General features: G+C 46.1%; 1 protein-coding gene and 1 long non-coding RNA gene across 3 annotated transcripts; one reads left to right on the forward strand and one right to left on the reverse strand.

The window, feature by feature from the left end:
• Positions 1–1,735: 1,735 nt before the first annotated feature.
• Positions 1,736–116,717, reverse strand: CD53 (CD53 molecule). Of its 2 annotated transcripts, none has more exons than XM_063955474.1 (8): positions 116,639–116,717; positions 78,045–78,124; positions 76,546–76,734; positions 25,279–25,353; positions 23,328–23,426; positions 17,551–17,658; positions 7,255–7,338; positions 1,736–6,535 (listed from the first exon to the last, which is right to left on the reverse strand). In XM_063955474.1, exons 2-8 carry the CDS (start codon positions 78,102–78,104, stop codon positions 6,464–6,466), a joined length of 687 nt encoding a protein of 228 aa, XP_063811544.1. In that variant the 5' UTR covers positions 78,105–78,124; positions 116,639–116,717; the 3' UTR covers positions 1,736–6,463. The 2 variants fall into 2 exon arrangements, with proteins under 2 accessions (XP_063811544.1, XP_063811545.1); XM_063955475.1 differs by lacking the exon at positions 116,639–116,717 and adding an exon at positions 98,494–98,629.
• LOC135047756 (uncharacterized) lies at positions 20,060–47,783 on the forward strand. Its single transcript, XR_010239746.1, has 3 exons — positions 20,060–20,148; positions 47,120–47,224; positions 47,743–47,783. It is a non-coding gene; the product is annotated as an uncharacterized LOC135047756 (long non-coding RNA).
• Positions 116,718–144,179: the final 27,462 nt, after the last annotated feature.

Below are 144,179 nucleotides of genomic sequence, written 5' to 3' on the forward strand. Positions count from 1 at the left end.
CCCCTGTAGATTTGCCCCTGTAGCTGTGCCCCCAGTAGTTGTGCCCTCAGTAGTTGTGCCCCCAGTAACTGAGCCCCCTGTAGATTTGCCCCAGTAGTTGTGCCCCTGTAGCTGAGCCACCTGTAGATTTGCCCCCAGTAGTTGTGACCCCTGTAGTTGTGCCCCCTGTAGACTTGCCCCCAGTAGTTGTGCTCCCTGTAGATTTGCCCACAGTAGTAGTGCCCCCTTTAGATTTGCCCCCAGTAGTTGTGCCCCCTGTAGATGTGCCCCCAGTAGTTGTGCCCCCTGTATATTTGCCCCCAGTAGTTGTTCCCCCTGTATATTTGCCCACAGTAGTAGTGCCCCCTGTATATTTGCCCCCAGTAGTTGTGCCCCCTGTATATTTGCCCCCAGTAGTTGTGCCCCCTGTATATTTGGCCACAGAAGTAGTGCCTCCTGTATATTTGCCCCCAGTAGTTGTGCCCCCTGTATATTTGCCCCCAGTAGTTGTTCCCCCTGTATATTTGCCCACAGTAGTAGTGCCCCCTGTATATTTGCCCCCAGTAGTCGTGCCCCCTGTATATTTGCCCACAGTAGTTGTGCCCCCTGTATATTTGCCCCCAGTAGTTGTGCCCCCTGTATATTTGGCCACAGTAGTAGTGCCTCCTGTATATTTGCCCCCAGTAGTTGTGCCCCCTGTATATTTGCCCCCAGTAGTTGTGCCCCCTGTATATTTGCCCACAGTAGTTGTGCCCCCTGTATATTTGACCCTAGTAGTTGTGCCCCCTGTATATTTGCCCCCAGTAGTAGTGCCCCCTGTATATTTGCCCCCAGTAGTTGTTCCCCCTGTATATTTGCCCACAGTAGTTGTGCCCCCTGTATATTTGCCCCCAGTAGTTGTGCCCCCTGGTAGCGCCGCTTACACACACATAGAAAAAACAACAAAAAAAAAAAAACCCTGCCCCGCTCCTGCTTGACATTGCTGCTGCTCTGTCTCCGCAGTCCTGTCCCGTCTGGCTGCGGCGCGTCTCCACCCATCGGGTGTCTGATGTCATGACGTCAGCCGCCCGCGCATCACAAAGCACGGAGCAGGGGAGGGAGCTGACGCTGCTCCGGCTCGCAGCTGTCTGTGACTGACAGCTACGAGCTCCGTGCGGCCAGACGGAGGTCCCGGTGGAGTTTAGCTGCGGCGCCCTGTACTGTCTTGGGTGCCTGGAGCTCGAGCTCCACTGGAACCACCCTCCCTACGTCACTGGTGATATTAATACAATAGTTGGGCAGTAACTATTAATTGTATATCATCTGACTGCATTTCCAAACACAAAGAGTAATTAAGGAATTAATGTGAAGGTCATGCAGTGTTGAACAGATGCAATCAATGAGAGGTGACATGTTTAATTGCCCAACGAACATAGCCATTTTTGTGGGATGAAATTTGGATTGTTACCTATGAACTAACAGACTGCCAATAACATAAATCAGACACATAATATATAGTGGGAAATTTATCCCATAAATGTACAACTAGCAGTGTGCCATTTACAGGCAGTCAGTGGGTGAATCATCTCCTTACTGCATGGTGAACAAGTAGTGATACATTATTGAATTATTTTTGGCAACATTATAAGCAGCTACAGTCTACAAAAGCATTCTGCAAGTGTTGCGAATGTGTTTCACAGAAAAATAAGATTGAACTAATACTGTTAAATTAAGAGAGCAGTTTATAGGATAACATAAAAAAGACACGAACACTGTATTTTTCATAGGCAAAATAGCCTTTTATTGTGTTTTGTACTTTGAGGGATCACCAATCGGAAATAAGTAGTTTTAATATTACACTTTGTTTTTCTTATTCATACTGTATTTTAATATTTCACCAACTCCCCAAATTATTTTAATGTATATCCAATAAAGAATAGTTATTTTAAGAAAAGGAATGGTGGTTGAGTGCGTCCAACGAAAACTGCTTCTTTCTTCTCTTTCTGGTTCTGTGTCAATATATGTCTGTGTAGGTAGATATAGTTTGCGTACACTCTTTTACTAAAAGGCAGTGCATTGACAGCATTACATCAGAAACACAATTAGTAAATAAATCCCTACTATTTCATTGTTACAGTAATATCTATTTATGTCACTGATTTGGAATGTCATACATTTACAATACATATATGATGCTAGACACAGTCAAACAAAGGTTACAAATTAGTTTTTTACATGCTTCAGAAGAAGGATATTCATCCAAAAGCGCTCAAGCAGGGGATCATGTGTGTCGTTCTGAGGACCAGGGAGACGGTGTTCGTGATAAGTAACCTGGGACTTTACATGAGTAACCGGGACTTTTGATGACTATACTCCGGTAATTACGAATTGCGGTATCTTGCTCCCCAGATGTCTCCTCAGCACCTCTTTGTTATATGCCATTTTTAATCAGCGTTTGTGAGTGTATTTTATTAAAATTATTTTTAACTACATTCACAGATGGTATTGCACTATTATAATTTTATATTTCAAGTGCCTGATGGAGAAAATATGTTTTTAACATATTTATGAAGTGGAATCGTGCATATCCAGAGTCTTGATTTCTACATGCAATTTTGCTTGTTCGTTCATGTGAGTGGGACCAGTAACAAATAAAGATTCACTATTATTATCAACAGGATTGCACTATGGGGTCATTCCGAACCGATCACTCGCTGCAGTTGTTTGCAGCGCAGTGGTCGGGTCAGAACTGCGCATGCGACGGCGCCGAAGGCCGTCGTTCCCTAGTGATTGCCTCTGCCTGATTGACAGGCGGGCATGGCCGGGCCGCAGTGGCTGCATGACATCACTCGCAGCCGCTGCAACCAGGGGCAGCCACGACCAACTCCAGGTCAGCCGCAGAAGCTGCGCTGGCCGTGAGTTATACAACAAGCACAAATGCATAGCCGCTGTGCGATGCTCTTTACTTGCGCGGGCTGGGGGGCGGACAGACATGCGGGGTGGACTAGCCCTGTGCTGGACGTCCCCCCACATGTCTGGCAACATGATCGTAGCTGTGATAAGTTTAGCACAGCTACGATCAACTCGGAATGTTTTGTGTTCCTCTTTATTTATAGCACCGATTATCCGAAGTCTATGACTATCTATTTCAAGTTTGGAAATATTTGGTACATCATTATTGTGTAAGCAATTTTGTTATCACTGAATGTGTAAAGCTGCGCCACTTGGCTTCACTATTTTTCTATATATTGTTCTCTAAAACCACGGTGAAGGTTTATCTGTGTGACTAAGGGCTGCTACTGACATTAAGCGCATTAAGGGTCTCTTCTTGTTATTGCTAAATGTGTTTTCCAATGGAGTATGTCAGGTCAACATTAAGGTACTGTACACTTGTCTTATAAGCACAATGAGGGCCTTATTCAGAGGTGGACAAAAGTGGCCGTGGCTGCATCTATTGGTGGTCGCCTGTGACTTTATGCAAATTCCACTACAAAGGTAGAGAAATGCTGCACTTTGATTGGCCCAGCCTGCCCCTGCTCAGTGGCCCCTAGAATTGTGGGGCCCTGGGCAGCTACCCAGTGACCCCATACATTAAGTAGGCCCTGCTTCCAGCATCTGTACATACTGTTATACTGAATGGTGCATCCTTGGTCGCTACCATCGGTCGCACCATTGAAACTTGCATGAGCCCTATGACAGGTGCACTTTCTCCATCTGTCTATGCAACCATTCTCACTGACACCCATGAGACACTCCCATAAGATGGACTATCTCCATGTGTGTGCGTAGGGGGTGATTCAGACCTGATGGCTGGGCTGCTAATTTTGCTGTTCTGTGTTCAGATAGTTGCTGCCCAAGGGGAGTGTATATTCGCAGTGCAAGTGTGCGATCGCATGTGTATGCGTGCTCAGTAGTGGAACTTGCCATGGGCAAGCAGGACTTTTGCCCGGGGCGCCGCCTTCCGGAGGGCGCCGGCGCCATCCAGAGGGCGCTGCACCATGGCAAGATCCGCTACTGCTGTGCCCCCCGCTGCCCTCTGTGTCCCCCGGCTGTGTCCCCCTGTGAAGGGAACTAGACGCTACGTGTCTAGTTTCCCTTCGTGGAGAGGACCTTTGCTGTGCGGTGCGCGATGACGTCATCGCGCACCACTCAGCATTTCAGCGGTGCTACTCTACTGTACAGGGGGCGTAACTGACCACGCCCCCTGTACAAAGTCACACCCCTATTTCCAGCCCAGGGCGCAAATAGGGCTAGAACCAGCCCTGTGCGTGCTACAAGTATCCCTCAGTCAGCGGACAGCTGCAAATCCGTTCGCACCTCACTCACCAGTGAATGGTTTTCACCAGTGTGTGCAGTCTGTGCGCAGCCCAGGACTTACTCCTACAGTGCGATGAGAACAGGCTGATCGGGGCTGGAGCTGATGTCACACACCCTCCCTGAAAATGCCTGTGCATGCCTGTGTTTTCCTTGACACTCCCTGAAAATGGCCTCTTCCTGTCAATCAGCATGCGAATGGCTGTGCGATTAGAATTTTTACACCAGCCTGTCACTGCTCGGCGATGCCTGTTGTTGTGTGGTGATGCACATGTGCATTGCGGTGCACACGCATGCGCAGTCTATCGATAATCGCCAGCTGTGCAAAAACGTACAGCAGCAATCAGGTCTGAATCGGGCCCTAAGACACCTCCCGTGCACCGCCCAGGAATGCCCGCTACATTTTCACTCCACTTCTCCCTGCGTGCACCTGAAATGAGATCTGTGGCTCTGCATGGACACAACAACTGGCACCACTCTGTCCCATCTGAATCAGGCCCTGAGGCTCATGTAGAGTTGGACACATTCCCATGGTATGATTGATGTATGTGCACCAGACAGGGAACATGTATGTCAGTAAGCAGAATTTGTCGCATCCTACTCTCCTGACTCCTTGTGATTTGAGAAGTGGCATGGGGGAGGGAGTACAGTATGTAATTATGAATGAGGTGACCCTTGATGCGTACACATACACACCTGCCAGGAGGTATATTTCTGCTGGTGCCATGGCACACAATGAAGAATTGACAGCATCTAGTGACAGATGTTTATATTTAATTATACTCTGACTGTACTTAATATGATAAATATGATTTTCACATGTACTGATAACACTGGCTAAAAACTTCTCTTGTGTATTTGTCATTTCATTGATTGCTTTATTACATCTGGCATATTGGGGCTGATGCAGATTGCACACAACTGCTATTGCACCTATTTGCCAAGTCAAACACATTTTATGTGGCCACACCACCCCGATATATCCGCTTATGGAAGTAGCCTACATCATTATATGTGACTTACAATTGGATGGGACTCTGTGTATGCACAATTCTGCATATCCTGTAAAATCGACTGCACACCTGCAATACGCTTTCACTGAATTTGGCCTATATCATACCTCCCTGCATCTTTGGGAGGGAAAGTGGGACCTTAGCGCTTGGCCGAAAAGGGGGTGTGGCCTATAGAGAAGAGGGCATGGCCCTCACATGAGTGCTGCGATTGCGAGCCACTCCCCTGTTTTTGTCACTGAGGGGGCATGCACAGTACTGTGAGCTTCTGGCATGGCCCCAGTTCTTCTGTCATTGCTGCTATTCTCTGTCTGAGTGACAGAAGCCTCCCAATTGCTCTCCCCCCTCACCATGGAACAAAAAAAAGGGACTGTCCCACGAAAATCGGGACAGTTGGGAGGTATGCTTTAGGCAAACGGCACATCACCCCACTGTCACCCCTCTTCAGCCGCAAATGGAGATGCAAATGAGATGTCGATGCTTTGCTGGTAATTCTTCATAATCTCATATGCTCAGCTGTGGAGCACGTGCAGTGCTAATAATCATAAGCACACCTCTGCATAAGCCCCATGGTATACATATAGAGTACCACATCTTTATGGGAATGCATAAATATACATACTTTTTCATGCATGCATGCATATTTTCTTGCTTACGTCCATGGTACAAATGTGTCCTACTCTACATGAGCCCCATTGAAGGTAAGTAACAAACCCTCCAACAATTTACACATAAAAATCGGTACAAATTCGAAAGGGGGGCGTGGCCACGGATAAAGTGGCGTGGCCATGCCCCTTTTCCTATACTTTCAATGGAAGTTTGGAGATCCAAAAATCGGTAGAGACCATAAAAAAAGGTGCTGTACCTGCCAAAAAGGTCCAGCTGGAGGGTATGAAGTAACCAATATCCATAAAAATGTAACCCAACACTTCACTAGGAACCACTGATGTACCTGAGCACGGCAATGCTGGTGGTTTCTTTCTAGTGACCTGGTAAGTTGCCATTTCATTAATATTGGAACTAACTGTGCATTGACAAGATGGGCACTTTAAGCTAATGGTTGTGCTGCAGTAATGGGATGCAAAGCTTAGTATTTGTCCCTGCACGTTCCAAATGTTGTACACAGGAGTGTGTGCAGGATGCTTGTGATGATCTCGTGCAGTTCTGTGGTCTGTGTTTCACTATGTACTCAGCGAGCTACTGCTTCTGGAGATGTGGCAGTACAGCGTCAGCGCAAAGGACATTCCTAGTACCTGCCAAGCAACATACATTCATTAGTTACAGCACAGTTATGTAGTTATATTATGTGTCATCTACATCATAGAGACAGTTATTTATATAATCTACATGTCATGAAATTTTCACCATGGAAACATTATGCTGAAACAATGGGGGATATTCAATTGTTTGAAAAGTCAGTTGGGTGTCTGTTTTTTCCTATCTAATAGACAGGAAAGAAACAGACATCCAACTTTTCAAAATTTGAATTCCCCCCAATATGTATTTAAAACCATTTAAATTCATAAGTGACCCAGAAAATGCCCGATCACCTCAATCTGCCCCCTGCTCTGAGTGATGCTCTGTCCCATCTGCCACCTCCCTTCTGTTCCCAACCTCCCGCTCCATCCAGTATAAACCCCCCTCCCACACACCCCCTCACACACGCCGCCCCACCCCTCACTTTTACCAAGTTCCCAGCTCCTCGCCTAGGTCTGCACTGTCTCCCTAGCAGTGGCAGCCATACCTAGAACATGCAACCCAGCTTCCACTGCACATGCATTCAGAGAATTGGACAGACCTTCTGCCCCCTGCTCTGCCTCCTGCCCCGCGACTAATCTGTCCTCTGCTCTGCCCCCTCTCTGATGCTCTTCTGTATTTTAAATCATTCTAATTGTATCCTGTATTTGCCAAGGCTAATAATGGAACTTTATGTGGCATGTAATATTTTGCACTGCCCTCTGTAATGTCTTACCTCAATAATAGAAGTACAAATGATAGTTATTCCAACATAAAGGAAATTGTTTTCAAACCAATTATTGAAAGAATTAACGCACCCCTAGAGAAGAATATTGGAAACATAGTATAAGTGATCAGTGCATTAGATTTGAAGAATTCCAGCCTACGTATATTGCAAATTAATTTAGTTTTAACAACAGTTGCACCATTCTGATGGCACAGAGTAAGCACAGTACATTCTAAGCTCATGTAGCAGGTTCATGGTCATAACTAGGGGAGTGTGAGCAGTGCCGACGCCCCTGCACAAGGCCCAGGGAGTTGCATTCGGCTTGCAGAGTGCCTGGAATGGCACGCACCGTGCAGCTAGCATTGCTGAAGAGCTGCCAGGAGCATTTAGGATACTCCGGGTACGCACCCTGCAGCCAGTGGATGTTCTGGCAAATGCTCCATTTCTTCCTACTGTAAGCAGTCCTATTCCCTTTGCATAGTGTCATGCCATCACATGGTTAGGGTCGGAGGTGGCATAGAGTCCACCTCTCGTGCTGAGCAGTATAGTCAATGACTAGAAGCTGAGTACATCTCACAATATAAAGAAAAAATGGTATCTTAGAGATGTGCGCAAATTAGCAGCTTTAACATGTAAATTCTCTCCCTAAAAATGTCACCACACCCACACAGACTTTGTAAAAAAAAACTTTTTCAACAGGGAAAAATCCTCGTATAAGCGCTCAAACACATGAAATATAATATAAAATATACATTCCATATATTATGTGATATACAGGGTGATATTCCTCCGTCCTCTGTTCCCGGTGGTTGTTGATCAGAAGCTCTCAATCCCAGTAGGTATATAAAAAGAAAACAGAACAAACAATGTGTAGAATTGTCTTATAACTGATCAGTTCTGTATAACCCACTGGACCCAAGGAGGAAATGATGGTAGTCGGGAAAGCGTACCCCAACTCACAATGGAGCACCACCAAATGTGTGTATAAAGTAGAGATGAGCGCCTGAAATTTTTCGGGTTTTGTGTTTTGGTTTTGGGTTCGGTTCCGCGGCCGTGTTTTGGGTTCGAACGCGTTTTGGCAAAACCTCACCGAATTTTTTTTGTCGGATTCGGGTGTGTTTTGGATTCGGGTGTTTTTTTCAAAAAACACTAAAAAACAGCTTAAATCATAGAATTTGGGGGTCATTTTGATCCCAAAGTATTATTAACCTCAAAAACCATAATTTACACTCATTTTCAGTCTATTCTGAATACCTCACACCTCACAATATTATTTTTAGTCCTAAAATTTGCACCGAGGTCGCTGTGTGAGTAAGATAAGCGACCCTAGTGGCCGACACAAACACCGGGCCCATCTAGGAGTGGCACTGCAGTGTCACGCAGGATGTCCCTTCCAAAAAACCCTCCCCAAACAGCACATGACGCAAAGAAAAAAAGAGGCGCAATGAGGTAGCTGTGTGAGTAAGATTAGCGACCCTAGTGGCCGACACAAACACCGGGCCCATCTAGGAGTGGCACTGCAGTGTCACGCAGGATGGCCCTTCCAAAAAACCCTCCCCAAACAGCACATGACGCAAAGAAAAAAAAGAGGCGCAATGAGGTAGCTGTGTGAGTAAGATTAGCGACCCTAGTGGCCGACACAAACACCGGGCCCATCTAGGAGTGGCACTGCAGTGTCACGCAGGATGTCCCTTCCAAAAAACCCTCCCCAAACAGCACATGACGCAAAGAAAAAAAGAGGCGCAATGAGGTAGCTGTGTGAGTAAGATTAGCGACCCTAGTGGCCGACACAAACACCGGGCCCATCTAGGAGTGGCACTGCAGTGTCACGCAGGATGTCCCTTCCAAAAAACCCTCCCCAAACAGCACATGACGCAAAGAAAAAAAGAGGCGCAATGAGGTAGCTGACTGTGTGAGTAAGATTAGCGACCCTAGTGGCCGACACAAACACCGGGCCCATTTAGGAGTGGCACTGCAGTGTCACGCAGGATGTCCCTTCCAAAAAACCCTCCCCAATCAGCACATGATGCAAAGAAAAAGAAAAGAAAAAAGAGGTGCAAGATGGAATTGTCCTTGGGCCCTCCCACCCACCCTTATGTTGTATAAACAAAACAGGACATGCACACTTTAACCAACCCATCATTTCAGTGACAGGGTCTGCCACACGACTGTGACTGATATGACGGGTTGGTTTGGACCCCCCCCAAAAAAGAAGCAATTAATCTCTCCTTGCACAAACTGGCTCTACAGAGGCAAGATGTCCACCTCATCATCACCCTCCGATATATCACCGTGTACATCCCCCTCCTCACAGATTATCAATTCGTCCCCACTGGAATCCACCATCTCAGCTCCCTGTGTACTTTGTGGAGGCAATTGCTGCTGGTCAATGTCTCCGCGGAGGAATTGATTATAATTCATTTTAATGAACATCATCTTCTCCACATTTTCTGGATGTAACCTCGTACGCCGATTGCTGACAAGGTGAGCGGCGGCACTAAACACTCTTTCGGAGTACACACTTGTGGGAGGGCAACTTAGGTAGAATAAAGCCAGTTTGTGCAAGGGCCTCCAAATTGCCTCTTTTTCCTGCCAGTATAAGTACGGACTGTGTGACGTGCCTACTTGGATGCGGTCACTCATATAATCCTCCACCATTCTATCAATGTTGAGAGAATCATATGCAGTGACAGTAGACGACATGTCCGTAATCGTTGTCAGGTCCTTCACTCCGGACCAGATGTCAGCATCAGCAGTCGCTCCAGACTGCCCTGCATCACCGCCAGCGGGTGGGCTCGGAATTCAGAGCCTTTTCCTCGCACCCCCAGTTGCGGGAGAATGTGAAGGAGGAGATGTTGACAGGTCGCGTTCCGCTTGACTTGACAATTTTGTCACCAGCAGGTCTTTCAACCCCAGCAGACTTGTGTCTGCCGGAAAGAGAGATCCAAGGTAGGCTTTAAATCTAGGATCGAGCACGGTGGCCAAAATGTAGTGCTCTGATTTCAACAGATTGACCACCCGTGAATCCTTGTTAAGCGAATTAAGGGCTCCATCCACAAGTCCCACATGCCTAGCGGAATCGCTCCGTGTTAGCTCCTCCTTCAATGTCTCCAGCTTCTTCTGCAAAAGCCTGATGAGGGGAATGACCTGACTCAGGCTGGCAGTGTCTGAACTGACTTCACGTGTGGCAAGTTCAAAGGGCATCAGAACCTTGCACAACGTTGAAATCATTCTCCACTGCGCTTGAGACAGGTGCATTCCACCTACTATATCGTGCTCAATTGTATAGGCTTGAATGGCCTTTTGCTGCTCCTCCAACCTCTGAAGCATATAGAGGGTTGAATTCCACCTCGTTACCACTTCTTGCTTCAGATGATGGCAGGGCAGGTTCAGTAGTTTTTGGTGGTGCTCCAGTCTTCTGTACGTGGTGCCTGTACGCCGAAAGTGTCCCGCAATTCTTCTGGCCACCGACAGCATCTCTTGCACGCCCCTGTCGTTTTTTAAAAAATTCTGCACCACCAAATTCAAGGTATGTGCAAAACATGGGACGTGCTGGAATTTGCCCATATTTAATGCACACACAATATTGCTGGCGTTGTCCGATGCCACAAATCCACAGGAGAGTCCAATTGGGGTAAGCCATTCCGCGATGATCTTCCTCAGTTGCCGTAAGAGGTTTTCAGCTGTGTGCGTATTCTGGAAACCGGTGATACAAAGCGTAGCCTGCCTAGGAAAGAGTTGGCGTTTGCGAGATGCTGCTACTGGTGCCGCCGCTGCTGTTCTTGCGGCGGGAGTCCATACATCTACCCAGTGGGCTGTCACAGTCATATAGTCCTGACCCTGCCCTGCTCCACTTGTCCACATGTCCGTGGTTAAGTGGACATTGGGTACAGCTGCATTTTTTAGGACACTGGTGACTCTTTTTCTGAGGTCTGTGTACATTTTCGGTATCGCCTGCCTAGAGAAATGGAACCTAGATGGTATTTGGTACCGGGGACACAGTACCTCCAACAAGTCTCTAGTTGGCTCTGCAGTAATGATGGATACCGGAACCACGTTTCTCACCACCCAGGATGCCAAGGCCTCAGTTATCCGCTTTGCAGTAGGATGACTGCTGTGATATTTCATCTTCCTCGCAAAGGACTGTTGAACAGTCAATTGCTTACTGGAAGTAGTACAAGTGGGCTTACGACTTCCCCTCTGGGATGACCATCGACTCCCAGCGGCAACAACAGCAGCGCCAGCAGCAGTAGGCGTTACACGCAAGGATGCATCGGAGGAATCCCAGGCAGGAGAGGACTCGTCAGAATTGCCAGTGACATGGCCTGCAGGACTATTGGCATTCCTGGGGAAGGAGGAAATTGACACTGAGGGAGTTGGTGGGGTGGTTTGCGTGAGCTTGGTTACAAGAGGAAGGGATTTACTGGTCAGTGGACTGCTTCCGCTGTCACCCAAAGTTTTTGAACTTGTCACTGACTTATTATGAATGCGCTGCAGGTGACGTATAAGGGAGGATGTTCCGAGGTGGTTAACGTCCTTACCCCTACTTATTACAGCTTGACAAAGGGAACACACGGCTTGACACCTGTTGTCCGCATTTCTGGTGAAATACCTCCACACCGAAGAGCTGATTTTTTTGGTATTTTCACCTGGCATGTCAACGGCCATATTCCTCCCACGGACAACAGGTGTCTCCCCGGGTGCCTGACTTAAACAAACCACCTCACCATCAGAATCCTCCTGGTCAATTTCCTCCCCAGCGCCAGCAACACTCATATCCTCCTCATCCTGGTGTACTTCAACACTGACATCTTCAATCTGACTATCAGGAACTGGACTGCGGGTGCTCCTTCCAGCACTTGCAGGGGGCGTGCAAATGGTGGAAGGTGCATGCTCTTCACGTCCAGTGTTGGGAAGGTCAGGCATCGCAACCGACACAATTGGACTCTCCTTGTGGATTTGGGATTTCGAAGAATGCACAGTTCTTTGCTGTGCTGCTTTTGCCAGCTTGAGTCTTTTCATTTTTCTAGCGAGAGGCTGAGTGCTTCCATCCTCATGTGAAGCTGAACCACTAGCCATGAACATAGGCCAGGGCCTCAGCCGTTCCTTGCCACTCCGTGTCGTAAATGGCATATTGGCAAGTTTACGCTTCTCCTCCGACAATTTTATTTTAGGTTTTGGAGTCCTTTTTTTTCTGATATTTGGTGTTTTGGATTTGACATGCTCTGTACTATGACATTGGGCATCGGCCTTGGCAGACGACGTTGCTGGCATTTCATCGTCTCGGCCATGACTAGTGGCAGCAGCTTCAGCACGAGGTGGAAGTGGATCTTGATCTTTCCCTAATTTTGGAACCTCAACATTTTTGTTCTCCATATTTTAATAGGCACAACTAAAAGGCACCTCAGGTAAACAATGGAGATGGATACTAGTATACAATTATGGACTGCCTGCCGAGTGCAGACACAGAGGTAGCCACAGCCGTGAACTACCGTACTGTACTGTGTCTGCTGCTAATATAGACTGGTTGATAAAGAGATGTCTATGTAACTATGTATGTATAAAGAAGAAAGAAAAAAAAACCACGGTTAGGTGGTATACAATTATGGACGGACTGCCTGCCGAGTGCAGACACAGAGGTAGCCACAGCCGTGAACTACCGTACTGTACTGTGTCTGCTGCTAATATAGACTGGTTGATAAAGAGATGTCTATGTAACTATGTATGTATAAAGAAGAAAGAAAAAAAAACCACGGTTAGGTGGTATACAATTATGGACGGACTGCCTGCCGAGTGCAGACACAGAGGTAGCCACAGCCGTGAACTACCGTACTGTACTGTGTCTGCTGCTAATATAGACTGGTTGATAAAGAGATGTCGTAGTAGTATGTATGTATAAAGAAGAAAAAAAAACCACGGTTAGGTGGTATATACAATTATGGACGGGCTGCCGAGTGCCGACACAGAGGTAGCCACAGCCGTGAACTACCGCACTGTACTGTGTCTGCTGCTAATATATAGACTGGTTGATAAAGAGATAGTATACTCGTAACTAGTATGTATGTATAAAGAAAGAAAAAAAAACCACGGTTAGGTGGTATATACAATTATGGACGGGCTGCCGAGTGCCGACACAGAGGTAGCCACAGCCGTGAACTACCGCACTGTACTGTGTCTGCTGCTAATATATAGACTGGTTGATAAAGAGATAGTATACTCGTAACTAGTATGTATGTATAAAGAAAGAAAAAAAAACCACGGTTAGGTGGTATATACAATTATGGACGGGCTGCCGAGTGCCGACACAGAGGTAGCCACAGCCGTGAACTACCGCACTGTACTGTGTCTGCTGCTAATATAGACTGGTTGATAAAGAGATAGTATACTCGTAACTAGTATGTATGTATAAAGAAAGAAAAAAAAACCACGGTTAGGTGGTATATACAATTATGGACGGGCTGCCGAGTGCCGACACAGAGGTAGCCACAGCCGTGAACTACCGCACTGTACTGTGTCTGCTGCTAATATAGACTGGTTGATAAAGAGATAGTATACTCGTAACTAGTATGTATGTATAAAGAAAGAAAAAAAAAACACGGTTAGGTGGTATATACAATTATGGACGGGCTGCCGAGTGCCGACACAGAGGTAGCCACAGCCGTGAACTACCGCACTGTACTGTGTCTGCTGCTAATATAGACTGGTTGATAAAGAGATAGTATACTCGTAACTAGTATGACTATAAAGAAAGAAAAAAAAACCACGGTTAGGTGGTATATACAATTATGGACGGGCTGCCGAGTGCCGACACAGAGGTAGCCACAGCCGTGAACTACCGCACTGTACTGTGTCTGCTGCTAATATATAGACTGGTTGATAAAGAGATAGTATACTCGTAACTAGTATGTATGTATAAAGAAAGAAAAAAAAACCACGGTTAGGTGGTATATACAATTATGGACGGGCTGCCGAGTGCCGACACAGAGGTAGCCACAGCCGTGAACTACCGCACTGTACTGTGTCTGCTGCTAATATAGACTGGTTGATAAAGAGATAGTATACTCGTAACTAGTATGTATGTATAAAGAAAGAAAAAAAAACCACGGTTAGGTGGTATATACAATTATGGACGGGCTGCCGAGTGCCGACACAGAGGTAGCCACAGCCGTGAACTACCGCACTGTACTGTGTCTGCTGCTAATATATAGACTGGTTGATAAAGAGATAGTATACTCGTAACTAGTATGTATGTATAAAGAAAGGAAAAAAAACCACGGTTAGGTGGTATATACAATTATGGACGGGCTGCCGAGTGCCGACACAGAGGTAGCCACAGCCGTGAACTACCGCACTGTACTGTGTCTGCTGCTAATATATAGACTGGTTGATAAAGAGATAGTATACTCGTAACTAGTATGTATGTATAAAGAAAGAAAAAAAAACCACGGTTAGGTGGTATATACAATTATGGACGGGCTGCCGAGTGCCGACACAGAGGTAGCCACAGCCGTGAACTACCGCACTGTACTGTGTCTGCTGCTAATATAGACTGGTTGATAAAGAGATAGTATACTCGTAACTAGTATGTATGTATAAAGAAAGAAAAAAAAACCACGGTTAGGTGGTATATACAATTATGGACGGGCTGCCGAGTGCCGACACAGAGGTAGCCACAGCCGTGAACTACCGCACTGTACTGTGTCTGCTGCTAATATATAGACTGGTTGATAAAGAGATAGTATACTCGTAACTAGTATGTATGTATAAAGAAAGAAAAAAAAAACCACGGTTAGGTGGTATATACAATTATGGACAGGCTGCCGAGTGCCGACACAGAGGTAGCCACAGCCGTGAACTACCGCACTGTACTGTGTCTGCTGCTAATATATAGACTGGTTGATAAAGAGATAGTATACTCGTAACTAGTATGTATGTATAAAGAAAGAAAAAAAAACCACGGTTAGGTGGTATATACAATTATGGACGGGCTGCCGAGTGCCGACACAGAGGTAGCCACAGCCGTGAACTACCGCACTGTACTGTGTCTGCTGCTAATATAGACTGGTTGATAAAGAGATAGTATACTCGTAACTAGTATGACTATAAAGAAAGAAAAAAAAAACCACGGTTAGGTGATATATACAATTATGGACGGGCTGCCGAGTGCCGACACAGAGGTAGCCACAGCCGTGAACTACCGCACTGTACTGTGTCTGCTGCTAATATAGACTGGTTGATAAAGAGATAGTATACTACTAATATTATATATACTGGTGGTCAGGTCACTGGTCACTAGTCACACTGGCAGTGGCACTCCTGCAGCAAAAGTGTGCACTGTTTAATTTTAATATAATATTATGTACTCCTGGCTCCTGCTATAACCTATAACTGGCACTGCAGTGCTCCCCAGTCTCCCCCACAATTATAAGCTGTGTGAGCTGAGCACAGTCAGATATATATATACATTGATGCAGCACACTGGGCTGAGCAGTGCACACAGATATGGTATGTGACTGAGTCACTGTGTGTATCGTTTTTTTCAGGCAGAGAACGGATATATTAAATAAAACAAACAACTGCACTGTCTGGTGGTCACTGTGGTCGTCAGTCACTAAACTCTGCACTCTCTTCTACAGTATCACAGCCTCAGGTCAATCTCTCTCTCTCTCTCTCAACCCTAATCTAAATGGAGAGGACGCCAGCCACGTCCTCTCCCTATCAATCTCAATGCACGTGTGAAAATGGCGGCGACGCGCGGCTCCTTATATAGAATCCGAGTCTCGCGAGAATCCGACAGCGTCATGATGACGTTCGGGCGCGCTCGGGTTAACCGAGCAAGGCGGGAGGATCCGAGTCTGCTCGGACCCGTGAAAAAAACATGAAGTTCGTGCGGGTTCGGATTCAGAGAAACCGAACCCGCTCATCTCTAGTATAAAGGTTTCTTTAATTCAGGACCACATGTGACCTTCACCATAAAATGTATAGATTTGATTTTGTTAGAATATTATTACACTTTAAGATGCGTACCACACTCTGAGTTTTTTTGGGGGAGTTGTGGCATATTGTTCACGGCATTTGGAACTATTATGACTCTTTGAATTGGAGTTATTCCCTAAAAACTGTGAATAAAGAAACTCAGGATTGTCATCACCATTTGAACCTGTAAGTGTGGTACGCATCTTAAAGTGTAATAATATTCTAACAAGATCAAAAGAAACCTTTTGTGGCTTGTAATTTCCCTGCTCATAAGTGAGTAGGGTATGCATCCCTTTCTATACATTTTATGGTGAAGGTCACATGTGGTCCTGAATTAAAGAAACCTTTATACACACATTTGGTGGTGCTCCACTGTGAGTTGGGGTACGCTTTCCCTACTACCATCATTTCCTCCTTGGGTCCAGTGGGTTATACAGAACTGATCAGTTATAAGACAATTCTACACATTGTTTGTTCTGTTTTCTTTTTATATACCTACTGGGATTGAGAGCTTCTGAACAAAAACTATCGGGAACAGAGGACGGAGGAACATCACCCTGTATATCACATCTCACCCTGAATAACAACCCACAGGATGGGTTCAGTATGATATACTGGTGGCCGGGATGCCAGTCGTCAGTATACCGACAACGGCATCCCAGCCAATAGTATGCCGGCAGCATGGTGAGCACAAAGAGTTCTCTTGTGGGCTCACTGCGCTCGCCACTATGCTGTTTCGGTGGCTTACTGCAATCCCATTCTATTCCCCCCTGTTAGCCGGGATTAGAGCTGGCGGCATTGTCACCTGTCAGGATTCCGGCGTCGGTATCCTGACCGCCGGGATCCCTTCTGCAGGCAACCTAACTGCATCCCCATAGGATGACCTTCTGTTTGAGCTGTATGAGTATTTACTGCTGGTTCTCTGATCGTATGATGTGAGTCAATGCTTCCTCAGTATGCCATCACACTTGTGTGGATTCTGAAACATAGCATGCTAGTCACCTTTATTCTTTCTAACAACAGAAAACACTGTCAACTTTGATGTAATAAATGCAATAATTATACAAGCTAACTCCTTTGCCTTAGACACTATAGATTTTAGGCCTCCACCCTATTTAATATGGCAACCAGTGGCAGATTTTACCTATGAGCTGCAGGTCTGCAGCTTCCCCCCCCCCCACCCACCCCCCTGCCAAAATTTTCCTTTGACCAAAACATTAATTGCACTCACTAAATATAGCTATTGCTTGAGGACTACTTGGGCTTAGAATGAAGTTTTCACATTGTACATTCTTTCGTAATGTAATCATACTTGGAAACACTTCTTACCACCCCATATGCTCCTTCAGCCGTACACACTTTACTATCTCTGGGGCAACAAGATGGCGGAATTGAGTTGCCCCAATCTTTTGAGCCATTGATTCCACAGCACTTCAGCTAAGGGAAAAACATATTGTGTACAGTAATAAATATTATTATATCTTTATATATATTTTCACACGTGTATATACAAATTTGCTGTTATTTATGTATACGTTTTACACAGTTCACACATTTATTGAAATATCCTTGTGATAAAATGACAGACAGGGCCCATCTTCCTGTGCAATAATGGGAGATTCTGGTTCGTGGCGTCAGAATTATAGGGGGAGCACATATGAGGTATTTATCTTGTCTTCTGGCCTACAGCAAACCTCCACTCATGTGCTCCATACACGTAACAGAGAGAAGCCTAGCTGGCACACGCTAATCATCACTATGGGGTCCGACATGTGCCAATATGGATGGATATTGCAGATGTAAGCAGACTACTCATGCACCAAAGAAAGCAGCAAATCAGACTTAAGCATATGGATGGAGCCAGGGGCGGATTGGGAACAAAAAGCGGCCCTGGAAAAATTTGTACTAGTGGCCCCACATGGGCAGCACCAGAGGTGTAAGGTCTAGCCATGGACCATGGCAGCAGCACCCTCCCCCCAAGACTTTCCAGATAGTGGTCATGTCCAGCATCAAGGGGGAAGTTAAAAAGAAATAAAATTAAGTATTATGAGCACATTATATGATACACCTTTAGAATTTAGTAAACTATATCATTCTTTAGAAAGATATATTTTCTTGCTTATTACACCAACCGTATCCCAATCACTATTCACTCAATCTTATATGTCAGCCAAGCAGGCAGACAGAGCATACACTAGATCATCTGCAATCAGGCTAAGTGGCAGTAATTTTCATATATGCAAATTATTTTGCATCTTATTCATTATGTCTATAAAAAGGACCACATGTCCTCAAACAAAACAGGCCCCACGGGTGCGTCGGCCCACCTGGAATCTTCCCTGTAAACCCTATAGCCAATCCGCCTCTGGATGGAGCTCCCTAACATGTTTGAATTGATCCATACTTTTGCAGACACTACTGGGTAGCGATGGGGCTCAACCTTGTGAATGCACAAATCTCTACGCTCTTGTAGGAGTGTTGTGGCTGTGTAAGTAGACTATCATGCTTGGTGCGGTATACATTAAGCATCACATGAATCCTGCCACTGATTCAAAGCATAGCAGCGTTTAGTAATGCCATATGCTTGTATAATTGCACCTAAAATCGCATAGGACAGCTCTCCCAATAAGAACTGTCCTTTGTGATATATGGACTTCTGGGTTTATGAGTACTTCTGCGCCTGCGTGATCGGATCCCTCTCAGGGAAGAATAAGAAAAGAAGACCATAGGCTTCTATTAGGCAGCACCATCTACAGTTGGAGCTGTCTATCGTGTCCAACCTCCAGCATTTTCAGAGGTTTGGCTGCATTTTTGACAATGATGCATCCTGCTCCTTATGGTAATATGCAGATGTAGGTGGGACACCTGTTTGGGATGGATCCTTTGCACCTAGCATGGGGTGGGAGCAAGTCCAGATACTAGGGGCTGAGACAGACGCAGATGTGTCCGCTTTGTCAGATGGCCGCAGCAACCCTCTTACTAGCTTAATGCGAGAATCTGCCCGTGTATGCACAAAATCCCTGCAACTACATGTGGAAGCTTAATATGTCCACTGCTGCCATCAGTAGTATCTAGACCTGTACCCAGCTCATGCTGGATACAAAAGATCCATGCTACAATCAAGCAGGAAAGGCAGCTTGCGTGCTCACGGCACTCTCATGGTGTTCCTTCTAGACAGAACAGTTCTATGCGTTCACAAGGTTGCCACCCAGTCACCGGCCAGAATCACCCATTTCACAGACAATAATGCCTGCCAAAAGATTAGTGGATTAATCCATACGCACTAGTGAACTCTGTCCATTTGCTTACATCTGATTTGATGCATGCGCAGTCAATCTCTTTCTTTGAGGCAGTATGCTGAAATTTGCAGGCTCCACCCACATTTCCCAATTGCATCCCACTTTAAGAATACGCGCCTATATGAGGAGCAAATGAGCAATATTGCTGGGAAAACATTTTGGGGCTGATGCACAGTTGGTAGCAAAGTTATAAGAAACTATTCAAAAGGAAAGTGCATGGAAATATAGCAGATGACCACACATGTGCAGAGCTATATGCATGTCAGATGTACTGTATATGACTCTGCATTGGCAGCATATGTGTCGGGTTTATTACAAGTCATTATCACTGCAGTGGACTTGCACCTGCTCTGTGTTATGTTGAAAAGAGACTAAAAATGCCTTCTCTGCGAGATTGCAGTCTTATGGTAAAAACAGGGTTAATTCCCCACATATCCCAGTAAACACAGCACAGGTGCATCATATGGGTGTGAATAATTAGTTGGTGTGGGAAGAGGTATACTGTAAGTAGGCTCCTTTGTATGACCAATGCTGGACAAGCTGGCTGATGACTAGGTGACCAGTGGATCGACAGTGACAGGGTCGCGGGAATAATTTGCTGATGTGATTGCTGGAACCACACTTCTAGGTATATTTATTAATACTATGTTTACTAAAATAATGTGTAAAAGGGTGTTTTCACACCCTATTCACATTATTATAATATCACCTGAATGTATTAAAGGGTTTTTGGAGACGTTTTTGTGAAAAACTACTCCAAACCCTTTAATTAAGTATGCACATCTGCCCAAATTTACTAAGGGGAATTGTGAAAAAATACCGGGGCTGAGCCCTGTGATAATAACGCCACCTAGAAACTGCGTTTCTAGGTGGTGTTATTTTCCCAAAGTCTAAAAAGACCACAAGCAAATCATTGTAAAAAAAAAAAAAAAGTTTAAAAACAAAACACTGTCTCGGCTGACACCCTGCCGCTGCTGACACAGCCCCCCATCAATGATAACACTGCTCCCCGCCTCTGCTGGCGGTGAGGGGTGTCAGCAGGACTGGGCTGCAGGGGTGCATGCGCTGAGACACACTCAATGTATTTTTTCCAAAAAAATACAGTGAGAAGAGTGCAGAGGAGATTTACTGGGACCACGGTTCTCGCAAGCTCTGTACCTGCAGGAGAATTTTGATACACTCAAGTGGTATTTCCTAAATTTGCAATGCAAAGTTAGGTGAAAATATCACACTACAACCACATTGTAGTAAATAGGGGCCTTAATGCTGTTTGTACCATCCTGGCATTTAATGAATAAACTACAACAACCAGGGTCGGACTGGCCCACAGGTGAACAGGGGAAACCACCGGTGGGCCCCACTGCCTGTGGGCCCCCCTCCTCCTCTAGGGATCAGGTTCCAAACTCTATCCTAGTGCACTTGAATTATGCATTATACATATATTACCTTATACTTCACAAGAATTTGGTTTATTATACATTTACCAAGGGGCACAGAACATGTACTCTGTAATGGTTATCCAAACCTCTGTGGTTGCTGGTCACACTCTCACTGGAGCCTGGCCCCACTCTTAAGCATGGACCTCTATAACAGCATTCCCCCCGGTGTGCCACTCAGGCCCCAGTCCGACACTGGCAACACCTGTGTGGACATTTAATAAGTATATAGTGTATTCAATTCTAATTAACTTAATACACCCTGGTGCCTTCAATTAAAACGGAATAGTGTAGAAGATATTCCTCTCCCATTCAAACAGATGCCAGATGGTCAGTAGGATTTTATTCCCTTACTTTAGAAACACTTGGTGATAGAGCAGAGGTTCTCAAACTCGGTCCTCAGGACCCAACACAGTGCATGTTTTGCAGGTAACCCAGCAAGTGCACAGGTGTATTAATTACTCACAGTCACATTTTAAATGGTCCACAGGTGGAGCTAATTATTTCACTTGTGATTCTGTGAGGAGACCTGCAAAACATGCAGTGTGTGGGGTCCTGAGGACCGAGTTTGAGAACCTGTGTGATAGAGCATATCATGAAGGCTTTAGTTCTATGATCCTAATTAGCATACTCTTATATATCTCAGTATGGAAAAACAAGAAATAACACAAATAGTGCAGTTGTTTTAAAATAAAAATTATATTGTTATATCATTCTCAATAGATAACACTTCTGAGAATATCAGAACACGTCAAGCATTATTGAGGGGAACCAAGCCAACACCATCCCCACAATCCAGATAGGAATTAGAAGGAATAGCCAGGATTTTGTTATAGACCCTGGGGCTAATTCAGTATGGATCGCTTGTGTGACCCCTATGCAGTTTCCTAATTATCAGGAAATTGCACAGGACCCATCCTGCGTGTGGCTCACATTTTTGTGATAGCCTCTGCTCAATTGACAGGCAGAGGCTATATGTGCTCAGAAGGTGCATGTGCCCTGAAAAAGGGGGTGCGTGTCTTTAAGTGTAGTGTACCACACTGTAGTACCCCTTATACACATTATGCACCACAATAGTAGAACCCCTTACAACACATTATGCCATGCAGTAGTAGTGCCCCTTATACATTATGCCACAGAGTAAAGACCACCTCGTCGCCTTTTACCTTCCATCATTAATTTGTGCCCATTTCCAGTGTGATATGGCACCTGAAATCATGCGGGGGGAGCTTACACGCAATCAAGAACACGCAAGATTCATTCTTTAGATCCAAGTATGAACTTGATTTAGATTTGGGTGGGTTATATTGTTTCTGCGCAGGGTAAATACTGGCTGCTTTATTTCTACACTGCAATTTATATTTCAGTTTGAACACACCCCACCCAAATCTAAAGCTCTCTGCACATGTTACTTCTGCCCCACCTGCAGTGCAGCATGGTTTTGGCTATTAGTGTGCTATTTTAGATTTGCTAACAAACCTGAATAAAGGCCCATACAGACGGGCCGATGCGGGAGAGATGTGTGCTGAGCGAACCGCTCAGCACACATCTCTCCCGCCGCTCAGCACTGCGCAATCTGTGCTGAGCGTGCGGGGGGAGACGGGGGGGCGCTCATTTCACCCAGCGGGTGAAGTGAGCGACCCGCTAGATTGCAGGCCAATCTAGCACCAGCGATAGCGATGTGCGGGGCTGCGCATCGCTATTGCTGTATGGGGTACACACGGAGCGATAATGCTTAAATTCTAAGCAATCTGGTCAGATTTCTTAGAATATCGCTCCGTGAGTACCCCCCTTTAGGCCCAAAATACCAAGGCTTGGTCAGTATACAGGAACTCAGGCAAACTGCACAGAAAACACAGACAAAAGTCAATAACTTGGTTAGGCCCCTGATTGCAATCTGGCTGGTTTAACAATTTCCTCCCAAATGTTGGAAAATGGACAAGTTGTTCAGATAAATGGAATGAAACCGTCAGATTTAAAATCAAATTTATCTGAACAACCATTTCTGTTTTTGAGACAAAAATAGTACAAACAAGGGGGTAAATTTACTAAGGTGGGAGTTTTTTAGAACTTGTGATGTTGCCCATAGCAACCAATCAGATTCTACTTAACATTTATCTAGCTGCTTCTAGAAGATAATAGATAGAATCTGATTGGTTGCTATAGGCAACATCACCAGTTCTAAAAAACTCCCACCTTAGTAAATTTACCCCAAGGTACCAATTAAATAATTAGGGTGTTGTATTTTCATGCATACTGATTCAGTTGTTTCCACTGGTAATTTTGGCCTGTAAGGCAAGTACTGTATCTACTGAAAGACAATAATTTACCTTACCTGCTACTAATTCACACATTAATATTGTATACTCACACTACTCTGTAAGGTGTCCCATATTGTAGAATTCTGGTTGTTTATTGCTCTGTGTTCTTCAAAACTACTTGTTAGTTGTTTTTGTACATAAGGCGCTAACTGAAATACAACAGGACAAAAATCATTAAAACAGTTTCAATCATTTGATTGCAATACTAGTTGGATCTGTAGAGTAACTTCCTTTCCTCTAGAGGGGCTTCTGACACTACAACCTTTCAGCATCAGTTTGACAGGCGTTTCAGTCACAAATCCAGTAAATGCATATTGTAAACCATAAGTATTTGTTACAAATGGTAAATATTACCATATTAGATTTTACTCTCCTGTCAATGCAATGTACAGGCAGGATTTTCTTTTTTGATTATCACTGCAAAAGTAGAATTTTGGCAGTGACAATTCTGTATTTAAAAAAAAAAAAAATGCACATATGAGTATGCTATGTGCCTGTGACCTGCTTGCCTCCATTATCCACCTCACATTTTTCAAACACTGTTCCTGTCACATGCAGCCCTGTCTTCAATGACACACTAATGTCCAAGCCAGGCTGGGCTTTCCCTGACATGGTCACAAACTATACGACCAGTCAGAAACGCCCACTGTGCGGCTGCTGGAAGATCATTTTCCAGCGGCTGCCAATCTCAAAGGGATTTCCTAGTCCCCCTGCTCTCACAGCTCTGCCCCCAGTGTGTTCTGATAACTGCTAGCCACAGTGATGAGGTAGCCCAGAGACACCCCCAACTGATGGCTACAAAGTAAACAGAGAAGGCCCAGCTCACGGTATGTCCCGATGAATGTAGCCAGCTGCTTATTTATCGATTTTTAATTTTTTTAACATGAAAATGTTCATGCAAAGTTCATGCACAGTATACTATGTATGACCATAGACCATCAATGATTCACAACATCGATGGTCTATGGCCTATGACAAGTTTTTTTTCCCCATCGATGGCAGTCTTAATATGAAAAGTACATTTGCGTGTCCACCTGATGGTGTGGACTGTGCAGAACTCAACAATTGATGGCTAACCATAGAATGTGAGTTTTTTGTATAACGGTTAAAAGCCATCTGCCATCGCATTTACTCTCATGCTAGTTCTAAGATATTTATTAATATTCTTCCCGATTCAGAGTTGTACATAAAAACCGATTGTTTATGCACACCTGCGTTGTTAATTGATTGGCGCATCATGATTGACAAGCTGTGGCTGTTTTGGGGGGTCGAGCAGGGGCGTTTGCAGGCAAGCCAAGGCCAGGTTCTGCGCCTTCCGATTCCCTGGCCCAGCATACCTGGAATACACAGCCATCATGAGTAACCTAAATGTTTTTTTAAATAAATATGCACAAAACATGCTCGGCGCTCGGTTTGGTTTGTATAATCCAACTGAAAACATAGGGCCTGATTCAGAGGTGTACGCAATGCCGATACTTGCGGAGCTGGACGATTATTGTCTGCACATGGATCGCGGTAGCACTGTGAATGCACCAAAGTACCTTTGCAAAGTCGCTTGCAGTTAGGATGTATTAGCAAATTGATTGACAGTCATGGACCATTTGGGGAAGGTAACGGGGAGTGGCGGCAAAAACACAGCCTGCACCTACAATCCCGTATGCAGAAAGCATGGCACCCACGTCTCAGTTCTCCCAGCCATTCTGTGTGACCATAGGGTGATTAGCAAAGGATCTGCGACCACCGCTTTGTGTGTACACAGTTGCTTGGATCTGTGACACTGCTGGTATTATAGCAATAAATAAGACTGGTCTTTCAGATAGCAGCACCTGATGGGCTTGTTGCAACATGTAATACCTGTCATGATGTCATTTACTCTGAGGATGTTTTTCTTTAAATGGCCACAGTAATTATATACTGACTATGCAGGGAAAATAAAATACAGTATAATGCAGAAGCGTAAACTGAGAGAAAATGATGGTGATTATACGTCACCCGTCCTACCTCTCGTTCATATATAAAGAGAATGATTGCCAGTGTTACTTCAGTCAGCAGAATCAGCAGGAGCAAAATAAAGAACTGAAACAGACAGAAATAAACTGTTACTTTTCACTTCTCATCTTACTGACAGTCAGAAGAAGTCGCAGTTAATTACACGTCATTGTTTCACAGTACAGTTCATTCAGTTTAATGTCCCTATAACTATTTCATACCTTCTGTGTTTGATAAAACAGCAGAACAAATTTGGAAAGTGTATTTAGAAATTACTCTGGGCACTACTTACAATGTAACAATATAATAAACAATATAAGGCTGGTTATACACTGATAGTCATTGCATGCTGCAGTAAACACGAGTATAAACAATATGCAATTGCGGACGAGGATGACCGGGTGAGAATGCATCCCACACATGTTACCTGTTAGGTAGTTAATGTTCAGGCTTTGTAATCCAATTATGCCAGCCTGTATCAAATATAATGTCAGTTCTTATATAGATGTCGATGATGACATTTACATTCAGAACTATGTTAGGGTATACTATAAAGTTCGAATCTACCATCAGGAAATTCAACGAATGGTGGATGGTTATAGACCAGTGGTTCTCAAACTCGGTCCTCAGGACTCCACGCGGTTCACGTTTTCCATGTCACCCAGCAGGTGCACTGTGTATCACCAACTGTCACATTTTAAAAGTCTACAGGTGACCTGCAAAACGTGAACCGTGTGGGGTCCTGAGGACTGAGTTTGAGAACCTGTGTTATAGACAGACGGTGGTATCCTTAACAGATATATCCTGTGCCTCCTCACTAAATAATAGGATAATCATTAACAATCCATATGGTCTATCACAGCTGGTTACTAGGTAGACTGTAGTAAATAAGAGGTGATGCTTGCATATCTGAATTTCAAAGAAAATTGGTAATTACAGGTATGATACAAAGGGGTGTATTCAATTGTTTGAAAAGTCAGTTGGGTATCTGTTTTTCTCTAACGTCCTAAGTGGATGCTGGGGACTCCGTAAGGACCATGGGGATTAGCGGCTCCGCAGGAGACTGGGCACAACTAAAGAAAGCTTTAGGACTACCTGGTGTGCACTGGCTCCTCCCACTAAGACCCTCCTCCAGACCTCAGTTAGATTCTTGTGCCCGGCTGAGCTGGATGCACACTAGGGGCTCTCCTGAGCTCCTAGAAAGAAAGTATATTTAGGTTTTTTATTTTACAGTGAGATCTGCTGGCAACAGACTCACTGCAGCGAGGGACTAAGGGGAGAAGAAGCGAACCTACCTAACAGGTGGTAGTTTGGGCTTCTTAGGCTACTGGACACCATTAGCTCCAGAGGGATCGACCGCAGGACCCGACCTTGGTGTTCGTTCCCGGAGCCGCGCCGCCGTCCCCCTTACAGAGCCAGAAGCATGAAGAGTCCGGAAAATCGGCGGCAGAAGACTTCGGTCTTCACCAAGGTAGCGCACAGCACTGCAGCTGTGCGCCATTGCTCCTCATGTACACCTCACACTCCGGTCACTGATGGGTGCAGGGCGCTGGGGGGGGGGGGGCGCCCTGAGGGCAATATATGACACCTTGGCTGGCAAATCTACATCATATATAGTCCTAGAGGCTATATAGATGTAAAATTACCCCTGCCAGTATTCCAGAAAAAGCGGGAGAAAGTCAGCCGAAAAAGGGGCGGGGCTTCTCCCTCAGCACACTGGCGCCATTTTCTCTTCACAGTGCAGCTGGAAGACAGCTCCCCAGGCTCTCCCCTGTAGTTTTCAGGCTCAAAGGGTTAAAAAGAGAGGGGGGGCACTAAATTTAGGCGCAATATATGTATACAAGCAGCTATTTGGGGAAAAATCACTCAGTTATAGTGTTAATCCCTGCATTATATAGCGCTCTGGTGTGTGCTGGCATACTCTCTCTCGGTCTCCCCAAAGGACTTTGTGGGGTCCTGTCCTCAGTCAGAGCATTCCCTGTGTGTGTGCGGTGTGTCGGTACGGCTGTGTCGACATGTTGGATGAGGAAGGTTACGTGGAGGCGGAGCAGAGGCCGATAAATGGGATGTCGCCCCCTGTGGGGCCGACACCTGAGTGGATGGATAGGTGGAAGGTATTAACCGACAATGTCAACTCCTTACATAGAAGGCTGGATGACGTAACAGCTGTGGTACAGCCGGCTTCTCAGCCCGCGCCTGCCCAGGCGTCTCAAAGGCCATCAGGGGCTCAAAAAACGCCCGCTACCTCAGATGGCAGACACAGATGTCGACACGGAGTCTGACTCCAGTCTCGACGAGGTTGAGACATATACACAATCCACTAGGAACATCCGTTACATGATCTCGGCAATGAAAAATGTGTTACGCATTTTCTGACATGAACCCAAGTACCACATAAAAGGGGTTTTATTTTTGGGGAGAAAAAGCAGCCAGTGTTTTGTTCCCCCATCAGATGAATGAATGAAGTGTGTAAAGAAGCGTGGTTTCCCCCGATAAGAAACTGGTAATTTCTAAAAAGTTACTGATGGCGTACCCTTTCCCACCAGAGGATAGGTCACGTTGGGAGCAGTGGCGGTTCTTGCCACGGGCAAGCAGGACTTTTGCCCGGGGCGCCGCCTTCCGGAGGGCGCTGGCGCCATCCGGAGGGCGCCGCACCGTGGCAAGATCCGCCACTGCTGCCCGCTGTGTCCCCCGTCCGCCTCCGCTGCCCGCTGCTGTCCCCGTCCTCGGCGCCTCCTGTGAAGGGAACTAGACGCTATGCGTCTAGTTTCCCTTCGTGGAGAGTAACTGCTGAGCGGTGCGCGATGACGTCATCGCGCACCGCACAGCAAAGTTCCTCTCCAAGAAGGGAACTAGACGCATAGCGTCTAGTTTCTCTTCGTGGAGAGGACCTTTTGCTGTGCGGTGCGCGATGACGTCATCGCGCACCGCTCAGCATTCAAGCGGCGCTTTCAATGTACAAGGGGCGTGACTCACCACGCCCCCTGTATTAGGCCACGCCCCTTTCCTGCCCGGGGCGCTCTGCGCCCTTGAACCGGCACTGGTTGGGAGATATCCCTTAGGGTGGATAAGGCGCTCACACGTTTGTCAAAAGGTGGCACTGCCGTCTTAGGATACGGCCACCTTGAAGGAACCTGCTGATAAAAAAGCAGGAGGCGATCCTGAAGTCTGTATTTACACACTCAGGTTATATACTGAAACCTGCAATTGCCTCAGCATAAATAGTGCTGCTGCAGCATGGTCTGATACCCTGTCAGATAATATTAATACGCTAAGACAGGGATAATATTTTGCTAACATTGAGCATATTTAAGACGTTGTCTTATATATAAAGGATGCACAGAGGGATATTTGCCGGCTGGCATCCAGAATTAATGCAATGTCCATTCTGCCAGGAGGGTATTAGAAACCCGGCAGTGGACAGGTGATGCTGCCTTTAAAAGGCACATGGAGATTCTGCCTTATAAGGGTGAGGAATTGTTTGGGGATGGTCTCTGGGACCTCGTATCCACAGCAACAGCTGGGAAGAAAAGATTTTACCTCAGGTTTCCTCACAAAAGCCTAAGAAAGCACCGTATTTTCAGGTACAGTTATTTCGGCTTCAGAAAAGCAAGCGGGTCAAAGGCGCTTCCTTTCTGCACAGAGACAAGGGAAGAAGGAAAAAGCTGCACCAGTCAGCCAGTTCCCAGGATCAAATATCTTCCCTCGCTTCCTCTGAGTCCACCGCATGACGCTGGGGCTCCACAGGTGGAGACAGGTGCGGTAGGGGAGCGTCTCGGGAACTGCAGGGACCAGTGGGCTTGCCCACAGGTAGATCCCTAGGTTCTGCAAGTAGTATCACAGGGATACAGGCTGGAGTTCGAGGCGACTCCCCCTCGCCGTTGCCTCACATCAGCCTTGCCTGCTGCCCTCGGAGAAAGGTAGTACTGGCGGCAATTCACAAGCTGTACTTCCAGCAGGTGAAATCAAGGTACCCCTCCTTCTTCAAGGCCGGGGTTACTATTCCAAAATGTTGTGGTACCGAAACCAGACGGTTCGGTGAGACCCATTCTAAAATTGAAATCCTTGAACACTTATATACGAAGGTTCAAGTTCAAAATGGAATCGCTCAGGGCGATTATTGCAAGCCTGGAAAATTTCAGGGTATCACTGGACATCAAGGATGCTTACCTGCATGTCCCTATTTACCCTCTTCACCAGGTATACCTCAAAATTGTGGTACAGGATTGTCATTACCAATTCCAGACGTTGCCGTTGGTCTGTCCCCGGCACCGAGGGTATTTACCAAGGTAATGGCCGAAGTACTTATCCCGTACTTGGACGATCTCCTTATAAAGGCGAGGTCCAGGGAGCAGTTGTTCGTCGGAATAGCAGGAAGTGCTACAACAGCACGGCTGGATTCTGAATATTCCAAAGTCGCAGCTGGTTCCTACGACGCGTCTACTTTTCCTGGGTATGGTTCTGGACACAGAACAGGATAAAAAGGGTTTCTCCCGGAGGAGAAGTCCAAGGAGTTGGCGTCTCTAGACGGAGACCTCTTAATACAAATACAGGTGTCGGTGCATCAATGCACGCGAGCCTTGGGAAAGATGGTAGCTTCTTACGAAGAATTTCCATTCGCCAGGTCCCATGCAAGGATCTTCCAGTGGGATCTGTTGGACAAGTGGTCCGGGTCGCATCCTCAGATGCATCGGCGGATAACCCTGTCTCCGAGGGCCAGGGTGTCGCTGTGGTGGTGACTGCAGAGTGCTCATCTTCTAGGGGGCCGCAGATTCGGCATACAGGACTGGGTCCTGGTGACCACGGATGCCAGCCTTCAAGGCTGGGGGGCAGTCACACAGGGAAGAAACTTCCAAGACATATGGAAAAGTCAGGAGACTTCCCTACACATAAATGTTCTGGAACCATGGGCCATTTACAATGCCCTAAGTCAGGCTAGACCCCTGCTTCAACACCGGCCGGTGCTGATCCAGTCAGACAACATCACGGCGGTCGCTCATGTAAACCGACAGGGCGGCACAAGAAGCAGGATGGCGATGGCAGAAGCCACTAGGATTCTCCGATGGGCGGAAAATCATGTGTTAGCACTGTCAGCAGTGTTCATTCCCGGAGTGGACAACTGAGAAGCAGACTTTCTCAGCAGACACGACCTCCACCCGGGAGAGTGGGGACTTCATCCAGAAGTCTTCCAAATGATTGTACACCGTTGGGAAAGGCCACAGGTGGACAGGATGGCGTCCCGCCTCAACAAAAAGCTACAAAGATATTGCGCCAGGTCAAGGGACCCTCAGGCGATAGCTGTGGACGCTCTGGTAACACCGTGGGTGTACCAGTCGGTGTATGTGTTCCCTTCTCTGCCTCTCATACCCAGGGTAATGAGAATAATAAGAAGGAGAGGAGTAAGAACTATACTCATTGTTCCGGGTGGCCAAGAAGAGCTTGGTACCCAGAACTCCAAGAAATGATCTCAGAGGACCCATGGCCTCTGCCGCTCAGACAGGACCTGCTGCAGCAGGGGGCCTGTCTGTTCCAAGACGTACCGCGGCTGCGTTTGACGGCATGGCGGTTGAACGCCGGATCCTGAAGGAAAAGGGCATTCCAGAGGAAGTTATCCCTACGCTATTTAAAGCTAGGAAAGAAGTGAACGCAAACCATTATCACCGCATATGGCGGAAATATGTTGCGTGCTGTGAGGCCAGTAAGGCCCAAAGGAGGAATTTCAGCTAGGTCGATTTCTGCACTTCCTACAAGTCAGAGGTGACTATGGGCCTAAAATTGGGTTCCATTAAGGTCCACATTTCGGCTCTATCGATTTTCTTCCAAAATAGAACTGGCTTCACTGCCTGAAGTTCAGACTTTTGTTAAGGGAGTGCTGCATAGTCAGCCCCCGTTTGTGCCTCCAGTGGCACCGTGGGATCTCAACGTAGTGTTGGATTTCCTGAAGTCGCATTGAGTTGAGCCACTTAAATCCGTGGAGCTACAATACCTCACGTGGAAAGTGGTCATGCTGTGGGCTTTGGCGTCGGCCAGGCGTGTATCAGAATTGGCGGCTTTGTCATGCAAAAGCCCTTATCTGTATTTTATATGGATAAGGCGAAATTGAGGACTCGTTCCCAATTCCTTCCTAAGGTGGTAGCAGTTTTTCATGTGAACCAACCTATTGTGGTGCCTGCGGCTACTTGGGACTTGGAGGATTCCAAGTTTCTGGACGTAGTCAGGGCCCTGAAAAGTATATGTTTCCAGGACGGCTGGAGTCAGGGAAACTGACTCGCTATTTATCCTGTATGCACCCAACAAGCTGGGTGCTCCTGCTTCTAAGCAGACTATTGCTCGCTGGATCTGTAGCACGATTCAACTTGCACATTCTGCGGCTGGACTGCCGCACCCTAAATCTGTGAAAGCCCATTCCACGAGGAAAGTGGGCTCTTCTTGGGCGGCTGCCCGAGGGGTCTCGGCTTTACAAATTTGCCGAGCTGTTACTTGGTCTGTTTCAAACACTCTTGCAAGAGTCTACAAGTTTGATACCATGGCTGAGGAGGACCTAGAGTTTGCTCATTCGGTGCTGCAGAGTCATCCGCACTCTCCCGCCCGTTTGGGAGCTTTGGTATAATCCCCATGGTCCTTACGGAGTCCCCAGCATCCACTTAGGACGTTAGAGAAAATAAGATTTTACTCACCGGTAAATCTATTTCTCGTAGTCTGTAGTGGATGCTGGGCGCCCATCCCAAGTGCGGATTGTCTGCAATACTTGTATATAGTTATTGCCTAACTAAAGGGTTATTGTTGAGCCATCTGTTGAGAGGCTCAGTTGTTATCATACTGTTAACTGGGTATAGTATCACGAGTTATACGGTGTGATTGGTGTGGCTGGTATGAGTCTTACCCGGGATTCAAAATCCTTCCTTATTGTGTCAGCTCTTCCGGGCACAGTATCCTAACTGAGGTCTGGAGGAGGGTCTTAGTGGGAGGAGCCAGTGCACACCAGGTAGTCCTAAAGCTTTCTTTAGTTGTGCCCAGTCTCCTGCGGAGCCGCTAATCCCCATGGTCCTTACGGAGTCCCCAGCATCCACTACGGACTACGAGAAATAGATTTACCAGTGAGTAAAATCTTATTTTTCCTATCTAATAGACAGGAAAGAAAACAGACACCCAACTGACTTTTCAAACAATTGAATATCCACCAGAATGTGAAAATGCACTCCAGGGAATACTACTGATCACTTGAGCCTTGTTGAAAGTTGTCTTTCCAGTTTGCTAAATGAAGCACTTACACAAGAGAGGAACCTGGGACATGTATATGTATATATACTGTATATATAGCCAAGATTGAGTTATTTGAATAAGAACATCAAAAAACTTTGGAAGATGATACTACACAAAGGAATAAGACCCGTCACCCAGAGAAAGAATGGCTAATCTTCAATTTATCAGATCGTGTACTTAATCCTATGGAGACGGCGGTCCTATGTAAGGGACTTTGCTTTGTCCCTACTAATTTATTTGATCCGTTCAACTGCATGCCTTCTCGCAAAAGCGGCGCCTTAAAGAACATTTTCAAGATGTTCGTACAAACATGGACACCTCTATCTTTTCTAATTTCTTAAGAAAATCTTCAAAATCTGCATTTGATCCACATTTACCAATGCATCACTTAAATAATTTCATAGATTGCTGGATGATTTGGTTATTAAATTATTAAATTCGACTATTTTACAAGGAAAAGCAATATCTTAACACACTGTTGTACGGGCCGCTGCGGCCGCTAAACATAAACAAATAACCGCTAAGATATGAATGCACGTTGCATACACACGCCGACACGCTATGCGCACAATGCAGCGACACGTGTGGCTGAAAACACCTTAAACCCCAAGCAAGAATGGAATGCGGCACCAGTAGTTAAATGTTATGTTGTGGTCCAACGCATCAACAATATTTACTCAAAAGATACAAGTAATGATACAACAATATTACAGAGAAGAGCTACAAACAATAGTACATACGTTTGTTCACGAGCGCTCCTGGATCCAGGTCTTAGTCAGTCTTAGCAAGATGACCTTCAGAGAGTAGACTGAGCCTGGCCAGGAGGACTCTCTTTTATACAATGTGTCCAGATACAGTACAATGGGAAATGTAAGCTCTTCTTTCATAGGTCAAGGGGCAGGTCGTATACAGTAGGTTGGTTTAAATGAATGGGCGATGCTTGGTCCAGGTGAACTTGCAGGAGTTCACCACTGGGTTCCCGCCGAATATCAAGAGTATAGTATTTACAGTAGTTTGCTAATATTATATCTCTGTGTATAGCTACACGCAGATACATGCGATCAACTGCAAATAGCAACCGGAATGTAGATCACAAAATACTGCACATCTGGATACCAAACACTAAGTTACTCTGTCCCCTCACATCCTGTAAAGCTGAATAACTCTATTGTTCTACCTTTTACGTGTATGTAACTTGCTGGCAGTGTGTGTGTGTGTGTGTGTGTGTGTGTGTGTGTGTGTGTGTGTGTGTGTGTGTGTGTGTGTGTGTGTAAATTATGCACTCTATGAATAGAATATGGAATATGACTTTGTGGCTTTTCTGTGCGAATGCGTATGCTACAGTATATACTCATACCATGCGGCAATACGCAAGGCTCATGAACCAGTGTACGTAGCGTGCATGTATGCATACGCACGGTGAAAACACGCACGTACAGAGACCGCTCTGTTTGGTGTTTGCATGTGGTGTGTGTGTGTGTAATATTTTCGACTTCAACAAAATATACATCTGCTCCTGCTAAAATTAAATTTAATCTTTTCAAACCAGAGATGCGAGCTCTCAAGGCTTTAGGTACTTATGATGATATTATAATCAGGACGGCGATAAAGGCGGGGCCATCTTCATTTTGAACATCCAAGATTACGTGAAGAAATTTATTCACAATTATCGGATTCCACTGTCTATTCCAAGTTGCAATCAGACCCCACAGGGACATATCAGAATGAACTGGAGACCATCCTGAAATCAGCTAAGACATCGGGCAAACTTCCAGAGAAGATATGCAGAGCCCTCTGTATTAAACATCCCAAAGTTCCTATTCAGTGTAGCCCGCCCAAATTACACAAGAATAGCTCCAAACCACCAGGAAGGCCGATTATTTTTGCACCGGATTCTTTATCCCGATTAGTGGCACAGCTACTAGGTTCTATTCTACAGCCGCTTTTGTGTAATTAGCTGACCTTCCTGAAAGACATAACTTCCTTTTTGAAAAAATTACAAGTATTGGATAAGTTACCAGATGGGACACTACTATGCTGCCTTGATTTCTGCAGCTTGTACACTATAATTCCACACTCTGGGGGTCTACATGCTATGAAAGGCTTCCTGGAAATGGAACTACCACCTTCTTTATTTGATCACAACCTTTTACTTTATTTGAACTGACTCTTTATAGAAATTATTTCTGCAGCGGGGTACACTGGTATTCCAAAAGGAATAAAATCGGGGTGTAGAGTTGGATCTTGATCCGAGGCATCAACAGGCTAAAGCTTTGACTGTTCCCAGGATGCACTGCACCACCTCCTCTATAGCCCCGCCTCCAGGCACTGGAGCTCAGTTTGTAAGTTGGTGCCTGCAGTGTAGGTCACTAACAGGTGGGGCTGCGCTAGGCAGCCCTGAAAGAGCTTTTTTAGAAGACTTCAAGGGCCGCAGCACTTTCTATGTTTTTATGACATGCTGTGCTGCAGCTCCATCACCTCCCCAGCGGCGCTGCATACACCCGCGGCCTGGTTCCCGGGTACTTGCAGCGGAGACACACCGGTTTTCTTCAGGCACACATATGTGGTGGTAATGGTTGTAATACTAAATGACAAGTATACGCTGTATATATGAAGAATAAGTGTATTTATTCTAAAACAAAATGACAGAAAGAGAGAATAAGTGGAAAAAGATGTGAAAAAATAGGAAATTAATATATTAATGAAAGAGTGTATATATATATGCATATGAAAGAAATCTATACATATGTATACTTTGGTCCGCAGTCCAGTACAATAGAGTGTGGCGTCCCACCTCGTTTAATTGTGCTCAAACTACTACCACAATGTGTGGAGGGGTATATACAACACAGTCCCAGAGGAGCTCGTTCAGTAATATACGGGGGTCACGGTCAAAAAGTCTGTTGCAGCAGCTTGATCCTGTCTTGAGAGGCAGGGGGGGTGAGGTGATCTTCTGACGGTGCTAGCAAATGAAGGGGTACCCCAGGTGGCTATGCGGGAGGGATGAGTTGCAGGAGATAGGTAATTTTTGGCTCTGGACTCGCCGCTCTCTGACTCGGTCTGTGGCTGCAGAAGGCGCCCGTGTAGACAGGCGTCTGCCGCCGGCCAGATCCGAGGAGTGCGGTCGTGTCTCTGGGGGGGAAAAGTGTCACTGACTTCGAGACCCGGAGCGGGACTGTCCGCAGTGCACCTCCCCACTTACAGAGCCCTTACCTTATTCTTCTGTGCTCGATTCCCAACTTCCGCTGTCACCTTGCTTCCTTGTCAGTCTTGCAGCTTTTCGTCCGGTTTCACTTTCACTTTCCTGCACCTCGCGGTCACGTGACCTGTTCCTGTTCATCAGCAGTCTTCAGCGCCGTGGGTGATGAATGTGTCCAGAAATAGAGAGCTCTGCTGTGTTGAATATGATTAAGGCAGTCTGTTTGAAACGGTGTCCTGTTAGCTCCTACGCGTGTCGACCTTTCTAAATCATATTCAACACAGCAGAGCTCTCTATTTCTGGACACATTCATCACCCACGGCGCTGAAGACTGCTGATGAACAGGAACAGGTCACGTGACCGCGAGGTGCAGGAAAGTGAAAGTGAAACCGGACGAAAAGCTGCAAGACTGACAAGGAAGCAAGGTGACAGCGGAAGTTGGGAATCGAGCACAGAAGAATAAGGTAAGGGCTCTGTAAGTGGGGAGGTGCACTGCGGACAGTCCCGCTCCGGGTCTCGAAGTCAGTGACACTTTTCCCCCCCAGAGACACGACCGCACTCCTCGGATCTGGCCGGCGGCAGATGCCTGTCTACACGGGCGCCTTCTGCAGCCACAGACCGAGTCAGAGAGCGGCGAGTCCAGAGCCAAAAATTACCTATCTCCTGCAACTCATCCCTCCCGCATAGCCACCTGGGGTACCCCTTCATTTGCTAGCACCGTCAGAAGATCACCTCACCCCCCCTGCCTCTCAAGACAGGATCAAGCTGCTGCAACAGACTTTTTGACCGTGACCCCCGTATATTACTGAACGAGCTCCTCTGGGACTGTGTTGTATATACCCCTCCACACATTGTGGTAGTAGTTTGAGCACAATTAAACGAGGTGGGACGCCACACTCTATTGTACTGGACTGCGGACCAAAGTATACATATGTATAGATTTCTTTCATATGCATATATATATACACTCTTTCATTAATGTATTAATTTCCTATTTTTTCACATCTTTTTCCACTTATTCTCTCTTTCTGTCATTTTGTTTTAGAATAAATACACTTATTCTTCATATATACAGCGTATACTTGTCATTTAGTATTACAACCATTACCACCACATATTCAGGCGCAATTGTGTACCCTTATGTTATATATCTTTAAAGAGGTATTGGGTTTAACCTCCACCACAATTTTGCTGTCACAGCGTTTATCCACACAAGTAGAGCGCTGGATACAATTTGTTCATCATTCTTCAGGCACACCACCGCTGTTATTCTCCAGGATCGCGTGGCTGCACTTGAAGGGGGAGGTAAGGTAAATCGCAATCTGGTCCCGGTCCCAGGAGACGGACCGCGCCGCTGGCATGGACACTGTTGCACTGGGACCCCATTATATCCACCAGGGCAAGGAGCACAGGTCTGATTTATTAAAATCCATTTACAAAAGGCTCCACAGTACCCGGTGGTGAAGTCCAGCAGAGGGGATAAGGTGCTGACCTGTAGCCCCTCCCCCAGCTCTGGGCGCCATCTACTGCTGGTGTTCCCACCCTGGAGCTGCATATCTCTCTCTCCCTCACTCCCTGAAGAGATTTTGGTGCCATTACATAGCTGGGCTGATCTCCGGGACTGCTGGGCACTGTCTCCTCTGTAAAGTCGCCTGTATCATCAGCGCTGTGCATTTACAGACATTTAAGTATTCTACATGTCATTTTAGACAGTGTTAGTTAAGAACAAGTGCACTGTTATCTGAATATTTAGTACACGTATTCTGTGATATACATCCAGTGTTTACTGTGCATTGTTATATCTGTATACATACATACCTATATGTAATTACTAGTCCAGCGCAGTTTTATTGTTATATGTGATTATTCCTGCATTGTACCTGTGACTGAGTGTGCCTATAGCTGCTGTGTGGATTCCACTCTCATGTATCACACGTTTGCTATCACTATATTCTGTACCCTAGGGAACTAGATGCATCAGGGTCTCATATAATATATAGTGCTACACAGGGTATACTGTTTGTATTTCTCACTGTGTTTTTCAGTCACTCCACACCACTGCTCTGTTTTTGCTCGGTATTTACTGTCACAAAACACAGGGGATTATTTGCTTTTTTTGTGTTTGTCTGGCTATATTGTACTATTATATCCTAAGGCTACATCCCACATGATGTCTGCTACACAGGGTGGAACATCCGCGGATGCTTCTGCATCATGCAGTGCTGTCGTCATGGATTCACCAATGGGGGAAGTGTTAGCTGCTGGTTCAGGCGCTGGGGGTCATACATCTCCTAGTCCGTCTGTGGCACCTGTGGTCAATCAGGACCCATCTTGGGCAGCTTTTTTAAATATGCTGACTACGCTTGTAATGCGTCTCACGCCCCCCTGTGGGGCCTCCTGTGCTATTATAGCCACATATTGTTCCTGTAGTTAATCTGCCATGGGCGGATACTTTGTCTACCCAGTTACAGCAATTAAATCAGACTTTGGTTAGACAATAGTCCACCCCACGTCCCTCTGGGGCCAAGGGGTCATCTAAGCGGGCCATTTCTTCCTCACAATCCACTAATATTTCGGATAATTCTTCCGATGAAGATGGGGAATATACTGATCCGTCAGACACTGATACAGTTGCTTCTGATGAGGAATCTGCAACCCAGGTTGATGTTCCTGACCTTGTGGAGGCTATCAAGCTGATTCTCCAAAATTATGATGACATTGAGCCTCCTGTTACATCTAAGAAACCTGATAAGTGTAAACGTCAGAAGGTTGTTAAAGTAGTTTTACCACATTCTGACCTCTTAATTGACATACGTCAGGAATCCTGGTCATCTCCAGGAAAGAAGTTTTCCCTATCTAAAAAGATGCTAGCTCATTATCCTATCCCTGCGGAGTTGAGCAACAAGTGGGAAACTCCACAGCCGGTGGGCTCTCATGTCGCCTGTCTTGTGGTGTCCTCTACTCTGCCTGTCACAACTGTCATCTCACTGAGGGAACCAACAGATAAGCGTGTGGAGGGATGCCTGAAGTCTATTTACACTCTTACCGGTGCTGTAATAGACCCACTATGGCTGCCTCTTGGGCGGTAAAAGGAATTGAAGCATGGGATCAGGCAATTGAGGAGGAGCTACCTCAGTATTTTTCTGACACTGCCAGACAATATGTGTCATATATTACCACAGCCTCTTACTATATTCAGGAGACGGCCTCTGATGCAGGGGTCATGGCGACCAAGGCTTCTACTATGTCTATCCTGGCGTGCCGGATTCTGTGGTTGAGGTCCTGGAAAGTGTACCTGGACTCTATAAAGACCTAGCGGGTAATCCCTTTCAAGGGAGACATCCTGATTGGGGAGGATCTGAGTAACATTGTGACTGACTTGGCGACGGCAAAGACTGTGGTTCTCCCAAGTACTAATCCTTTTGCTCCCAAGGCTAAGAGTTCCACTTTTCGTTCCTTTCGACCTCCAATAAAGCAAAAGGTCAGGCATACCTGAGACAGGCTCATACTTCCAAAACCACTAAGCCCAAATCTAAACAATCCTGGGCCACCCATCAGCCTGCTTCCAAACAAGACAAGCCTGCTGCATGATGGGAGGGGCCTCCCCCTGGGGGACCCCAGGGTGGGAGGCCGACTTCTGCAGTTTGCCCAGGCCTGGTTAAAGACTGCTTCAGATGCCTGGGTACGGGAAGTTGTCTCTCACGGGTACGCAATCTCTTTCAAGAGACGTCCCCCTCGCCAGTTCTGTTCAATGGTTGTCCCCTCAGATCCGTTGAAAGCGCAAGCTCTACACCTGGTTGTACAATCCCTCCTGGAAACAGGAGTGGTAGTGCTGGTACCTCTGTCCCAGAGAGGCAGGGGATACTATTCGACCCTGTTTCTAGTTCCGAAACCGAATGTGTCTTTCTGGCCTATCCTCAACCTCAAATAATTGAACAAGTTTGTAAGAGTGTCCAAATTCTGTATGGAAACTCTGTGCTCTATTGTACTGGCCATGGAACCCGAGGACTATATGGTATCCCTGGACATACAGGATGCTTACCTGCACATACCTATTACCATTTTGCATCAGCAATATCTGCGGTTTGCTATTGGCAACCTTCATTTTCAATTCCAAGCTCTGCCATTTGGACTGGCCCAGGCACCTCGGATTTTCACCAAAGTAATGGCCATGATGATGGCTTTTCTCCGTCGTCAGGGAATCAGAATCCTGCCATACAGATGTATCCTCATACACCGTTGCTCATAGCGCGCTATTTAGGGTCCTGAATCGCGAGTTGTAATAACGTTATGGCGTGCGTTGTGTCCCACGCCATGTAATACACATTTTCACCGCTAGGTGGCGAATGCTCCATGTTAAGCACGGTGCCGCGCGTTCACTAAGAGTAGAACACATCATAACACATCATATATTTACCTGCAGTGCCTACTCATATTGTGGTCAGCAGTGGTATAACGGTTACAGTGTCCGCCTACAATGTGTGCATCCCGTGTTCGAATCCTGTCGACACCAGAGATTATTATTTTTTTGGTGAATTTATTTTTATATTTTTTTTTTTAAAGAAATACACTTGTTTGGTCTGTTTATTATTTCCAGCTGAGCTCGTTGTAACAAAGCACTAACCCCAACCACGGTGCACCCGTTGACTATCATAAACAGCATGTACATTTCGGACATCATTTCCGGTTCATTTGTTTCAAATAGCCCTAAATATGTAATGCACAATGCCACTGGATCTCTATATAATTAATGTCATTTTTAATGGAATGGGAAAAGTCAGGAAAAAAAATGCGTGGGGTCCCCCCTCCTAAGCATAACCAGCCTCGGGCTCTTCGAGCCGGTCCTGGTTCTAAAAATCCGGGGGGAAAACGGACAGGGGATCCCCCGTATTTTTAAAACCAGCACCGAGCTCTGCGCCTGGTGCTGGTGCAAAAAATACGGGGGACAAAAAGAGTAGGGGTCCCCCGTATTTTTTACACCAGCATCGGGCTCCACTAGCTGGACAGATAATGCCACAGCCGGGGGTCACTTTTATACAGTGCCCTGCGGCCGTGGCATTAAATATCCAAATAGTCACCCCTGGCCGGGGTACCCTGGGGGAGTGGGGACCCCTTCAATCAAGGGGTCCCCCCCCCAGCCACCCAAGGGCCAGGGGTGAAGCCCGAGGCTGTCCCCCCCATCCAAGGGCTGCGGATGGGGGGCTGATAGCCTTGAGAAATGTGAAAGAATATTGTTTTTCCCAGTAGTACTACAAGTCCCAGCAAGCCTCCCCCGCAAGCTGGTACTTGGACAACCACAAGTACCAGCATGCAGGAGAAAAACGGGCCCGCTGGTACCTGTAGTTCTACTGGAAAAAAATACCCAAATAAAAACAGGAGACACACACCGTGACAGTAAAAGTTTATTTCACACATGTCGACACACACATACTTACCTATGTTGACACGCCAACTGGCACGACTCCAAGTCTCCGACGATCCGGGGTACCTGTGAAAAAAATTATACTCACCTGATCCAGTGTCCGGGAGATAATCCACGTACTTGGCAAAAAAATAAAACGAACACCCGGACCAGCGGACTGAAAGGGGTCCCATGTTTACACATGGGACCCCTTTCCCCGAATGCCGGGACCCCACGTGACTGCTGTCACAGAGGGTCTCTTCAGCCAATCAGGAAGTGCCACGTCGTAGCACTCACCTGATTGGCTGTATGCGCGTCTGAGCTGTCAGACAGCGCATCGCACAGCTCCCTCCATTACTTTCAATGGTGGGAACTTTGCAGTCAGCGGTGGGGTTACCCGCGGTCAGCCACTGACCGCGGGTAACCCCACCGGTAACCGCAAAGTTCCCACCATTGAAAGTAATGGAGGGAGCTGTGTGATGCGCTGTCTGACAGCTCAGACGCACAAAGCCAATCAGGTGAGTGCTACGACGTGACACTTCCTGATTGGCTGAAGAGACCCTCTGTGACAGCAGTCACGTGGGGTCCCGGCATTCGGGGAAAGGGGTGCCATGTGTAAACATGGGACCCCTTTCAGTCCGCTGGTCCGGGTGTTCATTTTATTTTTTTGCCAAGTACGTGGATTATCTCCCGGACACTGGATCAGGTGAGTATAATTTTTTTCACAGGTACCCCGGATCGTCGGAGACTTGGAGACGTGCCAGTTGGCGTGTCAACATAGGTAAGTATGTGTGTGTCGACATGTGTGCAATAAACCTTTACTTTCACGGTGTCTGTGTCCTGTTTTTATTTGGGTATTTTTCCCCCAGTAGAACTACAGGTACCAGCAGGCCCATTTTTCTCCCGCATGCTGGTACTTGTGGTTCTCCAAGTACTAGCTTGCGGGGGAGGCTTGCTGGGACTTGTAGTACTACTGGAAAAAACAATATTCTTCCTATTTTCTCAAGGCTATCAGCCCCCCATCCGCAGCCCTTGGATGGGGGGGACAGCCTCGGGCTTCACCCCTGGCCCTTGGGTGGCTGGGGGGGGACCCCTTGATTAAAGGGGTCCCAACTCCCCCAGGGTACCCCGGCCAGGGGTGACTAGTTGGATATTTAATGCCACGGCCGCAGGGCACTGTATAAAAGTGACCCCCGGCTGTGGCATTATCTGTCCAGCTAGTGGAGCCCGATGCTGGTGTAAAAAATACGGGGGACCCCTACTCTTTTTGTCCCCCGCATTTTTTGCACCAGCACCAGGCGCAGAGCCCGGTGCTGGTTTTAAAAATACGGGGATCCCCTGTCCGTTTCCCCCCCGGATTTTTAGAACCAGGACCGGCTCGAAGAGCCCGAGGCTGGTTATGCTTAGGAGGGGGGACCCCACGCATTTTTTTTTTCTGACTTTTCCTATTCCATTAAAAAAAAAAAAAAAAATTATACTTTTAAAAATATATAAATAATACTTGTGCCTCCTAAATAGGCAAACCAAGTACCTAATCCCTTCTAATATAAATACAGTAGATATGCTATTACCAAATAAAAAAACACAAAAAAAACCATGTTTTAAAATTATTTTATTAGATTCCGCCAGCAAAGTGTGGCGGATTGAAAATGACGAATTTACTGTCTAAAAGCACTGTTGTCGAATTTACAAACTTCAATTGAATACACTTTTGTCGAATTGCCGCATTTGTACCATTGCAGAAATGTCGAATTTGACAAAAGTCGAATTTGAAAAAGTCGAATTTGGAAAGTCCGTTTTTTTGGCGAAAAGTACTGAATTGCATTGACAAATTTTTTTTTTGGGCGAAAAAGTCCCGTTTTTCGACTTTTTCGCCAATTCAACCGCAATTGCATATGGCCCTATGTCATTAATGTGACATCTTGGAAGGCTCCATTATGGTTTGTACACAGACACCGGACAAAATCCGTTAATAGTACAACACATCAAAACACATCATATATTTACCTGGAGTACCAACTCATAACATGGTCAGCACTGGCATAATGGTTACAGTGTCCGCTTGCAATGCGTGCATCCCGTGTTTGAATCCTGTTGAGACCGTTTTACTGTACATCAGGCAAAAATGGCAGGGAGACGCTACGTTAGAGGGGAGCTTATGATCCTGCTTAGGTGGCGGGACCGGCCATTTACTACGAACTCGGAGAAGTGGCGGGCTTACAATAAAGCCCGCCTTGAGATCCACGCAAAATATGGCCAGTCCTGCAGCCTCAGGTCACTCCAGAGGAAGTGGAGTGATCTGGTCACCAGGGAGCCCAGGAAACTGGAATTACTGCGGCTGTCCCTGAGGAGTAAGTACAGTCCAGTACTGCACATTATTACTACTGTATTTAAGTAATGTACATTTCTCTAATGTCCTAGAGGATGCTGGGGTCCATTTAGTACCATGGGGTATAGACAGGTCTGTAGGAGCCATCGGCACTAAATGACTTTAAACGTGTGGGCTGGCCCCTCCCTCTATGCCCCTCCTCCAGACGTCAGTTTAGAAATTGTGCCCGGAGGAATCCGTTTGGATGGCGACCATGTTAAGGTCGACAGTCATTAGGTCATTAGGTCGACCACTATTGGTCGACAGTGACATGGTCGACATGGACTCATGGTTGACACATGAAAATGGTCGACATGACAGGTCAGCATATGAAAGGTCTCCAGTGATGAATACTCACCACTCTTCTGACTTCTGGCTCTGTTAGGGGGTGGCGGCAGTGCTGCGGGAGTGAGCACTGGCCAGGCTTGGGCTATGTTCAGTACCCTCAGGAGCTAATGGTGTCCTGTCAGCGGAAGCAGAGCCATGGAACTTAATGAGAAGTTGGTTCCTACTTCATACCTCCCAACTTTCTTATGTTCTAAGGAGGGACACATGTGTGGCGAACCCGCGTGCTCCCGAAAAGGGGATAGGGCCTATGAAAAGGGGCGTGGCTTCGCGGATGTCCCGCAATTGCTAGCCACGCTAAGCAGGGCAGCAAGATCTAGCATGCAGGCCAATCTAGCACCAGCGATAGCGATGCGCAGAGCTGCGCATCGCTATCGCAGTGGGAGGTACACACGGAGCGATCATGCGTAAAATCTAAGCAATCTAGTCAAATCTAAGTGATCGCTCCGTGAGTACCCCCCTTAAGTCCCACAAAGCAGGGAGACTTGCCAGCAGCATCCTCTAGGATGTTAGAGAAATACAGGCGTTCCGAAACATACAGTATCTGAGTGAGCCTAATAATGAGTATACTGTGAGATACTGTATGACATACTGTACAGTATGCTGTATCCGAAGTGGTGCATTCATGAACAAACTCCATATGCAGTAACCTTTTTGGTTGCTTTAAGAAATGTCCTTTACAATATGGCTATCCCTGCCCCCAGTCAAAACCTGTTTCTGCAGACACTACTGTTCAATTAGCAGCAGTTTAATGTGTATTCAGAGTAAAGTGGATTAACTCTTCGCTATTGTTTAGAAATGTAGTGTGTGCAGAAATGGTGTTTGACTGGAGGGAGGGACAGCCATACAATACTGTATGTTATACTGTAAATGACATTTCTTAGCAAACAGAAAGCCCTCCTTGTGATACATTTCTCTGTGAGTGAAAAATTGCACCAGCAAATCAGCTCATAACTGTCAATTTTCAAAAACAGTCTGTACCATGACAGTTAGGAGCTGATTGGCAATGGCTGAAACAATTCTTACCGAGTAACAATGCAGTGCTCAACTAAACAAAGTGGTACTGATCATCAGGGCAGCGGGCGGCAGTGGAGCATAAACCGAGAGGAGCAGCTGCAGAAGTTTATCACTGCTGCTGGGCTGCCCCTGTCACCCCAGGATCAGAGTTGGCAGCAGGTGTTGTGGCAGCCTGGATGGTGTGCATGGCTTATTACACCTGCATTAAAATAAATGTTGCCAGCATGAGGGGTATCAAATGCAAAAAGGATATACAGCATATTCTCTTGCATACTGTATATCAGTGTGCCTAAGTTCACGGCTCCCTTATATTATAAATTATCATATGTCACTTCAAATGCTGCCATAATATCTAAAAGGGGGAGCTCTGCCTGCCGTAATATCTAAAAGGGGACTCCACCTGCCGTAATGTCTAAAAGGGGGCTCCGCCTGCCATACTGTGTAAAAGGGGGCTCCACCTGCCGTAGTGTGTAAAACGGGGCTCCACCTGCCGTACTGTGTAAAAGGGGTCTCTACCTGCCGTACTGTGTAAAAGGGGAGTCTACCTGCCGTATTGTGTAAAAGGGGACTCTACCTGCCGTGGTCATGGTTGACACATGAAAATGGTCGACATGACAGGTCAGCATATGAAAAGGTAGACATGGCTGTTTTTTAAAATAGATTTTTAACTTTTTCATGCTTTACTATACACGTGGACTACGATTTGGAATAGTAACCTGTGCCGAGCACAGCGGTAGCGGAGCGAGGCACCTTGCCCGCAGCATGGCGAGCGAAGCGAGCCATGCAAGGAGACGCGGTACACTAAATCGGGTTCCCCGTCACTTTACGAAGAAAACGACACCAAAAACAGTCCAAACATCCATGTTGACCTTTTCATGTGTCGACCATTGCCATGTGTCGACCATGAGTGCATGTTGACCATGTCACTGTCGACCAATAGTGGTCGACCTAATGATTGTCGACCTTAACATGGTCGACCATTCATACCGGAACCATGCCCGGACGCCACACACCATACCGCAATGCTCGTTATACCCTATGCCACACACCGCAATGCCCCTTATACATTATGCCACACACTGCAATCCCCTGAAACATTATACCACATACCACAATGCCCATGATATAGGTGTGGATCATAGAATCGACAGTAACTAGGTCAACAATGTTTAGGTCAACCACTATTGGTCGACAGTACCTAGGTCGACAGGGTTGGAAGGTCGACATGAGTTTTTTTTTTTTGGTGTTGTTTTGTTCGTAAAGTGACGGGGAACCCCAATTAGTGCACCGTGTCCCCTCGCAGTAGAGGGCTCAGACTCTACTGCGCATGCACAGATCTCCGGGAAAATGGCGCGGCGGCCATTTTCCCAGAGATTTCTCTACTGCGCATGCGCAGAACTCTGTGAAAATGAGTTTTAACAGCACCTGTGATGTCGGCGCAGGACTCCGGAGAGGTGAGTATTACCCAAATGGGTGCACTGTGTGTAGTGGGGGCCCCCTCTGGACACATTGCACCCATTATAGAAACACCAGTGCCTGTGACACATTATGACACACCGCAATGTCCGTGATACATTATGCCACACACCACAATGCCCATTACACATTAAGTCCTACAGTAAGGCTTCTAATTACTTTTACATTACTGTACCTGCTCGTTGCCAGGGGTTTACTTGTACAGGGGATCCGGTCTTGGGGTCGACAATACTTAGGTCGACAGTGTCTAGGTTGACCACAATTGGTCGATAGTAAGTAGGTCAACAGGGTGTCTAGGTCATCAGGGCCTCTTGGTAGACATGTACTATATCGACATGACAAAAGGTTGACATGCATTTTTCTAAAATGTTTTCATTTTTTGAACTTTTTCATATTTTACGATCCACATGGGTTACGAATGGGAATAGTGACCGGTATCCGATTATATGGTCAACCATCATTAGGTCAACATTCATTTGGTTGACCACTAATTGGGGTTCCCGGTCACTCTGTGAAAAAAACGATACCCAAAAATGTCAATAGTACCATGTCGACCTATTTTCATGACGACCTAGCACATGTCCACTTATAGACCATGTCCACCTATTAACACTGTCGACCAATAGTGGTCGACATAATGACTGTCAACCTTAGTGTGGTGCACCCAATGACCATTACCCCGTGTACCTAAGCACCTCCTCAGCCATTATTTACTGTTACAGCATTCATTATGTGCAGTAATGTACTGTATCTAAGGGCACTGTACATTCCTTTTTGTACCCAGGGCGTCAGCAGCGGATAAGATGGCGAAGGGCCCAGCAGCAGATAAGGTGGCGAAGGGCCCGGCACCACTCTTTCACTGCCATACCGGGGACCAGCGCCACAAGCAGTAAGTCTTGTACTCTCTTTATTGGGTATTCTTTATACCAGTGGTTCCCACACGTTTTTGAGTCACGGCACCCCTAGGCCAAAAGTTTCTTATTGAGAAATTTAGAAACAAATAAATAAACAAAAGTAAAATGTGCTTGTACAGTACTGTATGTCATCCTTAGGTTCAATTACTGTATGTGGTGAGGGACAGGATTCACTTCTGATTGCCCAAATACTGTACTGTAATTTATGATTGGAAGACCCCAGCACTGATTTTGCCTATTACAGTGACAATAAATATTTGAATTGGTTCTTGATCACCCCTGCAAGCATCTATTTTTATTTTTGAGATTTACCAGTGTCTGTGAAACTGATCATAGATGTGCTAAATTTAGCACATCTACGATCTGATCTGAATTAGGCCCCAGGTGCGATTTGCACCTTGTGAAATGTACAGTAAACCATGAGGGTATGAATGCTTTTGTTTGATTTCTGCTGGGGACAATGGAAATGCTGTGGCCAATGTGTTTAATACAGGCACCCCTGGACCAATTCCTCCGCCGCCGGCATTTGCGGACCCGCCTCGTCCTGGTAAGACATTTTTGTTAAGTTAAGGCTCATTTCACCACTGTTTCTAAACCTTATTCCCAGGGGCAAACGCAGGATTTAGTCGGGGGGGGGGTTCCGTATGTATGTATGTATATTTATTTATATCAGGGGCAAACGCAGGATTTAGTCGGGGGGGTTTCCGTATGTATGTATATTTATTTATATATGTACACACATATATAGATAGCACACAAATTCATACATACATACACAAGCACACAAACACACGTACTTGCATAAATACATGCCTACAAATACATACAAACACGCAAACTTCATATACAGTATACTGTACATACTGTATATGTTATACATACCAGGCACCAGGGTCTGGGAGGCAGGAGCAGACTGGCAGCAGTCACTGTGAGGATAGAGGGAGCTGCTGTGGCTGTCGCTGAGCATGCACAGCCAGCACCTTCCCCCCCCCCCACCCCTCACCCCCACGCCCGCCCTGACATTCTCTATGCAGCGAGCCAGAGCTGGATTAAGGCTTTGGGGGGCCCGGGGAACTTAAGACAGGTGGGCCCTAAGGCATAAAATTTTAAAAATCATAATACATATATATATATATATATATGAAAAAATAGAGAATAGCGCCTAGGTGTATTCAGTAAGACCCCTAAAGGCAAAGGGATATAATGACTAAATGGTCACACCTAACACTCCTCACATATACGTAAGTGGCAGCTTTAAAACAATATAAAGATAAACATTAAAAAATGAAGTATAAAAAAGCGCCTGGTAGTGTTGGTGACTCACTCCTCGTGAAAAAGATTTGTGATAATAAAACAGATAAATTATAATAAACTTAGCTGCGGGTATTTCTGGTAGATGACTCTTATAGACAGCACATGTAAAGGAGAGATAAAATAAACATAGTGTGTACTGTTTTCAAATTTCCACAGATGTTTTTCAGAATAAACAATTTATAGGAACTGTGCAGGTTCCAATTTTAAAAGGAGAAACTATGTTTAGTTAAAAACAATAGTTTAATGAACACACTCCTGCCAGAACATGCAGGTCACATATATAAATAAAACAGTACACAAAATAAAAGGACATATATAGCAGCTGATTCAAAAATAGAAAGTGCAGGTATTAATCGTACAATATAAAAGAATATAATAGGCTTATCTGTCCACAGGTATGGGTATTGGATTAAAATTCATCCATGAATGCAGGTATCAAACGTACAGAAAGTAAGATAAAAACATGGCTTATCTGTCCACGGATAGGAAGTCAGAAAGGGGTGGGCATCCAGTCCCTGTCCCAACGCGTTTCGTCCTGAAATGAGGACTTCTTCAAGGGGATGACATGTTATGGGAGTCCTGGGGTTTTTATCCTAAGGAATGGGGTCACATGTGAGGAAGTGATCTCACTTCCTGTGAGTTCCTCCGGTTTTTTTAGTGGAGTAAAATGATTCAAAACTAATCTCTTTTATAGTCTGGAGATGGCGAGGATATCTTAGTTAGAGCATAATGAGTTTGTTATAGATATAACAAATGTTTTTAGACTGGAGTTTAACCGAGTGTGGAACGCAAATACGTCACTTCTGGTTCGCGCTGTGGAACGCATCGCGTCACTTCCGTTATCGGTGATGCTCAGTTCAGTTCATAGTATGCTGGGGAGACGGCGCAATGATTAGTAAAGATGCCAAACAAGTTCATTGTCAGTTCATTGTTCAGTAATCTGGTTTCAAATATCGTTGTAACGCGACGTCACTTCCGGCCTGATAAGCAGAAAACGGATATTTCATTTCCGCCGACGTCACATCCTGTTGTTGGAACGCACGGCCATCTTTGATGGATGGATTTCATCTGTAAATGTTGGAACGCAAATATTCATAGACGCTTAAATATATATATATAAAATATTTATGAAATATTCATTTGGTGAGGAATAATCCTTATTAATAGTTCATTTAAAAATAGTGATAATAAATTAATTAATATGGAATAATTGTTGATTTAAAATTAGTGGTAATAAAGTGCCATATAAGTGATAAAGGAAAATAGCCGGGGGGAGGGGGGGGGGGGGGGTTGGGAAAATTGGGGGAGTGGCTAGAAGGTGAGGATGAATTTAAAGAAAAGGAGCAATTTCGAATCCCTCGTTAAATCCTTGGGGTGACATAGTATTCAGCTCGAAGATCCAAAACATCTCTCTTTGTGACAATTTATTCAAGATGTCTCCGCCCCTTTCACCCAAGGTCACATTTTCAATACCTTTAAAGGTGAGGTTATCGGGGTTGGAGTTGTGCATTTCTTCAAAATGTCTATAAATCACGTGCGTTGAAACTTTATTTTTTATGTTTCTTACATGTTCTTGGATGCGTATTTTCAAACATCTTTTAGTTTTTCCGACATATCTCTGACCGCACGTGCATTCCAATAAATAGATCACCATAGTGGAATTGCAATTGATGAACGATTTAATAGTATATTCTTTTGTGTTGTCACTGTTGAAGAAAGTTTTTCTGTTTCTGTGGACTAATTTGCAGATTATGCATTTGCCGCATTTGTAACTTCCATGGCATTTCAATGTCGACACTGGTTTTGTTGTTTTCAGAAGACTTGGTGCTAGAATTTCCTTCAAGTTAGTAGTTTTCCTATATACAATATGTGGTTGAGAGGGAAGAATGTCTTTGAGGATAGGATCCATCATAAGGATGTTCCAATGTTTGCTCAATGATTGTTTAATGGCTGTTTCATGACAACTGTATGTTGTGACAAAAGGGATGGATGGCCGTTGAAGCACCTGATTATTTTTAGTTTGAGAATTCTGTATTGAATTTTTCTTAGTTTTTTCCAGGGCTTTTGAGATGATTTCTTCTGGATATTCCCTTTCAGCAAATCTCTTGGCATACAGCTGTAGTTGGTGGTCCTCATCTTCCCTCTGGCTGCAGTTTCTTTTAATCCGATAAAATTGTGAATATGGAATGTTTTGTTTCCAATTTTTTTGGTGACAGCTTTTGAAGTGTAGGTAGCTATTCGTGTCAACCTTTTTTATGAAGTTACACGTGATGATTTTAGTTTCTTTTGATGATAATATTAGATCCAGGAATTCGATTTTCTCTTTGTTATGCTTTTCTGTAAATTTCAGATTAAATTGGTTAGCTGATATCTTCTGAAAAAAGTCCAGGAATGAGGAGTCTGTTCCTTCCCAGATGATCAGTATATCATCGATATACCTTTTGTAGATCACCAACTGGTCGACAAATGCATTTTTCGTGAAGATGTTCTCTTCTTCCCAGCTGCCCATTAAAAGGTTGGCAAAGCTGGGGGCAAAAATAGTCCCCATGGCTGTTCCACGTGTTTGTAGGTAAAAGGACTCTTTGAATTTAAAATAATTGTGACTCAGAATAAATCTGATAAAATCACAAATAGCTTTTTTGTGTGTCGTACTTAAACTAGTATCCCTGTCCAGGAATTTTTTGCAAGCAGTAATTCCAGTTTCGTGTACAATACATGTGTACAGACTTTCTACGTCAATCGTCACCCACAAGTAAGTATCTTTCCAGATGATATTTTTTGTAGTTTCCAGTACACTGTTGGTGTCCTTTAGATAGGAAGGTAATTCAATTACATATTTTTTCAAGAAGAGGTCAATGTATTCCGATAAATGTGAGGTTAGGGAGTCAATGCCCGCGATAATTGGTCTGCCCGGGGGATTTGTCATGTTTTTATGTATCTTGGGAAGATAATAAAAAATTGGAATAATTGGGGATGTTATCATCAAAAACTGGTACTCTTCTTTTTCCAGGACAGAGCAATGTAGATAATGTATCAACAAGATTCTCAAATCCTCAGTGTACTGTTGTGTGGGGTCTTGAAGTAATTGTTTATAGGAGTTGATGTCACTTAGAAGACGAATAGCTTCTTTCTCATACGCTGATCTGTCTAAAATGACCACTCCTCCTCCTTTATCGGCCTGCTTGATCACAATTTCAGGATTTGTCTTCAGGTTTTTCAGGGCTTGCTTCTCATGATTCTTCAAATTGTTCTGTTTTATAGGTGGAAGGTCTTGCTCACATAAGTCTTTCTTCACTAGATCTTGGAATATGGCAATATGGTGTCCTTTGGATTCTAGCGGATAATATTTTGATTTTCTTTTTAAGCCTGATTTTGATTCAGGGATAGGATTTTTGTCGTTTTCCTTTTTGGCAAAGTGTCTTTTCAGTGTGAGGTTTCTAGTAAATTTATTAAGGTCTATAACATGACAAATCCCCCGGGCAGACCAATTATCGCGGGCATTGACTCCCTAACCTCACATTTATCGGAATACATTGACCTCTTCTTGAAAAAATATGTAATTGAATTACCTTCCTATCTAAAGGACACCAACAGTGTACTGGAAACTACAAAAAATATCATCTGGAAAGATACTTACTTGTGGGTGACGATTGACGTAGAAAGTCTGTACACATGTATTGTACACGAAACTGGAATTACTGCTTGCAAAAAATTCCTGGACAGGGATACTAGTTTAAGTACGACACACAAAAAAGCTATTTGTGATTTTATCAGATTTATTCTGAGTCACAATTATTTTAAATTCAAAGAGTCCTTTTACCTACAAACACGTGGAACAGCCATGGGGACTATTTTTGCCCCCAGCTTTGCCAACCTTTTAATGGGCAGCTGGGAAGAAGAGAACATCTTCACGAAAAATGCATTTGTCGACCAGTTGGTGATCTACAAAAGGTATATCGATGATATACTGATCATCTGGGAAGGAACAGACTCCTCATTCCTGGACTTTTTTCAGAAGATATCAGCTAACCAATTTAATCTGAAATTTACAGAAAAGCATAACAAAGAGAAAATCGAATTCCTGGATCTAATATTATCATCAAAAGAAACTAAAATCATCACGTGTAACTTCATAAAAAAGGTTGACACGAATAGCTACCTACACTTCAAAAGCTGTCACCAAAAAAATTGGAAACAAAACATTCCATATTCACAATTTTATCGGATTAAAAGAAACTGCAGCCAGAGGGAAGATGAGGACCACCAACTACAGCTGTATGCCAAGAGATTTGCTGAAAGGGAATATCCAGAAGAAATCATCTCAAAAGCCCTGGAAAAAACTAAGAAAAATTCAATACAGAATTCTCAAACTAAAAATAATCAGGTGCTTCAACGGCCATCCATCCCTTTTGTCACAACATACAGTTGTCATGAAACAGCCATTAAACAATCATTGAGCAAACATTGGAACATCCTTATGATGGATCCTATCCTCAAAGACATTCTTCCCTCTCAACCACATATTGTATATAGGAAAACTACTAACTTGAAGGAAATTCTAGCACCAAGTCTTCTGAAAACAACAAAACCAGTGTCGACATTGAAATGCCATGGAAGTTACAAATGCGGCAAATGCATAATCTGCAAATTAGTCCACAGAAACAGAAAAACTTTCTTCAACAGTGACAACACAAAAGAATATACTATTAAATCGTTCATCAATTGCAATTCCACTATGGTGATCTATTTATTGGAATGCACGTGCGGTCAGAGATATGTCGGAAAAACTAAAAGATGTTTGAAAATACGCATCCAAGAACATGTAAGAAACATAAAAAATAAAGTTTCAACGCACGTGATTTATAGACATTTTGAAGAAATGCACAACTCCAACCCCGATAACCTCACCTTTAAAGGTATTGAAAATGTGACCTTGGGTGAAAGGGGCGGAGACATCTTGAATAAATTGTCACAAAGAGAGATGTTTTGGATCTTCGAGCTGAATACTATGTCACCCCAAGGATTTAACGAGGGATTCGAAATTGCTCCTTTTCTTTAAATTCATCCTCACCTTCTAGCCACTCCCCCAATTTTCCCAACCCCCCCCCCCCCCCTCCCCCCGGCTATTTTCCTTTATCACTTATATGGCACTTTATTACCACTAATTTTAAATCAACAATTATTCCATATTAATTAATTTATTATCACTATTTTTAAATGAACTATTAATAAGGATTATTCCTCACCAAATGAATATTTCATAAATATTTTATATATATATATTTAAGCGTCTATGAATATTTGCGTTCCAACATTTACAGATGAAATCCATCCATCAAAGATGGCCGTGCGTTCCAACAACAGGATGTGACGTCGGCGGAAATGAAATATCCGTTTTCTGCTTATCAGGCCGGAAGTGACGTCGCGTTACAACGATATTTGAAACCAGATTACTGAACAATGAACTGACAATGAACTTGTTTGGCATCTTTACTAATCATTGCGCCGTCTCCCCAGCATACTATGAACTGAACTGAGCATCACCGATAACGGAAGTGACGCGATGCGTTCCACAGCGCGAACCAGAAGTGACGTATTTGCGTTCCACACTCGGTTAAACTCCAGTCTAAAAACATTTGTTATATCTATAACAAACTCATTATGCTCTAACTAAGATATCCTCGCCATCTCCAGACTATAAAAGAGATTAGTTTTGAATCATTTTACTCCACTAAAAAAACCGGAGGAACTCACAGGAAGTGAGATCACTTCCTCACATGTGACCCCATTCCTTAGGATAAAAACCCCAGGACTCCCATAACATGTCATCCCCTTGAAGAAGTCCTCATTTCAGGACGAAACGCGTTGGGACAGGGACTGGATGCCCACCCCTTTCTGACTTCCTATCCGTGGACAGATAAGCCATGTTTTTATCTTACTTTCTGTACGTTTGATACCTGCATTCATGGATGAATTTTAATCCAATACCCATACCTGTGGACAGATAAGCCTATTATATTCTTTTATATTGTACGATTAATACCTGCACTTTCTATTTTTGAATCAGCTGCTATATATGTCCTTTTATTTTGTGTACTGTTTTATTTATATATGTGACCTGCATGTTCTGGCAGGAGTGTGTTCATTAAACTATTGTTTTTAACTAAACATAGTTTCTCCTTTTAAAATTGGAACCTGCACAGTTCCTATAAATTGTTTATTCTGAAAAACATCTGTGGAAATTTGAAAACAGTACACACTATGTTTATTTTATCTCTCCTTTACATGTGCTGTCTATAAGAGTCATCTACCAGAAATACCCGCAGCTAAGTTTATTATAATTTATCTGTTTTATTATCACAAATCTTTTTCACGAGGAGTGAGTCACCAACACTACCAGGCGCTTTTTTATACTTCATTTTTTAATATATATATATATATATATATATATATATATTTACACACACGTACGAGATACACACTGTATCATTTGATCTAAGGAATATTGGGTAATTTGGATTAAAAAAAAGTATACATATATATATATATCTCCTATATATTTGCCTTAATCTGTGACTCTGTGCTCGTAACGCTGGGCGGAGTCACAGAGCTGGGCGGAGTCACCTGCTTCTGCTGCAGAGAGCTACCCCATACCCAGTGCCAGCAGCAGTCAGGTGCAAGTCCCTACCTTACAGTATAGGAGGTGAGGATGGCCACTAGCTGCCGGCTGCTGTGCCTGTCCCCCCCCCCAATCACCTGTGACAGCGGGCTGTGTGCTGTGCAGTGCGGATCCCGAAAAGGGGGCGGAGCTACGGCGTCACGAGGGGCGGAGCTACACGGAATCGAGGGGCGGAGCTACACGGGACCAGACAGCTGAACAGTGGTGGAATCAGCATTGCAGTGACGGCCAGCCAGACTTGGTAAGTGGAGGGTGAGAGAGAAATGTGTGTGTGTGCAGAGCCGGATTAAGGGGGGGGCCCGGGGGATACGTACCCCGGGCCCCCCTTTCCAAAAGGGCCCCCTGCTACACCGCAGATCGGATTTCTCTTCCGATCCGATCTGCGGTGCTGTGCTCCGCTCCCCGGCTCCCTTAGAACAGATTGACATGCGGACGAGCGTCCGCATGTCAATCTGCGGTCTCCTCTCCCTCCCTGCTGTGTTGGAGGGACACGGACCGCATCGCGCGTCTCTCCTGTGTCCCTCCCTGGCTCTCCCCCGGCCGGTCTAAGGAAGTGCCGTTCGTGAGCTCTGATTGGCTCACGAACCGGCACTTCCTGTATTAGACCAGCGGGGGAGAGCCAGGGAGGGACACAGGAGAGACGCGCGATGCGGTCCGTGTCCCTAGTGCCCTAGGCCCTCATTCCGAGTTGATCGCTCGCAAGGCGAATTTAGCAGAGTTGCTCACGCTAAGCCTACGCCTACTGGGAGTGTATCTTAGCTTCTTAAAATTGCGACCGATGTATTCGCAATATTGCGATTACAAACTACTTAGCAGTTTCAGAGTAGCTTCAGACTTACTCGGTATCTGCGATCAGTTCAGTGCTTGTCGTTCCTGGTTTGACGTCATAAACACACCCAGCGTTCGCCCAGACACTCCCCCGTTTCTCCGGCCACTCCTGCGTTTTTTCCGGAAACGGTAGCGTTTTTATCCACACGCCCCTAAAACGCCGTGTTTCCGCCCAGTAACACCCATTTCCTGTCAATCACACTACGATCGCCGGAGCGAAGAAAAAGCCGTGAGTAAAAATACTATCTTCATAGCAAAATTACTTGGCGCAGTCGCAGTGCGAACATTGCGCATGCGTACTAAGCAGAAAAACGCTGCGATGCGAAGAAAAATACCGAGCGAACGACTCGGAATGAGGGCCACTATCTTCATGGTAAAATTACTTGGCGCAGTCGCAGTGCGATTATTGCGCATGCGTACTAAGCGGAATTTCACTGCGATGCGATGAAAATTACCGAGCGAACGACTCGGAATGAGGGCCATAGTGTGTGTGTGTGTGTGTGTGTGTGTGTGTGTGTATATGGTGGGGTGTGTGTGTTTGTATATATGTGTGAATTGTGTGTGTGTGAGGTATGTCTGTGTGTGCGCACTTTATGGACGCCACTGCTGAGGGGGCCATTACATGCAAGGACGCTACTAATATAGGGGGGGCATTACGTATAAGGACGCTACTACTATAGGGGGGGCATTACGTATAAGGACGCTACTACTATAGGGGGGGCATTACGTATAAGGACGCTACTACTATGGGGGGGCATTACGTATAAGGACGCTACTACTATAGGGGGGGCATTACGTATAAGGACGCTACTACTATGGGGGGCATTACGTATAAGGACGCTACTACTATGGGGGGGGCATTACGTATAAGGACGCTACTACTATAGTGGGACATTACGTATAAGGACGCTACTACTATAGGGGGGGCATTATGTATAAGGAGGCTACTAATACTGGGGGGCATTACATATAAGGACGCTACTACTGGGGGGGGCATTATGTATAAGGACTCTATTACTTCTGGGGGGCATTATGTATAAGGACGGTGCTACTACTACTGGGAGGGCATTACATGTAAGGATGCTACTACTACTGGGGGGGCATTATGTATAAGGACGGTACTACTACTGGGGGCACATTATGTATAAGGATGCTACTACTACAGGGGTGGCATTACGTATAAGGACGCTACTATTACTGTTGGGGGGCATTACATATAACTGCTACTACTACTGGGGGGCATTACGTATAAGGACGCTACTACTACGGGTGGGGCATTACGTATAAGGATGCTACTATTACTGTTGTGGGGCATTACATATAACTGCTACTACTGCTGGGGGGGCATTATGTATAAGGACACTACTACTATTGGGGGGGCATTATGTATTAGGACGCTACTACTACTGGGGGGGCATTATGTATAAGGATGCTACTACTACTGGGGGGGCATTATGTATAAGAATGCTACTACTACTGGGGGGGCATTATGTATAAGGACGCTACTATTACTGTTGGGGAGCATTGCATATAACTGCTACTACTACTGGGGGGGCATTATGTATAAGGACACTACTACTATTGGGGGGGCATTACGTATATGGACGCTACTACTACGGGTGGGGCATTACGTATAAGGACGCTACTACTACGGGTGGGGCATTACGTATAAGATGAATAAGATTGTGCTACATTGTGGCGTAATTTTAAATGGGGGTACTATTGTGTGGCCATGCCCCTTAGTTGTGAGACCACACCACTTTTCCCGATGCACAACAAAGGAATATGGGAGGGCGCAAAATTCATAGTTTGCAGGGGGGCGCCGAACACCCTAGCACCGGCCCTGGCCACCAGTAGCAAAAGTACACCACGGCCACTGACACTATCTGCAGGGAGGGGAACAGCGCTGATATGGAGGGTACTTGCAGGCAGCGAGTCGCCGCCCGCAGCTCCTCTCCCACCTACACACCATACCTGCCGCCTGACACCCACACCCCAGGGAGTGGGCGCTAGCTCAGGCACCGCTAGATCAGCATCTGCAGCATACAGACAAGGGCTGCCATGCTCAGCGGCAAACGGTGCGGAGCATGTGCAGCGGGACAGCGCCAGGACGGGACACGCACTAATCAACATTGCTGCTGGGCCGGAGCTCCCTCCGTCTGCAGCCTAAGGACGCGCGCTGCACCTCTCCAGGGAAACACCATGCCTACCCGCCCACAGGGCTCCGGACGCATACCTATGCTCCGCGATCACAGCAGCTGACGCTGCCATGCAGGATGGAGGAATGACGCCCGTCAGACGGGGCGGACAGTGTGCGGCGGAACGGGGCCAGGAAGGAATGCTGACCACGACCCATTGCTGCTGGGTCTGAGCTCACTCCCTCTGCAGTCACCATCTCACAGCAGCAGCAGTTGGAGGTTAGTGGCCACCACGACCCGCACATCCTTACCTCACACATACCTCACATATACCTCACATACCTCACACATGAGAGCAAAGGTACACACACTGTGACATCACACCTGTAGCCCACCCCTATATCTGCTAAGTACTCCCTATGCCCTGTCACCCTCATCCTGCTCTCTAACTGCCTGTCTGTGTACTGGCCTTCACCCCTCTCACACCATCACCAACCCTCACTAACTACCACAGAGACTATGTGCACTGATATCTGCCCCTCCACCACCTGCAGCGCCCCTGGACCCCTCCCCATCCCCCGCACCTGCCCCTCCACCACCCGTGGCACCCCCACCCACTGCACCTTCGGACCCCCTACCCCACCCGCAGTGTCTTCCAAACCCCTCCCCCATCTACAGCAGCCCCTCCCCCATCTGCCACACCCCGCATCTGGCTCTCCCCCGCCCGCTGCACCTTTGGATCCCCTACCCCACCCACGCAGCAGGTCCTTCCCAATCCGCATCGCCTACACCATTCGCAACAGCACCGCACCCGCCACTCCCCCACCCACGTTACCCCTGCATCCACCCCTCCCCCACCCACCGCGCCCCCTGGACACCTCCCCCATCCACTGCACACCCGCACCCACCCCTTCCCTATCTGCAGCGCCTTCGGAACCCCTCCTCCATCCGCAACAGCCCTGCAGCTGCCATCCCCCACCTGCGACACCCCTGCTCCTACCCCACCCACAGCGCCTTCATACCCCCTCCCACATCCGCAGTCCCCACTCCCCAAACCCCTTCCTGTTGCAAGGGACTACGCCCCCTTCACCATCAGACGCCCTATCATTGTGCAGTATTCAAACACTAACAAAACTAGGAATGCAGGTAATACTCCATATATTGAACCCCAGAAAGGCGTGCAGGGGTTAAGGGGGCATAGCCCCTTCCGACGGTGTGAAGAGCGCCCGTAGGGCGCGATGAAGCACCTAGTATATATATATATATATATACACACACACACACACACACACACACACACACACACACACACACTGTATGATATTAGTCCGGCACTCAACTTACTTCAATGGTAATTGCCCCATTGCCTTCAGTATAAAGGTCCATACACATTAGACAATGTCGCTCTGTGAGCGACATCGTCTAATGTCTCCCCCTCCCCTCCCGGGCCGGCCGGTCGGCAGCCGACTGTACACACTGAGCGATATGACCGCTCATATCGCTCAGTGACGTCACGCCCCCGCCAGCCCTCCATGAAGGTCGTGGACGACAGTCCACATCCTTCATGCATGCCCTACCGACAGCGACGATCGTTGCCGACCCACGGGGCAGTGCATCGGTCGTCGCTGGCGGCATACACACTTGACGATAAAATGAGCGACGTTGATCAAGGAGGGGGAAAATGAGCGACGTCGCTCATTTTATCGTTAAGTGTGTATGGACCTTAAGAGAGCTATAAACATGAAGGATGCTGTAAAAACTAGAGACTTGTGATGGAGAAACTTATTTAAAAAAATCGTCACATCAACATACCAACATTTCAGGTCCCATAGCCAGGTGTGGATAAAGGGGCCATGGGCCCCCGAAACATTGGTATTTTGATGTGACGATTTTTTAAATATATTTTTCCATAACAAGTCTCTAAGTTCCACAGCATCCTTCCTCTATCTATCTATCTATCTATCTATCTATCTATCTATCTATCTATCTATCTATCTATCTATCTATCTATCTATCTATCTATCTATCTATCTATCCACACACACAAGTGTGAAGGCAGGGATTCCTTTAACAAAATAACTCAAACAATTCTGACAATCCCCCCCTTTCACACACACTCCCCCATAGCATCGCGTTTAACCTTTACCTGCCTGGAATCCTAGGATTGGGAGGAGCGGGAGCAGGAGAGAGCGCACATGAGGAGAGCTGGAACAGGAGAGACGGCAAGATGCTGTACAGGAGGAGCGTACAGCACATTATCTTTACGTAACATGTGGGCGGGTTCTTCTTGTTGGGCAGGGGTAGGTGGAGCACAGCGCTGGGGGCTGTGAGTAGCAGCTGTCAGTGGGGAGCACAGCCCTGTGCCGCAGATCGGTCCGCAGAGCACCACCGTTAACCCGGCTCTGCAGAGAGATACTGTAGTTCCGCGGTCGCGAATGCGGTCGCGATCGCGGCTTTTACTGAGACGGAGACACTGCTGTCTCCGTCTCAAAAACAAAAAGTCTGTCTCATCAGGGGGGGTTTCCAGGTACTCGGAAACCCCCCCTGCGTGCGCCACTGATTCCCCACCCTGTGCCTCTTATCCTACACCTCCCACTGTGCCTCAGCTTCCCCTTGTCTTTTAGCCTTTCCCTGCTCCTGTGGCTGAGCCTCCCCATGTCTCTGCTGTGGAACATCATGATGTCACGTAAACTGTGCTTTATAGGGTTCCTTGGGGGCCTGGTACAGTACAGTATTTACAGTCATTTTATCTTTTTTCCCATAAAACAGGTACCGGACAAATTCTAGTGCCTATTACAGTGACAATAAATATTTGATCACCCCTGCAAGCGTCTATTTTTATTTTTGAGATTTACGGGCATTGCATAGGAGTCTTGATCACCCCTGCAAGCGTCTATTTTTATTTTTGAGATTTACGGGCATTGCATAGGAGTCACTTTATAAGCGGGACATAAGGGGCACTCCTGGGGACATAAAGGGCACTACTACTGGGGGCATTTCTTTTATGGGCTCTACTGTACATAAGGGACACTAACAGTACAGTGGCCATAGCATAAGGGGCAATACTACTGTGGGCATTGTATAAGGGGCGGTACTGCTGTGGGCATTCTGTGTATTAGGGGTGCTACTGCTGTGGGCTTTGTGTATGAGGGGCACTAATGTGTGTCATAACATGAATAAGGGACACCCCTACAGTACAGTATGTGGTGGAATGTGAATAAGATTGTGCTACTGTGCATCATAATTTTAATTGGGTATACTATATATATTGGGCCATGCACCTTGATTTTTGACCAGGGCGCTATGGCCCGGACAACCTGACTAGGGGTACAGTCATAATAATGTTATTTTACATGCATACTGTTCATAAACTTTGATAAAGTGCTATACAGTATACTGTACAGTACTCAACCTGTCTTACTGTTCTAATACTGTACATTGTTTTTTATTTTCACAGACCAACTCCGGCGATTGGTCCTTATACTGAGGGCGGTAGTCCAACAAATGTTTGTTTATATTTTACGTTGCTTATAAAAAAAAAAAGATTTTTTGTTTTTTTCCTTCCAGTTTTTTTATTAAAGTTTTTATATAATTTACAGTTATTTTGTGTTATTATAATTTGTGTTAGTTTCCACCTTAGTACACTAAGGGGGGTATTCAATGCCGGACAAGGGGGCCAGAAGGTTCTGAAAATGGGACTTTTCGCAAGTTTTATAGGAGAAGTTGCTTTCTCGTATTCAACGGTTTCCCGCGATGCTTGCCCCCCACCCTCCCGGCGAGGCAAAAACGGCATGTCATTTATAACATACAGTATTGTATGGCTGTCCCTCCCCCCAGTCAAACACCATTTCTGCACACACTACATTTCTAAACAATAGCGAAGAGTTAATCCACTTTACTCTGAATACACATTAAACTGCTGCTAAATGAACAGTAGTGTCTGCAGAAACAGGTTTTGACTGGGGGCAGGGATAGCCATATTGTAAAGGACATTTCTTAAAGCAACCAAAAAGGTTACTGCATATGGAGTTTGTTCATGAATGCACCACTTCGGATACAGCATACTGTACAGTATGTCATACAGTATCTCACAGTATACTCATTATTAGGCTCACTCAGATACTGTATGTTTCGGAACGCCTGTATTTCTCTAACATCCTAGAGGATGCTGCTGGCAAGTCTCCCTGCTTTGTGGGACTTAAGGGGGGTACTCACGGAGCGATCACTTAGATTTGACTAGATTGCTTAGATTTTACGCATGATCGCTCCGTGTGTACCTCCCACTTCGATAGCGATGCGCAGCTCTGCGCATCGCTATCGCTGGTGCTAGATTGGCCTGCATGCTAGATCTCGCTGCCCTGCTTAGCGTGGCTAGCAATTGTGGGGCATCCGCGAAGCCACGCCCCTTTTCATAGGCCCTATCCCCTTTTCGGGAGCACGCGGGTTCGCCACGCATGTGTCCCTCCTTAGAACATAAGAAAGTTGGGAGGTATGAAGTAGGAACCAACTTCTCATTAAGTTCCATGGCTCTGCTTTCGCTGACAGGACACCATTAGCTCCTGAGGGTACTGAACATAGCCCAAGCCTGGCCAGTGCTCACTCTCGCAGCACTGCCGCCACCCCCTAACAGAGCCAGAAGTCAGAAGAGTGGTGAGTATTCATCACTGGAGACCTTTCATATGCTGACCTGTCATGTCGACCATTTTCATGTGTCAACCATGAGTCCATGTCGACCATGTCACTGTCGACCAATAGTGGTCGACCTAATGACCTAATGACTGTCGACCTTAACATGGTCGCCATCCAAATGGATTCCTCCGGGCACAATTTCTAAACTGACGTCTGGAGGAGGGGCATAGAGGGAGGGGCCAGCCCACACGTTTAAAGTCATTTAGTGCCGATGGCTCCTACAGACCTGTCTATACCCCATGGTACTAAATGGACCCCAGCATCCTCTAGGACATTAGAGAAATGTACATTACTTAAATACAGTAGTAATAATGTGCAGTACTGGACTGTACTTACTCCTCAGGGACAGCCGCAGTAATTCCAGTTTCCTGGGCTCCCTGGTGACCAGATTACTCCACTTCCTCTGGAGTGACCTGAGGCTGCAGGACTGGCCATATTTTGCTCGGATCTCAAGGCGAGCTTTATTGTAAGCCCGCCGCTTCTCCGAGTTCGTAGTAAATGGCCGGTCCCGCCACCTAAGCAGGATCAGAAGCTCCCCTCTAACGTAGCGTCTCCCTGCCATTTTTGCCTGATGTACAGTAAGACGCCGGATGCAGTCCACAAACCGTGGATTGAATCTGTAGCCCACAATGCGTGCAAACTGAATTTGCTTCCCCACCGCCTGCAATGTGGTATACCCATAACGGATTTTATCCGGTGTCTGTGTACAAAACATAATGGAGCCCAGCGGGAAAGAAAAAACAGACCAAACAAGTGTATTTCTTTAAAAAAAAAATATATAAAAATAAATTCACCAGAAAAAAAATAATAATTCTGGTCTCAACAGGATTCAAACACGGGATGCACGCATTGCAAGCGGACACTGTAACCATTATGCCAGTGCTGACCATGTTATGAGTTGGTACTCCAGGTAAATATATGATGTGTTTTGATGTGTTGTACTATTAACGGATTTTGTCCGGTGTCTGTGTACAAACCATAATGGAGCCTTCCAAGATGTCACATTAATGACATAGGGCCATATGCAATTGCGGTCGAATTGGCGAAAAAGTCGAAAAACTGGACTTTTTCGCCAACAAAAAAAAATTTGTCAATGCAATTCAGTACTTTTCGCCAAAAAAACGGACTTTCCAAATTCGACTTTTGTCAAATTCGACATTTCTGCAATGGTACAAATGCGGCATTTCGACAAAAATATATTCAATTGAAGTTTGTAAATTCGACAACAGTGCTTTTAGACAGTAAATTCGTCATTTTCAATCTGCCACACTTTGCTGGCGGAATCTAATAAAATAATTTTAAAACATGTTTTTTTTTTGTGTTTTTTTATTTGGTAATAGCATATCTACTGTATTTATATTAGAAGGGATTAGGTACTTGGTTTGCCTATTTAGGAGGCACAAGTATTATTTATATATTTTTAAAAGTATTATTATTATTATTATTATTTTTTAATGGAATGGGAAAAGTCAGAAAAATAAAAATGCGTGGGGTCCCCCCTCCTAAGCATAACCAGCCTCGGGCTCTTCAAGCCGGTCCTGGTTCTAAAAATCTGGGGGGAAAATGGACAGGGGATCCCCCGTATTTTTAAAACCAGCACCGGGCTCTGCGCCTGGTGCTGGTGCAAAAAATGCGGGGGACAAAAAGAGTAGGGGTCCCCCGTATTTTTTACACCAGTATCGGGCTCCACTAGCTGGACAGATAATGCCACAGCCGGGGGTCACTTTTATACAGTGCCCTGCGGCCGTGGCATTAAATATCCAACTAGTCACCCCTGGCTGGGGTACCCTGGGGGAGTGGGGACCCCTTCAATCAAGGGGTCCCCCCCCCAGCCACCCAAGGGCCAGGGGTGAAGCCCGAGGCTGTCCCCCCCATCCAAGGGCTGCGGATGGGGGGCTGATAGCCTTGAGAAAATAGTAAGAATATTGTTTTTTCCAGTAGTACTACAAGTCCCAGCAAGCCTCCCCCGCAAGCTGGTACTTGGAGAACCACAAGTACCAGCATGCGGGAGAAAAACGGGCCTGCTGGTACCTGTAGTTCTACTGGGAAAAAAATACCCAAATAAAAACAGGACACAGACACCGTGAAAGTAAAAGTTTATTGCACACATGTCGACACACACATACTTACCTATGTTGACACGCCGACTGGCACGTCTCCAAGTCTCCGACGATCCGGGGTACCTGTGAAAAAAATTATACTCACCTGATCCAGTGTCCGGGAGATAATCCACGTACTTGGCAAAAAAATAAAACGAACACCCGGACCAGCGGACTGAAAGGGGTCCCATGTTTACACATGGGACCCCTTTCCCCGAATGCCGGGACCCCACGTGACTGCTGTCACAGAGGGTCTCTTCAGCCAATCAGGAAGTGCCACGTCGTAGCACTCACCTGATTGGCTTTGTGCGTCTGAGCTGTCAGACAGCGCATCGCACAGCTCCCTCCATTACTTTCAATGGTGGGAACTTTGCCGTTACCGGTGGGGTTACCCGCGGTCAGCGGCTTGCCGCGGGTAACCCCACCGCTGACTGCAAAGTTCCCACCATTGAAAGTAATGGAGGGAGCTGTGCGATGCGCTGTCTGACAGCTCAGACGCACAAAGCCAATCAGGTGAGTGCTACGACGTGGCACTTCCTGATTGGCTGAAGAGACCCTCTGTGACAGCAGTCACGTGGGGTCCCGGCATTCGGGGAAAGGGGTACCATGTGTAAACATGGGACCCCTTTCAGTCCGCTGGTCCGGGTGTTCGTTTTATTTTTTTGCCAAGTACGTGGATTATCTCCCGGACACTGGATCAGGTGGTATAATTTTTTCCACAGGTACCCCGGATCGTCGGAGATGAGACGTGCCAGTCGGCGTGTCAACATAGGTAAGTATGTGTGTGTCGACATGTGTGAAATAAACTTTTACTGTCACGGTGTGTGTCTCCTGTTTTTATCTGGGTATTTTTTTTCCAGTAGAACTACAGGTACCAGCGGGTCCGGTTTTCTCCTGCATGCTGGTACTTGTGGTTCTCCAAGTACCAGCTTGCGGGGGAGGCTTGCTGGGACTTGTAGTACTACTGGAAAAAACAATATTCTTTCACATTTCTCAAGGCTATCAGCCCCCCATCCGCAGCCCTTCGATGGGGGGGGGGACAGCCTCGGGCTTCACCCCTGGCCCTTGGGTGGCTGGGGGGGGGACCCCTTGATTGAAAGGGTCCCCACTCCCCCAGGGTACCCCAGCCAGGGGTGACTAGTTGGATATTTAATGCCACGGCACCAGGGCACTGTATAAAAGTGACCCCCGGCTGTGGCATTATCTGTCCAGCTAGTGGAGCCCGATGCTGGTGTAAAAAATACGGGGGACCCCTACTCATTTTGTCCCCCATATTTTTTGCACCAGCACCAGGCGCAGAGCTCGGTGCTGGTTTTAAAAATACGGGGGATCCCCTGTCCGTTTTCCCCCAGGATTTTTGAACCAGGACCGGCTCGAAGAGCCCGAGGCTGGTTATGCTTAGGAGGGGGGACCCCACGCATTTTTTTTCTGACTTTTCCCATTCCATTAAAAATGACATTAAGAATCCTCACAAAAAAATAATTCTGGTCCCGCTAGGATTCGAACCCGTCAGCCAATCAGCAGGTAGCGCTACGAAGGGTCCGTTGGCTATTTGAGGCATTCGCCATAGAGTTTAGGAAAAACGACATCTGGTGGACAGAAAGTAGAATGCATGTTACAATTATAACGTGACGTCACATTTACAACGCAACTTATAACGGGAGTTATAGCGCAAGGAGCTGGCGCGAGTTGCATGGCGCCCGCTATGCGGTACGCAGCAACGATATATCAGGACATATCTGTATCTGGAGGACTTGCTGATTCTGGCGAACTCCCAAGATGTCCTCCTCAGTCAACTGGAGATGTTGGTCAACTTCCTTCAAGCCCACGGGTGACTAATCAATTGTAAGAAGTCCTCGCTGGTCCCTGCCCAGAGCATGGTACACCTGGGGGCGCTGCTGTACACACACAGCAAAAGACTGTTTCTGTCTCCGGAGAAGATCCTGAAACTTCAGGACAAGATCAGACGCTTCCTCTCTCGCCAGAGAGTGTTGAAACACTCGGCAATGCAAGTACTAGGCCTCATGGTGTCGGCTTGCGAGGTTGGGGCATGGTGTTGGAGCAACACTCTCTCCAGGGTCGGTGGACCAGGGAGGAATCTCTCTTCCCGATAAACATTCTGGAATTGCGGGCAGTGTTCAATGCGTTGACACTGGCCCTGCCTCTGGTACAGAACAGGCCTAGTCAAGTTCAATCAGACAACGCCACCACGGAGGCATACATAAATCATCAAGGTGGCACGTGAAGCCACATGGCAATGATGGAAGTGTCAAAAATCCTCCAATGGGCGGAACGCCATCTGCCAGCCCTAGCGGCAATGTTCATTTTGGGAGTCCTCAACTGGGAAGCGGACTACCTCAGTCATCAGGACATGCACGCCGGAGAGTGGAGTCTTCACCTCGAAGTCTTTCAACTCCTAGTGGACAAGTGGGGCCTACCAGATGTAGACCTGATGGCGTCTCGACACAATCACAAGGTACGGTATTCGGAGCAAGGACAAGGGATCCTCAAGCAGCGTTCATGGATGCACTGGCAATTCCATGAACTTTTGGCTGCCATACGTGTTCCCTCCAGTGTCACTCCTGCCCAGGGTACTATTGAAGTTCAAACAAGAAGGAGGAATGCTACTTCTAGTCGCTCCAGCATGGCCCAGATGGCAATGGTTCTCAGACCTGCAGGGTCTCTCGATAGAGTGTTCTCTTCTACTTCCTCAATGCCCAGACCTCCTCGTTCAGGGCCCTTGTGTCTACCGGGACCTGGGCAGACTGGCTTTGATGGCGTGGCTCTTGAAGCATCACTCCTGAGAGCCAAAGGATTCTCTGAGGCGGTTATTCAAACTATGTTGAAAGCCCGTAAACCAGCTTCAGCTCAGATTTATTACAGGGTCTGGAATTACTTCATCTGGTGTGCTGCTAAGAATTATGATGCATATACTTTCAAAACTTCCAGTCTTTTGGCTTTTCTTCAACAAGACCTAGACTTGGGCCATCGTCTGTATTCCCTCAAGGTTCATATATCTGCCTTGGTGTGGTTTCAGAAAGAAATTGCATCTCTTCCTGACGTTCACACTTTCACTCAGGGTGTTCTATGGATTCAGCCTCCGTATGTCCCTCCTGTGGCTCCATGGGATCTGTCTGTAGTCTTAAATGCCCTGCAAGAGTCTCCATTTGAACCTCTTGAGTCTGTGGACCTTAAATGCCTTATGCTTAAGGTTGTGTTTCTGTTGGCTATTGCCTCTGCTAGGAGGGTGTCGGACTTAGGCGCTTTGTCCTGTCGTCCGCCCTTACTGATTTTTCACCATGAACTCGCCCAGGTTATTTGCCTAAGGTGGTATCATCATTTCACCTTAACCAGGGGATTGTGGTTCCGGCCTTCATCTCTTCTGGTCTGTCCTCCAAAGAAAGGTCTTTGGATGTGGTACGGGCTCTCCGTATTTATGTGGAAAGGACTGCCTCTGTAGGAGGTCATATTCCCTTTTTATACTTTTATGTTTTCACAAATGTAGCTGGCCTGCGAATAAGCAAACCTTGGCCAGATGGATTAGAATGGTGATTGCACAAGCTTATACGCAGGCTGGACTCCCAGCTCCTGCTGCTATCAAGGCCCATTCTACTGGGTCGGTTGGACCTTCTTGGGTGGCCCACTGTGGCGCATCCGCAGAACAATTGTGCATGGAGGCTACGTGGTCGTCTGTGAACACGTTCATCAGGTTCTATGCCTTTGATTCTTCCGCCTCCCAGGATGCTTCCTTTGAACGCCAGGTTCTTGTGCCCGCTACAGTGCGTCCCCACCCATGAGGAACTGTTTTAGGACATACCCAATGTTATTCCCTCTGGAATACCAGTGTACCCCGCTGCAGAAAATAAGATTTTACTTACCGATAAATCTATTTCTCGTAGTCCGTAGTGGATGCTGGGGACTCCGTCAGGACCATGGGGATTAGCGGCTCCGCAGGAGACAGGGCACAAAAATAAAGCTTTAGGATCAGGTGGTGTGCACTGGCTCCTCCCCCCATGACCCTCCTCCAAGCCTCAGTTAGGATACTGTGCCCGGACGAGCGTACACAATAAGGAAGGATTTTGAATCCCGGGTAAGACTCATACCAGCCACACCAATCACACCGTACAACTTGTGATCTGAACCCAGTTAACAGTATGACAAACGTAGGAGCCTCTGAACAGACGGCTCACAACAATAACAACCCGATTTTTTTGTAACAATAACTATGTACAAGTATTGCAGACAATCCGCACTTGGGATGGGCGCCCAGCATCCACTACGGACTACGAGAAATAGATTTATCGGTAAGTAAAATCTTATTTTCTCTGACGTCCTAGTGGATGCTGGGGACTCCGTCAGGACCATGGGGATTATACCAAAGCTCCCAAACGGGCGGGAGAGTGCGGATGACTCTGCAGCACCGAATGAGAGAACTCCAGGTCCTCTTTAGCCAGGGTATCAAATTTGTAGAATTTTACAAACGTGTTCTCCCCCGACCACGTAGCTGCTCGGCAGAGTTGTAATGCCGAGACCCCTCGGGCAGCCGCCCAGGATGAGCCCACCTTCCTTGTGGAAAGGGCCTTGACAGATTTAGGCTGTGGCAGGCCTGCCACAGAATGTGCAAGTTGAATTGTGCTGCAAATCCAACGAGCAATCGTCTGCTTAGAAGCAGGAGCACCCAGCTTGTTGGGTGCATACAGTATAAACAGCGAGTCAGATTTTCTGACTCCAGCCGTCCTTGAAATATATATTTTCAATGCCCTGACAACGTCCAGCAACTTGGAATCCTCCAAATCGCTAGTAGCCGCAGGCACCACAATAGGCTGGTTCAGGTGAAACGCTGACACCACCTTAGGCAGAAACTGAGGACGCGTCCGCAGTTCTGCCCTGTCCGAATGGAAAATCAGATATGGGCTTTTATACGATAAAGCCGCCAATTCTGACACTCTCCTGGCTGAAGCCAGGGCCTGTAGCATGGTTACTTTCCATGTAAGATATTTCAAATCCACCGATTTGAGTGGCTCAAACCAATGGGATTTGAGAAAATCCAAAACTACATTAAGGTCCCACGGAGCCACTGGGGGCACAACCGGGGGCTGTATATGTAGTACTCCTTTTACAAAAGTCTGGACTTCAGGAACTGAAGCCAATTCTTTCTGGAAGAAAATCGACAGGGCCGAAATTTGAACCTTAATGGACCCCAATTTGAGGCCCATAGACAATCCTGTTTGCAGGAAATGTAGGAATCGACCCAATTGAAATTCCTCCGTGGGGGCCTTCCTGGCCTCACACCACGCAACATATTTTCTCCAAATGCGGTGATAATGTTGTGCAGTCACCTCCTTCCTGGCTTTTACCAGTGTAGGAATGACCTCTTCCGGAATGCCTTTTTCCCTTAGAATTCGGCGTTCAACCGCCATGCCGTCAAACGCAGCCGCGGTAAGTCTTGGAATAGACACGGTCCCTGCTGAAGCAGGTCCCGTCTTAGAGGTAGAGGCCACGGATCTTCCGTGAGCATCTCCTGAAGTTCCGGGTACCAAGTTCTTCTTGGCCAATCCGGAGCCACGAGTATCGTTCTTACTCCCCTTTGCCGTATAATTCTCAGTACTTTTGGTATGAGAGGCAGAGGAGGAAACACATACACTGACTGGAACACCCACGGTGTTACCAGAGCGTCCACAGCTATTGCCTGAGGGTCTCTTGACCTGGCGCAATACCTGTCCAGTTTTTTGTTGAGGCGAGACGCCATCATATCCACCTTTGGTTTTTCCCAACGGTTCACAATCATGTGGAAGACTTCTGGATGAAGTCCCCACTCTCCCGGGTGTAGATCGTGTCTGCTGAGGAAGTCTGCTTCCCAGTTGTCCACTCCCGGAATGAACACTGCTGACAGTGCTATCACATGATCTTCCGCCCAGCGAAGAATCCTTGCAGCTTCTGCCATTGCTCTCCTGCTTCTTGTGCCGCCCTGTCTGTTTACGTGGCCGACTGCCGTGATGTTGTCCGACTGGATCAACACCGGCTGACCCTGAAGCAGGGGTTTTGCCAGGCTTAGAGCATTGTAAATCGCTCTTAGCTCCAGTATATTTATGTGAAGAGACATCTCCAGGCTTGACCATACTCCCTGGAAGTTTCTTCCCTGTGTGACCGCTCCCCAGCCTCTCAGACTGGCATCCGTGGTCACCAGGACCCAGTCCTGTATGCCGAATCTGCGGCCCTCTAACAGATGAGCACTCTGCAACCACCACAGAAGAGACACCCTTGTCCGTGGCGATAAGGTTATCTGCTGATGCATCTGCAGATGCGATCCGGACCATTTGTCCAGCAGATCCCACTGAAAAGTTCTTGCGTGAAATCTGCCGAATGGAATCGCTTCGTAAGAAGCCACCATTTTTCCCAGGACCCTTGTGCAATGATGCACTGACACTTTTCCTGGTTTTAGGAGGTTCCTGACTAGCTCGGATAACTCCCTGGCTTTCTTCTCCGGGAGAAACACCTTTTTCTGGACTGTGTCCAGAATCATCCCTAGGAACAGCAGACGTGTCGTCGGAAACAGCTGCGGTTTTGGAATATTTAGAATCCACCCGTGCTGTCGTAGAACTACTTGAGATAGTGCTACTCCGACCTCCAACTGTTCTCTGGACCTTGCCCTTATCAGGAGATCGTCCATTTTCTTTGAAGAAGAATCATCATTTCGGCCATTACCTTGGTAAGGACCCGGGGTGCCGTGGACAATCCAACCGGCAGCGTCTGAAACTGATAGTGACAGTTCTGTACCACGAACCTGAGGTACCCTTGGTGAGAAGGGCAAATTGGGACATGGAGGTAAGCATCTGTCCCGGGACACCATATAGTCCCCTTTTTCCTGGTTCGCTATCACTGCTCTGAGTGACTCCATCTTGATTTGAACCTTTTTATGTAAGTGTTCAAATATTTCAGATTTAGAATAGGTCTCACCGAGCCGTCTGGCTTCAGTACCACAATATAGTGTGGAATAATACCCCTTTCCTTGTTGTAGGAGGGGTACTTTGATTATCACCTGCTGGGAATACAGCTTGTGAATTGTTTCCACTACTGCCTCCCTGTCGGAGGGAGACGTTGGTAAAGCAGACTTCAGGAACCTGCGAGGGGGAGACGTCTCGAATTTCCAATCTGTACCCCTGGGATACTACTTGTAGGATCCAGGGGTCCACTTGCGAGTGAGCCCACTGCGTGCTGAAACTCTTGAGACGACCCCCCACCGCACCTGAGTCCGCTTGTACGGCCCCAGCGTCATGCTGAGGACTTGGCAGAAGCGGTGGAGGGCTTCTGTTCCTGGGAATGGGCTGCCTGCTGCAGTCTTCTTCCCTTTCCTCTATCCCATGGCAGATATGACTGGCCTTTTGACCGCTTGCCCTTATGGGGACGAAAGGACTGAGGCTGAAAAGACGTTGTCTTTTTCTCCTTTATACGGCAATACTTCCATGTGCCGTTTGGAATCTGCATCACCTGACCACTGTCGTGTCCATAAACAACTTCTGGCAGATATGGACATCGCACTTACTCTTGATGCCAGAGTGCAAATATCCCTCTGTGCATCTCGCATATATAGAAATGCATCCTTTAAATGCTCTATAGTCAATAAAATACTGTCCCTGTCAAGGGTATCAATATTTTCAGTCAGGGAATCCGACCAAGCCACCCCAGCGCTGCACATCCAGGCTGAGGCGATCGCTGGTCGCAGTATAACACCAGTATGTGTGTATATACTTTTTAGGATATTTTCAAGCCTCCTATCAGCTGGCTCCTTGAGGGCGGCCCTATCTGGAGACGGTACCGCCACTTGTTTTGATAAGCGTGTGAGCGCCTTATCCACCCTAAGGGGTGTTTCCCAACGCGCCCTAACTTCTGGCGGGAAAGGGTATACCGCCAATAATTTTCTATCGGGGGAAACCCACGCATCATCACACACTTCATTTAATTTATCTGATTCAGGAAAAACTACAGGTAGTTTTTTCACACTCCACAAAATACCCTTTTTTGTGGTACTTGTAGTATCAGAAATATGTAACACCTCCTTCATTGCCCTTAACAAGTAACGTGTGGCCCTAAAATAAAAATACGTTTGTTTCTTCACCGTCGACACTGGAGTCAGTGTCCGTGTCTGTGTCGACCGACTGAGGTAAAAAGACGTTTTAACGCCCCTGACGGTGTTTTAGACGCCTGGACAGGTACTAATTGGTTTGCCGGCCGTCTCATGTCGTCAACCGACCTTGCAGCGTGTTGACATTATCACGTAATTCCTTAAATAAGCCATCCATTCCGGTGTCGACTCCCTAGAGAGTGACATCACCATTACAGGCAATTGCTCCGCCTCCTCACCAACATCGTCCTCATACATGTCGACACACACGTACCGACACACAGCACACACACAGGGAATGCTCTGATAGAGGACAGGACCCCACTAGCCCTTTGGAGAGACAGAGGGAGAGTTTGCCAGCACACACCAAAACGCTATAATTATACAGGGACAACCTTTATATAAGTGTTTTTCCCTTATAGCATCTTAATATATATAATCATATCGCCAAATAAGTGCCCCCCCTCTCTGTTTTAACCCTGTTTCTGTAGTGCAGTGCAGGGGAGAGCCTGGGAGCCTTCCCACCAGCATTTCTGTGAGGGAAAATGGCGCTGTGTGCTGAGGAGAATAGGCCCCGCCCCCTTTTCGGCGGGCTTCTTCTCCCGTTTTTCTGAGACCTGGCAGGGGTTAAATACATCCATATAGCCCCAGGGGCTATATGTGATGTATCTTTTAGCCAGTATAGGTATTTCATTGCTGCCCAGGGCGCCCCCCACAGCGCCCTGCACCCTCAGTGACCGCTGGTGTGAAGTGTGTGACAACAATGGCGCACAGCTGCAGTGCTGTGCGCTACCTCATGAAGACTGAAAAGTCTTCTGCCGCCGGTTTCTGGACCTCTTCACTTTTCGGCATCTGCAAGGGGGTCGGCGGCGCGGCTCCGGGACCGGACTCCATGGCTGGGCCTGTGTTCGATCCCTCTGGAGCTAATGGTGTCCAGTAGCCTAAGAAGCCAATCCATCCTGCACGCAGGTGAGTTCACTTCTTCTCCCCTAAGTCCCTCGTTGCAGTGAGCCTGTTGCCAGCAGGACTCACTGTAAAATAAAAAACCTAAAAACTTTTTCTAAGCAGCTCTTTAGGAGAGCCACCTAGATTGCACCCTGCTTGGACGGGCACAAAAACCTAACTGAGGCTTGGAGGAGGGTCATGGGGGGAGGAGCCAGTGCACACCACCTGATCCTAAAGCTTTATTTTTGTGCCCTGTCTCCTGCGGAGCCGCTAATCCCCATGGTCCTGACGGAGTCCCCAGCATCCACTAGGACGTCAGAGAAAAGGAGATTTATGGTAGACTTACCATTGTTAAATCTCTTTCTGCGAGGTACACTGGATTCCACAGGGCGCCCACCCTGACGCACTTAGCTTCTTTGGGTTTGTATGGCATTAGCCGCTAGTCCCTTCTCCTGTCATGAGAATGTTGTTCTATGTGACTAACATCTACCGCTTCTCTTACCTGCTACTGCATTGAACTGGTTAACAAAACTGAGCTCCAGTGCCTGGAGGTGGGCTATAGAGGAGGCAGTGCAGTGCATCCTGGGAACAGTCAAAGCTTTAGCCTGTTGGTGCCTAGTATCAAGATCCAACACTACACCCTGATGTTATTCCCTGTGAAATCCAGTGTACCTTGCAGAAAGAGATTTAACAATGGTAAGTCTACCATAAATCTCCTTTTTTTATTCGACGGACATTTTCTTTTTACAACAGAGAGGGTGTGCGATGGGTTCACTAGTAGTACCATCGTACGCCAACATCTATATGTTTGAGAAGGGAAAAAAATGTTTTTTTTTTAATAATAATGATACTGAGTGTAAGATTCTTATGTACTGCCACTATATAGATTACATATTTTTGTTGTGGACGGTGGGGGGGGGGGGGGGGGGGGCGACAAATATCTTTTGTTGAGTTGATGGATGAGATTAACAATCTAGGATCACCTATTAAATTTACTTACTCTTATAGTCCTAGTGAGACAGATTTTCTGGATGTCAAGATAAAAATCACAGAGGGTAAGGTTACGACAGAGGTTTTTCATAAACCTACTGATCGTAATACACTATTGATGGCCTCCAGCCACTATCCTGAATCTTTTAAAAATGACCTAACCAGTTCCCAAATTATGCGGATAGCCCGCTTAGTAAGTGATACCTCTAAACTTGACGTCCAATTGGATCTCCTTATCAATAAATTCAAAGCTCGTGGCTATGATTGTAAAATGCTATTTCTCCAGAAGCAGGAAGTTTTGAACATGCTAAGACAATCCCTGTTGGAACCGGTCAATAAAAGAATATTGTTACTACATCTAGTCATAGGCAGATGTATTAAGCCTTTGTGCTATTCTCTGTGTATATGTTTATGTATATTTCTATGTCTTTTGTAATATTGTACCACTTTTTTATAATATTGTATCACTTTTTTATAATGCTGTATCTCTGTGATGTGTTGTCCCCTCTACAGCTCCCCTCATGTGGCAGTGATCGCGCAGTCGGAGTCTTAATGAAAATAACTTGTATTAACAAAACATCAAAAAGCCACCTGATGTTTTCTTAATACAAGTTATATTCATTAAGACTCCGAGTGCCGCTGTACTTTCTTCTATCAGTGTCCTACATACCACGGAGGGCACCGGAACAAATAGCACCTCAAGTGGGAGTGCCGACCTAGTTCCACGTTTTTTATATATATATATATATATATATATATAAAAATATATATATATAATACACCCGCTTGTTAGAGCAAAAGTCTAAAAATGCAGTCATGTTTCACCAACTAATAAAGGTGACAGTGACTAACATACACATTATAACAGTGGTATTAAAAAACAGCATGTCTGAATGCACAATAAGTAGAATGTTGAAGGGGATTTGCTACAGCAGCAGAAGACCATACCAGGTTCCACCCCTGTTAGCTAAGAACAGGAAACTGAGCTTACAGTGGCCTCAGGGTCACCATAACAGCATAGTTACAAATTGGAAAAACATTGGCTAGTGTGACAAACCTCAATATCATTTTTGACATGCAGATGGTAGGGAGAGAATTCACCTGCCGTGTGTCACTGTTCAGCATTATCTCAAGCTGGTTTCTCAAATATATTAGTGAGTTCAGTGTACTCTAGTGGTATCTACAGCTGCCACATCTCAATTTAATGGCAACTTTGGGATTTGGTGGCAGAGATTTGCAGCATCAATGTGTCATCAGCAGATCCGCAGGAATTCTGAGATGCTATTATGTCAGCATGGAGCAGGATCTCTAAGCAATGCTTCTAGCACATTGTTGAATATACAGTATGCTTTGAGGAATTTAGGCTCTGGCTGTTCCCAGGGGAAATGGGTGTTCTACCCAGTACTAGGAAGTTGTACCTAATAAAGTGGGTGCCGTGCCTGTGCTGTATATGCTTGTATGTACATAAAGATATATTACACTCAATACTCACAGTAAGGAGTAAACACTTGTTTTCTTTAATTGCACCCATACATCCTAGGAATCCAAATACCATTATGATACAGCCCAAAAAAATGAAGACATTGCCAATTGTTAGAGAGGGAATTTTTGGAAACAGGGTCCCGTAGATATTGTGAACGACAAAGTAAATTCCAATAGCTATTATGGAGCATCCAACTGCCTGTAAAAAAATAAGTAATATTATTCAGAGCGTTGTACATGAGACAGGGAACATAACATGCTATTTGCATGACACCATTACATAACTAATGTATAAAATTATCTATTTTAATGGGATGCAGTTAAAATGCCAGCTGTCAGGATCCTGGCATTAGGGAAACCGATGCCGGAATCCCAGGAGCCAGTTAAATGCCGAAAGACGGCATCCCAACCGCCGCCTGGTATACCCACTCGGTTGGTGGGTCCACGCCACCAACCGAGTGGGAATAGAAACTGAAACCGAAGTGCAGCGAGCCCGCGAGGGGACTCTTTGCCTTGCTGCCGGGATCCAGCAGACGGGATGCCGCTGTCGGTATACTGACAGCCAGCATCCCGTCTGCCGGTAAAATATAGTATTCCTTTTGAACGCCGGTTGTGGTTAAAGTACATAAATTATTTTCACTAATTTACACCAAGCTTTTGATCTGGATTATTGTTATTTTAACCGTAATTGTGGCTTAGTGTAAAAGGGTTAACCTGGGCCTAGTTACACATGAATCCAACCCAGGTAGTTAGCAGCGTTGGTCCCCGGAAAGAGGGTTGGGATTGGGAGGCGGTCTCCAGAAATCGAGGTGGCAACCCTATTCACAGCATCAGGAGAGTTGCATTCCCGAGCTTGGAGATTATGAAATCTCCAAACACCGGCAGAGGTAAGCTCCGGCAATATACAGGATCCAGCTAGTGGTGTAAATGTGTTTCAAGCCTCTATAACACAGCTTGAAACCCGTATTCAGTGACCAGGGCTGGACCTGGGAATCTGGTGTAAAGTGGGTATAATTAATACTGATTTGTTCTGTTACCCCCAACCAACTTATCCCAAAATGACAACATAAACCCAAGAGCTCAGTACCATATTTTTCTGAATCATATCTAGGGAAGTTTTCAACAGACAAGAATGCTAAAGTTGCAGAAAAGAAATCATGAGGCAAAAACATCTTTTACATAAAAATCAAAAATATCTCCATTCGAGGGAGAATTTGGCATTTGCAGTCTTAGAAACCCCTATTCAATTAAAATCTACACAGATGGTGAAGAGCGATTATCATCATTCTAAAGATTATTAAAGTCAGCTTTTATTTTCTGAAATCCTAGATATATAATACATGGAAAATGTGTTGGGGACAAACCAGAAACACCATATGTAGATTGTTACCAAGAATATTCTTCCATAATACAGTAGTTCTCGAAGGCATCTCTCAAACAACTGATTGTGACCATAGAGTGGGACATAGCTGAAAGTGACGTAATATATCCAATATTCTAATAACTTACCCAGAACAATAAATTGAAGCCAAACAGCAAGTACTTAAGTGTTCGGACACATTTACCCATTTTGATTGGGTTATACAATGCTAAAAAAAAATATAAAAACAATAAGATGAAGAGTATGAATTTTATATTATATACAGCATCAATTCAATTTAAATACAGCACATTGTAAAGCAATACTATTATCTAATATGTGTAGGTATTAATATTTGGTTATATACAGTACATGTATAAAATGTTACTTTTAGTTTCTACACAATATATTCAATTGTGCTGCAGGTGAAAAAAAAGGAGATAGTGTGCAGACAGCCAATAGTGTGGCTTGCCCCTGATTGGCTGACTTGTGGGGAAATGCATTGATTGGCTACTCGCATATCGAATACTGAACTTAAGTTGAATTTTCATTAATTAGCATTTTGGTTTTACTAGGAAAAATCATCTCAAAGCACTATAAAAATGTTTACATTTATTTAATTTTCAGCATTACACACATTATTTTAATATACAGTACTAGCGCTTTATTTTATTCAGGAAAATGTCATGCTACATGCTACATACTACACATTTAGGCTTTAAAATTGTTTTGTTAAGTACTTTTTGAAAGAAGAAATGTCCATATAGAAAATTAAGGATTTATTTGAGAGTTATAAAAAAAGAAAAAGAAAAGAAAAGACTAAAACACACATGAGTTGCACTGGCTGGGGTTACTGTACACTCACACTGTGGGTACAGAACTAACTGTGGATATTTGCCTGTATGCAGAATTGTATGTACATCATCATTATTAGCACACACTTACCCCAGTCCAATGTCTGAAAACACAACTCTGCATAACCCATATTTCCATCTACATGTCCTCATATAACTTAGCTCTTTTACCACTCAGTTGCACTTATTCAAGCTCTAGCGGAGATGAGACTGAGATGTGCACAACCCATAATCGCTCATAGATGCAGTGGCGCTGAGAGGTGTGTGTGGGGGAAGGGTACTAATTACCTCAGCCCAGGTCTGATGAAGGGCTCATTGGGGGCCCAGGTCCCTCCCTCCTTACCTGACAGCAGCAACTGCAGCTCTTCTCCCCAGCCCAGCACACACTGCTGTGTGCTGGGCTGCAGTGTCACCAGGGAGGTGCTTAAAAAACTATTAAAAAAAAAAAATTCTAAGGGTGCATGGCCACGCCTCCTGTGATTAGTCCACACACCCTGAAAAGTACCTGGGCTGAGCCAGGTTCTCTACTGCCCTGCATAGATGTGTATATGTAATCCGCAAACCGCAGAATCTGTCTACAAAAGGGATTTGCATGCAACTCTACATTAGCCCCACAGTGAGGGGATTTTCCCACTAGTTTGTCCAGCCGCGTGTCTCAGTGTGCTGTAATTGCCAGGATATATATGTTGGTGCATGTAGTCTCATTGCGTGCCAGCATGCCCAAGCAATTAATGTCTGACAATGCTTGTTGGGACTTACAGTTTCAAAAAGGCACTTGGGAACCCTAGCTTGAGCAGGTCAGGCTCCATGCTAACTTATATATTTGTTATTTTTATTCTTTTAAATTGGCAGGTACTGTACCATGATCAAAGTTGATGATGCTGAGTTTTGTATCTTTATTCTGTACACTCAAATGCTCATTTAGAGTTGGATACAAACACATTTTGCACCTTTTTTCCTGCAACTTGCACTTTGTTTCCACTGTACTCGTATATGCCCAAATAATTATTAAGCAGTTTTATACTGGGCATGCTGTCTGAGGAGCATTTCCCACTGTCTCCTAAGTGCTTGTTTCAGAGCAGATCCCATAGAGTCCCTCAGATAACGAGACTACCCAAATCTTCTATTAAATCAAGCTCTTGAAGAGGTTCACAATATGGACAGAGGAAATCTCTTCCAGAAGAAAAAAACATTTAGTAAGAGGAGTCAAAGGGACAACAAGGGAGATTTGACCTGGCTCATCCAATTTTTTACTGTAACAAAACCCTATTAGTGATCCTCACCATAACTAATCTTGGTGTTTCTTATATATAAAATAATACAAAAGAATGTTTTTATATATATATATATATATATATATATATATATATAAACAGCAGGAAATAACGAGGCGGCACTCAGAGTCTTGAAAAACAGCAAACCATGTAATCGTGCACGATTACATGGTTTGCTGTTTTTCAAGACTCTGAGTGCCGCCTCGTTATTTCCTGCTGTTTGTATACCAGGGGTTGTGCCCCGGGAGGAGGGCACCAGAGCAAGCCAGTCCCATAACAGGGACAGAGCCGAGTGCCGGAACGGAATTTGTGTATATATATATATATATATATATATATATATATAAAATGTTTTGTTTCCAGGTATGGATTCTTGCTAATTGGTTTTTATCAATTAAACATTATACTGAGGAGAGGAGACCCTGTTTATGTTGCTGATTTCATAGCAACAAGTATGTGATATCTCTGTGTAGGACAATGATTGACTGGTCAGATTTTTACATATTGAGATGATGGATTAACGTGATGTAATTTGTTTATATATCACCGTGGTAACTGCTGTGCATTACATCCGATTTCTAAGAATTGAGACCTACTTCCGGGTCCGCGCTCCGGTCACGTGACGCGTTCCGAGTGACACGTTACTTGCCGGAAGAGCACTATGGGTATGGTTGTGTCTATGTTGCCTTCGTGCAAAGGATGGACATGACAAAACGAGTGGGCAGGAGCCAACGTCCGCCCTTACAGCTCCTTAATGTTTTCTGCTTTCTCCGATCATTTGGGGTATTTTTTTTTTCTATGCAGCATTGGACCCTCGTGGGGTCGCTTCGCTCGCCACGCATCGGGCTCGGTGTCTCGCTCCGCTCCGCTTTGCTCGCCACACTTTTCTATTCCAAATAGCTTGTGACATGGACCCAGGGGGTTATGGGAAAGGTCCTCTGCACGAAGAGAAACTAGACGCTACCCTATGGGTATACCTCAGATCTACCTTTCAGAACGCATACTCTAGCACATGATGCGCACTAACAAATGATTGCGCTGCCTGTCCCGGTCGTGTGATCGGGTGCGGACACGTGATCGGGTTGCTTAGACAATACTCAATAGGAAGTTCAAATCTATGTTAACCAATGAGTGTGAAACAAGCTCCGATCACGTGATCGAGTGCGGTCAATACTCTATATGTGTATTTTAGGTAATAAACTGTGGTTACTTTTATAAAGCAAACCATCCATTTTTTATGTGTTTCAGCCAGCGCTGATATATATATACAGTATCTTACTCTCTTTGTTAATAATACATGCTGTCGATATGTGGACCTGCTTCACCCTGATCCAGAGGTGAAGTGGGTACTTAAACATAATGGTCGATGCATGTATTTTACCACATCTACCCCTTTATCTCTCTCCACTACAGGGGGAAGTCAATCAGCCCCGTAAAATTTTCCAATCACCCCCATGTTTTGAGCCCCAAATTTTTGGGGTTCATGGTCCTATGTCCTTTCATGATTGCAGACACGAAAACGTGGCTGATATTGTTGCTTTTCCCCCCACTGCCTCGGACAGGTGAGAAAAGATCCCCGAAGACTGCTGGCTTTCGGGGCTAATTGGATAGCCACTGGGGAATCAATTAGCAGTGGCAAATTACAGCTGCTGACTGAATTCACCCATTTATCAGCTGCATTGATGCAGTGGGCTTTGACATCACTGCCAATGTTGCACCCCATAATGCAGTGTGAATGGTAATCTGGTGTGCATGCTCTAATAACTAAAGTGTAAAGAGGGGAATTTCAGTTCTCCTCTGAGCATTACTATGCTGATTTATGCGAGTGCAGGGGACTGGCGGCAGCAGGGCTGCTAATGAGCAGTCTATTCGGGGACACACTCCACTGCGCTCTGCATGATGGTTAGGGAGTAGGTAAGCCACTGGAAGGTGGTGGTGGTAATGCCACTGTAAAGATGGGGTGCAATATGCCAAGGGGACATGTAGTTCTTAGGGGTGGGATAATAATACTACAATGTGTATGTATGTGGTAGTGATATGGGGGAGCAATGCCACGGGGCATTTATTACCACTATATGGGTTGGGGGTAATGCCATTTGGGATCTATTGTCACTGGTGATTTATGCCACTGTTGGTAATATTACAATGGAAACATATGGACACTGGGGTGGTGCTGGACACTCCCTAGTCATATTGTTTTTTTTCTTTGCTAAATAAATATGTTTTTAAAGAGATGTTGATTTAATCAAATAAAAAAATTGACAATTTTTTAATGACTTTAAAAAAATAATCATTAGTACTGTAAATCTGTTTCATGGTAAGGTTACTGATGTGTATTGAATTTAACTTAATTAAACTTTCATTTCAGCTTTGTGTCTTGATCTTATTTACTTTTACAGGATGAACTTGACTTTATTATTTATTAAGGCCTAGCAATGTGCCCCAACCCGACGGCCATTTCAGTTTATGTATCGCACCTTCCTCAAGGGCCCTGCTCCTTGAGGACTTTGTTTCATGCACAAATTTATTACAAATATTGTATAAAATTACTTTCAGGCTGTGTGTATAATGTGCATATGAAACATAAATGCAGTTCGTGCTTAGACTTGGGTTCCATTCCCAAGATATCTCATTATGGCATGCAAATATTCCAAAATACGGAAACATTGGATATACTGCTGATCCCAAGCATTTCGGATATTGGAGACTAAATGTGTGTGTATGTCGGCACTCCTGCGCTCAAAGGGGTATGTCTGTGTCAGTGCCCACCGACAACTCTTGACTAGGAGCGCAATCCAACAAATGTATCACAACGGAGGCACTTAAGATGACTTGTGAAGACCACTCTGGACCCAGAAAATTTGAATCAATATTTCAGAAGTTTTATTTCAGTTTTTTTTAAATCCTGATGAAAGAATGTAAGTAAAAGTTCTGAAATGTTGATTGAAATGTTTGGGGTCCAGAGTGATCTTTACAAGTTGCCTTGAGTTCCTCCGTTTGTTCCTCCCATATTAGTTGTTTGCTTTAGAACTTACCAAATTTTTTTTTGTTTTTGGACATCTGTATATAGATCTGCACACTTATTTTAAATCATACGTATCTTAAGGTACATACTGTACGTTATATCCTTAAGTCGGACATACAGATGTATCTAGAAGAAATATGCTGCAATAATCATCATCAACTTGATGAATTCCTCATGTTGTGAGGAAACCTACTTTAGAGAGATGTATTTCACAGAAACATGGAAACTAAAATAAAATGGATTTTAAAGGGTCTTGTGTACTCCAGGGCTATAACAAGGTTTGTGCTACTGGTCCCATTGCCAAGTGTTAAGGATGCCCCAACAGCACCTGTAAAGAGAACCCATGTGGCACCTCTTAGCATAGAAAGGCAAAGTGCATGCCCAGCACCTGTCTTCCTGTTCCCAATGCTTCCCAGGCGCTTGTAATGAGGTGCCTTGCTATGGCACTGCCACGCTCTTACTATCTTACTAATATCCTCATCCGTGTCTCTAATAGCATAGGGCCGCAATTGTCAGATATGTGCAGCTCAAAGTATTTGTGGCCAATTTTACGTGAAGTGCAAAGTTACTCTAAACCACCCCTTATTTCTAAAGATGGTAACAGAGTAATATCTTCTTTTATTTTATATTTAGACACTTTCTCTGCAATACCATTCTTAGGTGCTGGTAGTACAGTAAAGGCCTGATTCATACATGCATTCGCGGGTTCGGAATGAAATACTGGTGTCCGGGATGCCAGCGGTCACATGACTGACAACGGCATCTCAACACTGAAGATCCTGACATCGGAGGGGGAAAGTATGTTTACCCGCCCCTACCTCAAACCCTCCGGGGGTGGCAGCTAGGACTACCCCTTGGGGAGGTGTCAGCTAGGTCTAACCACCCCCTCCAGTGCCTAACCCTAACCCCCCTATTGCCTGACACTAACCCCGCCTCCCTAGGCCCTAACCCAAACTCCGATACTTGCCTCCAGGATGTTGGCTATCGGTGTTCCCGCGGCGGTCTTTAGAGTGGTGTCAGGATTCCAGCATTGGTCACATGACCGCTGGCATCCTGACCACCGGGATGCCAAACACATCACGTATTTGGTTGTCGCAGCCACTACTGCCAAATTCTGTAGAAGGCATTTTGTGTAATTTGACGCCTCCTGCCGGCTTCTCTGATCCGCTGGTGTGCCCGGGGATGTCGAATCGGATCATCTGCATGCAGTAACATCAGTCATCTGTGTAACCTTCAGGTTACTCAGGATAGCTGGGGTATTCACGCAGTTGAAGACAGTGAAACTGTGTCCAAGGACGCAGCCACTGGCTTCACTGCACCCATAAAATTGGGGTGATTCGTTCAACGCTGCCTGATGCCACTCTTACTCCGCCCCCAAATGGATGTCAATCATGCTGCAGCTTAGGGGGCACTGCGTGCAATCTTGTAGACTGTCTATAGTATTTACTGTCTATCTTCCATCTGGATACCCTCAAAGCATATGTCATATACGTTTACAAATAAAAAAATAACATTCTCGTGATTATTGGGTTTGGGTTTGGATTAGGGTTAGGTACTTGGGGAGGATAGGCTTTGGAAGGGGATGGTTAGGGTTAGGCACTAGGGTGAGGGTTAGGGTTGGGCACCAGGGGGAGGGTTAGATTTGTGCACAAAATAACACGAAAAACACATATCAACCATTTGCATGTCAGCCTTTTGACCCTGTCTGCCTATTGACTGTCGACTACATAGTGTCGACATATTGTGTTTTTTTTTTTAATCCACACCTGGCTCCGAGTACACTAAAGATTAGACTACAGAATGCACTAAGCATGCAAACATAATATAAGCCATTTATTCAAATCACAAACCCATTTCACACTATTTAAAGTAACATATAGGGGTATATGCAATTGCGGTCGAATTCGCGGCAATTTTCGCCGTTTTTTAATTCGACTCAATTCGACAGGTGAATCCCGGAAGGTGGCTTCCGGAATTCACCATATTCAATGAAAAACGGATTCGCCAGAGTCGCGGGCGAAAATCGGCCGATTTGGCGGATTTTGCCGCGATTTTAAAAAACGGTAAAAAAACGTGAAAAACCCGAAAAAAAAATGGCGTGGGGTCCCCCCTCCAAAGCATAACCAGCCTCGGGCTCATCGAGCTGGTCCTGGTTCTAAAAATGCAGGGGAAAAATTGGCCAGGGATCCCCCGTATTTTTAAAACCAGCACCGGGCTCTGCGCCTGGTGCTGGTGCCAAAAATACGGGGGACAAAAAGAGTAGGGGTCCCCCGTATTTTTAACACCAGCATCGGGCTCCACTAGCTGGACAGATAATGCCACAGCCGGGGGTCACTTTTATGCCGTGCCCTGCGGCCGTGGCATTAAATATCCAACTAGTCACCCCTGGCCGGGGTACCCTGGGGGAGTGGGGACCCCTTCAATCAAGGGGTCCCCCCCCCAGCCACCCAAGGGCCAGGGGTGAAGCCCGAGGCTGTCCCCCCCATCCAAGGGCTGCGGATGGGGGGCTGATAGCCTTGAGAAAATAGTAAGAATATTGTTTTTTCCAGTAGTACTACAAGTCCCAGCAAGCCTCCCCCGCAAGCTGGTACTTGGAGAACCACAAGTACCAGCATGCGGGAGAAAAACGGGCCTGCTGGTACCTGTAGTTCTACTGGGAAAAAAATACCCAAATAAAAACAGGACACAGACACCGTGAAAGTAAAAGTTTATTGCACACATGTCGACACACACATACTTACCTATGTTGACACGCCGACTGGCACGTCTCCAAGTCTCCGACGATCCGGGGTACCTGTGAAAAAAATTATACTCACCAGATCCAGTGTCCGGGAGATAATCCACGTACTTGGCAAAAAAATAAAACGAACACCCGGACCAGCGGACTGAAAGGGGTCCCATGTTTACACATGGGACCCCTTTCCCCGAATGCCGGGACCCCACGTGACTGCTGTCAGCCTTTTGTAATAATAAAAAGATATTGTTTTTCCCAGCAGTACTACAAGTCCCAGCAAGCCTCCCCCGCAAGCTGGTACTTGGAGAACCACAAGTACCAGCATGCGGGAGAAAAACGGGTCCGCTGGTACCTGTAGTACTACTGGGAAAAAAATACCCAAATAAAAACAGGACACACACACCTTGATAGTAAAACTTTATTACACACTACCGACACACACATACTTACCTATGTTGACACGCCGACTGCCACGGTCTCCGACGATCCGAGGGTACCTGTGAAAAAATTATACTCACCTTCCAGCGTCCAGAGATAAATCCACGTCCAGAGAGTAAAATCCACGTACTTGTTTTAAAAAAACAAAACGCAAAAACCCGCTCCATACCGGACTAGAAAGGGGTCCAATGCTTTCACATCAGACCCCTTTCTCCCGAATGCCGGGACATCACGTGACTCCTGTCACTGACGTCCCTTCAGCCAATCAGGAAGCGCTACTTCCGTGGCGCTCACCTGATTGGCTGTGCGCTGTCTGTACTGTGACAGCGCATCGCAAAGCCGCTCCATTACTTTCAATGGTGGGAACTTTGCGGGTAGCGGTGGGGTCACCCGCCGGTCAGCCGCTGACCAGCGGGTGACCTCACCGCTAGCCGCTAAGTTCCCACCATTGAATATAATGGAGGGAGCTGTGCGATGCGCTGTCACAGTACAGACAGCGCTCAGCCAATCAGGTGAGCGCAACGAAGTTGCGCTTCCTGATTGGCTTAGAGACCTTTCTGTGACAGCTGTCACTGACAGGTCTCATTCGTGGAAAGGTGTCCCATGTGTCAGCATGGGACCCCTTTCAGTCCGTTATGGAGCGGGTATTTGCGTTTTTTTATTTTTAACAAGTACGTGGATTTATCTCTGGACCATGGCTGAGGTGAGTATATTGATCTTTTTTTTCAGGTATCCGTGGATTCTACATGGAGAAGAGGACCGATGTCGGCGTGTGAACATAGGTAAGTATGTGTGTGTCGGTAGTGTGTAATAAAGTTTTACTGTCGACGGTGTGTGTGTCCTGTTTTTATTTGGGTATTTTTTTCCCAGTAGTACTACAGGTACCAGCGGGCCCGTTTTTCTCCCGCATGCTGGTACTTGTGGTTCTCCAAGTACCAGCTTGCGGGGGAGGCTTGCTGGGACTTGTAGTACTACTGGAAAAAACAATATCTTTTTATTATCACAAAAGGCTATCAGCCCCCCATCCGCAGCCCATTGGATGGGGGGGGCAGCCTCGGGCTTCACCCCTGGCCCTTGGGTGGCTGGGGGGGGGACCCCTTGATTGAAGGGGTCCCCACTCCCCCAGGGTACCCCGGCCAGGGGTGACTAGTTGGATATTTGATGCCACGGCCGCAGGGCACGGCATAAAAGTGACCCCCGGCTGTGGCATTATCTGTCCAGCTAGTGGAGCCCGATGCTGGTGTTAAAAATACGGGGGACCCCTACTCTTTTTGTCCCCCGTATTTTTGGCACCAGCACCAGGCGCAGAGCCCGGTGCTGGTTTTAAAAATACGGGGGAACCCCTGTCAATTTTCCCCCCGCATTTTTAGAACCAGGACCAGCTCGAAGAGCCCGAGGCTGGTTATGCTTTGGAGGGGGGACCCCACGCCATTTTTTTTTATGATTTCACCGTTCCAGCATAAAAAAAAAATAAAAAAAAAATAATATTTTAAAAAATATATAAATAATATTTGTGCCTCCAAAAAAAAAAAAAAAGTACCTAATCCCTTCTAATATAAATAGATCTGCTATTCCCCCCCAAAAAAACACAAAAAAAAACATGTTTAAATTTTTTTTATTTGTTTTCACCCTCCAAAGTGTGGCGGATTGAAAATGACGAATTTGCTGTCTAAAAGCACTGCTGTCGAATTTCCAAACTTGAATTGAATATGCTTTGGTCGAATTGCAGCACTTATATCATTGCAGAAAAGTCGAATTTGCAAAAATTAGAATTTCAAAAAGTCGAATTTTGAAAGTCCGTTTTTTGGTCGGAAAGCACTGAATTGCATAGGCGATTTTTTTTTTGGGTCGAAAATGACCCGAAATTCGACAATTTCGGGAATTCGACCACAATTGCATATACCCCATAGAGAAGTAAATGTAGATTTGAAAAGTCAAAGATTATGTGCTAGATGCAGTGACGTGCGGTGGGGTGAGGCAGGTGAGGCAGAGCCTTTCCTGTCATACTTACGTTTAAACCAGAGTTTTCACTGAATAAAATATATGAAAAATACTGATAATTTGTTTGAAATATCTTCTTTGCATTATTCTAATAATTTTTATAGCCTAAACTCTGGAGTAAAAAGTCTATGGCAGGTGAGGCAGTGCCTCACCTGCTTATCTTTTCCGCACATCTCTGATCAAAACCCACCAAATTTCCAAGAGTTTATACTGCTGCACCTGTGTATAATGCCCAGATGCTTTGGCTCATATATTGCATGTAAATCTGGCTCTGGGGTTAGCCAGTGCCTCCTGAGCCATTTAGCTCACCGCACGTCCCTGGCTAGATGTAGGGCGTTATTCAGAGTTGTTAGCAAACCAAAAAAGTTAGCAATTGGGCAAAACCATGTGCACCGCAGGGGGAGCAGATATAACAGCGAGTTAGATTTGGGTGGGGTTTGTTCAAACTGAAATCTAAATTGCAGTGTAAAAATAAAGCAGCCAGTATTTACCCTGCACAGAAACAATATAATCCACCCAAATCTAAATCTCTCTGCACATGTTACATCTGCCCCACCTGCAGTGAAACATGGTTTTGCCCAATTACTAACTTTTTTGGTTTGCTAACAACTCTGAATAACCCCCGTAATGCAGTACGAAATTGTACAAATGTGTGAGTTTAGCGCTAAACTTGTACATTTTGCAAACGTGACCATTGTAATAGGAGGCCTAATTCAGATCTGATCGCAGCAGCAAATTTGTTAGCTAATGGAAAAAACCAGGTGCACTGCAGGTGGGGCAGATATAACATGTGCAGAGAGAGTTAGGTTTGGGTGGGTTATTTTGTTTCTGTGCAGCGTAAATACTGACTGCTTTATTTTTACACTGCAATTTAGATTTCAGTTTGAACACCCCACACCCAAGTCTACAGGGCCGGCTCCGGGGTTTTGAGCGCCCCGGGCAGGTGATGGGGGCGTGGCTTCATACAGGGGGCATTGTCACTTACGCCCCCTGTACAGTAGTAGCGCCGATGAAAGATGTGCGGTGCGCGATGACGTCATCGCGCACCGCACAGCAAAGGTCCTCTCCACGAAGGGGAACTAGACGCTTCGTGTCTAGTTCCCTTCGTGGAGAAGACCATTGCTGTGCAGTGCGCGATGACGTCATCGCGCACCGCACAGTAAACGTCCTCTCCACGAAGGGAAACTAGACGCTACGCCCTCCGGATGGCGCCGGTGTCCTCCGGAAGGCGGCGCCCCGGGCAAAAGTCCTGCTTGCCCGTGGCAAGATCCGCTACTGCAAGTCTAGCTATCTCTACACATGTTATATCTGCCTCACGTGCAGTGCACATGTTTTGCCCATTAGCTAACAAATTTGCTGCTGCGATCAGATCTGAAATAGGTCCAGAGTGCGGGAACATGCAAACTTTTATGTTTCTTGCAATCCCAAAACTTGCAACGGCAAAACCCACATTCAGATGTTTTGCCATTGCAAACATACAACTCGGGCAATGTAATAGGATGCAAGTTTACAACTCGCACCTAAAACATTGCCAAAATCTCGGCCAAAAAACAAGTTTTATGGTAAGAACTTACCGTTGTTAAAACTCTTTCTGTGAGGTACACTGGGCTCCACAAGGATGGACAATGGGGTGTGGAGTAGGATCTTGATCCGAGGCACCAACAGGCTCAAAGCTTTGACTGTTCCCAGAATGCACAGCGCCACCTCCTCTATAACCCCGCCTCCCTGCACAGGAGCTCAGTTTTTAGTTAACCAGCCCAATGCAGTAGCAGGAAAAGAGACGACAACGGTTAGTAGCCACATACACCACACGCTCACGACAGGAGAAGTGTCAGCGGCTAATGCCATATCAACCCAAAGAAGCTAAGTGTGTCAGGGTGGGCGCGTTGTGGAGCCCAGTGTACCTCGCAGAAAGAGTTTTAACAACGGTAAGTTCTTACCATAAACTCGTTTTCTGCTGCGGGGTACACTGGGCTCCACAAGGATGGACAATGGGGATGTCCTAAAGCAGTTCCTTATGGGAGGGGACGCACTGTAGCGGGCACAAGAACCCGGCGTCCAAAGGAAGCATCCTGGGAAGCGGCAGTATCGAAGGCATAAAACCATAGGTGTGCGCAGGGGGGATGCCTGGTGCGCACAGGCACCCCCTAATGTCCGGCACCCCTATCGCACATGCCTGATGCAGCTGAGCAGGCCGATTACTGTTCCCTCTGCGCTGTACCCTGTCAGGACTGCATTACTGACCGGACGCCTGGGTTAATCAAGGGGCCACTGCTACCGGCTTTCAAACTCCCGGCTCCACCTCCATGTACAAAAACAGCGTGATGTGATTACGTCATGCTGCTTGCACGCCCACCCATCACACCCGCCACACGCCCACCTCTATCCTTCTATGCTATGCCAACACCAGCCACTGATGAGGATCAGCATGCAGCCAGCGTTCCTCTTAGGAAGACAAATTCAATACTGGCAGGCGTTTGGCAGCAGCATTGACACGTCACTTGTTTTTCCAGCAGCAGCAATACTAGTCTGCGCCTGTCAGTGTCAGTGAGTGACTGACTTGTAAGTAAGCTGCTGCAGCTTGCAGGGAAAAGAGAGGGGGAGCCAGACCAGGCTGAAGAGGAGCAGTGTAATTGCAATGAGTGCCATCAGGGGTGTTTGTTTGGTGTACTCCACTACATCTGACAATGTATCTGCTTTATTAGGATTGGTACAATGGTGGATATTTTATATTGCGATGACCATCAATAGATGGTGCTAGATACGTCCAAAAGGCGGTGCTAGTCACACCCCTCCGACGGTGCACCCCCTAATAAAATGTGCTGCGCTCGCCTATGCATAAAACCTTATGAACGTGTTCACGGAGGACCACGTAGCCGCCTTGCACAATTGGTCAAGGGTCGCACCACGTTGGGCCGCCCAAGAAGGTCCAACAGACCGAGTAGAATAGGCCGTAATGTGAGCAGGAGCTGACAGACCAGCCTTCACATAAGCATGTGCAATCACCATTCTAATCCACCTGGCCAGGGTCTACTTGTGAGCAGGCCAGCCACGTTTGTGAAATCCAAACAAAACAAAGAGAGAATCAGATTTTCGAATAGAAGCAGTTCTCTACACATAGATACGGAGAGCCCGTACCACATCCAAAGGCCGCTCTTTGGGAGACAAGTCAGGAGAGACAAAGGCCGGAACCACAATCTCCTGATTAAGGAGGAACGAGGAAACCACCTTCGGAAAATAACAGGGACGAGTCTGAAGTACCGCCCGGTCACGGTGAAAAATCAGATATGGGGAACTACTGGAAAGGGCACCCAAATCCGACACTCTTCTAGCAGAGGCAATAGCCAGCAAGAACACCACCTTAAGGGAAAGCCACTTAAGATCAGCTGAACCTAGGGGTTCAAACGGAGGCTCCTGCAAAGCCTCCAAAACCACAGACAAGTCCCAAGGAGCCACAGGCGGGACATAGAGAGGTTGGATACGCAACACACCCTGAGTGAAAGTATGAACATCAGGTAAAGTCGCAATTTTTCTCTGAAACCACACCGACAAGGCAGAAATATGAACCTTGAGGGAGGCCAGACGCAGGCCTAAATCCAGGCCATGCTGCAGAATAGCCAAAAGTTTGGCTGTACTAAACTTGGAAGCATCATAATTGTTAGATGCGCACCAAACAAAGTAGGAATGCCAGACCCTATGGTAAATCCGGGCAGAAGCCGGTTTCCGGGCCCGCAACATAGTTTTAATGACCTCCTCAGAAAAACCATTAGCCCTCAAGACGGAAGCTTCAAGAGCCACGCCGTCAAAGACAGCCGGGATAGGTCCTGGCAGACACAGGGGCCCTGAACGAGGAGGTCTGGGCGTTGTGGAAGTAGAATTGGACGCTCTGACGATAGGCCCTGCAGGTCTGAGAACCAGTGCCGTCTGGGCCACGCTGGAGCTATGAGAAGCAGAATTCCTTTTTCTTGCTTGAACTTCCGAATTACCCTGGGCAGGAGTGATACCTGAGGGAACACGTATGGCAGCCGAAACCTCCACGGCACCGCCAGCGCATCCACGAATGCTGCTTGAGGATCCCTTGTCCATGCTTCGAAGACCGGAACCTTGTGATTGTGTTGAGATGCCATCAGATCTACGTCTGGAAGACCCCAATTTTCCACTAGGAGTTGAAACACTTCTGGATGGAGGCACAACTCGCCGGCATGCACGTCTTGACGACTGAGAAAGTCCGCTTTCCAATTCAGGACTCCCGGAATGAAGATTGCCGATATGGCCGGTAGATGGCGTTCCGCCCAATGTAGAATCCGTGAGACTTCTTTCATTGCCAGATGGCTTCGAGTGCCGCCCTGATGATTTATGTAAGCCACTGTGGTGGCGTTGTCCGACTGCACTTGAACAGGACGGTTCTGAATTAAATGCTGGGCTAGGTTCAATGCATTGAAGACCGCCCGCAATTCCAGAATGTTGATTGAGAGGAGGGACTCCTCCTTGGTCCACCGACCCTGAAGGGAGTGTCGCTCCAGCACCGCGCCCCAACCTCTTAGACTGGCATCTGTCATCAACAGGACCCAGTTTTATATCCAGAAGGGACGGCCTCTGCACAATTGTCGGTCCTGAAGCCACCAGAGCAGCGACAGACGGACCTCCGGAGTCAAAGAAATCATTTTAGACCTGATCCGGTGAGGCAGGCCGTACCACTTGGCTAGAATCAGCCTCTGGAGGGGGCGAGAATGGAATTGAGCATACTCCACCATGTCGAATGCTGATACCATGAGGCCCAGCACCTGCATTGCCGAATGTATCGACACTTGCGGACGAGAAAGGAAGCAACAAATCCTGTCCTGAAGCTTCAGGACCTTCTCCTGACACAAGAACAACCTCTGGTTGTGAGTGTCCAATAGCGCTCCCAGATGCACCATGCTCTGAGCAAGGATCAGGGAGGATTTCTTCCAGTTGATGAGCCACCCGTGGGCTTGTAGAAACTGGACCGTCATATCCAGATGACGTAGGAGAAGTTCTGGGGAATTTGCCAGGATTAACAAGTCGTCCAGATACGGCAGTATCCTGACCCCTTGACGGCGGAGTACCACCGTCACCACCGCCATTACTTTGGTGAAGACTCGCGGAGCCGTTGTTAAACCAAAAGGTAACGCCCGAAACTGGTATTGGAGGTTGCCAATAGCAAACCTCAGGTACTGCTGATGTGACACTGCTATAGGAATATGCAGGTAAGCATCCTGTATGTCCAGGGAGACCATGTAGTCCCAAGGTTCCAAGGCTAGAACTATAGAGCGAAGGGTTTCCATATGGAACTTGGAAACCTTCACAAACCTGTTCAATGCCTTGAGGTTGAGAATGGGCTGAGAGGACCCATTCAGTTTCGGGACTAGAAACAGCGGAGAGTAGTACCCCCGGCCCCTCTGCGCAAGAGGCACCTGTACTATGACTCCTGTATTCAGGAGGGTCTGTACCACCGAATACAGAGTGTTTGCCTTTGTCTGGTCTGACGGGATGTCTGTCTGGCAAAATCGATGAAGGGGTCTGTTTTTGAAGGCAATGGCGTAACCTCAAGTGACGACTTCCCGTACCCAGGCATCTGAAGTGGTGTTCAACCATTCCTGGGTATACCCTAGTAGCCGGCCCCCTACCCTGGGATCTTCCAGGGGGAGGCCCGCCCCGTCATGCGGCAGGCTTATCGGCCTTGGAAGCTGGCTGACAGGCCGCCCAGGCTCTTTTTGGCTTTGGCTTACCAGGTTTGGAAGTGCAGGCCTGCTTGTTGTACGCCTGACCTTTTGCTTTACCTGAAGGACGAAAGGGGTGAAAGGAAGTACCTTTAGCCTTCGACACAGAAGGAGCGGTACTTGGCAGACAGGCAGTTTTGGCAGTAGCCAAGTCAGCCACTATCTTATTTAAGTCCTCCCCAAACAGAATATCTCCCTTGAAAGGGAGTACCTCCAGTGTTTTACTAGAGTCCAGATCCACAGAACAGGATCTCAGCCACAATATCCGGCGAGCCAGGACTGACGTAGTAGAGGCCTTGGCTGCTAGGATACCGGCATCAAAAGCCGCCTCTTTAATATAGCGAGAAGCTGTGACAATATATGACAAGCATTGTCTAGCATGGTCAGAGGAGATTTCAGCTTCTAACTCCAAGGCCCATGCTTCAATAGCCTCTGCAGCCCATGTTGCTGCAATAGTGGGTCTTTGTGCAGCACCCGTGAGGGTGTAAATTGCTTTAAGACAACCCTCCACACGTTTATCTGTATGCTCTTTTAGAGACGTGATGGTAGTGACAGGCAGAGCTGAGGAAACCACCATCCTAGCCACATGTGAGTCTACTGGAGGAGGCGTTTCCCAATTCTTAGACAGCTCTGGCGCGAGGGGATAGCGAGCCAGCATCTTCTTTTGAGGCACAAACTTCGTACCCGGGTTTTTCCAGGGTTCCTGACGTATATCCACTAGGTGATCAGAGTGAGTTAAAACTTGTTTAACCACCTTCTGACGCTTGAACCTATCAGGTTTCTTAGGAGGGATGGATGGCTCGGGATCATCCATAATCTGTAGAATTAACTTAATAGCCTCCAAAAGATTAGGAACATCCACATGTGAACTACCCTCCCCATCAGCCGTATCTGAGTCAGAACCTGTGGGGTCAGTGTAAGTGCCGTCTTCATCAGACGAGGTGTCAGTGACAGCAGTGAATTGTGAGGATACAAGAGCTCGCTTAGAGGACCCCTTGGACTTAGGTGAGCAATGGTCAGACGTTTTAGTAGTCAGGGACTGGTTCAACTTCTTCAATTGAGCAGATAAATCGTCCGCCCACAGCGGGTTAGCTGCAGGGACCACATACGGTTGTACCAGCATTGGGGGTCCCATAGGGGGTGTTAGTTTATGAACTAGCGTACGCAGAAGCGTGGAAAAAGCGGCCCACGGTGGGTCATTATGTGCCTCCGTTGCCACAGTCCCACTGGGGGGCAAAGAGCCCCCAGAACCAGAGCCCACAGCTGCTATATTCCCCTCATAGGGATCTGTGGCGTCAGCAACACCGGCAGTGTGTTTAGCCCCAGAACCGTTACCCTCAGAAGCAGACATGCAGTATCAGGTAACACAGTACAATTGGCAGCAGCACAATACCTCTTACCCAAACCCCTGCGCAGTGTAGTCAGCACTAGCAGAGATAAAGGAGAGATATGGTGACTAAATCACAGAGAAAAATATGTATAAAAGTATATCTTTGTGAAAATCCTATATCAATATCAAACCTGACGCACCAAGCCCCCTCAGGTTATAGAATATAGGGATAGCAAGATGAATGAAAGACACGAAATGGACACCACTCAACTATCTAATGCACACACAGATAGTCACAGTTTGTACAATGCAGAGGTTATTACTAACAATAATACTGCACTGGACTAGCTTATATATATAGCTGTATAGTCAATAGATATAACACTACACAGTAAGAACTGGATGTATATCACAGGGTAATTGTATTAGAAAGCCCTGACTAAATGCACTCTTTCTTAACTAGCACTGTCTAAAAAGGCAGGTAGAATACTTAAGTGCCATGTAAAGTCACAGCACTGACAACCAGGCGGCTTTACACAGGAGGATTTGCCCAAGCAGTCCCAGGAACAGTGAAGCTGAGGGATAATGGCGCCCAGACACTGACAGGGAGTGAGGGAGAGACAGATATGCAGCTCCAGGGCAGTAACATTTGTGGGAAATGGCGCCCTGGGGCTTGGGGAGGGGCTTCAGGTCTAAGCCTTATCCTCCTGCTGGCAAAACCACCGGGTACTGTGGGCTACTGAACATGGTTTAGAGAGAAAACCTGACCTGCATCCATGCCCTGGTGATCTAGTGGGATCGCCTGTACTGCCACAGTGTCCACCGCCAGCGCGTGCTGCCCGCCTCCAACTGACCGTGCCGGATCGCGATAAAGACCGTGGTCACCACCTCCCGAAGCATGGCCACGCGATCCCGGAGAGCCCCCGTCGTGTGTGCCTGATGTGAAGAAAACCAGAGCCTCCTGCTGTAGGTACCCAGCAACCAGGGCTCGGGAGTGTACAGCGCCGCTGGGGAGAGCTGGAGCTGCAGCAGTGAATGTCTTTTGACATTTACCACCGCTGCTGCCCTTGAAGTTTTCACTTTTTTCTTCAAAAAAAGCTCTTCTTATGGCTGCCTGGAGCAGCCCCTCTGTTATGTTCCTGCTTACTGCAGCACCAACTACAAAACTAAGCTCCTGTGCAGGGAGGCGGGGTTATAGAGGAGGCGGTGCTGTGCATTCTGGGAACAGTCAAAGCTTTGAAAATGTTGGTGCCTCGGATCAAGATCCTACTCTACATCCCATTGTCCATCCTTGTGGAGCCCGGTGTACACCGCAGCAGAAATAGACCATTTCCTGGTTGGCGAGTTTGACAGAAACATGCACAGATCAGTGAGATCTGTGCATGTGTCTGCCTATAAAGTGTTTAAATGGTTTAAAAAAGTTTTTTTTTTAAATGAGTGCAGTCCCCCCAAAGCATATCCAGCACCAGCCTCTTTGAACCAGTCCTGGTTGCTGAAATAAAGGGAAAAAAATTACTAGGGGTTCCCCTCCTATTTTAACACCCAGCACCAGGCTCTTGGACCGGTCCTGGTTCCAAGAATACAGGGGAACAAAAGATGTAGGGGTTCCCCGTATTTTTGGAATCAGCGCTGCTAGTCAAGGAAATAATGCCACAGCCGGGGGACACATTTATACAAGTCCCTGCAGCTGTGGGATTATCCCCCCTAACTAGTCAGCCCTGGCCAGGGTTCCCTGTTGGAGTAGCGACCCCCCCCCCCCTCAATAAAGTGGTGGGTGCCAGGCTGATAGACATTGTGTAAAATGAAGAATAAATATTGGCTTTTATCTGTGGAACTACAGGTTCCAGCAAGCCACCCCTGCATGCTGGTACTTGGAGAACCACAAGTACCAGCATGCGGGGCATTAAAGGGCCCGCTGGTACCTGTAGTTCCACCTGTAAAGCAATATTGCAATAACCACAAGACACAAAGTTTAACAATAAAGCAATAAGTATATATAAGTATAACTTTAATAAATCATACTTGTACACTTACATATACTTACCTTTCATCACACGTAGATAGATATTCATGTCCCCTTGTACAGTAGAAATCCATAGGTTACCTGAACACAACAAAAAACTCACCTAATATCTGGTTTAGATCGGTCCTCTTGGGTCCATGTAGGCATCCAGGGGTTAAAAAATAACAAACCGCGAAAAATCCGCTCTACCAGACGCAAGGGGATCCATGTGGACACATGGATGCTCCTTTCCTGAATGCCAGGCCTTCTCGAGACTTCTGTCACTTGGATACCTGCCCAGGGGCGGATCCAGAAAAAAATTACAGGGGGGGCACCATAAGGGGCGTGGCTTCATTGGAATGGGCGTGGCTTCGTTGCAATGGGCGTGGTATTGCAGGAAAAGACTACCTTATACCCCAGTTTTGCAACCTGCACGCCCAGACGTTGGCCACCACAGGAAAGAAAAATAATCCTGATTCATGCCCCTTACATTATTTGTCATTTTTCCTCCTTATAGTAATGCCCAGTATACATTATTCCACATACTGCAATGGCCCTTAGACATTATTCCACACACAATAATGCACATGACACAATATGCACACACTGTAATGCCCCAGACACATTATGCCACACACCGTAATGCCTGTGACACATTATGACAGGAATCGCAATGCCCGTTATACATTATGCTACACACTGCACTGCCCCTGATACATTATAGCACATACAATGTCTGCGACACATTATGCCACACACTGCAATGACCTTGAGACATTATACCACAATGCCCGTGATATAGTATACCATACACCGTAATGCCTGTGACACATACCGCAATGCCCGTTATACCCTATGCCACACACCGCAATGCCCGTTATATATTATGCCACACTGCAATGACCCTGAGACATTATACCACATACCACAATGCCCGTGATATAGTATACCACACACCGTAATGCCTGACACATTATGACACACACCGCAATGTCCGTGATACATTATGCCACACACTGCAATGACCCTGAGACATTATACCACATATCACAATGCCAGCGATATAGTATACCATACACCGTAATGCCTGTGACACATTATGACACACACCGCAATGTCCGTGATACATTATGCCACACACCGTAATGCCCATTACACATTAAGTCCTACAGTAAGGCTTCTAATTACTTTTCAAATACCTGCTCGTTGCCAGGGGTTTCATGCTCTTGGTTCCATGCACGGTGCCAGGGGTTTTCATGCTCAGGGTGTCATGCTCATTGCCAGGGGTTTCATGCACTGGGTGTCATGCTCGTTGCCAGGGGTTTCATGCACTGGGTGTCATGCTCGTTGCCAGGGGTTTCATGCACTGGGTGTCATGCTCGTTGCTAGGAGGTAGTCCTTGTTGCTAGGGCTGTGCTCCCAGTGCCACATATGTCCCCAGTGCCAGATATTCCCCCACGGTGCCAGGTACTCACATGCCCCCAGTGCCAAATATAGCCCCCCCCCCATGTGCCAGGTACACATATACCCCCAGTGCCAGATATTCCCCGACAGTGCCACATATGCCCCCAGTGCCAGATATCGCCCCCCCCAGTGCTATATATGCCCCCAGTGCCACATATGCCCCAGTGCCAGATATTCCCCCCCCAGTGCCACATATGCCCCCAGTGCCACATATGCCCCCAGTGCCAGATATTCCCCCCCCCCAGTGCCATATATGCCCCCAGTGCCAAATATGCCCCCAGTGCCAGATATTCCCTCCCCAGTGCCATATATGTCCCCAGTGCCAGATATTCTCCCCCCCCCCCCCTCCCTGCCAAATATGCCCCCAGTGCCAGATATTCCCCCCAGTGCGTCCCCCCCCCCCTTCCTCCGCCGCCGCCGCCGCTGCTCCCCCCGCTCCCCTGCTGTTAGGAGGGACACGGAGGGCACAGCACAGTGCACGCCTCCCTGTGTCCCTCCTGTGTCTCCGGCGGCCGCGGGTCACTGTAATAAAGGAAGTGCTCACGAACGGCACTTCCTTTATGAGACCAGCGGCCGCCGGAGACCCAGGAGGGACACAGGAGAGGCGTGCACTGTGCCCTCCGTGTCCCTCCTAACAGCAGGGGAGGAAACGAGACCGCAGACTGACATGCGGACGCTAGTCCGCATGTCAGTCTGCACTAAAAATGACAGGGGGGGCACGTGCCTTGGTGCCCCCCCCCTAAATCCGCCACTGTACCTGCCAGCCAATCAGGGAGCGCCCTGTGATAGCGTTCTCCTAATTGGCTATGTGCTCATTGCCTGTCACCCATAGAATATAATGGGGTAAATATCCCTGTCGAAGTCTATGGGTGGGAACCTGCTGTCTACCGCAGACCGCAAGGTTAATTGAGGTCACCCACAACAGTGACCTCAATTAACCTTACACTACCTAAATGAGTAGTATCAGGTAATCAGCAGATGCCAAGATCATAGTGCCTAGCATATATTGATACATCCATGTATACAAGTATTGATAATATTTAGGTTATATTAAAGAATGTATTAGTTTAATTTTCTAGTTAAAATGCTTTACATAAAAAAGTGTTTAGGGGAAACCCAATCCTACTTATAAATGCATTTTCTGTTCTAGATTACTATTTTACCACCATTTAAAATCAAATTCTAGGTTTTCTTTGTCTTGCATGAACGAAACTATTGCTATTTTGTTCCTTTTTTTTCTCTGGGAGTCCAGTAAGTTACTGTAATGTCATTTGAGATTAAGAAAATAAGGATGTCTCCAGAAATGCAAATACTTTCCCAGAGTTCCAGAATACCCCTCAAATTTAGGCTAAAGGTGAACGACATTGCCTAGTGTTTCCCCTCCCGGGCCGGGCTACCCAACGTCATGCCACGGCCGGCCGGAGCATGCAGCTTTGGACAATGAGTCCAAATTGAGCTGTATGAACCGCCAAGACCGAGGGTTGTTAACAACCTGCGGGGCCGCGCATCGCTTGTCAACGGCTGCATACACACTGGGCGATATAGTAAACTATATAATAATAATAATAATAATAATTTTATTTATATAGCGCTCTTTCTCCAATAGGACTTAAGGCGCTTAACAGATACATAGCATAATATAGTACAGAAATATATGAAGTACATTTTCATAAAATACAGAAGCATGAAGATACTAAAAGGGACATTATGGAAATGCTTGAGTAAACAGGAAAGTCTTCAGTCTAGTTTTGAAGGATTCTATAGTTGGGGCCTCTCGCATTGAGCTGAGAAGTGAGTTCCATAGAGTCGGAGACACATGACTAAAAGCTCGATAGCTCAGGAGGGGAAAAATGATCGATATAGTTGGCTGTATCGCTAAGTGTGTATGCACCTTAAGGGGTATATTCATTAAGGGTTTTTTTCATTGTTGTTTCTTTGTCAGTCTTTATAAAATTATGTGGGAAGTGCAGTCCTGCATAATGTTATGGTTTGTAGGTATATATTAATAGCCTAACGTAGGGTATTTTAACTAAATCTCCTGCAGAAGGCTTTTCTAAACACTGGAAAACGAACAAAACCTGTTGTTCATACAAATTGGTTAAACACAAATTTAACAAACTTGGATGATAGATTGTAATTTGCTCTCATCCATTACCAGATTTGCATTCCAACCAGCTAGATCTGACAGATTATCAGGCAGATAATTGTATAGTGTGTACCTAGCTTTTGGACCAATGTACAGCAAGGGCAGGTTCAGAAAAATCATGTCAGATGCTGGCTGCAGAAACACACAGTAATGCCTGCCTGTAAGTACATACAGTATGTCAGGTGTGTCTGAGAACTAGCGCAAATATCTGTGCTTGTATTGATCATCAGCAAAGACCTTTTCAGTTTAACAAAAAATAATGTTAAATAAATAAAAAATCAGTGTGGCCATACACAGCCCAGAAGTGTTCCAGAAGTAATGTACCTGTGCCGGATAAGGTATGTAATCCGATGGCGTCCTTTGCTCACCACAGGTTCTATTCACACTCGGTTGGTGGCGTGGACCCACCAACCAAGTGGGAATTATGGGCGGGTGTCAGTATTACAGCCGCCGGTAAAATGATGGCTGTGGGGATTCTGGTGTCAGTCTCCTGACCGCCGGGATCCCGACAGCTGGCATTCTGACTGCATCCTCCCGTTTCTAGTCTAATGCTTCTGAACACTAGGCCAATACAGGCTTGGCTGAATATAACCATGAATCCTGCAGCACAGGGCCCCAATGTCAGCAAGAACTAGAATGTTTAGCATGAGACTGAATTTGCTAGGGAAAAACAAATGCCTCCACAACCTACAAGAAAACAGCCCTGTGGCTAAAGATGAAACATATATTTTTGGTGGTACACTACTGGTGTTTGAGTGGGGTGTGGTTCATTAGGTCAACATGAGTTAGGTCGACATACACTGGGTCAACCTCGTTTGGTGGAGATGCATTAGGTCTACATGATCAATAGGGCGACATGGTCATTAGGTCGACATGTGGTAGGTCGACATGGAAAAAGGTCAACCTGAGTTTTTTACTTTTTTTGGTGTAGTTTTCTTCGAAAAGTGACCGGGAACCCCAATTGGTGCCCCGTGTCCCCTCGCATGGCTCACTTTGCTCGCCATGCTTCGGGCACGGTGCCTCTCTCTGCTACCACTGCGCTTAGCACAGGTTACCGTTCCCAATCGTTGTCCACGAAAATCGTTAAGTATGAAAAAGGTCAAAAAATTAAAAAAATTATGAAAAACTTGTGTCAACCTTTTTCCATGTCGACCTAGTACATGACGACCTAATGACCATGTCGACCTAGTGACCATGTCGACATAATGCATGTCGACCAAAGGCGGTCGACCCAATGTATGTCGACCTAACTCATGTCGACCTAATGACCGCCATCCGCTTGAGTGCGACGCTGTTTGTAGAAATACCAGTGTCAGTATACTCATGGAAGCAAGACCATGCTTTCACTTGTAGAACTACAACCTCCACCATGCCCTGGAATCCATGGCCTACTGGTACCTATAGTGCACTGTAAAAGAAATAGAATAAAATAAACACATACCATTACAAAGTAACACCCATGATCAGCTATCCAAGCTCAAGGCATGTATCTGTAAGATTCATGCAGCTCTATAGACAGTGGCATGTAAATGAAGTCCCCTAATTTTGCTCCAATTTAGGTTGCGCAGTTGCACGAAACAAATGAGCTCTGATTGGATAGCCCAAATTGACCATTTTTTTCATTCTGAAAAGTATCGCTGCTAATAGGATACCCCCTTACAGATTGATTTATAGATAGCGATGGTAAAAAGTGATTTAATTTGAAGCCATATTAGACATTAGGCTAGTAGACATGCTGTGACTTGACTGGAGACTAGTTGTTAAAAAAACGCTCAACCCCTTAATATAAAGCTGTCGGACAACATAGAAATCTGTATGTGTTATGAGACCATGTCAGTAAAATAAATGAATGTACAGTATCTCTTGGTAAACCCAGGATGTGACAAACAGGAAGTGATGATATTTACTGTATACAGTGTTATGCTGGAAAACACAGGGAAATTCCAAGATGTACTTTTACTTTAACCTTAAAATGTTCCCATCAGCTATACTGTTGGGCCGGAACAATAGTCATGAAAATGCTACCTCTAAACAACACCAGTTCAGATCAAAGAAAAAACATTGATGAAGTGAGAACTGTTGGCAGAGTGTTCTGGGCTATCTGGCGCAGTGACCTCAGTCCACACACTTACTGACTTAAACAGTAATGCAGGTTTATTTAGTGTACACAGGTGACTCAGATGTAACACTGATAGCTGTAATCAGGAACCCATATATAACACAAGGTAACAGCATTAGGTAATGGTACTTATCAGGAGATGTCTGTAGTGGTGAAGCATGGAGGACTGCACAGCCGTGCAGTCTGACTCTCACTGTAGAGATGATGATGCATGCACTGTAACACTGTCAGTCTCTGTAGCTGAGATCTGCTCCCAGTCTCAGCTCTGCACACTTGTACACATAGGACTCTGTCTCAGTCTCTGTGTGTGTCACACTCTTCTCCCTCTCTCTCTCTGATGGAGGTACATGAACTGCATCATACAACTGTGCCTCTGAGTGACTCTTGGATCTAGAGGTCTGACACTCGGGGATGCACCCATAGACGGTACACAGAAGGAGACAGGTACAGAGCGCACCATATCCTACAAGAACTACTGTTATACAAAGTTTTATACATACAACCTAGTGACTATCTAACTATTATACAATGGGCCTGATTCAGATATGAACAGAGAGGCTATTGTTGGCACTTACAGAACACAGCATCATATCATCTGTGACGCTGTCGGCTGGCTGTGTGATTCACGGTGGTGCGCAAGCCGGTGCCTGCATCTGCTACAAAGAGGCCAGGAAATCCCTGTCCCCAGATCTGATCCTGGCATATGTGCAGTACAGATCGGCGCGTCTGGACCAGAATCATGGCCCAATGTAATTACATTTAGATCATAGTTGATGACCTTTGGGTATAATAAAACATACAATATATACAATATAGAGTAGGGAATAACCTACAATAACATACAGACAAATCTCAATGTTTTAGATAGTGTTGGTACTTTCACTCAGCCATAGGATTGTATGGGCTGCTTTCCCTCAATTTCTAATAACTTTTCCCAGAGTTTATATTACAATCTTGCATCCTCTTTTTCACGGCCAACAGTGATTGTGTTATTAGTTACATTCTAATTACTTAGTTTGTAAGAAATTAATGTGGTTTACTGCGCAATGAAAAGTCAAAGGTCCCCAGCCAATGACTCTTGCTATGAATGTAGTGTGTGTCGCACGTGAGGGGGCTTCCGAGAACCTTAGAACTCCTCCTTAATGAGCCGAATATTCTGTTTTGGAGATAGAGACAGCGGTGTCTCTGTCACAGCAAAATCCACAACAGCAACCGTGATCACGACCATCGAGCTGCTGCAGAAATGGAGAGCTACAGTATATAGCTCTCTGCTTACAGAATGCCCGTACGTACGTGTGTGTGTTTGTATGTAAATACATACATATGTATGTGTGTAGTCCAGGTTTTCCTCAATCAGTTGTTAGCCTGAAGCTAGGCTACTTACTTAATAGCACTTATCATCTGCCTTGAAGTATGTGATCAGTTGGGGGGGACAATGCTTCCGATGCTGGACCAGTCAGCCAGACAATAGGCCTGGGGCTATGGGATTTACACCAACATACCTCCCAACATGACCCTCTCCAGGAGGGACAAAATGCTCTGCTCCTGGCAGGGCTGCCATCAGAAATTGAGGGGCCTGGGACTAACAAAACAGGCAGCCCCACCCCCTCCCCCCAAAGAATACATACAGTTATATATATATATATATATATATATATATATATATATAGTGTATATAATAAAACTAAATATATATAGAAAAAAAATTGAATTCCTATGCACATACGAAGCAACACCTAATGCACCATATTAAATCTCCACAGTTATGCCCCTGTCACCATTGTATGCCCCACACAGTAATGCCCCTGACACCATGTTATGTCCATCACCATATTAAGCCCCACACAGTAATGCCTCTGACACCATATTATGCCCCATACAGTAATGCCCCTGACACCATGTTGTGCCCATCACCATATTATGCCCCCACATTAATGCCCTTGTCACCATATTATGCCCCACACAGTAATTATGACAGTACCTGCCCGTTGTCAGGGGTTCTGCTCGTTGTCAGGGAATTCCACCCTACCCCCACGTCCCCCACTCCCGCTGCTGGTGCCTGCCTGCTTTAAATTAAGGGGGAGATGTACTAAGCAGTGATAAAAGTGGAGAAGTGAGCCAGTATAGAAGTTGCTCATGGCAACCAATCAGCATTGACGTAACATTTATAATTTGCATACTATAAAAGTGTACAGAGCAGCTGATTGGTTGCTATAGGCAGCTTCTCCATTGGCTCACTTTTCCACTTTTAGCACTGCTTAGTAAAATGTCCCCCTATAACTATTGAAAATGTCCATCCCAAAATTGCCACTGCCTCAGAGGAGACAGTTATTAAAGATACAAGAGGCGCCTCCTCTAGTATCTTTAATAACTGTCTCCTGTGAGGCGGCGGCCAGTTTGGAAGGGACATTTTCAATACAGCGCTGCGGACAGCCGGACGGCTGTGGCGGGCGGACAGCAGCATGAGCACCTCGGGCCCTCCCTTTCCTGTCAGAGAGGCTGGGTCCGGGACTTCCATCGTAATTTATGATTGCCATCACCTGTGCTGAAACACCTTTCTTAGGGGTCTATTTACTAAGCCTTGGATGGAGATAAAGTTGCTGTAGATAAAGTACCAGCCAATCGGCTCCTAACTGTCATTTTTCAAACACAGCCTGTGACATGGCAGTTAGGATCCGATTGGCTGGTACTTTGGGGGACATTTACTAAGCAGTGATAAGAGCGGAGAAGTGAGCCAGTGGAGAAGTTGCCCCATCAACCAATCAGCAGATCTGTATAATTTTATAGTATGCAAATTATAGATGTTACTTCAGTGCTGATTGGTTGCCAGGGGCACTTCTCCACTGGCTCACTTCTCCGCTGTTATCACTGCTTAATAAATGTCCCCCTTAGCCATCAACCTGTTCAAAACAGGTTTATGCAATCATAAATTAAGAGAAAAGTCCAGAATCAGAGCATTGTGTCCCTCCTGGAGAGATTCATGTTGGGAGGTATGCACTATGCACTAGGAATTAATGCTACCACTGTGTCTGTGAATTATGAACTGTTTGCTATAACCTGTAAACACCTTCCATCTGGTTTGTGAACTGCCATACTGTGAGACTATGCTGCTGGAAGTTTACCTGATGCTGTCCACCTCAGTGAGAAAATAAGGAAAACAGCTTGTACTTTGGGGGTAATTCTGAGTTGATCGCAGCAGGAACTTTGTTAGCAGTTGGGCAAAACCATGTGCACTGCAGGGGGGGCAGATATAACATGTGCAGAGAGAGTTAGATTTGACGTGCGGTGGGGTGAGGCAGGTGAGGCAGAGCCTTTCCTGTCATACTAACGTTTGTGCCGGAGTTTTGACTGCATAAAGTATATGAAAAATACAAAGAATATGGCTGAAATATCTTCTTTGCATTATTCTAATAATTTTTATAGCCAAAACTCTGGCGTAAAAAGTCTATGGCAGGTGAGGCTCATCTCTGATCAAAACTCACTAAGTTTCCAGGAGTTTATACTGCTGCACCTGTGTATAATTCCCAGATGTATGTTTTGGCTCATATATTGTATGTAAATTTGGCTCTGGTGCTAGCCAGTGCTTTCTGAGCTATTTAGCTCACCGCACGTCCCTGGCATTTGGGTGTGGTGAGTTAAATCTGCAATCTAAATTTCAGTGTAAAAATAAAGCAGCCCGTATTTACCCTGCACAGAAACAAAATAACCCACCCAAATCTAACTCTCTCTGCACATGTTATATCTGCCCCCCTGCAGTGCACATGGTTTTGCCCAACTGCTAAAAAATTTCCTGCTGCGATCAACTTGTAATTACTCCCTTTATCCAGTATATTTGATCCTTATCTATCTACTTCCGGGCTCCTGCAAGTACAGCAGCACCTGTGTGGTTCACAGCAGGATCCAAATGTAACTGATGCTCTTCCAATGGAGATCTGTGGTGCACCCACTGCTGCTGCAGAGCTAAGTGGTGCTGTCTCAGGAGCCCTGCTAACATCTGCAATAGGGGACAGGATGATTACCATCTGCTGTACTGTGAGACGAGACCCGCTAGTGAATGCTGATTCGAGGGTGGGTTGTGGCACCTAACTGCAACTTGCCTTCGGGTGACTGGGATGAACTTATGCCCCTGTATATACACACACATATACATATTCACAGAAACCCCCCTGACTATATCGTGCATTTGCCCCTGCTCCCCACTACATAAAGGACACGATTTCTATGAGGAATGCAGTTTCTTGGCCCGTCTACTATGTTATTGAGTAAGGGTGGGTGTTTTCTGTGTATGTGGACTGTGTCAGTGTTACAGTATATGCTGAGTGGTTTCTATTTTTCAGTATGTATAATGTCAGTGTTGTCATGTGAGTACTTTACATGTATTGTGTCAGTGTTATTTGGCAAGTGGTTTCTGCTGAAGTGGTGGGTGTTGTCATTATGTTGTGGTGAACGCTTCATGTGTGTTACCTAGAAACAGATTTTTATACTACTTGATTCATCTAGTCTGCCCATGTATACGCACATACTTACACGCTAGGGTTATGCGGGAGAAACCCATGCAAGTACAAGGAGAACATACAAACTCCACACAGTTAGGATGGGAATCAAACCAATGACCTCATTGCTAACCATTACACCATCCGTACTGCTGAGTCAATGTGTTAATTGTACTAGCCTGCTATTAGCTGGAGGTGTGGGGACTTTGTGCGAATCTGCCCAGCTTTTTTGAAAGCAGCAATCATTTACACGGCAAAACCAACAGGCAGATTCGCACAAACGCCTAATTCAGCATGAATCGCTAATCTAAGAAATTGCAGTTGTCTGCGAGTAGAAAGGCACCGCCCTGACAGAAAGAAAAAACGCCCCGTGCAAAATTGCAAATGCATCGCAGATCGCTATCCATCCATGCAGATGCATATGCAATTTCAGGTACATCAAAGAGGCTTTGCCATCTGAGCAAATGTGAGTAGGTCTAAGACTGCCACTAATCTGAGACGGCCTGGAAGTGGTCTGCGATGACGTCAGAGACCCTCCCCAAAAACACCTGGGCACATCTGCGTTTTTTCTGACACACCCAGAAAACGTCAGGTTTCCGTTCAGAAACGGCTTCCAGTCAGTCAAACAGCGGCTACATTGCGTTGACGATCTGGAAGCATTTTCTGTCACTATTACCCCATGCACGTGTGCAATTCGAATGCTAGACATACGCAGTCATTAGATAATCTCTCCATTTGCAAATTGTCTAATTAGCGATCTATGCTGAATTAGGCCCCAAATCCTGCACCTCCAGCAACTCGCAGGCTATTACATGTAGCCCAATGTCTTCTGATATGTGGTTTCTGATTGGAAGAGTGGGTGTTGTCAGTGTTATGTGACAAGGGCAGTATCAGGGATAGAGGATGAGTGTTTAATGCGCATGTAATATCAGTGTTAGGAGTTGAGTGATTTATTTGTTTAGAGTCATTGTAATCCAATAGGTTTCTAATCAAGGCAGTGGATGTTACAGTGTTATGTGGTAAGTCCTTTATGTATCTGCAATATCAGAGATAGTGGGTGAGAACTTCATGTGTATGTGATCAATGGCAAATTTCCCATTAGGCATGTGAGGCACGTGCCTAGGGGCGCCACTTGTTTGGGAGCTGCACTTGGATGCTTCTGTTGGCATTGTCAGTCCAAAACGTACCACTAACTGCAAAATATATCCACATACTACCCCTGTGAGCTGTCCTATTTAGTAAATATGTATTGTGGAGGGTAATTCAGAGTTGATCGCAGTAGCAGTTGGGCAAAACCATGGGTCTAATTCAGACCTGATCGGTGCACAGCAGCCGATCAGGTCTGAACTGCGCATTCCAGACAGCCGAAGGCCATCTCAGCCCTGCGATTGCCTCTGCCTGATTGACAGGCAGAGGCGTTCGCTGGGCGGAAGTGGGCGGGCCGGCGACGTTTGCCCGCCGTTTTAGGGGCGCAGTCCGGGCAACGCAGGCATGCCTGGACCATGCGGGGGACGGGCCGAGGCAGCTGCATGACGTCACAAGCAGCCTCTGCGACCCTCACAGCAACGGGTAGCTCCCTGCCAGCGTGCAGGAGCTAAGCTGGTGGAGAGCTACTCTTCAAGTACAAAATAATCGCTGCTGTGCAATGCTTTTGTACTTGTGTGGGGGAGTCAGGCCCAGAGACGTGCGGTGAGCTAAATAGCTCAGGAGGCACTGGCTAGCACCAGAGACAGATTTACATGCAATATATGAGTCAAAACGTACATCTGGGCATTATACACATGTGCAGCAGTAGAAACTCCTGGAAATTTGGTGCGTTTTGATCAGAGATGAGCGGAAAAGTAAGCCAGGTGAGGCACTGCCTCACCTGCCATAGACTTCTTACTCCAGAGTTTTGGCTATAAAAATTATTAGAATAATGCAAAGTAGATATTTTAAACATATTCTTTGTATTTTTCATATACTTTATACAGTCAAAACTCCAGCACAAGCGTTAGCATGACAGGAAAGGCTCTGCCTTACCTGCCTCACCCCATCGCACGTCACTGGCTCAGGCCTGACATGCGGGTCAGACTAGCCCTGTGCTGGGCGTCCCCCCGCATGTCTGTGTGACTGATCATAGATGTGTTAAATTTAGCACATCTACGATCAGGTCTGAATTAGGTCCCATGTGCACTGCAGGTGGGGCAGATCTAACATGTGCAGAGAGAGTTAGATTTGGGTGGGTTATTTTGTTTCTGTGCAGGGTAAATACTGGCTGCTTTATTTTTACACTGCAATTTAGATTTTAGTTTGAACACACCCCACCCAAATCTAATAGGCCCTACACATTAGGCGATATAACTGAACGATATGAACGTTCACGTTCATTATTGAACGAGAACTCGTTCATATCATTCAGTGTGTAGGCACCAACGAAGAATGATGTGCGGCCCCGTGCTCGTTCATAGATGGTGCTGGATCACTTATAAATGCAAGCCAATATGGCCAATCTCGTCCAAATTAGCTTGCACTGCTATGGTGACAGGGGAGTGAAGAATCTTTACTCCCCCCGTCACCCCGCTCCCGCCACCACCGGTTCACCCAATCGCCATATTGACCATCGGGCAGCTCGGCGGCGGGTCGCCGAATGTGTAGGGCCCATAACTCTCTCTCTGCACATGTTATATCTGTCCCCCCTGCAGTGCACATGGTTTTGCCCAACTGCTAACAAATTTGCTGCTGCAATCAACTCTGAATTACCCCCGTGGTGAGAGGGCTTGTGTCTCACCACAATTGCCCACATTCTGGTGGGATCAGGTCCCTCCAAGGGCGAAAAAAACAAGGCCTGTACATTCAGCACCTGTAGTGGATGTTTATAATTCCAGGCCTTCTAAATTGCACAGCTGCAGCTGGAAATACAGAGGTCCAGGTTTTCCAGCTCACCCAGAGACAGCAGGAAGTCAGGTACAGGAGAGGGGTTTAAAAATCCCTCCTACCCACAACGCATGGCACTGGTGCCTGTTAGAGGACAGTGAGCAGGGCTGAGTTTGTAGTGCCAGGGCTTGTGGACGTTGGCCGTGCCGGGAGAGCATGGCACATATAGCTGCAAACCACTGCAGCAGAATGGCTTTTCAGCACGGGAAGTGCTAGGACCTTTTATGTTTGTCTGTTTATTTTCTCTATATACAGTACCTGTGTGACCAGGCCCAAGCCTGTGTATGCTCTGCTACAGTGTCTGATGCCAGTAAAGACACTGTGGTTGTAACCGGAAAACCTGCCTACGAGTCCCTATTTCAGTATCCGTATTACAGTATATATATAAGTAAAAATGGTATCCGGACTCCAGGTCGACAACAAAAAGGTCGACACACCTTAGGTCGACGCCAATTGGTCAACACACCTTAGGTCGATATGGGCAAAAGGTCGACAGGAACAAGGTCAACATGGAAAAAGGTCGACATGAGTTTTTCACGATTTTTTTCTTTTTTGGAACCTTTTCATACTTAACGATCCATGTGGACTACGATTGGAACGGTAATCTGTGCCGAGCGAAGCGGTAGCGGAGTGAATGCACCATGCCCGAAGCATGGCGAGCGAACGCGGTGCACTAATTGGGGTTCCTGGTCACGCTACGAAGAAAACAACACCAAAAAAACATAAAAAACTCATGTCAACTTTTTTCCAGGTCGACCTTGTTCCTGTCGACCTTTTGTCCACGTCGACATAATGTGTGTCGACCAATTGGCGTCGACCTAAGGTGTGTCGACCTTTTTGTTGTCGACCTGGAGTCCCAGACTCGTAAGAATAATAAAATGTCATAGCTAATTTAATAGAATATTTAAAAAAAAAAACACTATCATTCAATGAGGGCTTATAAGCAATCAATAAAAATAATAAAATTGGGCAGGTGGGGGGCAACTAGGGTTGTGCCTAGGGGTGCCCTTACCCCTAAATCCGCTCCTGTATGTGATATCACTGCTAGGGGTTGAGCGCTTCTGTGTGTAGTGTTAATGTAATCTGTTAAGAGGTTTCTGCATAATGGAGTGGCTGTTGTCAGTGTTATGCAGTAGGGACAATGGGGGTCATTCCGAGTTGATCGCATACTGCAACTTTTTGAAGCCTGTGCGATCAACTAGACGCCGCCTATGGGAGAGTGTATATCTGCATAGCAGGGCTGCGAACGCTTATGCAGCCCTGCTATGCAAAAAATGTTTTGTGTAGAACAAGTCCAGGGTAAGAGTTACTTACCCTGTGCGATGAATCCAGCATTGCAGGTCCCGGAATTGACATCAGACATCCACCCTCCAAACTCCTGGACACGCCTGCGTTCGCCGCACCACTCCCAGAAAACATTCAGCTGACGTCCACAAACGCCCTCTTCCTGTCAATCTCCTTGCGATCGGCTGTGCAAATGGATTCTTCATTAAATCCATTGCTCAGCAACGATCCGCTTTGTACCCGTACGACGCGCCTGTGCATTGCGGTGCATACGCATGCACAGTAGTAACCTGTTCGCTGCACTGTGAAAAACGGCAGGGAGCGATCAACTCGGAATGACCCCCATTATAGGGTATATTTATGAAGTGCCAGCTTTAGCAAGGCTCAGCCCCTCAGTGGTTTGACTTTAAAATTTAAAGCAGCACTAATGTCAAGTGCAAAGTCCAGTGTGTTTTGTACTTAATATTAGTAATGCTATAAATTTGGAGGGAAAACCTACAAAGAAGTGTTGGCTTGTAAAAAAAGCGGCCACTTCGTTAATATGCCTATGTGCCCACATGTCCCCAGTATCAGTGATAATAAAGGAGTGTGTGCTAGAAGTCTGCAGTCTGTGCAGTAAGCATGCATGCATGGAACAAGCACACAGGTGAATACCTTACTATGGGGCAGATTTAGCATGGATTGCTACGGAGACTGCAATTGCAATTGTGTTTAAAGTAACTGCTACTGATAAAAATCATACTGTATGTAAATAGCCGCCCTGAAATGGTAAAGGACGCCTACCAATCAGTGGCGTAACTAGAAATTTTTCTCCCCCAAGCCAAAAAATTCTTCGGCGCCCCCCCCCCCCCCCCCCCCCATAATTGGCACTAGGAAAGGGACAAACATGTGCGCGCCGAAGGCGCGCGCCGCCAAAAAGGGGCGTGGTTTTGTTTAAATGGGCGCGGCTTCGCATAAAGAGGCGTGGCATTGCAGGAATGGACTACCTTATACCCCAGTTTTGCAACCTGCACGCCCAGACGTTAGCCACCACAGGAAAGAAAAATAATCCTGATTCATGCCCCTTCCATTATTTGTCATTTTTCCTCCTTATAGTAATGCCCAGTATACATTATGCCACATACTGCAATGGCCCTTAGACATTATTCCACACACAATAATGCACATGACACAATATGCACACACCGTAATGCCCCCGACACATTATGCCACACACCGTAATGTCTGTGACACATTATGACAGGAATCGCAATGCCCGTTATACATTATGCTACACACTGCAATGCCCCTGATACATTATAGCACATACCACAATGCCCATGATATAGTATACCACACACCGCAATGTCCGTGATACATTATGACACACACCGCAATGTCCGTGATACATTATGACACACACTGCAATGAACCTGAGCCATTATACCACATACCACAATGCCCATGATATAGTATACCACACACCGCAATGTCCGTGATACATTATGACACACACCGCAATGCCCGTTATACATTATGCCACACTGCAATGACCCTGAGACATTATACCACATACCACAATGCCCGTGATATAGTATACAGACACCGTAATGCCTGACACATTATGCCACACACCGCAATGCCCATTATACATTATGCCACACACTGCAATGACCCTGAGACATTATACCACATACCACAATGCCCGTGATCTAGTATACCATACACCGTAATGCCTGTGACACATACCGCAATGCCCGTTATACCCTATGCCACACTGCAATGCCCCTGAGACATTATACCACATACCACAATGCCCGTGATATAGTTTGCCACACACCGTAATGCCTGTGACACATTCTGACACACACCGCAATGTCCGTGATACATTATGCCACACACCGTAATGCCCATTACACATTAAGTCCTACATTAAGGCTTCTAATTACTTTTAAATTACCTGCTCGTTGCCAGGGGTTTCATGCTCTTGGTTCCATGCACGGTGCCAGGGGTTTTCATGCTCAGGGTGTCATGCTCGTTGCCAGGTGTTTCATGCACTCGGTGTCATGCTTGTTGCCAGGGGTTTCATGCACTGGGTGTCATGCTCATTGCTAGGGGGTAGTGCTTGTTGCTAGGGCTGTGCTCCCAGTGCCACATATGTCCTCAGTGCCAGATATTCCCCCACGGTGCCAGGTACTCACATGCCCCTAGTGCCAAATATAGCCTCTCCCCCCAGTGCCACATATGCCCCCAGTGCCAGATATTCCCCCACAATGCCAGGTGCTCACGTGCCCCCAGTGCCAAATATAGCCCCCCATGTGCCAGGTACACATACAGTGCCATATATGCCCCCTCAGTGCCTCCCCAGTGCCATATATGCCCCCTCAGTGCCTCCCCAGTGCCATATATGCCCCCTCAGTGCCCCCCAGTGCCATATATGCCCCCTCAGTGCCCCCCCAGTGCCATATATGCCCCCTCAGTGCCCCACCAGTGCCATATATGCCCCCTCAGTGCCCCCCAGTGCCATCTATGCCCCCTCAGTGCCCCCCAGTGCCATATATGTCCTCAGTGCCCCCCAGTGCCATATATGCCCCCTCAGTGCCATATATGCCCCCTCAGTGCCCCCCGCAGTGCCATATATGCCCCCTCAGTGCCATATATGACCCCTCTGTGCCCCCCCAGTGCCATATATGCCCCCTCAGTGCCCCCAGTGCCATATATGCCCCCTCAGTGCCATATATGCCCCTCAGTGCCACCCCAGTGCCATATATGCCCCCTCAGGCCATATATGCCCCCTCAGTGCCCCCCCCCCTGTTCCATATATGCCCCCTCAGTGCCCCCCCAGTGCCATATATGCATACCTCCCGCAGTGTCCCGCGATGGGGGGGGGGCAGTTGGGAGTCTCCTACAGTCACTGCTCTGCATAGCAGAGCAGTAGTGAATAGACGCTGTGCGCATGCGCACAGCGTCTATTCAGCGCAGACAGTAGGAGAGAGGGCATGCCAGCAGCTCACAGAGCGCTGGGCATGCCCCCTCAGTGACGAAACGGGGGCGTGACCCGCGATCGCGGGTCCTCCGCGAAGCCACGCCCCCTTTTCATAGGACACGCCCCCGACACGCCGGAGACTCAGAGGGACACAGGAGAGGCGCACGCTGTGCCCTCCGTGTCCCTACTTCACAGCGGGGGGCTAGTGACAACAGATTGACATGCGGACGTTCGTCCGCATGTCAATCTGCTCTAAATCAGTGGCGGCGCCCCCGCAGCCCCTCGCCCCCAAGCCACCGCGAGGGCTGCGGGGGCAGTAGTTACGCCACTGCTACCAATGTGATTGCAACTCTGCGTATACATTTGCAGAGTCCCGATCCATACTAAGAAACCGAGTACCATCTACAGTTGCGGTTGACACATGCCTACTTAGAATAATGCGGATGAAGTTGCACCGGCGCCATGTTTGAATTGCAATCAATCGTAGCTGATGTCAGATATATGCCCTGAAAACGGCCATGACATGCATGCATTTTCCAAACCACTCCCCACAAGCGCCATGTTGCCTCCCACAAATGGTCACTTCCTGTCAATAACTGTGCGATCGCCTCTCACTGAGCCTGCAAATGCATGGCGATGCCAATTTGTCCTTCGCACACACGCAGTGCGTTCACAGCGCATGTGCAGTCTGTCGATAATCGCCTGTTTTGCATTTTTTCAATTTAGCGATCCATGCTGAAAAAGGGCCTATGTATATTCACATGATCTGCACTGCGGGTTCTTTACGTTTCTTCCATTGGTTAATGATTTTTTTTATAATAATTAAAGTATTCAGCATACCAGGGTTAGACAGCATATCCCAAAATACTAAATCAGCCAAGGCATACTGGTATTTGTAGTTACAAGACATGAAGAGACAAAAGCTACCTAGCTCTGTACAATTAACAATTTTACAAAACACTGAATAATGCATGCAAAATGTATGCTGAAATCCAATGACAAAAAAAACATATAGTGACGTAGTGCACACAATGGGTTCACTACGGCTGGCCGGCGGTCGGGCTCCCGGCAACCAGCATCCCGGCGCCGGGAGCCCGACCGCCGGCTTACCGACAGCTTGGCGAGCGCAAATGAGCCCCTTGCGGGCTCGCTGCGCTCGCCACGCTATGGGCACGGCGGCGCGCTACGCGAGCCACACTATTTTATTCTCCCTCTATGGGGGTCGTGGACCCCCACGAGGGAAAATAAGTGTCGGTATGCCGGCTGTCGGGCTCCCAGCGCCGGTATACTGAGCGCCGGGAGCCCGACCGCCGGCAAACAGAAGACCACCCGCACACAATAGATACCCGATTTCCTTCCTAGACTCTTAATGGAAAGCCAGATTATAGAGCATATCGCAATTGGAGCCCGGAACAATAGCGTTGAGTCCAGTTCCCTGTGAGCCCTCTTCCCCCACCACCCCCTAATCCTTAATGTCACCGGGGCCCTGCTCACATTTTCAATATAGAGTTTTTTCAAGGCCCAAGGTCACCAGGCAGATGGCATGACAGCTCAGGTCAGCCAGAGAGGCAGCACGCTTCTACTCTGGTCTGCTCACTTCATCAGAACCTGATGGCACATCCACTACAATGAAGGAATTCTGCACGTATGTAAAGTAGCTCATGTTGTATTCATCAGATTTCTGAGAACTCCCTGTAAATAAAAGTGTGTGTCTATGTTTTTTTATAGGTTTATATTCTGTCAGATCAAATAAATATTTGTGTCATTGATTTCTAGATAGATTTTTATATTTAGGCAGGGTTGAATTAATTATATGAAATAAAGCGGCCCACTTCATAAGTAATTACCTAAATGCCTGAATTGTGTTAAATCATGCTGATTAGGATTATCTTTCTCCTTCCAATAATAACTCATGTATAGCAGCAGTATATGAAAAATTAAAATATCATCATCTTACCTTATTCTGCTTCAATAGCAAGTTGCTTTACTCCGGTTTACTGTAATTGTTTCCTTTACCTCCGTTAGATCCTCTCTGTGTCATTAATGTAAAACATTTGGTGTTAAAAAAAAAGTTTTCCTGTGTTAAGAGGAAGTAGATAACTGAATCTTTCTATTTAAGAAAACGCAAGGGTTTGTCAGTAAGATCTTATTAGGAAACATAAGGTGTTACTCATAATCACTTTTTAAATCTGCTATGTTTTTTTCTGATGAAAGTATACAGTATTTAAAAACATAGAATATATACGCACTATGGGGGAGATGTACTAAGTCTTTCTGGGGCAGATTTATTAAGCCTGGTGAAGTGATAAAGTGGAAGGTGATAATGCACCAGCCAATCAGCTCCTAACTGCCATGTTACAGGCTGGGTTTAAAAAATGACACTTGGGAGCTGATTGGCTGGTGCGTTATCACCTTCCACTTTATCACTTTTCCAGGCTTAATAAATCTGCCCATGAGAGTACTAAAGTGGAGAGTGATAAAATAAGATTTTAAACCTACCGGTAAATCTTTTTCTCCTAGTCCGTAGAGGATGCTGGGGACTCCGTAAGGACCATGGGGTATAGATGGGCTCCGCAGGAGACATGGGCACTTTAAGACCTTTTAATGGGCGTGAACTGGCGCCTCCCTCTATGCCCCTCCTCCAGACCTCAGTTATAGAAACTGTGCCCAAATGAGACGGACATTTCGAGGAAAGGATTTTGTTAATTGAGGGCGAGATACGTACCAGCTCACACCACAACACACCGTACAACCTGGGATATAACTAAACCAGTTAACAGTATGAACAAATAAGATCAGCAACAGCTTGATCTGAACTGCAACACAACCCTTGTGTAGACTCATCAATAACTATGTACAAGTACTGCAGATTTATTCCGCACTGGGACGGGCACCCAGCATCCTCTACGGACTAGGAGAAAAAGATTTACCGGTAGGTTTAAAATCTTATTTTCTCTTACATCCTAGAGCAGGCATTCCCAACCACGGTCCTCAAGGCACACCAACAGTGCAGGTTTTAGTGATATCCAGGCTGCAGCACAGATGGTTAAATCATAATAACTGAGCTACTAATTAAGTCACCTGTGCTGAAGCTTGGATATCACTAAAACATGCACTGTTGGTGTGCCTTGAGGACCGTGGTTGGGAATGCCTGTCCTAGAGGATGCTGGGGACTCCGTAAGGACCATGGGGATTATACCAAAGCTCCAGACCAGACGGGAGAGTGCGAATGACTCTGCAGCACCGATTGCGCAAAAGAGCGGTCCTCATCAGCCAGGGTATCAAACTTATAGAATTTTGCAAAAGTATTTGAACCCGACCAAGTAGCTGCTCGGCAAAGCTGTAACGCCAAGACGCCTCGGGCAGCCGCCCAAGAAGAGCCCACCTTCCTAGTGGAATGGGCCTTTACCGATTTTGGTAACGGCAATCCAGCCATAGAATGAGCCTGCTGAATCGTGTTACAGATCCAGCGTGCGATAGTCTGCTTGGAAGCAGGAGCGCCAACCTTGTTGGCTGCATATAGGATAAACAGAGCCTCCGTTTTCCTAATACGAGCCATTCTGGCTACATAGATTTTTAAAGCCCTGACTACATCAAGGTACTTGGAATCTTCCAAGACATCCGTAGCCACCGGCACTACAATAGGTTGGTTCATGTGAAACGACGAAACCACCTTAGGTAGAAAATGTGGACAAGTTCTCAATTCCACTCTATCCACATGGAAAATCAGATAGGGGCTCTTGTAAGACAAGGCCGCCAATTCTGACACCCTCCTTGCAGATGCCAAGGCCAATAACATGACCACTTTCCAAGTGAGAAATTTCAACTCAACAGTTTGAAGTAGTTCAAACCAATGTGATTTAAGGAACTGTAACACCACGTTAAGGTCCCACGGTGCCACTGGGGGCACAAAAGGAGGTTGGATGTGCAGTACTCCCTTCACAAAAGTCTTCACTTCTGGAAGAGAGGCCAATTCCTTCTGAAAAAATATTGATAAGGCCAAAATCTGCACCTTAATGGAGCCTAACTTTAGGCCCATATCCAGTCCTGCCTGTAGAAAATGGAGAAAACGACCTAGCTGAAAAACCTCCGTAGGAGCATTCTTGGTTTCACACCAAGACACATACTTCCTCCAGATACGGTGATAATGCTTTGCCGTTACCTCCTTCCTAGCTTTAAGCAGAGTAGGGATGACCTCTCCTGGAATACCTTTCCTAGCTAGGATTTGGTGTTCAACCGCCATGCCGTCAAACGTAACCGCGGTAAGTCTTGGAACACACACGGCCCCGGTTGTAACAGGTCCTCTCTTAGAGGAGGAGGCCAAGGATCTTCTGTGAGCATTTCCTGAAGATCTGGATACCAGGCCCTTCGGGGCCAGTCTGGATCAATGAGTATCATTTGAACTCCTGTTCTTCTTATGATCCTCAATATCTTTGGGATGAGTGGAAGTGGAGGGAACACATAGACCGACTGATACACCCACGGTGTCACTAGTGCGTCTACTGCTATTGCTTGAGGGTCCCTCGACCTGGAACAATACGTCCGAAGCTTTTTGTTGAGGCGTGACGCCATCATGTCTATTTGAGGGAGTCCCCAACCGTTTGTCACTTCTGCAAAGACCTCTTGATGAAGCCCCCACTCTCCTGGATGGAGATCGTGTCTGCTGAGGAAGTCTGCTTCCCAGTTGTCCACTCCCGGATGAAAACAGCTGACAGAGCGCTTACATGATTTTCTGCCCAGCGAAGAATCCTGGTGGCCTCCGCCATCGCTGTTCTGCTTCTTGTTCCGCCCTGGCGGTTTACATGTGCCTAGGCTGTGATGTTGTCTGACTGGATCAGTACAGGTAGGTTGCGAAGAAGATGCTCCACCTGTCTCAGGCCATTGTATATGGCCCTCAATTCCAGCACACTTATGTGCAGACAAGCCTCCTGGCTTGACCATATTCCCTGAAATTTTTTTCCTTGTGTGACCGCTCCCCAGCCTCGGAAGCTCGCGTCCGTGGTCACCAGAACCCAATCCTGGATTCCGAACCTGCGACCCTCTAGGAGGTGAGCACTGTGGAGCCACCACAGGAGAGATATCCTGGCCCTGGGGGACAGGCTTATCATCCGATGCATTTGGAGATGGGACCCTGACCATTTGTCCAGTAGGTCCCACTGAAATGTTCTTGCATGGAACCTGCCAAACGGAATGGCCTCATAGGCCACCACCATCTTTCCCAACACTCGAGTGCATTGATGAATCGACACTCTTTTTGGTTTCAGCAGATCCCTGACCATGTTCTGGAGTTCCAGAGCTTTTTCCATTGGGAGAAAAACCCTCTGCCATTCTGTTGTTGTAGTACCCTCAGAGAGAGTGCCACGCTTTTCAGTAACTGGTCTCTTGATCTCGCCTTTATCAGGAGATCGTCCAAGTGCGGGATAATTGTGACACCTTGCTTGCGCAGGAGCACCATCATTTCTGCCATTACCTTGGTGAAAAGCCTCGGGGCCGTGGAAAGCCCAAACGGCAACGTCTGAAATTGGTAATGACAATCCTGCACAGCGAATCTCAGGAACGCCTGATGAGGAGGATATATGGGGACATGAAGGTATGCATCCTTTATGTCTAGTGACACCATAAAATCCCCCCCGTCCAGACTGGAAATCACTGCCCGGAGAGATTCCATCTTGAATTTGAATCTTTTCAAATACAGGTTTAGGGATTTTAGGTTCAGAATTGGTCTGACTGAGCCGTCTGACTTCGGGACCACAAATAGAGTTGAATAAAACCCCTTTCCCTGTTGCAACAGGGGAACTGTGATAATCTCTTGCTGTTGACACAGCTTTTGTATCGCAGCTGAAACTATTTCTCTCTCTGGGAGAGAAGCTGGTAAGGCCGATTTGAAAAATCGGTGTGGAGGCACGTCTTCGAATTCCAGTATGTATCCTTGGGTTACAATTTCTAGCACCCAAGGATCCAAGTTTGAATGAATCCAGACCAGGCTGAAGAGCTGAAGACGTGCCCCCACCGGTGCGGACTCCCGCAGCGGAGCCCCAGCGTCATGCGGTGGATTTGGTAGAGGCCAGAGAGGACTTCTGCTCCTGGGAACTAGCCGCAGCTGGTGTTCTTTTTCCTCTACCCTTGCCTCTGGCGAGGAAGGATGATCCACGTCCCTTTCTGAATTTATGAGACCGAAAGGACTGCATCTGGTATAGAGGCGTTTTCTTTTGCTGTGGGGGAACAAAAGGCAAAAAAGAAGACTTACCCGCGGTAGCTGTGGAAACCAGATCCACGAGGCCGTCCCCAAACAAAAGTTCACCCTTGTAAGGCAATGCCTCCATAAGTCTCTTGGAGTCAGCATCACCAGTCCATTGACGGGTCCACAACGCCCTCCTAGCTGAAATTGCCATGGCATTGGCCCTTGATCCCAAGAGGCCAATATCTCTCGCAGCCTCCCTTAGGTATAACGCTGCATCCTTGATGTGACCCAATGTCAACAATACACTCTCCCTGTCGAGGGTGTCCATGTCAGATGACAAGTTATCTGCCCATCCTGCAATCGCGCTACTCACCCATGCCGACGCTACCGCAGGTCTGAGCAGGGTTCCCGTAGTCACATAAATCGATTTCAAGGTAGTTTCCTGCCTGCGATCCGCAGGATCCTTTAGTGTCGCCGTGTCCGGAGACGGTAGGGCCACCTTTTTGGGTAAAAGCGTCAAAGCCTTATCTACCGTGGGTGATGATTCCCACCGTAACCTGTCCTGTGAGGGGAAAGGATACGCCATAACAATTCTCTTAGGAATCTGCAGTCTTTTGTCTGGAGTTTCTCAAGCTTTTTCAAATAGAGCGTTCAGCTCATGGGATGGGGGAAATGTTACCTCAGGTTTCTTCCCCTTAAACATACAGACCCGTGTGTCAGGGACAGAAGGGTCCTCTGTGATATGTAATACATCTTTTATTGCAATAATCATGTACTGAATACTCTTGGCCACCCTTGGGTGTAACCGAGCGCCATCATAGTCAACACTGGAGTCGGAATCCGTGTCGGAATCAGTGTCTGCTATCTGGGTAAAGGGATGTTTCTGGGACCCTGATGGGTTCTGTGACACATTAATATCCATGGATTGTCTCCATGCTTGGTTCTGGGACTCAGATTTGTCCAACCTTTTATGTAATAAAGCCACACTTGCATTCAAAACATTCCACATGTCTACCCAATCAGCAGTCGGCGGTGCCGACGGAGTCACTATTACATTCTGCTCCGCATCCTCTCTGGAAGAGCCTTCCGCCTCAGACATGTCGACACACACGTACCGACACCCCCACACACACACTGGGATATAGGGGACAGACCCACAATAAGGTCCTTTAGAGAGACAGAGAGGGAGTTTGCCAGCTCATACCCAGCGCCACTGCAGTCTGAATTATTAATAATGTCCTAGACCTGTAAGCACTTTTTGTATCACACTAGCACCAAATTAATGTGCCCCCCCCCCCCCCTTCCCTGTTTTGCACCCTGTTACTTGTATACAGCGGTGAAGGGAGTCCGGGAGCAGCGTCTCTGCAACAAGCTGTGGAGAAAATGGCACTGGTTAGAGCTGAGGGACTAAGCTCCGCCACCTCAATGGCGCGCTTCGGTCCCGCTAATTTTTATACTGGCGGGGGTCTGTATATATTGCCCATGCAGTATCTATGCGTGCCAGTGAACTTTTATGAGGTAATTATTGCTGCCCAGTGCGCTCCCCCTGCGCCCTGCACCCTTGCTGTGCCTCGCGTGTGTGTGGGAGTAATGGCGCGCAGCGCGACAGCTGCGCGGTACCTCACGAAGATCTGAAGTCTTCTGCCACCTTTGAAGTCTTCTTGCTTCTCATACTCACCCGGCTTCTATCTTCCGGCTCTGTGAGGAGGACCGCGGCGCGGCTCTGAGACGAACAGCTAGGCGTACCAAGTGTTCCGACCCTCTGGAGCTAATGGTGTCCAGTAGCCTAAGAAGCAGAGCCTATCAGTAAAGTAGGTCTGCTTCTCTCTCCTCAGTCCCACGAAGCAGGGAGCCTAACAAAGTCTTTTTCCAGAGAAACTCAGTAGAGCTCCCCTAGTGTGCGACAAGTCTCCTCTGGGCACAGAATCCAACTGGAGGAGGAGGGGCATAGAGGGAGGAGCCAGTTCACACCCATTAAAAGGTCTTAATGTGCCCATGTCACCTGCGGAGCCCATCTATACCCCATGGTCCTTACGGAGTCCCCAGCATCCTCTAGGACGTAAGAGAAAAAGTACTAGCCAATCACATACCGCCCAACATTTTAATAGTTGAAAGCGGGAGCTTGCGAAGTACGTGACCAGAAAGATGGAGTGGTCTATATGAAAGGAGGCGTGACCTCACGGCAGAGCCGAGATTGCGAGTTATGCCCCCTTTTACAATCACTGAAGAGGGCATGACCAGCAATCGGTGAGCTGCTGGCATGCCGTCTCTCCCTCTGTCACCTGTGAATGTGCACAGCGTCTAGTCACCACAGCAGCTCTGTCAAGTAGGGCAGCGAGTGCAGGAGCCTCCCAACTGCCCCCCCACCGCGGGACACTGCGGCTAGCGGGTGGGACAGCTGGAAAGTCCCCCAAAAATGGGACTGTTCCGTAAAAATTGGGACTGTTGGGAGGTATACAATCAGCTCCTGACGGCCATGTTACAGGCTGAGTTTTAAAATCTCTCTCCAAGGCTGTGTACATGTGCCCCTATGGGGTATATTCAATTGAGCACAGTAAGACTCGCCTCTAGTCTCCAAACCTTTAAATGTTCCCTGAAAACTCACCTCTTCAGACAAGCCTATCAAATTCCAGACCCACCCACATAACCTTCAGTGCTTCCCTATCTAATTACATCCTCTGTAGAGTATTCTTAACATCACATATCTTGTCTTTCTTTAGTCTCACACCCTCCAGACACTTGGATAACTTTGTGGGGTATCATCATACAACCCATTAAGAACCTAGCAATCTGGTGGACCATTATGCAATAGGTAGCATCTATCCTTGTGTATCAATGCCTATTTCCCTATAGATTGTAAGCTTGCGAGCAGGGCCTTCCTACCTCTGTCTGTCTTTGCCCAGTTTTGTTCTATTACTGTTGTTCTAATTGTAAAGTGCAACGGAATATGCTGTGCTATATAAGAAACTGTTAATAAATAAATAATAAATAATTGATGTCATATCTGACAAGACGGCAGTTCCGACTACAGTTGTATACACCTAATAGCCTATATGTGTTTTTTTTACTTTTTGCTGTTTATTTTCTTTTTTTTCCCTAGTAAAGATTTATTCCATATAACATACTATTGTATTAAGGGTACATTGTGGTCGACAGTATATAAACACTTCTTGCTTAAGTTACTGGTGTTTTTATGACATTATTACAATATAGAAAAGATCAGCACAAACAACAAATGATTTATTCTCTGTATTACATTAGGGATGCACTAATGCCTTCACTGGTACAACTGAGTAGAAATAAATCTTACAGATTGGGTATCTGCACACTCACTATGTATTTGTTTATTGTATTTCTTGTGAGTGTATGTGATTCATCACCATACATTCACTTGGCGAACCCCTTTCCTATATCATATATTATTAAATGTACTCAGGGGGTGCTGTCAACTACAGGGTATTGAAACTAGAATGTAAGAGGAAAGAAACAGAAGGAAATCTGTATTGTTGACGCACTGAGGAGATATGAATTTATTCTAAAATATAACCTTTATTTGATATGCATTAAAATAGAGTTGGATATCGTCCTGAACAGCAGTGAAACATAAGAGTTAAAATGACAGTACTAACAAATATGTGAAAAGACTGGAAAAATGTGAATAAAGAGTTAAAAACGTGTCCACATGTGTTTCACGTCTAATTCTTAGGAGTTGCTGAGATGACTTATATATCAATAGTCTTTATCCAATATCAAAAAGGCTGTCACAATCTATGATGTTGGAACCCGCTATATTACATCAGTGGTCTAAATGTTTACTCTTCATGTGTGTATCTTCTTCACTCCATGAAGATTACCATCTGACGGGTACTCCCCCTTGTGCAGTAGAAATATGTGGACTATAGATTCAAATAAATGCACATATATCACCCAGTTTCAGATAAAATTATCTTTGAGTATATGTGGTTGCTTTAGTCTTAATTTCCCTATTGCTGTAGATATAATTCTCTACTGAAATACGGATCTCCAAGCATCAGGAGTCCTACACACTTACTGTCTATACCTTCAGAGGATCTATTATATGTGTGGGTTAAGTTGCTTCGGAGGTTATAATATTCCCCACTTGTTATGGGAAACGGCCTACGTGTATATTAATACACATCGGCTCTGTTTTAATCTGTCAGGAGTATGGCTAGAAATTGCTTATATTAGGGGTATAGCAGCCCCAATTTTTCTTAGGAAGCAATCCACCTGTAGACTCAACTCATTTCCTGTGCGTCTGTAGTATATTAACACTGAGGATTATTATGTGTATCCTCATAATAATCCTCAGTGTTAATATACTACAGACGCACAGGAAATGAGTTGAGTCTACAGGTGGATTGCTTCCTAAGAAAAATTGGGGCTGCTATACCCCTAATATAAGCAATTTCTAGCCATACTCCTGACAGATTAAAACAGAGCCGATGTGTATTAATATACACGTAGGCCGTTTCCCATAACAAGTGGGGAATATTATAACCTCCGAAGCAACTTAACCCACACATATAATAGATCCTCTGAAGGTATAGACAGTAAGTGTGTAGGACTCCTGATGCTTGGAGATCCGTATTTCAGTAGAGAATTATATCTACAGCAATAGGGAAATTAAGACTAAAGCAACCACATATACTCAAAGATAATTTTATCTGAAACTGGGTGATATATGTGCATTTATTTGAATCTATAGTCCACATATTTCTACTGCACAAGGGGGAGTACCCGTCAGATGGTAATCTTCATGGAGTGAAGAAGATACACACATGAAGAGTAAACATTTAGACCACTGATGTAATATAGCGGGTTCCAACATCATAGATTGTGACAGCCTTTTTGATATTGGATAAAGACTATTGATATATAAGTCATCTCAGCAACTCCTAAGAATTAGACGTGAAACACATGTGGACTAGAGATGAGCGCCTGAAATTTTTCGGGTTTTGTGTTTTGGTTTTGGGTTCGGTTCCGCGGCCGTGTTTTGGGTTCGAACGCGTTTTGGCAAAACCTCACCAAATTTTTTTTGTCGGATTCGGGTGTGTTTTGGATTCGGGTGTTTTTTTCAAAAAACACTAAAAAACAGCTTAAATCATAGAATTTGGGGGTCATTTTGATCCCAAAGTATTATTAACCTCAAAAACCATAATTTACACTCATTTTCAGTCTATTCTGAATACCTCACACCTCACAATATTATTTTTAGTCCTAAAATTTGCACCGAGGTCGCTGTGTGAGTAAGATAAGCGACCCTAGTGGCCGACACAAACACCGGGCCCATCTAGGAGTGGCACTGCAGTGTCACGCAGGATGTCCCTTCCAAAAAACCCTCCCCAAACAGCACATGACGCAAAGAAAAAAAGAGGCGCAATGAGGTAGCTGTGTGAGTAAGATTAGCGACCCTAGTGGCCGACACAAACACCGGGCCCATCTAGGAGTGGCACTGCAGTGTCACGCAGGATGGCCCTTCCAAAAAACCCTCCCCAAACAGCACATGACGCAAAGAAAAAAAAGAGGCGCAATGAGGTAGCTGTGTGAGTAAGATTAGCGACCCTAGTGGCCGACACAAACACCGGGCCCATCTAGGAGTGGCACTGCAGTGTCACGCAGGATGTCCCTTCCAAAAAACCCTCCCCAAACAGCACATGACGCAAAGAAAAAAAGAGGCGCAATGAGGTAGCTGTGTGAGTAAGATTAGCGACCCTAGTGGCCGACACAAACACCGGGCCCATTTAGGAGTGGCACTGCAGTGTCACGCAGGATGTCCCTTCCAAAAAACCCTCCCCAATCAGCACATGATGCAAAGAAAAAGGTTAGGTGGTATACAATTATGGACGGACTGCCTGCCGAGTGCAGACACAGAGGTAGCCACAGCCGTGAACTACCGTACTGTACTGTGTCTGCTGCTAATATAGACTGGTTGATAAAGAGATGTCGTAGTAGTATGTATGTATAAAGAAGAAAAAAAAACCACGGTTAGGTGGTATACAATTATGGACGTACTGCCTGCCGAGTGCAGACACAGAGGTAGCCACAGCCGTGAACTACCGTACTGTGTCTGCTGCGACTGGATGATAAATGATATAAAAAATATATATATATCACTACTGCAGCCGGACAGGTATATATTATATATTATATAATGACGGACCTGCTGGACACTGTCTGTCAGCAGAATGAGTTTTATTTTTATAGAATAAAAAAAAAAACCAACACACAAGTGAAGTCACACGACGAGTGTTTAACTTTTTCAGGCAATCACAATATAAGTATACTACTAACTATACTGGTGGTCAGTGTGGTCAGGTCACTGGTCAGTCACACTGGCAGTGGCACTCCTGCAGCAAAAGTGTGCACTGTTTAATTTTAATATAATATTATGTACTCCTGGCTCCTGCTATAACCTATAACTGGCACTGCAGTGCTCCCCAGTCTCCCCCACAATTATAAGCTGTGTGAGCTGAGCAGTCAGACAGATATATAATATATATATAGATGATGCAGCACACTGGGCTGAGCCTGAGCAGTGCACACAGATATGGTATGTGACTGAGTCACTGTGTGTATCGCTTTTTTCAGGCAGAGAATGGATATATTAAATAAACTGCACTGTCTGGTGGTCACTCACTATATAATATTATGTACTCCTGGCTCCTGCTATAACCTATAACTGGCACTGCAGTGCTCCCCAGTCTCCCCCACAATTATAAGCTGTGTGAGCTGAGCAGTCAGACAGATATATAATATATATAGATGATGCAGCACACTGGGCTGAGCCTGAGCAGTGCACACAGATATGGTATGTGACTGAGTCACTGTGTGTATCGCTTTTTTCAGGCAGAGAACGGATATATTAAATAAACTGCACTGTCTGGTGGTCACTCACTAGTAAACTCTCTGCACTCTCTACACTTCTACAGTACTCCTCCTAGTCCTAAGCTCCAGTAAATCTCTCTCTCTTATAATCTAAATGGAGAGGACGCCAGCCACGTCCTCTCACTATCAATCTCAATGCACGTGTGAAAATGGCGGCGACGCGCGGCTCCTTATATAGAATCCGAGTCTCGCGAGAATCCGACAGCGTCATGATGACGTTCGGGCGCGCTCGGGTTAACCGAGCAAGGCGGGAGGATCCGAGTCTGCTCGGACCCGTGAAAAAAACCATGAAGTTCGGGCGGGTTCGGATTCAGAGAAACCGAACCCGCTCATCTCTAATGTGGACACGTTTTTAACTCTTTATTCACATTTTTCCAGTCTTTTCACATATTTGTTAGTACTGTCATTTTAACTCTTATGTTTCACTGCTGTTCAGGACGATATCCAACTCTATTTTAATGCATATCAAATAAAGGTTATATTTTAGAATAAATTCATATCTCCTCAGTGCGTCAACAATACAGATTTCCTTGTTTCTTTCCTCTTACATTCTAGAAATAAATCTTGCACTATTGTCTATTGGCTTCTAATTCTGCAACAAAGCATAAAAGTCAATTTCTTAAGCATTGAATTCCACAAAAAAACTTAGATGTATAGTGGTTGATTCAATCAGAAGCGTTGTGGCACTGCACAGCTCACAATGTTCGGCTGGGCATATATCCACCTGTTATGTTATGCTTAATATTGCTATTTTTCTGGTGCTCCTCCATGGGGGACGATAAAAAACTAGCAAGGTACCGTTCCAGCTCATCACATCATGGCTGAGCCACTAATTGCATCACCCTCTTATAATACCTTAACTTTGCTCATTGCATCACCCTCTTATAGGGGGTCATTCCGACTCGTTCGCACACTGCAATCTTTCACAGCAACGCAAATGGGTCAGAAATGGGCATGTGCGCGGGCAGCAATGCACAGGCGCGTCGCTGCCTGCCGCCGGTCGTCACCAGGCAGCGATGAGGGCAATGAAGAAAGTGTTTGCAGCGGCAAACGCAAGAAGATTGACAGGAAGAGGCCGGCCGGGGCTGGCAACTCACTGTTTCCTGGGAGTGCCAAAGAAAACGCAGGTGTGTACGACGGAATGCAGGGAGGGATCCTGACGTCGGCTCCAGGAAGGATCGACGCAGCGGGGGAGTAAGTCTTGAGCTGTGCAGAGACTGCACAAACTTTTTGCTTGTACAGTCTCTGCACAGCGGAGCGCAGCCCTGCAAAGCCCTAACCCCCTCCCCTGTAGGCAGCGACTACCTGATCGCAGCAGTGCTAAAAGTAGCCTGCTAGCGATCAGGTCGGAATGACCCCCATAATACCTTAACTTGGCTCAGAGGCAGCCTACCTAATTTATCAATGTTAAGTTGACGTGAGAATGGAAGACTGGAAAAACTGACATTGCTGACATTGGAAAAATGTGCTCTAAAGGTGACCTAATATCTAGAGATGAGCGGGTTCGGTTTTACTCAGTTTTACTTGGATTTACTCAAAACGGCATCTTATTGGCTCACGGATGTCTCTTGTTTTGGAAAGCCAATAAGATGCCATTTTGAGAACCAAGTAAATCCGAGTAAAACCCGGACCCGCTCATCTCTACTAATATCTACAATTTATACGAGGAGGGTGTAGCATGTAACATCATCATTTATTATGTAGACACCGTTTACAAAGTCGACACAATATACCAACATAGTGAATGTCACAAGTCAGGATGTCGATTCTCATATTTTAGCCTAACAGTAATTTCAGCTAAACCCTAACTGCAGCCGAACCTTAATTTCATGTGTCGACATTCTGACATTTTGAACATGTTGACATCTTGAACATGCTAACGTTTCCAATCTCGACATTCTGTCCATGCTGACAATATGGTGTCGACACTTCAAATGTTTTTTTAATTACTTTATTTATAGTTTCAAATAAAAATGAACAGCAGCAACAAAAAGGAAAAGACAGCAAATACATATTAAAGGGAAACAAATGAACACAGTCATTTATTTTGCTGTTTATTTTAGTATATCCTATCTAGATCCTTACAATAGCCTCGTGGCCCTTAATCCGGACGTGATGTAGAGAGATACATCATAGCATATGTCCCAAAAGCCTATAAGCTAAGGAGCAGGCAAGTACAGAGGTCATGGGCTCAGGCACCATACAGTACATCCCATTTTCTCCAGCCAGATGTTACACCATAAGCAAAAGATATACAAGACCACCAGCCTTTCCCATATGCCCATCATAAAGTGTAAACTGCAGAACCATTAAAAAAAACATGAAACAACCATTTTTACTAGTGATTTGCTCTACCAACCAATTATCCTGTGTATCTTTATTTTACTGAATTCAAATGTTTTAACTGAATTTTTTTTTTGTTTTTTTGTTATTGATTGCACTCTCTTTTCATAAGAAATTGACATGACACATGTGCTTTAAAATACATATATAAACACACCAGACAAAATATTATGGAATGTGGAAAGACATAAGACAAAACATTGTGGAATGTGGGAAGACATAAGTATAAGTTCAGCTATGTGGGACGTGAACATGCGTGCAGATCAGGCATTCCCAACTACAGTCCTCAAGGCACACCAACAGTGCACGTTTTAGTGATATCCAGGCTGTAGCACAGATGGTTAAATCAAAATAACTGAGCTACTAATTAAGTCACCTGTACTGAAGCCTGGATATCAGTAAAACCTGCACTGTTAGTGTGACTTGAGGACCGTGGTTGGGAATGCCTAGTGTAGATGGTGATACTAAAACTATTGGATGATCATTGTGAATGTCTGAGGTATTAATATAATGTGAATTTGTTGAGATATTGGCCCTCATTCCGAGTTGTTCGCTCGGTATTTTTCATCGCATCGCAGTGAAAATCCGCTTAGTACGCATGCGCAATGTTCGCACTGCGACTGCGCCAAGTAACTTTACTATGAAGAAAGTAATTTTACTCACGGCTTTTTCTTCGCTCCGGCGATCGTAATGTGATTGACAGGAAATGGGTGTTACTGGGCGGATACACGGCGTTTCAGGGGCGTGTGGCTGAAAACGCTACCGTTTCCGGAAAAAACGCAGGAGTGGCCGGGGAAACGGTGGGAGTGCCTGGGCGAACGCTGGGTGTGTTTGTGACGTCAACCAGGAACGACAAGCACTGAAATGATCGCACAGGCAGAGTAAGTCTGGAGCTACTCTGAAACTGCTAACTCGTTTGTAATCGCAATATTGCGCGTACGTCGGTCGCAATTTTAAGAAGCTAAGATTCACTCCCAGTAGGCGGCGGCTTAGCGTGTGTAACTCTGCTACATTCGCCTTGCGAGCGAACAACTCGGAATGAGGGCCATTGTTTCTTTTTCAGGTGGAACCATGGGTCATACACGTGACGTAACTGAGTGGCAAAGGGGAGCCATTGTTTCTGGTTGATAACCTGGCCATAGCCTGACGGAGGTGGTGGTGTTTGTTGGTGTGCCGTCGAAGACAGTGAGTAGTATCCATCTATAGTGGAAGAAGCATGGACACCAAGAATCTCAGTGGCAGAACAGTGGCTGAAAGGCTTGGATTGGTTTGCAGAGTACCAAACTGATGTGCTACATCTCACATGGCCTTCCAATTCGCCAGATTTGGAACTGTTTGGCTGGGTCCGGCATTGTACTGTTGGAGCAGTTCCTGACGTGTTTGGAACTGATTGGTGGTTGCTCGGCGACCTAAATGTCTAGGGTCCCAATTTGTCATAATCGACTTTCGACCACTGTTCCACCACTGAGACTCTCGGTGTCCATTCTTCTTCCACTGTAGATGGATACTACTCACTGTTTTCGAGGGCACAGCAACAAACGCTGTCACCTCCTCTAGACTATGGCCATGCTCTTGGCCAATAACAATGGCTCCCTTTTCCCACTTGGTCACATCATGTGTTTGACCCATGGTTCCACCTGAAAAAGAAACAATATCTCAACAAATTTGCATTGCATCAATACCTCAGGCAGTCACAAGGACCATCCAATAGTTTTAGTGTCACCATCTACACGCATGTTCACGTCCTGCGTCGTTGAACTTATACCACTTGTCTTTCAACATTCCACATTATTTTGTCCAGGGTGTTTAAGTGGTACACTTGGTGGAATATTCGCATACCATAATGAAATCTCTTGGAGATGGGACCCAAGTGAAATGCATTTATGTTTCATATACTCCTTATACACATACAGACCCTGAAGGTAATGTTATACAATATTTGTAATAGTTTTGTGCATTAAACAAAGTTTGCGTACATTGAACAATCAGAAAGCAAAGGTGTCACTATCTCAGTCACTCTCCAAAATTCCATATTTTGGAATTTTGGATATGGGAAACTCAACTGGTAATAACATTCAATAAGATTTTAGTTAATATGTGCACACAATCAATTTTATTGTTCCATATATTTAGCATAATGGAGATACCTGGGGATATCACTTTTTTTTTAATCAAGTTTCATAATCTTCAGAGATATAGTGATGTGACAAGACTCATCTTGCCATTGTACACTTTTCTCAGTGAGTACATGCACCCTGCTGCCACTAGTCGCAGTGTGCATACGCATCATCCTATGGAAGCAGGTGCGTATGATCATTTATTTATTATTTATTTTATTTATTACCAGTTATTTATATAGCGCACACATATTCCGCAGCGCTTTACAGAGAATATTTGCCCATTCACATCAGTCCCTGCCCCAGTGGCGCTTACAATCTAGATTCCCTATCACATGTACACTCACACACATTCATGGTAGGGTTAATTTTTTTTTTAGTTGGGAGCCAATTAACCTACCAGTATATTATATACAAACTCCCCACAGTTAGGGCCATGGTGGGAATTGAACCCATGACCTCAGTGCTGTGAGGCAGTAATGCTAACCATTACACCATCCGTACTGCCCATGCCCACACACACCCATAAGGCATGCTAATCAATTAGCTTTTAAGCTGAGTCTTGTCACATCTGTATTCTATTTTATGAGCACGACTGGCTACCCACTTAACAAATATACAATGTCATAACAAAACAAACTGTAAAAAAGTGCCCAAATCAAACAATATTTATTGATCCCAACAGAAAATCGGTTTATGTGCCTGGCTTCCAAAGACAACTTTGGAGAACCTTTAACCCTTTCATGCATTGAGGCCACTAAAGTGAACAGCTGATTTTAAGTCACTATGGGGGTCATTCCGAGTTGATCGCTCGCTAGCTATTTTTTGCAGCGATGCGAACAGATAGTCGCCGCCTATAGGGGAGTGTATGTTTGCTTTGCAAGTGTGCGAACGCATGTGTAGCCGAGCAGTTTCTGAGTAGCTCAGAACTTACTCAGCCACTGCGATCACTTCAGCCTATTCTTGTCCGGTATTTACATCAGACACCCGCCCTGCAAACGCTTGGACACGCCTGCGTTTTTCCAAACACTCCCAGAAAATGTCAGTTGCCACCCACAAATGCTTTTTTCCTGGCAATCACCTTGCGATCGGCTGTGCGAATGGATTCTTCGTTAAATCCATCGCTCAGCAACAATCCGCTTTGTACCCATACGACGCGCCTGAGCATTGCGGGGCATACGCATGCGCAGTTGTGACCTGATTGCAGCGCAGCGAAAAATCCTAGCGCGTAATCAGGTCGGAATGACCCCCTATGTCCTTTAAAAACTCTCTTTTGACATCACAAGTGCATTGTTGGGGTTATTCAGGTTTGTTTGCAATTCAAAAAAAATACACTAATGGGCAAACTTATGTTGCACTGCAGGTGGGACAAATGTAACATGTGCAGAGAGATTAGATATGGGTGGGCTATATTGTTTCTGTGCATGGTAAATACTGGCTGCTTTATTTTTACACTGCAATATTGCAGTGTGAACACACCCCACCCAAATCTAAATCTCTCTGCACATGTTACATCTGCCCCTGCTGCAGTGCAACATGATTTTGCCTGTTAGTGTGCATTTTTTGTTTGCTAACAAAGCTGAATAAGGCCTTGTGTTTTCTTAGGAGCTCTACTAAAAATATGGTATGCCACCTAGTGGCAATTTTTAATTGCTACAAAAACAATAAGGTCAAAATGAAATGGCTGAGATAAGTTCACCAGTAATGAGCACTTCAGGGATTTCTGTAAAATATTTGTACTTATAGATAGCAGAGCAGGCACAAAACATACATTCAAGGAAAGTAATGTTTATGCATACTTGCCTTCCCTCCCGGAATGGGCGGGAGGCTCCCAAAATTCGGGTGACCCTCCCGGCCCCCCGGAAGAGCAGGCAAGTCTCCCGATTTCAGGGGTCACCCCCTGCCCGGCCGCCCACTTAGCGAGTAAAGTGGGCGGTCCGGGTAGGCGATGACGTGATTCTTGTTGGATTGCGTCATCATAGCTACGCCCCCTGCTGTATAATGCCGGTAATAGCGGCATTACACAGTGGGGGCGTGGCTTACATGACGCGTCCAGCAGCCACGCCCCGTTCCGCCTTTGGCCCACCCCTGTTTCGCCTCTGGCCCGCCCCCCTCAGCACGTCACCACACTGCCCGCCTGCCGTGCTGAGCCGACCGGATGCTTTCTCTCGGAGAGAGCAGCCCAAAAGTCGGTAAGTATGTATTTATGACATAATATGGTAGATGTTTTGATCAAGTACAAAATTAAATTTTTTCACAGTTGATGTAAAATCATAATTCAACTTCAGTGGACAGCATGCAAAATTAGGAACCATACTGCATGAAGGGCTTAGCCTGGCATATAGGCCTAACCTAAATACTGTATTTTTTCATACAGTATAATGGGCCTAATTCAGACCTGATCACAGGAGCAAAATCTTTCTCTAATGGGCAAAACAATGGAGCTAATTCAGATCTGATTGCTGCTGTGCTTTTTGCACAGCAGCGATCAGGTCTGAACTGCGCATGCACCATCGCTGCAGTGCGCTGGCGCATGCCAGACAGCCTACGGCTGTCTTAGCTCTGCAATCACCTCTGCCTGACTGATGGGCAGAGGCGGCCGCTGGGCGAGAGGGGGTGGGCTGGCGCATTTGGCCACCATTAAGGGGGCGCAGTCCGGGCAACGCAGGACCTGACATGCAGGACAGACTAGCCCTGTGCAGGGCGTCCCCCCGCATGTCTGAAGACTGATCATAGATGTGCTACATTTAGCACATCCACAGTCAGGTCTGAATTAGGCCCCATGTGCACTGCAGGTGGGGTAGATATAACATGTGCAGAGAGCACACACACACACACACACACACACACACACACACACACACACACACACACACACACACAATTTCATGGGTCAGTGTGTGATTGATGTACCCAAGCAAATGCCACAATAGGAGATGATACAGTTGGGTGTTCTTTCACTTTCTTGATGTGACTTGTGTAAATATGCGGCTGCTGTATTGAAGGTCTGGATGCAATGATAAGAATCAGTGCCTAATTCAGATTTGTAAGCAGAGGCGTATTTCCCATTAGGCACTTGTCTAGCGGCGGCACTTGTCGGGTGGCGGAACTTGGATGATTGTGTTGGTAACGTCAGCCCAAAAAGTACCAGTAACTGCAAAATATATTACTGGACTTTTTGCTAGATTACACAAAACCTTCTGTGTAGAAACTAGAGATGAGCGGGTTCGGTTCCTCGGAATCCGAACCCGCCCGAACTTCAGGTTTTTTTACACGGAGCCGAGCGACTCGGATCTTCCCGCCTTGCTCGGTTAACCCGAGCGCGTCCGAACGTCATCATCCCGCTGTCGGATTCTCGCGAGGCTCGGATTCTATCGCGAGACTCGGATTCTATATAAGGAGCCGCGCGTCGCCGCCATTTTCACACGTGCATTGAGATTGATAGGGAGAGGACGTGGCTGGCGTCCTCTCCGTTTAGAGTGACTAGAGTACTAGAGAGAGACACAAATTTTGGGGAGCATATAGGAGGAGTACTACTTGCTGCTGATAGTGTGACCAGTGACCAGTGCCACCAGTTTAATTAATCCGTTCTCTGCCTGAAAAAAAACGATACACAGTGTGACACAGTCACACATACCATATCTGTGCTCAGCCCAGTGTGCTGCATCATATACTGTATATCATTATCTGACTGCTGAGTGCTCACTGCTGACACAGCTTAATTGTGGGGAAGACTGGGGAGCAGTTATAGCAGGAGTACGTATTTTAAGTACAGTGCACACTTTTGCTGCCAGAGTGCCACTGCCAGTGTGACTGACCAGTGACCACTGACCACCAGTATTGTGATTGTCTGCTGACCACCAGTATATTGTGATTGTCTGCCTGAAAAAGTAAAACACTCGTCGTGTGGTGTTTTTATAAACGCATTCTGCAGACAGTGTCCAGCAGGTCCGTCATTACATAATATATACCTGTCCGGCTGCAGTACTAGTGTGATATATATATATATATTTTAATTTTATCTCATTATCATCCAGTCTATATTAGCAGCAGACACAGTACGGTAGTCCACGGCTGTAGCTACCTCTGTGTCGGCAGTCGCTCGTCCATCCATAATTGTATACCACCTACCCGTGTTTTTTTTTTTTTCTATCTTCTTGATACTAGTAGCTTACTTTAGGAGTCTGCAGTGCTGAGTCTGACAGACAGTGTCCAGCAGGTCCGTCATTACATAATATATACCTGTCCGGCTGCAGTACTAGTGTGATATATATATATATTTTAATTTTATCTCATTATCATCCAGTCTATATTAGCAGCAGACACAGTACGGTAGTCCACGGCTGTAGCTACCTCTGTGTCGGCAGTCGCTCGTCCATCCATAATTGTATACCACCTACCCGTGGGTTTTTTTTTCTATCTTCTTGATACTAGTAGCTTACTTTAGGAGTCTGCAGTGCTGACAGACAGTGTCCAGCAGGTCCGTCATTACATAATATATACCTGTCCGGCTGCAGTACTAGTGTGATATATATATATATATATATATATTTTAATTTTATCTCATTATCATCCAGTCTATATTAGCAGCAGACACAGTACGGTAGTCCACGGCTGTAGCTACCTCTGTGTCGGCAGTCGCTCGTCCATCCATAATTGTATACCACCTACCCGTGGTTTTTTTTTTTTCTATCTTCTTGATACTAGTAGCTTACTTTAGGAGTCTGCAGTGCTGACAGACAGTGTCCAGCAGGTCCGTCATTACATAATATATACCTGTCCGGCTGCAGTACTAGTGTGATATATATATATATATTAATTTTATCTCATTATCATCCAGTCTATATTAGCAGCAGACACAGTACGGTAGTCCACGGCTGTAGCTACCTCTGTGTCGGCAGTCGCTCGTCCATCCATAATTGTATACCACCTACCCGTGGTTTTTTTTTTCTATCTTCTTGATACTAGTAGCTTACTTTAGGAGTCTGCAGTGCTGACAGACAGTGTCCAGCAGGTCCGTCATTACATAATATATACCTGTCCGGCTGCAGTACTAGTGTGATATATATATATATTTTAATTTTATCTCATTATCATCCAGTCTATATTAGCAGCAGACACAGTACGGTAGTCCACGGCTGTAGCTACCTCTGTGTCGGCAGTCGCTCGTCCATCCATAAGTATACTAGTATCCATCCATCTCCATTGTTTACCTGAGGTGCCTTTTAGTTGTGCCTATTAAAATATGGAGAACAAAAATGTTGAGGTTCCAAAAATAGGGAAAGATCAAGATCGACTTCCACCTCGTGCTGAAGCTGCTGCCACTAGTCATGGCCGAGACAATGAAATGCCAGCAACGTCGTCTGCCAAGGCCGATGCCCAATGTCATAGTACAGAGCATGTAAAATCCAAAACACCAAATATCAGTAAAAAAAGGACTCAAAAGTCTAAAATAAAATTGTCGGAGGAGAAGCGTAAACTTGCCAATATGCCATTTACCACACGGAGTGGCAAGGAACGGCTGAGGCCCTGGCCTATGTTCATGGCTAGTGGTTCAGCTTCACATGAGGATGGAAGCACTCAGCCTCTCGCTAGAAAAATGAAAAGACTCAAGCTGGCAAAAGCACAGCAAAGAACTGTGCGTTCTTCGAAATCCCAAATCCACAAGGAGAGTCCAATTGTGTCGGTTGCGATGCCTGACCTTCCCAACACTGGACGTGAAGAGCATGCGCCTTCCACCATTTGCACACCCCCTGCAAGTGCTGGAAGGAGCACCCGCAGTCCAGTTCCTGATAGTCATATTGAAGATGTCAGTGTTGAAGTACACCAGGATGAGGAGGATATGGGTGTTGCTGGCGCTGGGGAGGAAATTGACAAGGAGGATTCTGATGGTGAGGTGGTTTGTTTAAGTCAGGCACCCGGGGAGACACCTGTTGTCCGTGGGAGGAATATGGCCATTGACATGCCTGGTGAAAATACCAAAAAAATCAGCTCTTCGGTGTGGAAGTATTTCAACAGAAATGCGGACAACATTTGTCAAGCCGTGTGTTGCCTTTGTCAAGCTGTAATAAGTAGGGGTAAGGACGTTAACCACCTCGGAACATCCTCCCTTATACGTCACCTGCAGCGCATTCATAATAAGTCAGTGACAAGTTCAAAAACTTTGGGCGACAGCGGAAGCAGTCCACTGACCAGTAAATCCCTTCCTCTTGTAACCAAGCTCACGCAAACCACCCCACCAACTCCCTCAGTGTCAATTTCCTCCTTCCCCAGGAATGGCAATAGTTCTGCAGGCCATGTCACTGGCAATTCTGACGAGTCCTCTCCTGCCTGGGATTCCTCCGATGCATCCTTGCGTGTAACGCCTACTGCTGCTGGCGCTGCTGTTGTTGCTGCTGGGAGTCGATGGTCATCCCAGAGGGGAAGTCGTAAGCCCACTTTTACTACTTCCACCAAGCAATTGACTGTCCAACAGTCCTTTGCGAGGAAGATGAAATATCACAGCAGTCATCCTGTTGCAAAGCGGATAACTGAGGCCTTGACAACTATGTTGGTGTTAGACGTGCGTCCGGTATCCGCCGTTAGTTCACAGGGAACTAGACAATTTCTTGAGGTAGTGTGCACCCGTTACCAAATACCATCTAGGTTCCACTTCTCTAGGCAGGCGATACCAAGAATGTACACGGACGTCAGAAAAAGACTCACCAGTGTCCTAAAAAATGCAGTTGTACCCAATGTCCACTTAACCACGGACATGTGGACAAGTGGAGCAGGGCAGGGTCAGGACTATATGACTGTGACAGCCCACTGGGTAGATGTATGGACTCCCGCCGCAAGAACAGCAGCGGCGGCACCAGTAGCAGCATCTCGGAAACGCCAACTCTTTCCTAGGCAGGCTACGCTTTGTATCACCGGTTTTCAGAATACGCACACAGCTGAAAACCTCTTACGGCAACTGAGGAAGATCATCGCAGAATGGCTTACCCCAATTGGACTCTCCTGTGGATTTGTGGCATCGGACAACGCCAGCAATATTGTGTGTGCATTAAATATGGGCAAATTCCAGCACGTCCCATGTTTTGCACATACCTTGAATTTGGTGGTGCAGAATTTTTTAAAAAACGACAGGGGCGTGCAAGAGATGCTGTCGGTGGCCAGAAGAATTGCGGGACACTTTCGGCGTACAGGCACCACGTACAGAAGACTGGAGCAACACCAAAAACGCCTGAACCTGCCCTGCCATCATCTGAAGCAAGAAGTGGTAACGAGGTGGAATTCAACCCTATATATGCTTCAGAGGTTGGAGGAGTAGCAAAAGGCCATTCAAGCCTATACAATTGAGCACGATATAGGAGGTGGAATGCACCTGTCTCAAGCGCAGTGGAGAATGATTTCAACGTTGTGCAAGGTTCTGCTGCCCTTTGAACTTGCCACACGTGAAGTCAGTTCAGACACTGCCAGCCTGAGTCAGGTCATTCCCCTCATCAGGCTTTTGCAGAAGAAGCTGGAGACATTGAAGGAGGAGCTAACACGGTGCGATTCCGCTAGGAATGTGGGACTTGTGGATGGAGCCCTTAATTCGCTTAACAAGGATTCACGGGTGGTCAATCTGTTGAAATCAGATCACTACATTTTGGCCACCGTGCTCGATCCTAGATTTAAAACCTACCTTGGATCTCTCTTTCCGGCAGACACAAGTCTGCTGGGGTTCAAAGACCTGCTGGTGAGAAAATTGTCAAGTCAAGCGGAACGCGACCTGTCAACATCTCCTCCTTCACATTCTCCCGCAACTGGGGGTGCGAGGAAAAGGCTCAGAATTCCGAGCCCACCCGCTGGCGGTGATGCAGGGCAGTCTGGAGCGACTGCTGATGCTGACATCTGGTCCGGACTGAAGGACCTGACAACGATTACGGACATGTCGTCTACTGTCACTGCATAAGATTCTCTCCCCATTGAAAGAATGGTGGAGGATTATATGAGTGACCGCATCCAAGTAGGCACGTCAGACAGTCCGTACTTATACTGGCAGGAAAAAGAGGCAATTTGGAGGCCCTTGCACAAACTGGCTTTATTCTACCTAAGTTGCCCTCCCACAAGTGTGTACTCCGAAAGAGTGTTTAGTGCCGCCGCTCACCTTGTCAGCAATCGGCGTACGAGGTTACTTCCAGAAAATGTGGAGAAGATGATGTTCATTAAAATGAATTATAATCAATTCCTCCGTGGAGACATTGACCAGCAGCAATTGCCTCCACAAAGTACACAGGGAGCTGAGATGGTGGATTCCAGTGGGGACGAATTGATAATCTGTGAGGAGGGGGATGTACACGGTGATATATCGGAGGATGATGATGAGGTGGACATCTTGCCTCTGTAGAGCCAGTTTGTGCAAGGAGAGATTAATTGCTTCTTTTTTGGTGGGGGTCCAAACCAACCCGTCATTTCAGTCACAGTCGTGTGGCAGACCCTGTCACTGAAATGATGGGTTGGTTAAAGTGTGCATGTCCTGTTTATACAACATAAGGGTGGGTGGGAGGGCCCAAGGACAATTCCATCTTGCACCTCTTTTTTCTTTAATTTTTCTTTGCGTCATGTGCTGTTTGGGGAGTATTTTTTTGAAGGGCCATCCTGCGTGACACTGCAGTGCCACTCCTAGATGGGCCAGGTGTTTGTGTCGGCCACTAGGGTCGCTTATCTTACACAGCTACCTCATTGCGCCTCTTTTTTTCTTTGCGTCATGTGCTGTTTGGGGAGTGTTTTTTGGAAGGGCCATCCTGCGTGACACTGCAGTGCCACTCCTAGATGGGCCAGGTGTTTGTGTCGGCCACTAGGGTCGCTTATCTTACTCACACAGCTACCTCATTGCGCCTCTTTTTTTCTTTGCGTCATGTGCTGTTTGGGGAGTGTTTTTTGGAAGGGCCATCCTGCGTGACACTGCAGTGCCACTCCTAGATGGGCCAGGTGTTTGTGTCGGCCACTAGGGTCGCTTATCTTACTCACACAGCTACCTCATTGCGCCTCTTTTTTTCTTTGCGTCATGTGCTGATTGGGGAGGGTTTTTTGGAAGGGCCATCCTGCGTGACACTGCAGTGCCACTCCTAGATGGGCCAGGTGTTTGTGTCGGCCACTAGGGTCGCTTATCTTACTCACACAGCTACCTCATTGCGCCTCTTTTTTTCTTTGCGTCATGTGCTGTTTGGGGAGTGTTTTTTGGAAGGGCCATCCTGCGTGACACTGCAGTGCCACTCCTAGATGGGCCAGGTGTTTGTGTCGGCCACTAGGGTCGCTTATCTTACTCACACAGCTACCTCATTGCGCCTCTTTTTTTCTTTGCGTCATGTGCTATTTGGGGAGTGTTTTTTGGAAGGGCCATCCTGCGTGACACTGCAGTGCCACTCCTAGATGGGCCAGGTGTTTGTGTCGGCCACTAGGGTCGCTTATCTTACTCACACAGCTACCTCATTGCGCCTCTTTTTTTTCTTTGCGTCATGTGCTGTTTGGGGAGTGTTTTTTGGAAGGGCCATCCTGCGTGACACTGCAGTGCCACTCCTAGATGGGCCAGGTGTTTGTGTCGGCCACTAGGGTCTCTTATCTTACTCACACAGCTACCTCATTGCGCCTCTTTTTTTCTTTGCGTCATGTGCTGTTTGGGGAGTGTTTTTTGGAAGGGCCATCCTGCGTGACACTGCAGTGCCACTCCTAGATGGGCCAGGTGTTTGTGTCGGCCACTAGGGTCGCTTATCTTACTCACACAGCTACCTCATTGCGCCTCTTTTTTTCTTTGCGTCATGTGCTGTTTGGGGAGTGTTTTTTGGAAGGGCCATCCTGCGTGACACTGCTGTGCCACTCCTAGATGGGCCAGGTGTTTGTGTCGGCCACTAGGGTCGCTTAGCTTAGTCATCCAGCGACCTCGGTGCAAATTTTAGGACTAAAAATAATATTGTGAGGTGTGAGGTGTTCAGAATAGACTGAAAATGAGTGGAAATTATGGTTTTTGAGGTTAATAATACTTTGGGATCAAAATGACTCCCAAATTCTATGATTTAAGCTGTTTTTTAGTGTTTTTTGAAAAAAACACCCGAATCCAAAACACACCCGAATCCGACAAAAAAAATTCGGTGAGGTTTTGCCAAAACGCGGTCGAACCCAAAACACGGCCGCGGAACCGAACCCAAAACCAAAACACAAAACCCGAAAAATTTCAAGTGCACATCTCTAGTAGAAACAGGCAATGGAAGCAGCCACATTAGAATTGGTGTGACTCTGTCAAGGTCCTATGAAAGAACATTTAGTTATTCAAATCGTATTTCTAAGGCTCCTCTGTGTAGTAGGGAAATTCTGCTTTGTGCACCTTTCTAGTTTAGAACAACACTTTCTTGAGGGATATTGATTGAGCAAGAACCAGACACCAGGATCCAGTAAGATTGCCCCTGCTCCACCTCCGAAATGCTGCAGAATATCAATCATGCTTTGTCTGAGAGGAAACTGGGAGCGATATTTAATATGCAGAATGGATTTGTGCCTGCGGATTTAGGGGTGATGGCACTCCTAGGCACAACAGTAACGGCCGTCCCCCCACCTAATTTTATTATTTTGATTGATTGGCTACGAGCTCTTATTTGATGACACTTTTTTGTTTTTAATTATGTATACATATTTACTAAGTAGGACAGCTTACAGGGGCAGTATGTGCATGTCCTACCCATTTACACTCCATTCAAGATGGCGTATGGTACAATATACAGATATACTGTATATCTGGTGTACTACAGTGGACCAACAAAAGCTGTTGGCCTTTATATGGTATCTATCCTTAAAGGGATACGCTCCCATTGGTGAGTGCTAATCTTCACCTCTATATATTCGAGAATTCATTTATGATATTGTAACTGTATACCCATTAAATCCAGATTAACTATATACCCCTAAAGAAGCCCTGCGGGAAAAAACCCATTCGGTTGTATATTCTTGTCAATGGGGGTCATTACGAGTTGGTCGCTAGCTGTTTTCGGTCACAGTGCAGCGATTAGGTAAAAAAGTGGCACTTCTGCGCATGCGGCGCAATGCGCATGCGCGATGTACTTTCACAAAAGCTGATGTAGTTTCACACAAGGTCTAGCGACGCTTTTCAGTCGCACTGCTGGGCGCAGAGTGATTGACAGGAAGTGGGTGTTTCTGGGAGGTAACTGACATCAAAACAGGAACTAAATAGTCTGAAGTGATCGCAAGCTAGGAGTAGGTCTGGAGCTGCTCAGAAACTGCTCGAAAATATTTTGTAGCCGCTGTGTGATCCTTTTGTTCGCACTTCTGCTAAGCTAAAATACACTCCCAGAGGGTGGCGGCTTAGCGTTTGCACGGCTGTTAAAAGCAGCTAGCGAGCGAACAACTCGGAATGAGGGCCAATGTCTGTTCCATCATGGTTAAACATCATCAAAAGTCTCTGTTTCACTGAAATCCTGCTGCATAAATATACAGCAAATAATTGTACAAATGATTATGGATTATTGTATATTTGAAACAATTTTATTGTGAATACAGTTTTTTAATAAGTGATGTTTTATTGTTAAATATATCAGCATTGTTAAACGGTTTAGTGTGCATGGCTTAAATAAGGAACACCATTATTAGCGCCCTCAGATCAGTTTGCAATTTGTTATTTAAGATTCTTTGCTAACAGGAGATTCATCTAGAGGTGCTGCTTAAAAAGTAAATCTTAGCGCAACTGGCTTCTTTCTTTATATATATATATATATATATATATATATATATATATATATATGTTAGAAATGAGCAGGTTTGCCTCTCACAGAGCCAATCCCCTCTCGCAGGTTTTGGATTCCATATAAGGAGCCCATTTTCACTCCGAACTTGGAGAGTGAGGAAGACAGACCTCTGTCTCTCTGTGGGTGGTGGCATCGGTGGGTTACTGTCCTGGCACTCTGCTGTTAGGGGTG

The sequence above is a fragment of the Pseudophryne corroboree genome, chromosome 2, assembly GCF_028390025.1.
Source record: "Pseudophryne corroboree isolate aPseCor3 chromosome 2, aPseCor3.hap2, whole genome shotgun sequence".
Taxonomy (NCBI): domain Eukaryota; kingdom Metazoa; phylum Chordata; class Amphibia; order Anura; family Myobatrachidae; genus Pseudophryne; species Pseudophryne corroboree.

Coding starts and splice junctions, on each gene's coding strand:
- CD53 (XM_063955474.1), bottom strand. CDS start 78,104: ATGGGTAAATGTGTCCGAACACTTAAGTACTTGCTGTTTGGCTTCAAT. Junction 76,735..78,044: donor GCTTCAATTTATTGTTCTGG/GTAAGTTATTAG, acceptor ATTTTTTTACAG/GCAGTTGGATGCTCCATAAT. Junction 7,339..17,550: donor CTGAAGGAGCATATGGGGTG/GTAAGAAGTGTT, acceptor ATTCTTCTCTAG/GGGTGCGTTAATTCTTTCAA.